At 42.7% G+C, this 144,179-nt stretch overlaps 2 protein-coding genes across 2 annotated transcripts; both read left to right on the top strand.

Moving 5' to 3' along the window:
• Positions 1-68,465: 68,465 nt before the first annotated feature.
• LOC307154240 (polyunsaturated fatty acid lipoxygenase ALOX15B-like) lies at positions 68,466-117,450 on the top strand (the record flags this gene model as incomplete). Its single annotated transcript, XM_079899015.1, has 15 exons — positions 68,466-68,609; positions 69,988-70,192; positions 87,529-87,610; positions 87,731-87,853; positions 89,605-89,708; positions 89,807-89,976; positions 90,109-90,288; positions 90,709-90,912; positions 104,680-104,766; positions 106,667-106,870; positions 107,096-107,265; positions 111,744-111,865; positions 112,283-112,383; positions 116,779-116,949; positions 117,271-117,450. 15 exons carry the CDS (start codon positions 68,466-68,468, stop codon positions 117,448-117,450), a joined length of 2,247 nt encoding a protein of 748 aa, XP_079755141.1.
• A 7,636-nt stretch (positions 117,451-125,086) lies between these two features.
• Positions 125,087-141,913, top strand: LOC307154241 (uncharacterized protein; the record flags this gene model as incomplete). The annotated part of the gene is made up of 3 exons (XM_079899016.1): positions 125,087-125,624; positions 127,314-128,393; positions 141,807-141,913. Exons 2-3 carry the CDS (start codon positions 127,331-127,333, stop codon positions 141,911-141,913), a joined length of 1,170 nt encoding a protein of 389 aa, XP_079755142.1. The 5' UTR covers positions 125,087-125,624; positions 127,314-127,330.
• Between the last annotated feature and the right edge of the window lie 2,266 nt (positions 141,914-144,179).

Below are 144,179 nucleotides of genomic sequence, written 5' to 3'. Positions count from 1 at the left end.
GGAGGCCTAGTGAAGCCTACCACAGTACATAGGAGTTCGCTTACAGAGAGGCCTAGAGAGGCCTACTACCCATTACCAGAAAAACCACATTAAGTGGAAACTCAAAGTATGTTGGAACTCAACTCCAGGGAGGCCTGGTGAGGCCTACTACCAGAGAACCATGACATGAAGGAGCTTACTTTCAGGGAGGCCTGGAGAGGCCTACTACCTGAAAACCACAGCTGACAGTGGGCCAGACTGGCAGTCCAGTTGACTGTCTATGGGGCTTTGCCTTCAGGGAGGCCTTATGAGGCCTACTAACTGATAGTTCAACCTCAGGGCCACTTAGTACCACAGTATGAGGGATTTAGCCCTCAGGGAGGCCTAGTAAAGCCTACTACCTGACCCCCACAAAAAATGTGGGAGCCCATCTTCAGGGAGGCCTGAAGAGGCCTACTTCCTGAAACAGTCTAATCAGCTGGATGTGACTGCTGCTGGGGACTCGCCTAACAGGGAGGCCCGGTCGAGCCTACTAGCTGATAGCGAGTCTTTCTGCTACTTTAATGAACACTGCTGGAACCATACTATTAAAAACTTTTCCTATAGTTTTGTCCTAGTGTATGCTCCACAATGGTGTGACCCACCTCCGAGGAGGCCTGCTAAGACCTACTACTCGTTAGTGAGTCTTCTGCCCGAACTACCAGGGCCAACCACCGAAGGTGAGCTGGCCTAGGAGCCCTATCTTAGGGGCTACCCAGTCAAGGAGGCCTGCTGGGGCCTACTACCTAACTGTGCAGCCTTCAAGGCAGAAAAACTGTTACTACAGTGCTTACAGCATCCTGGTACCTAATCACATTGCCAAAGGCAGTGTACTCAGCAAAAAGCAATACCCTCATAGCAGGGGAGTACAACATACGCCACTCTGCCTAGTGGAGGCCCCATTTTAAGGGGGGGGGGGCTTCAGGGCCCTGAAGTTCCAATACCTTACCTCATTGCTCCTCTAAGAATGACTCCCTAGGTCTATACAGGGAACAAGGTCTGTAGAGAAATACAAATCAGTGTTAGTATACACACAGAAATTATATTAAAAACCAACCAGTTCACCTGCGGCGTGCAGAGTGAAGACTCGCCAGAGAGTTCTTTATGAACCTGGGGTCCATCACTTTACATGCCTGAAAGAGGCGCTCTCACCAACCAAGCCGAGGCGGGCCATCAGAACCTTGTTCTCATCATAGACCCAGCCCCAGGCCTGGTGTAAGAAACGCCTGGGGAGTCGGGAAAAAGAGGAGAGGGCTAGGATAGTAACAGCCCTCCAGGAGATGATCCATCACTAACGCTGTGATCGTTTGTACTGGATCACCTCCCTCAGATCCTTCTTTTTCCTGCGGGAGTCACGCCTCCTCTGTGACCTGCTCCTACATGGAGGGGGTGCACGAGAGGCGACACTAGCTCTCTGGCCCTGTCTACGGCCCTCAGGTCGTGAAGGGCCAGGCTCTCCCGCCTGTCTGGGCTCGGATCCGGATCTCAGCGGTATACAGGTCTTAAACGCCGCTGAGCGCGCCTTCGCCTCCCTGAACTTTCCAACCACCGCCTCCACGGAGGTGCCAAAAAGTTCAGAGGGCGAAACCGGTGCATCAAGGAGAAAGGCCTTCTCTTTCTCCCCGATGCCAGCCAGGTTCAACCACAGATGCCTCTCCGTGGCCACCATTGCCGCCATCGATCGACCGATCGAAGCGGCAGTCTGTTTAGTGGCCCGGAGAGCAAGATCTGTGGTGCGGCGCAGCTCAGCCACCGCCTCAGGGGACAGCCCTGCCCCCTGGTCGAGATCCCCCAGCAGGTCGGCCTGGTACGCCTGCAACACCGCCATAGTGTGCAGGGCAGCACCGGCCTGACCCGCTGCCGTGTATGCTCTGCCATTCAAACGCGCTGTGGTCTTGAGCGGTTTGGATGGCAGGGCTGGAGCACTCAGTGTCGACGCCCGCCCAGACACGAGATGGTTCGCAAACGTCTCGTCAATGGGCGGCATCGACACATACCCATACTCGCCGATCCCCTCAACATCAGCGAAACTAGCCCGCTGATGTCGGTGGATCCGAGCAGAGTATGGGTTCTTCCATGCCCTCTCGATCTCAGTATGGAGATCAGGAAGAAATGGAAGGCTCGCCTGAGCTGGTGGTCTATGGCCGGGGAGAAATCGATCGTCCAGCCTGCCACGAACAACTTCTCCCCTAACGCGCCGCCATGGCAGTTGCAACCTGTCAATGGCGCGTTCCATTACATCCAGCAGCTCAGCATACACGGGGCAGGGTGGCTGAGAGGGTTCAGGGTCCACCTGAATGACCTCCTCATCATCCATCACCTGCCCGTCCTGAAGAGCATCTGTTGCAGGAACAGTAGGAGAAAAATCCTCTTCGTCATCCACCTGCAACTCACCCTCGTCATCCGCCGAATCATCTGAGAGGTTAACACCCCTCTCAAGACGATCGGCGAGATCCCTCTGGGAACCCCATGACGCGAGTCGCCGCTCTGCCTCAGCGCGAGCGGGACCTGAGCCACGAGGTACAGATGGTGAGCCCTCCTCACTCGAGAAGAGGGCTAGACGAGAGCGGAGCGTTTTCAAAGCAAAACGCTCACAGTTTGCACAGACAGCTCTCTCAAGAGCCGCCTGTGCATGCTCTTTGCCCAGACAGAGAACGCACAGTTCGTGTGAATCACCCGGCGTCAAATACCTTGGGCACGGATCCGCACACTTCCTGAAGCTTTCAGCCTTCTCCGTGCGTTTCATTTTCTTTGCCGACTTTTCCAGCGATATCAAACAGACAGTCCCTGAAGACGAAAAGATGTTTGTCATGTTTGCAAGGCGCCCTTTTATACTTGCAGGTCGCATGTTAATCATTCACGTTAATGATTCACGGGCTGTCGCCGGTCAATGTGATTGCCGTGATTTGATAGTGATTTCAGACACCTGTCACGCCTGAGGCGTTCCCCATTGCGTCATTCTGACGTAGTGTAGAGTTCCCTTTCGAAAGGGAACCTTCTTCACTCAGCTGGTTTTCCTGACCGTTAACTCCATGTACCTCCTTTTGTATCAACAGTCATCAGATTGGTTAGATTAGATTCAACTTTATTGTCATTGAACAAAGTAACAAGTACTTGGACAACAAAATGTAATTCATCTTCTGTAAATTATTTACAAATGGCCATCTCTAACATATCTGGTTGCTCGCCTGTCTGAACTTTCATAAACCAATATAAGTCATCAATAAATAATAATAAAACAAGCTTCACATCAAGAGCAAAAAAAAGAAAAAGAAAAAAAAAAAGAAGGTAAAACCAAGAAGTCCAAAATATCCAGATTATTTACAGAGGTCTTAAAAATACTTAGAAAGTAAAGATATAAAAAAAAGATAGAGAGGGAAATCTTTGAAGTACTTCCCCTGAATCCCCATTTGGCTCTACTTTGGGAGAGTTAATCTATGTCACCGCACTTTGAGGGTGGCAAACCTGTCAATGACCCTTTGGTGTTCAATTTTTTCAAGCAACTCCTTCTCAATAGACATCACAGCTAGGTGCTGGAGTCTGCTTTGGCCTGTGGTCCTCCTGAGCCATGTATGGAGCCGACGCAAGGCACTAAAAGACCGCTCACATGTACAGCTGCTAACTGGTATTGTCAAGGCAACCTGCATAACAGCTTTCAGCGAAGGGAACATTTCCGAATCTAGGAGTTTGTACATTGCTAGCATGTCCTGAACTGTACCAGCCTCAATCTTGCGCTTCAGAAAGTTTTTTGCAACTATCACTTCCTCTGACTTAAGTTCAGTATGGTAATTCAGAGCCAGTGCTGTCAGATGAGGTTCAGACAAGAAATGGCCTGAGGTTGGACTGCATGCCTGAATTCCATTGAGCACATCCTCATTCACACCAGAAAAACGCCTCTCAAGTTCACAGATCATTCGGTCCAGACAAGGAAACAAAAGTTTCCTCTTGAGATCTTCAGACTCTGAAGAGCCACAGGTTTCACTGCCTGCCCCACAAGTTGACTCAACAACATATTTATCCATTCTCTTTGTCTTCCGCCTCTGTCCTGAGGATGATTCTACTGCTATCTGGTTTGCCTCACACATAGCTATTGTTCTGGTGTACAGATCTGCAGCAGTGGTATTACTGCGTTTCTGCTTCATGGTGTCAGTCACTGCATTTTTGTACAGATGTGGCCTTTAAAAATGCGCGTCTCAGAGAGAAGAATGCCACGAGCACTTCCGAAATTCTGCGGGATTCTGCAGAAGGGGGATTAGGTGTTGGACGCAGGAAATACTAAAACCTGTAGATGGCAGTCGAGTTTCATGTGGCCATACTGACGACAATACTGTATGTGTGCTCGACTTCATGCTGAGCATACTGTATGATATTGAAGTAACATGACAGGGATTATCGGTGCTTTGGCAGTACTTTGAAGTTTTCTTTTGCCAGTTACATAAACAGTCACATATTCTTCATAAAAATCCGACTCATAAAAATCCGACTCAAACGCGCATCATTTTTTTTCTATGTACTTACAGTAGAAGAGACGTGATGTATGATAACTGAGTCTTATAACACAATAATTCGCGAAGACCTTTGAAGAGACCGAGAGCATTTGCGCAATATCATTAACTAGTTTATCTAATTTTACATTTAGTTCCTTTTTGCATCGGAACGTTTTAAATAGCTTTAACATGGTTGTAATGCGCGTTTCTGCATTACTGTACAGTACTTTTTATATTATCATGTTTCCCTTTATCGTTTTCGGTGGGGACGGTGGGTACGCGTACCCACCAGATCTCGTCATGGGTCATTGTGTACCCACCACTTTTAACTTCTGTCCATAATAATTTGACTTTTGGTTCGATTTTTTTAAACCGTTTTCAGTGGTTGAGGAACAATATGAGAGAGAAATTTGGTAATCATTGTCTGATCCAACAAAAAAACATTATAATATTCATTTTATTTTATTTTTCGTGTTCGCATTTATGATGGAAAAAACAACGTGTCAGTTCTCTGTTACGGACGAGCGCCCTGAAAGAGACCTCAAACAGAACAGCTGCCTTTCTTTAAATTGAATTTCGTTTTGTATTAATTATATCTTAATTTTAATCAATGTTTCATGAACCAATTGCCTTGATTTATAAGAAGTAAATATAGCAGACAATCTCGACATTGGAGGCGCCGGCGAGTGAACTGGAGTTCGTCTCATAAATGAACCGAAACTCAGCGTATAATGCACATTCACATTCACAGCGTATTTAGACACATTCATAATCATTACTTTTACCGGTTCTTTGTGGCAAGCTTTATGCGTGCGGTCGTGCGCTTGAGTGCGGCTATATTACGTAAACGCTCATTATCCTGTAGGCTAAAGTAGTAATTAAATTAATATAAAGGGGAGATTTGTCCACGAATGACTTAAATGAACAACTAAAACTTTTAGTTGGAAGCAGCGAGCCCTTACTCCACATATTTTCGAACCAGGCAACAGGACATCTGGGTTGAGCGAGCGACCCTGCGGAATATTCAGAAATGCGCTCTCCACTCACGAGCTCTGATCGGAACAAACCCGAACCACACTGTCTGCTGAACTTGCGCAGAAACATCAAAATATAATATTTTCTAAAGAAGAATTTTAAAACTTTATTGGTGGTAGTTGAGAAGAATTCCTCTTTCCATATCTAAATCAGTTTGAGCGCAATATAAATTTAGGCTATCATATTGTTATTCTTATTATATAAGAATACGTATTTTTTTTACAACATTTTTAACATATAGAGAATATAAGTTTAGCGTGTTGTGTGTATTTCCTAATTATAAGCTTTTGGTGAAATTGCAACAAAACTAAAAGTGCATAAAACATAAAAAACATCATTACTTTTTAAATTCTTATTCACTCTTTGTTTTAGCGATGTTTATAAATATACTATATTTTTGCATTTTGTTGACAAACTGTCCTACACTGAAAAGACACCAATGTAATCTTCCTGATTTAATCACGTAAAACACAAGCACCACTCTTCTGAATGATGGTAACACAAACCTCCAAGAGTTTGTAAACCATTTATTTGTAAAACATATTTAATGCTAACTTTACTTACAAATAAAAAAATAAAAAAACTTTTTTTTACAGTGTATAAATAAAACGACATGAAGGAAGTTAGTTCCAAAATGTAATTAATTGCAGCAATTAATTGCTACCAATTGACACAGAGTAAAAAAATTACAAACCACCCACCCCCCAGGTCTGCTAATTCTTTGCCAACCCCCAATGCTAATCGATCTCCTCTCAGGGAATCAAAAGAAAACCGGTTTTTCCAGTTTTCACCAGCATGTGGGCGGGGTTTTAATCCCTTGCAGTTCCTTTGTTTAAATGCTATTTAAGCAAATCTACTATACATACGCTTTAAGTTATTTTAAATTAATGTTTATAACTTATAAAAATAAGTTGATATCGTGTAACTTAATTTGACATATTGATATAACCAACTGACATTGTAGGCTAGTAGATTAGATTGCATGCAGGAAGAGGCTTATGCTTTGTATTAAGTAATGAGCGTTTAGGCTACTATATAGCCGCACTCAAGCGCACGACCGCACGCATAAAGCTTGCCACAAAGAACCAGTAAAAGTAATGAATGCGTCTAAATGTGTCTAAATACGCCGTGAATGTGAATGTGCATTATATGCTGAGTTTCGGTTCATTTATGAGACGAACTCCAGTTCACTCGCCGGCGCCTCCAATGTCGAGATTGTCTGCTATATTTACTTCTTATAAATCAAGGCAATTGGTTCATGAAACATTGATTAAAATTAAGATATAATTAATACCAAACGAAATTCAATTTAAAGAAAGGCAGCTGTTTTGTTTGAGGTCTCTGTGATAGTTTTAAAGCAGTCTTTTCAGAGCGCTCGTCCGTAACCCGAGAACTGACACGTTGTTTTTTCCCTCATAAATGCGAACACGAAAAATAAAATAAAATGAATATTATAATGGGTCAGACAATGATTACCAAATTTCTCTCTCATATTGCTCCTCATAACCACTGAAAACGGTCAAAAAATCGAAACAAAAGTCAAATTATTATGGACTTTAAGTTAAAAGTGGTGGGTACAAAATGACTCATGACGAAATCTGGTGGGTACACCGCACCGTCCCCACCGAAATCGACGCTTATGCTAGTACAATATCTTTGCTTCTGACAAGTTTCTGTAATAAATCCGTAAATCAATCACAAAACGTGTTGATGTGTTGGCGAATACAATTTTAAATGGTCAATTTAAAAAAAGCAGAAACGTGTATAAAACCCGCTTCAATAGTTAACAATATCTGAACTGTGCTCTTTTACATACTTCTAATTTTCTCATTCACTTTGTCTTGTATTTCTGCAATAGATTAATTGATCTGGCCATAATTGTGACCAGACTAACGTAATTTCTCTGTCATTTCTCTGTCTTTTTATCTCTTTAAAATATTGCTACTTTTAGAAAAAAATGACATAATTATGAATCAAATTGTGTCAAAATTCGACAACACAAATACTTATCAAAAGGCGATATAACGCACATCTCAGGTTAAATTAATTATATAAAAAACAGGGAACATTTTGTAAAAACAAAACTGAACAAAATGCGTAATTAAAATAATTGTAGGCCTATTATGTTTTACCAAATATTTAATACCACTTCCCCATAATGATGTAATTAATTTTTAAAACAACATCTGTCAAACTGTCAATCAGATACCTCTTATCTGGCCATTTTTATTTTATTTTAGAAGTCATGACTGTTGATCACCCTTTATATGGATTTTGTGAATATGAATATTTAAAAGATTTACAAACTGTCGGCAAGACCTCAAGCCAACCCCGGACATTCTGCGACTAACGTGGAAAAATAGACAGTTCAATTAAAATATTTATTAATAATGTAATTGTAATGGCAATCAGATGCGCCCAAAATATAAATGCAACCAGTGGCGGACTGGGACAATAATTCAGGCCGGGAATTTGACTCCACTGCCAGGCCACCTCTACTGCTGCAGTCACCACCACCCTATTCATGTAATCTACTGGACTGATAAACTTGTAGGCTAACCCTATTAATGTAACAGGTAATAGCATAATTGCCTAAGTCATTTTTTGTTTCTTCTTGTTTTCCAAAGACATTGAAATATGACTTAGGCAATTATGCTATGAGGCTAACGATATCTAAAATAATTTTGTAGACATAGAGATGCACCGATTACAATTTTCTAGGCTGATTCCGGTTTTTCATTGAGTTTGACCTGCCGATTCCGATTTTTTTCTTCTAACCACTTTAGCACACACAAATATTTATTTTTGACCCCCAGAGTGAGTTTTTTCAAGGCGAACGTTCCCTTTAATGTTTCCATGGCGACGCGTCACGCGATATTATATTTGAAAAGATTGTTATGGCTGCTTCCACAGACATCAGCGTGTATTTTACAAACTCCAAATGTATTGTTTTTCTCGTATTTAAATATCTGAAACCTAAAATAAACATTATGAGGTTGAAAACACTGCTTAGTGCTTAGTTGTGATATATGACAGCGCTGTATGCGTCCGACTCTGGCTCAGCGCCAGCCAACGCGCAAAAGCACAGTTTTAATCTGGCAGTTATGCGACGTCTCAAATCGGTAAAATTAAATATGTAAAATTATAGACGTAATGAGTGGCACATAACGTGAAGTAACATGGCATTTTATTTTGTTTGAAATTTAACTTGTCCAGTGGGACAACTAATTTTCTATTCCACTTGTCCTACAAAAAAATCCACTTGTCCCGGACAAGCAGACAAGCCTTAATGTCGAGCCCTGCACAAACACTATTCTGTCTACTTTTTATTCATTTTTATTTATTATATAAATAATGCTACATGTAGACGAAACGAGACTTGACACAGCACAGCGCAGCACATATTGTTGCTCGTTTGTTGGTTTAATTTTATCTATTGTGATTATCTAAGTGATTTGGATGAAAGCGTTCGTCTGCCAAATTATTATAAATATAATGTAAATGTAATCTTGACCGACCTGTTCCCTTACTGGCGAGCAGCGTGCTGCGTCTGTGGCCAGGGCTTTTTTCCTTTTTATACGCTCCCTCTCTGCTCCTCCTTTGCGTTTACGCTCCATTTTTTGAACGATTTAGTCAGATATACCCTGTGGGCAGTGCGTCGCTGACGTTGGGTGGGAGTGTCATTTTCACTCCGCCATTGCCTGATTCGTCGATTGAGAGATCCGTCAATTAATTCGTAGTTGCACACCAGTCTATCACATGCCAGGCTGATCGTCTGCACAGCGGCAGCCGGCAGGCCAGAACGACCGTCAGGCCACCGGGAAATGTCCCGGTGCTCCCGATGGCCAGTCCGCCCCTGAATGCAACGCGTTGTGCTGCAACATTATCTCACAAGAACAATCACACAATAAATATCTGCAGGAATTAAGAATCTGGGTAGCTAAGTCGCATTATTTAAGCCTTTCATTATGATTTTGTGTATATAAAAAAAAAAATACTGCTGGGTTTTTACAGGTAGAGTCACGTGTATTATGCTCACACTAAATTCTCTGTTGCACTTAAATGCGCATTGCACGCACAATCATCTTAATAGCCTAGTTGTACAAAAAAAGTTATGCGCTGGCAAGAACGTCACTTTGCTGTTTTAATAAAAGCAATGTTAAATATTCTACATGCACTCATCTCCTGGAAACCACAGCAATGACAAAGCATATATAAACATTCGTAAACGTTGTCCAATACCCCTTCTCGTCTTAAGAACACTTTGATGAACCTTTTGGATTTACAAATATTTTCAAATGTCTGTATAATGCAGTACTGTAAATATTTGTGTCTATTATTATTTATTATTTATATTTTATTGTGGATGTTTTCTCACAATCATGACATAATGTGAAGTAAAATGAAAAATCTAATGTAAAGTTGTTTTTTATGCGCCACCTGGTGGATATTCTGTGAAGCGAAACACATTGAGGGATTTTGTAAGTAGTGCCCCCCGAAAGCACTTGCAGAATTCTGCGAGACTGTGCGAGACGTTTTTAAAGGCCACATCTGTATGTCACTGCTTGGGCAATGTCAATGGTCTCCTTCTGTAGGTATCTGTGTAAACCTGCTGTTACAGACAGGAGAGTGTGGAAAACCATCAGCAAATACACTGAGGAGAATTTACTGAGTTTTGCCCTCAATCCAACTGCTGTAGGTGTCTTGATTGTGGAGAGGCACTCAATGATAGCAGGGAAATTATCAATCACTGCAGTCACTGAATGAAGCTGGCATGCCCAGCATGTAGTTGACAACTGCACAAGTTCTCTTGGCTGCAACTTCTTTTGAGTGTCCACAAACTTATGGTGGTTTACAAGGGAGACACTAAAGAAAGAATGGAGACTTTCCAGCATGTTGAAGAACTCTGTGGCTTCAGAGACAGCTTTGCATGTGTGACATAAAACAAGATTTAACTCATGTGCATAGCAATGCACATAAATTGCCTCAGGGTGCTTCTTTTTAAAATGGGCTTGTACACCCCCAACATCCCCACTCATGACAGCTGCCCCATCGTAGGTCTGTGCCACACATTTCAACTGATCAATTCCCTTCTTTACCAACTGATTTTCAATTGCAGCTGTTATCGAAGTACATTCAAACTGTGACACCTCTGTAAGGGCTAGGAACCTTTCTTTGACGGCACCCTCAACAGACACGTATCTAACACAGAGTGCCAACTGTTCTGTCTTTCCATCCCTGGCCTCATCAGCCATAATGGCATACATATTTGCTCCCTTTATCTCACTGATGATATTTTCTGTTAGTTCTTGTGAACAGCACTCTATCATCTCATTTTGGCTATCAGATGAGAGATACGTGGTGTTTGAAGGGGCTGTGTATCTCTGCAAGAAGGGATCAAATTTGGTCAAAAGTGACATGCACTCTAGGAAATTGCCTTTGTTGTGACTCTCATCTGTTTCATCGTGACCTCTGAATGCTATGCCTTGCTTTCCCAAGAAGCAGGTTACTGCCATAATACGCTCTAGGTACTGCCTTCTTTCACTAATTTCAGTGGTACTTGCTCCCTCTATCTGCTCTACAACATTCCCTTTTGACAGGCTTGCTTTGTAGCTGTTCCAACAAACCACACTGTCCTTATGTGACTGTGTTGTTTCATGTTTTTGAAACTTGCTAAGTGCCTTTTGCCAGTTATTAACTCCATCATTCACAAGTGCATCCTTTCTGACATTTTTGCCAAATACCCTACAAGGAAAGCAGAAAGCAGCATTTTGTCTAGCTGAGTATTCCAGCCATCTGAAACTTTTGAACCACTGTTCTTGAAAGGCTCTTTTTTGTGTGCCAAACTGAGCATGAGGGTATTGAGACAGCTTTAACTGTTTAGGACCAGTGTCCTTATCCCCCAAGTCTGAACAGCTCTCTTCTGGCCCTGCTGCTTTGGCTTGGTGGTCTCCATGTTGCACTCCCTCTGTTTCTTCATTTCTTTCACTAGTCAATTCCCTCTCATCCCTTATGGACTCTCCCTGTTGTTTTCCTCCTCCTTTATTATGAAAAAAATGTGGTGTAAAATAATATAGGCTACTTAATGCCAATAAGTTAGTATAGGAGTATGAGTAGTTACTGTTTTGCTTGCCACTATTCACTATATGTCAATTTATTGTTGTTGTTTCCTCACCTGGTTCTTCCTGCATGCTCTCCCTTTCCCTTTCCCTTTCTCCTTCTCCATCTCCCTCTCCCTCTCCCTCTCCCTCTCTTTCCCTTGGCACTGACAATCATACACAAATATATTGTAGGCAGGAGAGTTGAGGCCAGTTTGTCATGTCACAAAAATGTTATGGAGACCATTTACAGATTCTAAGGATATGATCAAAAGGCACACAAGAGGCGTGTCATTTTAAATGTCTTTATTATTATTATTATTGGGCTTACAAACTTTTTTAAATCACAAATTCCTTTCACAAGAGAAGCTGTATTCTCCATTGTGGGTTTGAAATAAAAAAATAAAATCAGGGGACCATTGCCTAGATAAGTAATGGTTTGCATTATCTGTTACTTTAGCTTAACACTTTTCAGAACAACAAAAAAACATTAAAAAAACAAAACAAGACAGAGGTCATTATGGACTGTTCCTAGTCTCTCACCTGAATCTGTCTTTTTTTTTCTAAAGAACTGTCGTATGTCCATTGCTCACTGGCAGGCCACACGCGCGCGCGCACACACACACACACACACACACACACACACACACAGAGAGAGAGTAATGCTAGGAGTTCAGGAGTTAAGCATGGTCAGAGACAATTTATATGAGACATGCCACTTCCTCAATCCTCAATACAACTATATAAGGAAAACCCGTAACGGCAAAGATGGCGGTTGTATGCACATGTCCCGCCTCTCCCGCTGGAAAGCCAATCATCTGCTTTTAACAGTCAGCAGCTGACCACTAAGAAGCGAATGTACAGTGACGTGACATAACTGCCATATTCAACCTGTGCTTTCGCGCTGTGGCTGGCGCTGAGCCAAAGACGGACGCGCTCAGCGCTCGTCATAGGCTATATCACAACTGTTCAGTGTTTTAACCACATAATGTTTATTTTAGGTTTCAGACATTTAAATAGCCTACTTATAATTGTTTAAGTGCTTGGCACAACACCAGCATTCTGAATAGAGACGTAAATGAAGTTTGGTGTCGTGAACGTGAACCCTTGCGCATGCGTAGTAAAGGTATAACCTGTGGGGAAAAAGGCATTTTAAACCTTATTTTGGGGCAAAGTAATCAAACTTTTTCAGCGATTTTTATCATATTTTACTGCTGTTTCTATACATGCAGTTTTTATGTCCCGGTGACCAGTGAAAGTGCAGTTCTGACTCTCTGCCCATTCATTTAGATAGGAGCCTGGTCTTGTTAGTCCGAAACAGCTGCCCGGAGGCGTTGCCAAGATGGCGGCCGAGTGGCACGACTTGCCTAAAAGGACTTTGGCATGGTTCAGGTTAAATCCTCTGTGTGTGAGGAATGAATAAATACAGCAAAAGAAAAACATTAAACTTTATTTTATTGTCTAGTTTGATAGTCAGCCACAACTGAAAAATAACAGATATAAATCTAGGAATGAATAACAATTCATTTAAAAAGCCACAGTGAGTGTTTTCACACATACTGGTGGTATACAGTGATATGTCGTTTGTTTTCACTCTGGTCCAAACGCCAGGGCTTCATGTTTCCATGACGACTGACCAGAAAAGACGGACGTGACGTCATGTTTACATGACTCCCGATTGTTAAAATGAGTATCAAATTAACGATAAACTTTAACAACAGAGACACACGTACGCACTACACAGGTACGCAGTTTATTTGTCGCGCTGCTGTTTTTGTTTCACGCTCTAGCAGTTAATAAACAGAACTGCATGCGTCTTGCGGAAGAACATTGTAACCGGCGCTACTTCTCTCCGTTCATGACTATGGACGAGTCACCCAGGTCCTGTGCTACTCCACAGCGGCGGCGACCCGCTGGACTACAATAGTCCGAAACTAAACACTTATTATAGGTGTACCATGTTGATTCAGGATACTGACTCCAGTACTCACCGATATGGTTTCGGAATCGGAACAAAAGGAAAGAAGTGTGAGACCTATGTGTGAGACACAGCTTTGGAGCAACTTAGTTGATTCACAACACTACATAACGGGTTCTCACTCTGCGTGTGTTTCGCGCTGGATGACGTTCGTGCCGTTCGAGAAGAGGATGACACCATTTGCTAAGCGGGGATGTTTTCATTTTCATCATTAACACATACATTTTAAACCACAAACTACGGAGTATGTTTTGGACATTATTTAACCTTGTCAAAGACGAACAAAAATTTTAGAATAACAACATTTCTTACTCCAAGTTTTAGGGGTGCTGAGCTCATGTGGAAGTCAATGAGACCAGAAACTGTCTGGTTACTGATATTCTTCTACATATCTTCCTTTCTGTTCAGCAGAAGAAAGAAATTGAAAACATGAGGGTGAGTATATGATGATAGAATTTTCATTTTCAGTTATCGCTTAGCTACCAGCGGAGCTAACTGGTAGATTAGACTCTTACCGTATCCGGTCGGCAAAACAGCAAAAACGCCCTTCTTGCAAAGGAACGATTCGAGCGGCGTCTTCTGTTCCTCTTTTAGATAAAAAGCCAAGTCTAACTCATTCATTGTAGCGGCCAAAGCTGTTTCAAACAACTGGTGTTCCTCCATAGCCATCTTGCCATGTTTACTAATGACTTCGACGTCACAACGCTGTCGTCATCTCGCCTCTGGCCCGCCTATATCAGATAACCCGATGTGATTGGTGCAGCTCGGATAGAGGGGCATATTTAATGAGCATCATTACTCAACACCAAAGTAACTGGCTGAGCAAATTCAACTTATGCTCTCGCGAGAACTCTGGATTACCAGGGTACTAAGAAGGTGCTTTGGCGGTTTGATCACAGGTGACAGCAAAGACTAGGTCACTGCCAAAGGAGGTAGCAAGTCTCTAGACTCTTTCAGGGGGACTTCTGTGCTCACTGCTTCCAGTCAGAAGTGTGTGCATGAGTCACGGGTCACGGATTCAGGAATGATGCCTTCATCTCGTTCTACATCTGGTGGCCACACCTGCTTGGTGTCTTGGTTTTTTATGTCGTTTCTCATCAGCACCGCCACTTTCGTGACAACATCCTCAGATTTGATAGATCTGGCATGCTGTAGTTCCATCTTTAAAGAGTGCACGGTTTTCACGAGCTCGGCCATGGTCAGGCTATCGGGATAGAGAAGAAGCCTCCCATTGTCATCAGGTATGATATGAATGGACTCAGCCAGCTGTTTAAAACAAAATCCCGAATATCACGAGCCATAGAGGGCCACCAGAATAATTGTTTAACCAAACATTTGGTACGACTAACTCCTGGATGACACGCCACATTGGAACCATGACCCCAAAGAATAACGTCGGACCGGACTCCCTCTGGCACAAATAACCGACCCGGTGGGCAATCAGGCGGAGGCGTTACCCCTTCTGAGGCCGTGCGGACCTTCGACTCAACCTCCAATGTGAGTGTAGAGACAATGAGTCTCTCAGGTAGAATGCATTCGGGAGTAGACGGGCGTTCGAAGCGATCAAAAATACGAGACAACGCGTCGGGTTTGATGTTCTTGGAACCTGGACGGTACGAAAGCGAAAAGTCAAAACGACTGAAAAAAGGTGCCCACCAAGCCTGCCTGAAGTTGGCAGACCTGATGTATTTGAAGTTCTTATGATCGGTTCAGAGGATAAAGACGATAAATTCCCCCGCTCCCTCTAACCAGTGGTGCCACTCCTCCAATGCCAACAACTCTCTGTTACCAATATCATAATTACGTTCGGCAGTCAATAAACGATGAGAAAAAAATGTGCACGGGTGCATCTTATCATGTGCAGAAGATCGCTGTGAAAGTACTGCACCTACCCCCACCTCTGACGCGTCTACCTCCACCACAAACTGACGTGAGGGATCAGGGGCAACAAGAATGGGAGCTGAAACAAAGCGGCTCTTGAGGTTGGAAAATGCCACTTCTGCAGCATTAGACCACCGGAACGGCGGACAGAGGAGCAGCTAGTTGGCTGAAATTACGAATAAAACGTCAATAAACATTGGCGATTCCCAGGAACCTCTGCAGGGCCTTACAGGAATCTGGAATTGGCCAATCCACCACAGCCTTAACCTTGTCAGGATCCATGCACGCTCCCTCGTAGGAGATGATGTACCCCAAAAACGGAACTGACTGTGCATGAAACGCGCACTTCTCTGCCTTAACAATAAGCCCATTCTCGAGCAACCTCTGGAGCACTCGCCTGACGTGTTGAACGTGTTCCTGGAGAGAAGAAGAAAATATCAATATGTCATCCAGGTAGACATATATGAACTGGTCGACCATATCTCTCAACACGTGCTTGGAAAACGGCGGGGGAGTTGGACAGGCCAAAAGGCATAACCAAATATTCAAAGTGCTCCCTGGGGGTAATAAATGCCCTTTTCCACTTGTGTTGCGTAAGTCCAGTTTGGTGATGAGAGATGCTCCCTGCAACCGCTTGAAGGCGGAAGACATCAGCGACAAGGGATAAGTATTCTTTACCATGATGTTCAGCCCTATGGAGCCAGAACGGTGACTTTAAAATTTGGCATCAAAATTTAAAATTGTCATTGAAAACAAAAGCAGAACTGAAAAAGGAAACATTGGCATTGAAACATTTGTATTGAAAACAGTTGTATTGGCATTGAAACAAGTATTTGCACTGAAAAAAGAAAATAATTAAAATCTTACAATCTTATTCTTTTATTTTATTTGGGATTTATTTGTATTTTTCAATGACAATCTTCAGATTTTTTCTTCATGTCACTCTTTTTCAGTGACATTTTTTTTACAATGTCAGTTTTTTTTCACTGTCACTGATTTCAGTTTCAACTTTCTGTCACTGTTTTGGCGTGGGGAGGGGTCTGAGGGGAGGGGTCTGAGGGGAGGGGTCTGGGGGAGGGGTCTGAGGGGAGGGGTCTGAGGGAGGGTTCTGAGGGGAGGGGTAAGTAGAGCGTAGTTTGCATATAATTTGCATATCGGCATACTGAAGAAGTAGGCCTACGTCACTTTTCTGGAACCCGCCGTCAGCTCTGAAGCCTCTGGCATGGTGGCGTGACGAAAATTCACCGTTCACCGGGAACTTCCAAACTGCAAGTAAGTCTGTTTTTTTTCTCTGCCATTTACATGTTTATTCACGTGCAACCTGGCCGGTTTGGTTAACTTTTAACGGCCGTTATGCTGTTTTTTTCGACGTCGACTGGAACATGTAAGTTACTAACATTAGCCGTGTTGGCTAACTTAACCTGTGGTTAATGCAGGGTCAAAAATAAACACCCGCCAAGCACCATATGCACCGAACAAGGCTAAAAGTCCGATTTGGCAAAAAAATAAATTAAATTTAGGTGTCTGTCGGTAAATACTTGTTGCCGCTAAGTATGAATACATCACAACAGCGGCTAACAGTAACATAGCCTGTAACGTTAACATTGACATGATAAACAGCAGGGCTTCAGCTGTGTACGTTAAGCTACTGACATCCCCAACCGCACACAAGCACACACACACACACACACACACCGGAGAGTCTCTCCTCTATGAGCCGCTAGTTCGGCTTCAACACAGGTAGTAACGTTACACAGTAACTCCTAGGACTGCGAATGTGCTTCTAGTAAGGGATTCATCCTAACAAATGATGTAGATAATTCCTCTAACACACCAATAATAGCCCTACTGAGCATCAGGTCCTTAGCAGGAAAATCATTTTTAATCAACGATCTTATTATCAAACATAAACTTGATTTTATGTTTTTAACTGAAACATGGTTGGACCACAGTAACAATGCGGCTGTTCTCATTGAGTCGGCTCCCCCAAACTTTAGTTTTATGAGTGAGAATAGAGTAAACAAAAGAGGAGGTGGAGTCGCCATTTTATATAAAGACAATTATCATATGGTAGTTTTGCTTCTTTTGAATATGTAGCTCTTCAGCTAAAGTCCTCCCCTCAAGCTATATTTATAAATATCTACAGGCCACCTAGATATTGTGCAGCTTTCTTTGATAACTTTTCTGAACTGCTGTCTATGATCTGTATTGACTTTGACGGTGTGATTATCGGTGGCGATTTTAACATTCATGTTGATGACCTTCAGGACAGAGAGACCAAAGAACTGTACTGTGTTTTTGAGAATTATGGGCTAACTCAGCATGTAGCTGAGCCCACTCACACTAAGGGTCACACTCTGGACTTGATTATATCCAAGGGTTTGAATATTTCCAAGGTTGTAGTGACAGATGTTGCTCTCTCTGATCATTCCTGTGTTTTCTTCAACGCTGCTATTTCTGTGTGCAACCATGTTCAAACAAAGATAGTAAGAAAACGATATATCACTGAAAGCACAACCCAGTAAACAATTACCGCCTTTCAACGTTGAAATATGGTTGAAAATAAGTCAGTCCGCCTTGGGCTGGTTTACGACATTATTTCAACTAAGTAGTTTCGGCCGGACTGTTTGACTACGTGTTTTCAACTGATCATCTAAGACATGTTTTCAACTGATAGTCTAAGACAGCTAGGATAGTCTGTTATACATGCTAAAACAACGGAGAAAACAAACTACCAAATCATGTTCATTATTATCTCAAATGAATTTAAAGAGTTTTACATATTCCGTCAAAGTTATAAAAAAATACATGAAACTGTACGTGCAATGAGGATTCATACTTGGAAAGAATTACCACACCCCAGCTGGCGGCGGTAATGCACCATTAAAGTTAGTTGCCAACCGCCATAAAACCGAAAGAAGAAGAAGCAATGAGGCGCGAGCGAGCGAACATGCATAGAGCAGAGGAAGCGCACGCTCTGTATTTTTCCACCCATCATCAAGCCAACCGCCAGAAAGCTCTTCACACCAGAAAGCAGCTGTGTAAAGCAAGTAGCTATGACAAAATAATTAGCTATGATGGCAAACTAAGTGTAACATTATAAACGTTTACCTTATTTCAACCAAACCTGACCTTTTTTATTGTAAACGTACTAGCTAGACATTATGCGGCTAGCTACCACCTGTACACACCACACCGATGGACAGTTAGCTATAGCTATCTGCTTGAAATTCCCAAAATGCGGATATTAATAAGCCATTAAGGTTTAACTGTTTGTGATTTATTTTTTAGTTATGTTACATTGTAGATAGCCAGATTAATTAATTTCAGCTTTGTTTAGGCTATTTCTAAACTTGCGCTTACCTCAGCTAGCTAGCTTGCCTATCTGTCACAATTTTGCCGTACGGCTAAACACGTGGTCCGTTTTGTGTTTTTTCTTCTAGCTAACAAGCACGAACTTCACGAACAGTCATCAAACTTCAGGGAATGGTTGGAAATATGAGTTTTCTGTCATTTAAGTTGCTGTAATGCTTCTGGTTTTGGAATTTCTTTTAACAACCACAGGACAAAATGCAATGCTCCTCCAGTTACCTGCACCCCCAGAACTGGCTAACACCGCCATTAGACAAGTCCTGCATCTTCAGACAGTAATTTCATGTTTTTATTTATTCTACTTTACGTGCTCACAATGCAAATGGAATATAAAGTATTTTTAAGTCTGGGCTCAAAACAAAGTCTTTCAACCTTCCTGTTCCTTTTTCAGTTTCTGGATGTTCTCGTCCAACACTTCACCGTTCACCCACAAGGTCTGAATCATCAGAAGCATTTAGTCCAAAATCAGCCAATAAGTCAGTAAACATTTTTTTTACAACCCTCTACATACACCTTGGCAATGGAATCGCCATTAGCTAGTAAAATTTTTTATGTCCATCATCAGTTGCATTCTTCATAGTTCAATTCTCCTACCTCAATTATTGCAGGAGCAGCTGTCTTTAAAAACGATTTCAATGAGCTTCACCGCGCTTCAGGATCTAGGCGTTCTCGCACACCTCAGCGTGGAGTTCGAAGGCCATCACAGTCCAGGAGCACAAAAGGTCCACAAGTTGGATTCCTCATAGTTTTTAAAGACAGCTGCTCCTACAATAATGTCAATAATTGAGGTAGGAGAATTAACAACTATTTCAATGAGCTTCAACGCTGTTTTTTTTTGTTTTGTTTTTTCAGGATCTAGGTGTTCTCTCACACCTCAGCGTCGAGTTCGAAGGCCATCACCCTTGACAGAATATGTTCTTCTAGCAACACGGCCTAAACGTGCCATTCTCTCCAAGATCCCTGCAGAATCCACCCTGTGCATGGATGCTGAACCCTGGTCCCATCTGACACGGTGTCCCATCGCTTGCAGTTCACCCTTCATCATTCTATAGCCTATATGCGCCATCTTCAATTTAACTGAGCGCACAAGATTGTCCAGCTCCTCATCTGTGAGATTGCTGTATGATCCTGTAACTGATAGTCCATACTCACGCATCCGCCGCTACACTGTCCTTTTGCAGACACCCAGGAGCTTAGCTACACAGGGGATGGGCAACTGCATGTCGATTAGGTTTTGAAGACATTCTTTAGAAATTACAAGCTTTGGCTGTCCCCTATCACCACCCAGAACCTCTGCATAGGTAGCAGCTGGATAACTCTCCTCTTGTAAACTTATGATGTTTCAAGTTTGGTATTGTAACAGTACATTCTTAATTACTAAATACTTCATTATGTTCTTTAGACTACCAGTTCCGAAAAAGAGGCTACAAAAAAAGTTGACGTTGGCCTTCTCATTGTTACTGAGGACTGCGGAAGCAGCCAAGCACTACTGGCAAAGGAGATATTGCTGTTGTGCTGGAAGAGAACATCACCATACGTGAGCTAGGAGATGTTGCTAATGCCTTTTCCTCACTCATGGGTCTTCTTTACTGTCTTGACATAGACTATCCCAAGGGACTGAAGTACACATTTGAGATGATACAAAAAGATTTCATGGGCATCGGCAGTGGCAATTGTTCTGCAAAAGTTCATGGACTCCGCAACAAGTTGCTTCAAGGCAAAGTTGGCCAAGTTAATAGCAGCAGTGTTCAGTAAAGAGTACATCACACCACCATCTCCATATATGTATCACATGGTTAGAAAACTAAACAAAAAGAAAGAGGCCTGTAAAAGTTACAGTCGAAAGTTTAATGCAGAAATTCTAAAAATGTTAGTAGAATGACATTGTGTTCAGTTAATCTGCTCAGAGATAACCTGCTACCAAAATGTTTGTGCAATTTAACTACAGCACTGTTAAGCCAGTAAGCTTATATTTCACAACTTAAAGGCAGATTTTTATATTACTATATTTACAGTTCTTTTGTGTACTAGAGCTCATTTGCATACATTTTTTTAGATAAATGTTCCTGTAACATGTTGTGAAATGTCAGTTTTCAGCTTGCAATTAATTACAACACATTTAAGCCAGTAAGCTTTTATATTTCACAACTTCAAGGCTGTAAGATGTTTTTCCATATTTACAGTTATGTACCAGAGTTTACATACATTTTTTTTTTTAGATAAATGTTTATGTAACGTTATGAAATGTCAATTTTAAGCTGTTTACTGTTACCAAAACGCTTGCAATTAACTACAGCACTTTTAAGCCAGTAAGCTTTTATATTTCACAACTTCAAGGCTGTAAGATCTATATTTCTATATTTACAGTTTTATGTACCAGAATTTACATACATTTTTTTTAGATAAATGTTCATGTTTACAGAAATGTTAATATGAAATGTTAACGTTTAGCTATGTGCTTTAATGGTAAGGTGTTTAAACATTAAGTACATTAATATTAAGAAGGATTTTGTCTGTTTTGAAATCAAATAAAATAGCATTCTGCATGTTCTTCTATGCCAATGAATCATTTTTATGTACTATTAGAAAATAGAAAATTAAGTTGTGTGGGCAAATTATGCAGTTAAGTGTGTTGAATGCACTTAACATTCCAACTAAAATGAACTATTCTTGAAAAAGTAACCTGGCTGCCTTAAAAAAAAAAAAGTTAATTCAACAAAATGAATAGTTTAGCCAACTAATAATTATAAATTGACTCAACAAGATGCTTAGTGTAAACAACTCAAGATAGCAGAAAAGTTTGTTGGTGTCACTAATTTTATGTTGTCTTAACTGGGATTTAGGTTTACACAACTTTTAATGTCTTGTTGGAGTAACTAAAAAACTAATTCATTAAACTTAAATTAAAGTTGATCAGACTATTTTGTCAGCTTCACCTTTGTTACCCCAACGATTAATTCTAGGTTTAAGGAACTCCAATATGTGTACAAACAACTGAAGTTTCTTAGCTTACTTAACACAACATTTTAAGGCAGCCAGGTTACAAATTATTTTAAGTTGAATGAGCTTGTTCGTTTTTACAGTGTATATCACCAAAAATCTGCTATCTCAAAATCAAACTCCTCTCTCTCAAAAACCCACGAGGTCAAGATGCGTTGACTTCACTTTTGTACAGATGTGCGATTGTGTGGTCTGTTCCCAACCCTGTAAATCAAACGCTGATTCGGCGGACCATGCCACCTGTCTAAACACTTGTGAAACACTCCGAAGCTTCATTTAGCCGTAGTCACGTGACATGGGTGTTTTGAATCACGCTTCGGATCAGTGTTTCGAAACATCTGCGCTTCGGGATCTCGCAAAGCTTCGGAACGTCAGTTTCCCGTCAGCCATCCCTAGGATTCTGTAAGGAATCTGGGAGTTTTGTTCGACCCCACGCTCTGCTTTCACTCACACATTAGTCAGACTGTCAAATCATGCTTCTTTCACCTGCGGAATATTGTTCGTATTCGCCCCTCTCTTACCTTTATAGATGCAGAAACTGTCATTCACGCTTTCATCACTTCCAGATTGGACTTCTGTAATTCATTATACAGCGGACTACCCACCAAAGCAATACACCGCCTTCAAATGGTACAAAACTCTGCTGCACGAGCCCTCACATATAATAAAAAATCTGCCCATATCACTCCTATCCTTCACCAACTGCACTGGCTTCCTGTCATAAACCGCATCCAATTCAAACTGTTGGTCCTAGTGTAAGCCTTACATGGCCCGGCACCCAAATACCTTATTGATTTGGTACAGCCATATGTTCCAACTCGGGCCCTTAGGTCCAGCACTGAAAATCTACTCGTGGTACCCCGGGTCAGACTCTCTACGGTGGGCGGTAGGGCTTTTAATGTTGTTGGCCCAAAGCTTTGGAATAAGCTACCCCCGAATCTTCGTGCGGCCGACAACATCTGGTCTTTCAAAAAACAACTTAAAACTCATATCTTCAAGCTTGCCCAATAAATAAGTATCCTCGACACTGTTTTCTCTGTTCTCCACTTTCTCAGCCCTATCTGCTACTTACTTTGTCGTAATTGTATGCTTTGATAAATAGTACAATATGTTTTTCTTTGATTCATGTCAATTGTTTGTCTGTTATAAGCAGATGGCCTTTGTATCTGTTTGCTTGCTGTTTGTTTGTTATTTGTATTGCATTGTGAAGCGACCTTGGGTTCTTGAAAGGCGCTATAGAAAATAAACATATTATTATTATTATTATTATTAGGATTCACCCTTCGCCTAGCCCCGATCGTCTACCCACGTTTGCCCTAAGGATTACTCTGTGTCATGCCTCTGCCATACCTGTTTGCTGTTTATTGACCCTGCCTGTATGATGACCATGTTTTGGAATAAAGCCTTGCATATGGATCCGCACGTCTCTCGTCTTGTTCGCCCGATTACACAATCACAAAAGAAATGTGCAGCTGTTTCTTCAACAAGACCACAGAATGAACAAGTTACACATAATATTATACAATTACACAAGTTATACATAAATATCAAGATATTTACAGATAGATGAATTAAACCTGTCACTCATGTCACACTCTAATGGTGTAAAAATATCATCCCAAACCAAGATGGCGCAACAGTGCAGACATGTTTTTGTTTGTCTCGTCTAACGTTCCGTGTAAGACTTTTTAATAGTTTTAATCAGTCTGCCTTTCCATATATTTTTACTCTTTTTGATTTGCTTCTTTTTACAACCTGCTTCACTTATTGTGAAGTGGATCTAACATTTTTATTTTATTTTATTACCTAACTGAACTGAACTGCAGTTAGAGGCTGGCCTGCTGGCTAGCTTGCAAACTAGCTATTGGCCATTGTTTGCCTCTGCTAGCGGTCCTCACCACGGTTCTGCCTGCATCAATTTTTAGTTTGGACAATATTGGCCAATCTGTAACGTGCGCTATCAAATTAGCGCATATTACATTTCCTCCCACATCACTGGATTTACTGATTTCATCGCAGCTTTACCTTGTCGGCCTGCCTGGACCTTCTGTTGTCGGCGCGGAGCCCCGCTGAGCTACTGTGGCTGATCTGCCGGCGTGATCGCTGAAGCTTCGTCCGTTGCCCTAGGCCCGCTAGCCTCAGCCATCGCAGCTACGTGTACTTTGTCGGCCTACCTGGACCTTCTGTTGTCGGCGCGGAGCCCCGCTGAGCCACTGCGGCTGATCTACCAGTGTGGGGGTTGAAGCTTCGTCCGTTAGCCTTGGTCTGCTAATCCTGGATTGCTGGCGCTCTGGGTGTCGTGCCTTGCGATCTTCTAGTGCAGCGCCCATTGAACTGTTGTCTCTTTGCTGCTTATCGGATGCTGATTACTCGGCTTCACTATTGATGCTCGCAGGTCTGTTTGTTTATACGGTGTAACGGGGTTCAGATGTTACGGGAAGAAGGAGGCGGGAACCGGCGGACATTCAACAATATTTAATAATAAAATACATAAATACAAAAATAAAAGTAAAAGCCAGCAGCCCCTCACGGACGACTGCTGGCGACACAAACAGAAACAAAACATGAACTAAAAATCAGGCCTGTCCTCTCTCGCTCTTCACTGTCGTCGCTCCTCCTTTATGCTTCCGCTCCTCCGTGAGAGATACGAGACCGGTGTGTCGCGCAGGTGTCGCTCATTTGCAATCACGCCACCGGCCTCGTGCCGTACAACCGAGGCTGCGCCTACCCCCCCCCCCCCCCCCCCCGGGGGGACCGATCACGGCAGCTGCGGTACCTGGGGGTATGGACAGACGAGGCGAGAGTAAAGGAGACGGAAGCATGAGGAGCAACAGAGACGAGAGAGGGGAGAGAGAAAAAAAAAAAAAAAAAAAAATCTTGATCCGGTTCCCGGACACACTGCCGCTCGGCCCTCAACCAGCTGAGAGACTCACTCGCGGTGCCATGCGATGGTACTGGACATCCGTTGGGGGACGGCTCGACGCTCCTCCGCCTCCTGGCGGACGGCGATGGCTCCTCCTGTCGAGGGCAGCCGGCAGCGAGCCTCCCGTCCCCTGCTCCGCCCCCATCATGGCCGACGGCAACAGGCTCCGGCCCACGGCGAGCGGGAGCGACTCCTCCGCTCCCTCTTGGACGGCAGCCACCCCTCCTCGATCCAGGAGCACGGTGTCGGGCTCTCCGTCCCACCAGATCTTCCATCGCTCCAGCACCATCGCCTCGGGCAGCAATCGGCGGCCGTCGCTCCCTCGTGCTGCCCGACCTCCTCAGCACCGCGATCCCCCCCAGCAGCGAGGGCTCTCTGACAGCGTGTCCCTCCTTCTTCCCGGGTTTCGGCACCAATGTAACGGGGTTTAGATGTTATGGGAAGAAGGAGGCGGGAACCGGCAGACATTCAACAATATTTAATAATAAAATACACAAATACAAAAATAAAAGTAAAAGCCAGCAGCCCCTCACGGACGACTGCTGGCGACACAAAACAGAAACAAAACATGAACTAAAAATCAGGCCTGTCCTCTCTCGCTCTTCACTGTCGTCGCTCCTCCTTTATGCTTCCGCTCCTCCGTGAGAGATACGAGACCGGTGCGTCGCGCACGTGTCGCTCATTTGCAATCACGCCACCGGCCTCGTGCCGTTCTCCCACGGCCCTCGACCTCGTCCTGCTCGCCACATACGGTATTTTATTTTATTCTGTTTATCTGTTAGGTCCTAGGTTTTCTGTGTAATATATCATTTGGCATTTTATTTTATTCTGTTTATCTGTTAGGTCCTAGGTTTTCTGTGTAATATATCATTTGGCATTTTATTTTATTCTGTTTATTTGTTAGGCCCTAGGTTTTTTTTTTTTTTTTTTTTATTCTCTCTGTGCTGTTTTGCCCCTTTTCTTTTTTAAATATGCCTTGCTGTTGCAACATGCTGTTGTTTAGGTTAGCTATTATTGTTTTACTTCATTGTAGAGTCCCCAGCCCCTCTCAACAAGTCTCTGATAGCTCCCTTGTTTCACCCCCCACATATGCGGAGACTTCGCCAGTTTTAACTGGTCTTTCTAGAGACGCAATTTCTCTCTTTATTACTCAACATCTAGGTTTATCTCCACTGAACTCACACTTTACTATACCCATGGCGATATATTATGCCTTCAATTTACTCCATCACGTGCAGAAATCAATTCCTATTATTCTTTTTACCCAATATACTACAAGACCAGTTCTGAAAGCTCTTAGTCGGACACTTATTTTACTTCTTCTTTGTTCCTCTGGTGATGTAGAGTTAAACCCAGGTCCTGTAGTCCCCAGTATTACACCTATTCCCCAGGCACTCTCATTTGTTGACTTTTGTAACCGGAAAAATCTTGGTTTCTTGCATGTTAATATCAGAAGCCTCCTTCCTAAGTTTGATTTATTCACTGCTCTAGTACATTCAACAAACCCTGATGTCCTAGCTGTGTCTGAATCGTGGCTCAGGAAAGCTATCAAAAATTCTGAAATTTCCATTTCTAACTACAACATTTTTCGTCGAGATAGAACTGCCAAGGGAGGCGGAGTTGTAATTTATTGCAGAGATAACTTACAGAGTTCTGTCATATTGTCCAGGTCTGTGCCCAAACAGTTTGAGCTTCTACTCTTAAAAATCCATCTCTCAAGAAATAAGTCGCTCACTGTCGCTGCCTGTTACAGACCTCCCTCTGCTCCCAGCCGTGCTCTGGATGCTATATGTGAATTGATTGCCCCTCACCTCTCTTCAGAGTTTGTGTTGTTAGGTGATTTAAACTGGAACATGCTTAATGCACCAGCTGCACTTCAATCTAAGATAGATGCTCTTAATCTTACACAAATCATTAATGAACCTACCAGGTACAACCCTAAATCCGTAAATGCGGGTACTATCATTGATATAATTCTGACTAACATGCCCTCCAATTATATCTCCTCTGTTTTCGACCAGGATCTGAGCGATCATTGCTTAATTGCCTGTGTTCGAAATGGGTTTGCGGTCAAACGACCATCCCTTTTCATTGTCAAACGTTCTTTAAAACATTTTTGTGAAAAGGCTTTTTTATTTGAGTTGTCTCGGGTGTCCTGGAAGGATATTGATCTTATCCCGTCAGTAGATGATGCCTGGTTTTTCTTTAAAAGAAAACTTTTGGTACTTTTCTTACCATATTAAATAAGCATGCTCCTTTTAAAAAACTGAGAACTAAGAATAGATTTAGCCCTTGGTTCACCCCCAGATTTAACTGCTCTTAATCAACATAAAAACATCTTGTGGCGCACTGCATTAGCTTCAAAAAGTCCCCGCGATATGCAACTTTTTAGGGAAACCAGGAACAAATATATACAGTTAGTTAGAGAAGCAAAGGCTAGTTTTTTCAAACTGAAACTTTCATCCTGTAGTACTAATTCCAAAAAGTTCTGGGACACTGTAAAGTCTATGGAGAATAAGAGCATCTCCTCCCAGTTGCCCACTGCATTGAAGCTTGGAAATACTGTTACCACCGATAAATTCATGATAATCCAAAATTTTAACAAGCATTTTGCTGCGGCTGGTCATGCTTTTCATTTGGCTACTTCTATCCCGGCCAGAACCTCCCACAGCAACCTGTTCAAGCCCCCCTCATTTTTCCTTTACGCAAATCCAGACAGCTGATGTTTTGAAAGAGCTGCTAAATCTGGATCCCTACAAATCTGCTGGGCTTGACAATTTGGACCCTCTATTTTAAAATTATCAGCCAAAATTATTGCAACCCCTATTACCAGCCTATTCAACCTCTCTTTTGTATCGTGCGAGATCCCTAGAGACTGGAAAGCTGCTGCGGTCATCCCCCTTTTCAAAGGGGGAGACACTCTAGATCCAAATTGTTACAGACCTATATCTATCCTGCCATGTCTTGCTAAAATCTTCGAAAGCCAAGTTAATAAACAGATTACTGAATATTTTGAATCCCATCGTATTTTCTCCGCTATGCAATCTGGTTTTCGAGTTGGTCATGGAAGCACTTCAGCTACGCTTAAGGTACTTAATGATATCATAACCTCTATCGATAGAAGACATTATTGTGCAGCCGTCTTCATCGATCTTGCCAAGGCGTTCGACTCTGTCAATCATCGTATTCTTATTGGCAGACTCAATAGCCTTGGTTTTTCAAGTGACTGCCTCGCTTGGTTCTCCAACTACTTCTTAGATAGAGTTCAGTGTGTAAAATCAGAGGGTCTGCTGTCCAGTCCTCTCGTAGTCTCTATGAGGGTGCCCCAGGGTTCAATTCTTGGGCCAACCCTATTCTCTATATACATTAATGATGTTGCTAGTGCTGCTGGTGATTCGCTGATCCATTTGTATGCAGACGACACCATTCTATATACATCCGGCCCCGTTTTGGACTCTGTGTTAATTAACCTTCAAACTAGTTTCAATGCCATACAATACGCTTTCCGTGATCTCCAACTGCTTTTAAATGCTAGTAAGACTAAATGCATGCCCATAGGTGCCAACCAGACTACCATCACTACTCTTGACGGGACTAATTTAGAATATGTGGACTCTTACAAATATCTAGGTGTCTGGTTAGACTGTAAACTTAATTTCCAGATTCACATTAACTATCTCCAATCCAAAATTAAATCTAGAATCGGCTTCCTATTTCGTAACAAAGCCTCCTTTACTTATGCTGCCAAATACGCTCTTGTAAAATTTACCATCCTACCAATCCTTGATTTTGGCGATGTTATTTACTAAATAGCCTCCAAAACTCTACTTAGTAAACTGGATGTAATTTATCATAGTGCTATCCGTTTTGTAACCAAAGCCCCATACACTGCTCATCACTGCGATCTTTATTCTCTTATTGGCTGGCCCTCACTACATACTCGTCGCCGAATCCATTGGCTCCAGGTCATTTATAAGTCTTTAATAGGCATATCCCCGCCTTATCTCAGTTCCCTGGTAACCTTAGCAACATCCACCCGTAGTATGCGCTCTAGCAGGTATATTTTACTGGCCGTCCCCAAAGCTTACACTTCTTTTGGCCGCCATTCCTTCCAGTTCTCTGCTGCCTATGAATGGAACGAATTGCAAAAATCCTTGAAGTTAGAGGTTCCTATTTCTCTCACTAACTTTAAGCATCAGCTGTCAAAGCTGTTTATTGATCACTGCACTTGTTTATAGGCCTTTTTTTTTTTTTTTTTCGTTTATTGTGCACTTCAGTATTTTTATTTGTAATTTATTGTTTGCATTTTCATATTTCCAATATTAATTTAGTGTAAATGTGCAATTTATTTCACTGCTATGGCCTATTTATTGTCCTACTTTTTTAATTATATTGTATTTTGAATTATATTTGCTCTTTGTATATGGATTGTTATGCAGGTAAGAGAGGACCCAATAGCGAATTAGCAAAAATAGAGACTTTAATGAGAACACAGGGTGGCAATAATGTAGAACACAAATCCTCTTCTTGAGAGATAATGGCAAAAACAGGCAACCCGCAGAGAGGGCGATATAAAAATAAAATACTTTAGCAAAAGAAATCTCAGAAAACTTCAAAAAGAGTCTCTTTAGGCAGCAGGCAGAGAAGACTGTGTTTGCGGCGACAGGCTGCGGGTCTCTCAGTGATGACAAGGCTCAAATAACAACTGCGGTTACCAGATCTCTTTCAGCAACAGATGAACTGGACAGAATACAAAGATAAAGATGTTTAGTATGGTATAGATCGCGCTCACCAGGCGGATGCCAACAGGACAGGACAGGACAGGACTCGGACAGAGACAAACAGGACTGTAGTTTGCTTCTTGCATGAGAAACTCAAGTGAGAATCCGACAAAGAAAGAAGCAGAAACAGAGAGAGAAATAGGGAGCTAATCAGAGGGAAGAGGGAACAGGTGGGATGAGAGTAAACGAGTTAGTCAGAGAAGATGAGGAACAGCTGGAGGAAGGGAGAAGGGAAAGAGAAAGTAACCCAAAAAAAACAGCAGAGGGAGACAGAGTAGAGAGAAATATCAGGAACAAGACATAACATGACAAGACATGACATGGATTGGCTTATTGATTGTATGTTTATTTATTTCTATGTGTAACTCTGTGTTGTTTTTGTCGCACTGTTTAGCTTTGTCTTGGCCAGGTCGCAGCTGTAAATGAGAACTTGTTCTCAACTGATTTTACCTGGTTAAATAAAGGTTAAATAAAAAAATTTAAAAAAACATCGTAGGTCACATGATAACGTCAACATGGTGGATGATGTACGTATCGCATTCATACTTAACGCGATCAGGCTATAAAGTACCTACTCTCTTTTTGTCAGGCTTCTTGGGTGGATGAAGTAGGAGACGAACACGAAGATGATGAATTCCAAGGTTTTAATTCTCAAATTTAAACAAATACAAACAAAAGGGAGCGTGCGCTCAGAACAAGGATAACCTAACATTAAACAAACCTAACATAAACATTGACCGACCAGTGATGAGTGAACAGAAGGAACTTAAATACACAGACAGATGAACACAAGACAGGTGATGCAGATGATGATGATGAACGGGCGGGTAATGAAGGGAGTGAGTTCAGGTGTGGAAACAAGGAGGATTCTGGGAACTGTAGTGCAGACAGGACGATGACAGACGGTGAATGTGACATTACTCCCCCCTCCCGGTAGGCGCGTCCTCGCGCCGTAGAAAGACCAAAGGGGTGGGAGGGTGGGCGCCCTGGAGGCTGACGGGGAAGACAAGGCAAGGGAGACAAGGCAGGAAGCCTCCAGGGTGGAGCAGACTGTGGGTGTGGTCACGGTGGAGCAGGCTGTGGGCGTGGCCATGGCAGAGAAGACCCTTCGGGTGGCCACGGCGGTGAAGACCCTTCGGGTGGCCACGGCGGAGAAGACCCTTCAGGTGGCCATGGCGGAGAAGACCCTTCAGGTGGCCACGGCGGTGAAGACCCTTCAGGTGGCCATGGTGGTGAAGACCCTTCAGGTGGCCATGGTGGTGAAGACCCTTCAGGTGGCCATGGTGGTGAAGACCCTTCAGGTGGCCATGGTGGTGAAGACCCTTCAGGTGGCCATGGCGGAGCCCTATGGCCCCCCCCCAAAAAATACTTGGGAAAAGTCCCGGGTACCAGAGAGGGCTCGGTGCTGAGCAGCGATGAGGGCTCGGTGCTGGGCAGATCCAGCGATGAGGGCTCTGTGCTGGGCAGATCCAGCGATGAGGACTTTGTGCTGGGCAGATCCAGCGGTGAGGGCTTTGTGCTGGGCAGATCCAGCGGTGAGGGCTTTGTGCTGGGCAGATCCAACGATGAGGGCTTTGTGCTGGGCAGAGCCAGCGATGAGGGCTTTGTGCTGGGCAGAGCCAGCGATGAGGGCTTTGTGCTGGGCAGATCCAGCGATGAGGGCTTTGTGCTGGGCAGATCCAGCGATGAGGGCTTTGTGCTGGGCAGATCCAGCGATGAGGGCTTTGTGCTGGGCAGATCCAGCGATGAGGGCTTTGTGCTGGGCAGATCCAGCGATGAGGGCTTTGTGCTGGGCGGAACCAGCGGTGAAGAAGGCTCTGTGCTGGACGGGACCAGCGGTGAAGGCTCTGTGCTGGACGGGACCAGCGGCGAAGAAGGCTCTGGGCTGGGCAGGACCAGCGGCGAAGAGGGCTCTGAGCTGGGCAGGACCAGCGGCGAAGAGGGCTCTGAGCTGGGCAGGACCAGCGGCGAAGAGGGCTCTGAGCTGGGCAGGACCAGCGGCGAAGAGGGCTCTGAGCTGGGCAGGACCAGCGGCGAAGAGGGCTCTGAGCTGGGCAGGACCAGCGGCGAAGAGGGCTCTGAGCTGGGCAGGACCAGCGGCGAAGAGGGCTCTGAGCTGGGCAGGACCAGCGGCGAAGAAGGCTCTGAGCTGGGCGGAACCAGCGGCGAAGAAGGCTCTGAGCTGGGCGGAACCAGCGGCGAAGAGGGCTCTGAGCTGGGCGGAACCAGCGGCGAAGAAGGCTCTGAGCTGGGCGGAACCAGCGGCGAAGAGGGCTCTGAGCTGGGCAGGACCAGCGGCGAAGAGGGCTCTGAGCTGGGCGGAACCAGCGGCGAAGAAGGCTCTGAGCTGGGCGGGACCAGCGGCGAAGAGGGCTCTGAGCTGGGCGGGACCAGCGGCGAAGAGGGCTCTGAGCTGGGCGGAACCAGCGGTGAAGAGGGCTTTGTGCTGGACGGGACCAGCGGTGAAGATGGCTTTGTGCTGGACAGGACCAGCGGCGAAGAAGGCTCTGAGCTGGGCAGGATCAGCGGCGAAGAAGGCTCTGAGCTGGGCAGGACCAGCGGCGAAGAAGGCTCTGAGCTGGGCAGGACCAGCGGCGAAGAAGGCTCTGAGCTGGGCAGGACCAGCGGCGAAGAGGGCTCTGAGCTGGGCGGAACCAGCGATGAAGAGGGCTTTGAGCTGGACGGGACCAGCGGCGAAGGAAGCTCTGAAAAAAGGTCAATTAAGTCCTTCTCGTCCGGACTCTGGCTGAGGACAGGAACAGGAGATACTGGGCGGAAAGTCTCTGGCTTGACGGGCACGACGCTGTCAGTCACAGGTGCAGCGGGCATAACGCTCACAGTCTCAGGGGCGGCGGGCATGACGCATACTGCCTTGGTCTCGGCAGCTCTGACGTGAAGTGCAGGCTCGGCTGGACTGGCGTGAAGTGCAGGCTCGGCTGGACTGGCGTGAAGTGCAGGCTCGGCTGGACTGGCGTGAAGCGCTGGGTTGGGTGACATTCCTGACCGGGGCGCAACACTCTCCAGACACCGGATCACAGTCTCTTTCCAGGATAGTCCAGTGGTGTCTGGGAGGTTGAGGGGACGATGGAAAGTGGCCCCGATCAGGAATAGTGTGCTGAGGGTTTCGTCCGCCAACGAGCTTGTGAGGGCGAGCTGAAAAAACTTCCGGGAGAAATCCAGGATGTCGTGGTTCTCTTGGGCCACAAGGATGAAATTGAGGTGTTCATCCATTTTGTTTTTGGGTCGGTCAATCTGTCAGGCTTCTTGGGTGGATGAAGTAGGAGACGAACACGAAGATGATGAATTCCAAGGTTTTAATTCTCAAATTTAAACAAATACAAACAAAAGGGAGCGTGCGCTCAGAACAAGGATAACCTAACATTAAACAAACCTAACATAAACATTGACCGACCAGTGATGAGTGAACAGAAGGAACTTAAATACACAGACAGATGAACACAAGACAGGTGATGCAGATGATGATGATGAACGGGCGGGTAATGAAGGGAGTGAGTTCAGGTGTGGAAACAAGGAGGATTCTGGGAACTGTAGTGCAGACAGGACGATGACAGACGGTGAATGTGACACTTTTAGCGCAGGGTTTTTTTTTTTTTTTTTTTTTTTTTACCTTTATTTTACCAGGGAAGAAAATCACATTGAGATTACAATCTCTTTTACAAGTGAGCCCTGGCCAAGAAGGCAGCACATAGAGGATACACTTTAACAAACAACAAACAACAAAAGACAGGGATGCACAGAAGTATTAAAATATACAGAAAATCACTATTTAAAACAATCACAAACATGATGATAAATTTGATTTAGATAAGACTTGAATTCAATATGTGAAATAAAAACCTCCAGTTTTAGCTGGTTCTGCAACTCATTCCATGAAGTTGGAGCACTGTAACTAAAAGCAGTTTTGCCAAACTCTGTTTTAATTTGCGGAACATCATACAGTATGTATCTACTTGATCTTAGCTTGTATTCAGATCTACTAGGTGTTAAGAGTGTAGTTAAATATAAAGGAGTATGTCCAGTTATTGATTTATACACAAAGATCATCCAATGTTTGAACCTTCTTGTGTTAAGTGAGGACCAACCGACCATTTCATATAATACACAGTGATGAACAGAGTACTTTGCATGCGTTATAAATCTCAATGCTGAATGATACACAGAATCCAATGATTTCAACAAGGTCTTTGTGGAGTGTCTATAAAACACGTCTCCATAGTCTAAAACCGGCAAAAAGGTAGCTTCAACCAGCTTTTTCTTGGCTTTCTGTGTAAAGCAGGAACTGTTTCTGAAGTAAAAACCCAGCTTTAATTTCAATTTAGTGACTAACTGTTTAATATGCAAATTAAAAGACATGTTTTCCTCTAATATAAAACCCAAATATTTATATGAGCAAACTGATTCTATTGGCCTGCCCTGTAATGTGCGGAGTTGAGGCAAGGAAGGTCCAGGCTTACGGGTTCTATTAAAAAACATATATTTCGTTTTCTTATCATTTAAAACTAAATTTAATGCCTGTAGATTAATCTGGATATTTTCAAATGCTATTTGTAGCCTTAAAATTGTCTCAGCAGGTGATTTTGCAGAACAATAAATAATAGTATCATCAGCATACAAATGCATTTTTGCATTAATCACATTTTCACTAATGTTATTAATATATACTGTAAACAGCAATGGCCCCAAAATAGAGCCCTGCGGTACTCCAGAGTTAACAGTAAGTTTCTCAGACGTACAGTCATTTAAAAGTACACGCTGACATCTGTTATTTAAGTAGCTACTGACCCAACCTATAGCAGCATCAGAGAGGCCAATGCATGCCAACCGTGATAATAAGATAGCATGATTGACTGTATCAAAGGCTTTTGTTAAATCAATAAATAACGCAGCACATGATTTATGATCATCTAAAGCACTGATTATGTCATTAAGTACTTTCATAGTAGCAGTGGTAGTACTATGATTTTTCCTAAAGCCAGACTGAAAAACTGATAAAATATTATTACTAACCAGGAATTGTTTTAATTGTTCACTGACGATAGATTCCAAAATCTTAGCTATCACTGATAATTTAGAGATTGGACGATAATTGTCCAAATTAGATGGGTCACCACCTTTCAGCATTGGTAGAACCAGGGCAGATTTCCAATCTTCAGGAACAATATTCTGTTCTAGTGATAAGTTTAAGATATAAGTCAATGGCTCAGCAATGATTTCTGCTGCAAATTTTAAAAATATAGGTGCAATCTCATCAGGCCCTGCAGATTTACGAATATCCACTTTTTCCAACGCCATTAAAACTTCATGACTCATAATAGGTGTAAAATTGAATCTAGTACTATAGTCTTCCCTTGATTGACATATGTTCAGATTATTTTGATCAGACAATCCCCTGAATATAGCTCCAGCTGATACAAAATGCTTGTTAAAGCAGTTTACCATCTCGGTTCTATCGGTTATTTGCCTTTCATTTATTATTAATTGGTTTGGGAAACCATTAGATGATTGAGAAGAGGACAACGACTTGATGGTTTTCCAAAATTTAGTTGGGTTATTTAGATTTCTTGTTGTTTCATTAAAATAAAACTCAGATTTTGCCCTGCGAACCAGTGCTGTGCATCTATTTCTCAGTGCTCTAAAAGCCACCCAGTCCTTTTGTTGGCCAGTTTTTCTAGCTCTGGCCCAAGCTGAATTCCTTTCACGAAAAAGCTCAGACAGTTCATCAGTGAACCAAGGATTATCACGGCCCTTCACTCTAAATTTCCTGATAGGTGCATGCTTATTTATGACCTTTAAAAATAATGTATGAAAAATACTGCCATGCAGAGTTCACATCAGGTATTAAAACAAGTTTATCCCAATCACATGCAAACAAATCATGCAAAAAACCTTGAATATCAAAGTTCCTAAAACACCTTTTTTTAATAATTCTAGGTTTTACTTTTCGTATAGCTGCTACAGCACAGTGATCACTAACATCGTCTGGAAAAATTCCTATATGGGTATATTTATGGGGTTTATTTGTTAGAATGATATCGATTAGAGTGGATTTGCTTGGGTTCTTAAAATTAGTTCTTGTGGGTGTATTTAAGATTTGAGTTATATTCACTGAATCACAAAATTACTTAAACTGGTTTGACACTGATGACAACCAATCCCAGTTTAAATCACCCAGCAGTAAGAATTCTTTTTCTAGCAACTCAGCTAACACTGATGACAGTGAGGTGAGAGTGTTATTTACAGCTGAGGGTGGTCTATAGCAGCCAACAATATTCAGATGACAATTACGTTAAGTAAGTTCTTATTGAAATTAAGTCCCTACTCAGTGAGTATGTCTGTTGCATAGTGAGCACTGAAGATAGCAATGTCCTGAAATGTTTGCTTGCTCGTTTTTACCGGTTTTTTAATTCACATGCACTTTGCACGTTTTCCATGCAACTTATAAAATAAAATAAATGTTGCTTGACTTCTTCAGTCTGCTTTTGTCTTAGCAAGAAATCAGTTTTTGGGAAAAAGGCAAGTACCGTACAGTAACATTAATCATATAATAATACGAATTTGAAAATTAATATGAAACCTGACAGGCAGCCAATAAAGTGTTGATTAAAAAAAATTGGGCTGATATACTTGTATGTCTTAGTTTTAGTAAGCACTCTGGATGCTTTTTGAAAAATTACCAATTTACTTTTAATATTAATTTAGTTCTACGTTTAATCTGACTCCAATTTCAAATGATAATCAAATTTAGACTGTGTTTCTTACTAGAAAATAATCATACATATTGATTATGATTTAATTTAGAACTTGGATTATTCTGGGTATCCAGTATTTTAAATTATTCATTCATTAAGGACCCGGTATCGCTTTGAGACGTCACGTCGTGAATGTGCGCTCACGATCACAACCGTAGCCAGTTCTGAAATAGTCAGAGGATAGCCCATGCTTACAAAAGGAGTCATTTCTTTAATAGTCGCAAGATGCAACGTGCTAAGTCAGTGATAGTCAGAAATCGGAAGGTCTCCTTAATGATGTGCCCATGCTCCATTCATTAGTGCCTTCGGTTTGATCTATCCTTGACAGAGATTTGCAGAAACACCAGACTACACATTAATCTACTAATAATGATTTCTGAATAATGCAGAATAATTCAAATATAACATTTTATTTGTCAGGTAAAAATTTATCAAGCCAATTACACAAGTAAATGATTAAAAGCCAATTCAGAAATAATAAATACATGACATCAATTACTCAAAGATGACTCTAAAAGTAAGCAGTGCATTCCTGACAGAGACACACAGTGGTGTGTGAGTGTGTTCTGAGTGTAGGACTTGAGAAAACACTGACACAGCACTGCATGGGGGTTTCCCTGGTTACAGGTTCCCAAAGACTGCTCTGTCACCTAGCCTTAAATACCCAGACCAGAACAAAAGGGTTATACCAATACCCCAGCGGGTAGCACCTAGGTTTGGGGAAAGAGGGAAGATACAGAACAGGTCTCCTAAGTTCTCAATCTTTCTCAATACCAATGACTGTAATGAAATTAAGACAATTTTACCAATCGCACTGAGACATTTAAAATGATACCAAACATGAGATCAGTTTGGACAAGACAATGTTCTGTGCTCTTTCTTTGTGATCTTCTGTCCAGAGTGCGTTTTATTGCTTTATTGCGGGGTGATTTTTATCTTTGCTTTTGTCTTAGCTGGAAAATCAGTTCTTACAAAATCATTGTTTGATCAAAGTTAAACGATTACCCAGAAGGACAATTCAAAGCTGTCCCTTATCTAGACCTTGCCTTTCATCTGTATTTATAATTAACTTTTGTCACGTCCATAGTTACGTCCATAATCATGTGTCAGGGTTAATGCAATTTGAAAAAAAAAAAAAACATAACATCAATCATCTAATAATAAGAATTTTAAAATATAAAAATTAAAAATGAAACCTGACAGGCAGCCATTGAAGTGGTGATTATGGGCTGATTAAAATAATGGGCTGATATAATTGTATGTCTTAGTTTTAGTAGCACTCTGGCTGCTGCATTTTGAACTAGCTTGAGTTTATTTATTGAGCCTGTATTAGGACAATACAGTTGTCAAATCTTGAGGACTAGTCTGGAAAAAGGCTGTTCTGCAAACACTGGGAATATATTAGTCAAAGGGATCAGACCCAACACATCGCTTTACTTTATTCGCACTTGTATTTACTAGTCCTTCTAGCAATGATGCAATAAAGGCTTTTTTTTTTTTACTTTATCTTAAATGCTTTGATTATAAATCTTGAATCATGAAATCAGTTAATCCTTATCTAAAGATCACCAGGAGATATAGACTTCGTGAGCTAAGGGGAGGTAACATGCAAAAGGTACTAGCATCAGTTATACTTGTCAGTTATACTATACTGTTGTACTTGTCAATCATTGGCTAATTTTTATGTTTACTCCTCCTTTAACTAGCTAAATAAATATTGGGCAGACTCAGTCTCATATAAACATTTTCAACAAGACAAGACTCTACATGAGTATCCAGGTAAGTCAGAATATTTCACCTGCTTTTTTATTTTTACACTGTAAAAAATTATATTCTTCCTCAGTATTTTTGTCTTGTTTTCCAGTACACATATATAACAAAATCTTAAATTAAGATGCATTTACTTGAGAAGCAATGTTACTTTTAAGAAGTCATGTTTTCGGAAAAATTTACTAAAATTATTTTAAAACAAGTGTGTGTTTTAAAACAAGAAAAAAATGTATCTGTCAGTGGGGTCATAAAAATAACTTAATTCAAAAGGAAAATAAGAATATTTATCTGGAGACAATGGCAGAAAATTTCTGATCTTAAAGGTGCAGTGTGTAATTTTTAGCAGCATCTAGTGGTGAGGTTACGAATTGCAACCAACAGAAGTTAGGAAGTGATGTCGGTGTCTGAGACAGCAGAGAGTAGCCAGTTCAGTAATGAGGTTTCTGTACAAAGATATATTAAGAAATTAGGTTTACTTAATTATTCAGTAAAACAATATGTTATTGCAAATATTATTGTTATTTGTTCATTCATCATTGTGTCAGTGTTTTATTCGCTGACTTCAGCTAGCTTCTTTGCACGGAGAACAACAGTGAGGAAGCGTGTCAACGCTTCTGTCAACAGATCCTCCTAAATATTACACAATGCACCTTTAAGGCTACGTTCACACTGTCAGTCCAAATCCATTAATTTGTGTGTCCGATTGGAATCTGATTTAAAATGATTGATGTCCACACTGTCAAGTCAAGTCAAGTCAAGTATATTTGTATAGCGCTTTTCACAATACAGATTGTATCAAAGCAGCTTCACAGTATTAAATTAAAATAATACAACAAGGTTTGTTTCTAGTGGAATTTATTGATTGATAAAATTAAATTAAATATCCCCAAAATATCCCCAACTGAGCAAGCCAAAGGCAACAGTGGCAAGGAACCGAAAAACTCCATCAAGTGACCTAATGGTGACCTAAAACTCCATCAGGTGACCTAATGGAGAGAAAAAAAACCTTGGGAGAACCCAGGCTCAGTCGGGGGCCAGTTCTCCTCTGGCGTCTATGAACTAGAGGTCGGATTTAACTGTAAGATTAAAATTTTAGATGAATGCCTGGCTGAAGAGATGCGTCTTTAATCTAGTTTTAAACTGGGAGAGCGAGTCTGAGCAACGAACAGTATCAGGAAGGCTATTCCAGAGTTTTGGAGCTAAATGTGAAAATGCTCTCCCTCCTTTGGTGGATCTGGATATCCTAGGTATGACCAAAAGCCTCGAATTTAGTGATCTTAAAGAGCGCGATGGATTGTAGGGCAATAGAAGATCCGTTAAATAGACTGGAGCTAAGCCGTTTAGGGCTTTATAAGTCAGTAGCAATACCTTGTAATTAACCCTCTGGGGTCTGAGGGGTTTTTGGGATCCTTGAGATGTTCTGACATGCCCTGACATTTGTGCTTTTTTCAGTTGCTTATAAACATATTAATGGCAAAGGTGTAATTACACTCTATTTAGCACAAACAGGGCTACCATAATATGTGAACAACTTGCATGTACATGTTTGTATTTTTGAGAGAATAATGTTTATGCATGGTTTTTTAAAAAACAAAAAACTAAAGTTTCTGAAATAAGGCCATAAAACACATTCTAAATATATGTAAATAAGACTTTTGACTAATGGATGACGTTGCCTAGAATTTTTTCTTCAAAATGATGTGAAAATCATCCTGCCTAATCATTCACATAACACAATACATTGATTTAAATCTTGTAAAACACTTTTTGTTTGGAAAGGCCATATGCGGGTGGGCGTGATTCACACCTGAGAAGACAATGGGGCCCGCATAATGAGGCTGCATACGTAATGAGCCTTTCATTCAGGTGTGTGACTGAGCCACAAGAATGCAAGGACAATATATAACTGGTTCACAGTTGTTGTTTTTTCCACAAATTGTGCTTGCAAATTGTACAATATCCAAGGTAAACATTTCTAGTAATTGTGCAGTTAATTGTTCTCATACTGTATTTTCAGATTTGGAATATATTCTCTTCCCAAATGTGTCACTAATAAAGCATAATAAAATTATTTAAAGAGAAGGCTTATAATGACCTTTTAAGATTTTGTTCACATCTATCCTTATATATATATATATATATATATATATATATATATATATATATTTTTTTTTTTTTTTTTTTTAAAGGTTATACAATTACAACAACATTTAAAATTGTAACAATATTTCCAGTGTAATCTTTCTTTGTATTCGCGATTCATATTTAAACAGTCTTTTTTCCAGCTGTAGTAGCTCCACAACAGCGCGCATCTGTGCGTTCATTCATTCATAGAAACGTAATTCATATTAAAACAGTATTTTTGCCAGCTGTAATAGCTCCACAACAGCACGCATCTGTGCGTTCATTCATTCATAGAAACGTAATTCATATTAAAACAGTATTTTTGCCAGCTGTAGTAGCTCCACAACAGCACGCATCTGTGCGTTCATTCATTCAGATTAGAACAAAGCAAACAGAACTGACCTATTCCTCAGCGGGATCCGTTTGCTCCTCGAAATGAAACTTCCAGAACTTCTGAGGTAAATTTTTGCAGGATTATTATCAAGATAGTATTATTCCTCACAGCATCGTAAAGTACATAAGTCTGAAAGTGAACTCGCGGTGTGTGTTATCCAGCTGATGTGGGCGTTTCACAGGTTTGTATGGATTGCCTTACATTTGCGTTTGAATAGCGCGGTCTCCGTGGGCGGAGCACATTAAAACTTAATTAGCTGAGATGAGAATGACTGACATCTCTCTCTTTGCATACATATTACATAAACTGTGAATATTTGTTTTTTATAAAAATTACTTCATTTAAAAGAAGAGAATTCAAGCTTCATGCCTGTGTGACTGTATGCCTGTTTGACTGAGTATTCGCTGAGTTATGGTTCATTTTCGGACGCGTTTCAGAATTGACTTCACTGACAGAGAGGAGGCAGAACTCGCTTCGTGTTTATTTTTCTTTATTTGGCAAAAAGCACAACACTTTGTTTTTATTGTGAGTATACACAAAAATAATACACATTTAACAAAATCGATTGATGTATGAAACTCCTATGGAAAATCAAAGTCAACAGAGTATTTATGAGTTTCTTTTACACTGCTAAAAAAAAAGCGAGCTGGTATCGCCGGCGATACCGCCGACCTCAGGGGGTTAATACGGGACTTTATAGGTAACCAATTTAGTGATGTTAAAATCGGTGTTATATGATCATATTTTCTTGATCTAGTAAGAACTCTAGCTGTTGCATTTTGGACTAACTGTATCTTGTTTATTGAGGATGCAGGACAACCAGCTAATAAAGCATTACAGTAATCTAGTCTCGAGGTCATGAATGCATGAACTAACTTTTCTGCATCAGAAACAGATAGCATATTACGTAGCTTAGCAATGTTTCTAAGGTGGAAAAAGGCTGTTTTTGTAACATATGAAATATGATTTTCAAAAGACAGGTTGCAATCTAGTATAACACCCAGGTCTTTTACTGTAGAGGATAAAGTAACAGGACATCCTACTATGTTAAAGTTGTGTTGTGAGAGGTTTTGTGGGTGGTTTTTGAACCGATGATTAGTACCTCTGTCTTGTCTGGATTTAATAAAAGAAAATTGCACGTCATCCAATCTTTAATATCTTTAACATCCATCCATCCATCCATCCATCTTCTACCGCTTATCCGGGACCGGGTCGCGGGGGCAGCAGTCTAAGCAGGGATGCCCAGACTTCCCTCTCCCTAGACACTTCCTCCAGCTCTTCCGGGGGGACACAGAGGCATTCCCAGGCCAGCTGGGAGACATAGTCTCTCCAGTGCGTCCTAGGTCTTCCCCGGGGTCTCCTCCCGGTGGGGAGGAGGCATCCGGAAAAGATGCCCGAGCCACCTCAACTGACCCCTCTCGATGTGGAGGAGCAGCGGCTCTACTCTGAGCTCCTCCCGAGTGACCGAGCTTCTCACCCTATCTCTAAGGGATCGCCCAGCCACCCTGCGGAGAAAGCTCATTTCGGCCGCCTGTATCTGGGATCTTGTCCTTTCGGTCATGACCCACAGCTCATGACCATAGGTGAGAGTAGGAACGTAGATTGACCGGTAAATCGAGAGCTTCGCCTTGCGGCTCAGCTCCTTCTTCACCACGACAGATCGGTACAGGGACCGCATTACTGCAGAAGCTGCACCGATCCGCCTGTCAATCTCCCGTTCCATCCTTCCCTCACTCGTGAACAAGACCCCAAGATACTTGAACTCCTCCACTTGAGGCAGGAGCTCTCCACCAACCTGAAGCGGGCAAACCACCCTTTTCCGACTGAGAACCATGGCCTCGGATTTGGAGGTGCTGATTCTCATCCCAGCCGCTTCACACTCGGCTGCAAACCGTCCCAGTGCATGCTGGAGGTCCTGGTTTGATGAGGCCAGCACGACAACATCATCCGCAAAGAGCAGAGATGAAATCGTGTGGTTCCCAAACCTGACCCCCTCCGGCCCCTGGCTGCGCCTAGAAATTCTGTCCATAAAAATTATGAACAGAACCGGCGACAAAGGGCAGCCCTGCCGGAGTCCAACATGCACCGGGAACAAGTCTGACTTAATGCCGGCAATGCGAACCAAGCTCCTGCTCCGGTCGTACAGGGACCGGATAGCCCTTAGCGAAGGGCCCTGAACCCCATACTCCCAGAGCACCCTCCACAAGATGCCGCGAGGGACACAGTCGAATGCCTTCTCCAAATCCACAAAGCACATGTGGATTGGTTGGGCAAACTCCCATGAGCCCTCCAGCACCCTGTAGAGGGTATAGAGCTGGTCCAGTGTTCCACGAACGGGACGAAAACCACACTGTTCCTCCTGAATCCGAGGTTCTACTATCGGCCGGATTCTCCTCTCCAGTACCCTGGCATAGACTTTCCCAGGGAGGCTGAGAAGTGTGATCCCCCTATAGTTGGAGCACACCCTCCGGTCCCCCTTCTTGAAAAGAGGGACCACCACCCCGGTCTGTCAGTCCAAAGGCACTGTCCCCGACCGCCACGCGATGCTGCAGAGGCGTGTCAGCCAAGACAGCCCCACAACATCCAGAGACTTGAGGTACTCAGGGCGGATCTCATCCACCCCCGGTGCCTTGCCACCGAGGAGTTTCTTGACTACCTCGGTGACTTCAGCTTGGGTGATGGACGAGCCCTCATCTCTCCTTCCTCAATGGAAGACGTGATGGCTGGATTGAGGAGATCCTCGAAGTATTCCTTCCACCGTCCGGTGATATCCCCAGTCGAGGTCAACAGCTGCCCACCTCCACTGTAAACAGCGTTGGTAGGGCACTGCTTCCCACTCCTGAGGCGCCGGACGGTTTGCCAGAATCTCTTCGAGGCCGACCGATAGTCCTTCTCCATGGCCTCACTGAACTCTTCCCAGGCCCGAGTTTTTGCCTCCACAACCACCCGGGCTGCAGTTCGCTTGGCCCGTCGGTACCCATCAGCTGCCTCAGGAGTCCCAAAAGCCAGCCAGGCCCGATAGGACTCCTTCTTCAGCTTGACAGCATCCCTTACTTCCGGTGTCCACCACCGGGTTCGGGGATTGCCGCCTCGACAGGCACCGGAGACCTTACGCGTTGACAATGGAGGTGGAGAACCTGGTCCACTCGGACTCAATATCTCCAGACTCCCTCGGGATCTGGTCGAAGCTCTGCCGGAGGTGGGAGTTGAAGATCTCTCTGACAGGAGATTCGGCCAAACGTTCCCAACAGACCCTCACAGTACGTTTGTGAGTCTGTCCGGCTTCCTCCCCTGCCATCGGATCCAACTCACCACCAGGTGGTGATCAGTTGACAGCTCCGCCCCTCTCTTCACCCGAGTGTCCAAGACATACGACCGTAGGTTGGATGAAACGACCACAAAGTCGATCATCGACCTCCGGCCTAGGGTGTCCTGGTGCCATGTGCACTGATGGACACCCTTATGCTTGAACATGGTGTTCGTTATGGACAAGCTGTAACTAGCACAGAAGTCCAATAACAGAACACCACTCTGGTTCAGATCAGGGGGGCCGTTCCTCCCAATCACGCCCCTCCAGGTGTCACTGTCGCTGCCCAAGTGGGCGTTGAAGTCCCCCAGTAGAACGACGGAGTCCCCAGTCGGAGCACTTTCCAGCACCCCTCCCAGAGACTCCAAGAAGGCGGGGTATTCTGCACTGCTGTTTGGCCCGTAGGCACACACGACAGTGAGAGACCTATCCCCGACCCAAAGGCGCAGGGATGCGACCCTCTCGTTCACCGGGGTTAACTCCAACACATGGCGGCTGAGCTGGGGGGCTATAAGCAAACCCACACCAGCCCGCCGCCTCTCACCATGGGCAACTCCAGAGTGGTGAAGAGTCCATCCTCTCTCGAGGAGTGTGGTTCCAGAGCCCAAGCCATGCGTAGAGGTGATCCCAACTATCTCTAGTCGGAATCTCTGAACCTCACGCACAACCTCAGTCTCCTTCCCCGCCAGAGAGGTGACGTTCCATGTCCCTAGAGCTAGATTCCGCGTCCAGGGATCGGGTTGTCTAGGCCCCCGCCTTCGACTGCCGCCCGATCCACTTAGCACCGGCCCCTTACGGTCCCTCCTGTAGGTGGTGGGTCCATGGGAGGGTGGCCCCACGTCGCCCCTTTGGGCTGAGCCCGGCCGGACCCCATGGGGGGAGGCCCGACCACCAGGCGCTCGCATACGAGCCCCAACCCCGGGCCTGGCTCCAGGGTGGGGCCCCGGCTGCGCCATACCGGGCGACGTCACGGTCCTCGTTTTTTTTTGCATCATAAGGGTTTTTGAACCGCTCTTAGTCTGACCGGTCACCTAGGACCTGTTTGCCTTGGGAGACCCTACCAGGGGCATATAGCCCCAGACAACATAGCTCCTAGGGTCATTCGGGTACTCAAACCCCTCCACCACGGTAAGGTGGCAGTTCAAGGAGGGGATATCTTTAACACACTCTGTCAATTTGGATAATTTAGTGTTTTCATCTGCCCGTGATGAAATATATACTTGAGTGTCATCAGCATAACAATGGAAACTAATTCCATGTTTCCTTATAATATTTCCAAGTGGCATCATATATATTGAGAATAATAGAGGGCCTTACACAGATCCCTGCGGCACTCCATAGTTTACTGGAGTTATGATCGATTTTTCTCCATTTAAATAGACAAAATGGTAGCGGTCAGATAAGTATGATCTGAACCAGCTTAATGCTTGTCCTTGAACACCAGTATAATTTTGTAGTCGATCTAAGAGTATTGTGTGATCTATAGTACCACTGTGTATCAGAACTGTTCAGATGTCGTGAGAAAGTCACATAAACCACACAAAATCTGATCAGAGCAGTCAGACTGAAATGGATTTCCAGAAATGCGATTTGAATAGGATTTAAAAATATTTAGATATTTGTTCTGGAAAACAACACAACAATACTGAAGAAGAAAATATTTTTTGTAGCAGTACACACATTCTTTTTTCTCCTTTATTGACAAAGAGTGACGGGTCTCCAGCTCTTCCTGCTACGGAGACTCATCTAGAGAACTCTGTCCATCTGGTCTTCCTTTTCTAAAAAGAGTTGCTTTATTAGTGTAGCTGGAGACAGGGGCGGCCTTAAGAATCTGGGGGCCCGTTTCAATAACTAATATGGGGCCCTGCCCACATAAAATGTAAACATAATAGAGCAGAAAAAGCAAGGATTCCTGTTGGTTTGCATCATATTATTTTATTACGCGCACTTTCAGCTTCATGAACAGGCAGCTCAACACAAAAATAATAATCCAACCTTATTTAAACTATATACTATATACAAAACTATAAAACTATATACAATTATACAGCGTTTTACGTTGGAATAAGCCTCGCCCTTTCGCGCAGGGCAACATCACTGCTTAATTGATTTGCGCAGTAGCTATAGTTTCAGTTGTCTGGGCTGACTTAAAAAACAAACAAAAAAAAAACAGCTTAAACATCCCCTCAACTTGAAGTATTACAGAGCCCGGGAAGTCGCCTGTGTGAGTAAAAATAATAAATAAATAAAAATTCTCAAACTGTTCCCTCAGTTTAACAAATCGTGCCCACGAGTTTTTAATCCGCGCTCTCAGATTTGTAAACCGTGCCTTCAGTTTTTGCAATCTGTAGCCTATACCCACAAATTCATAAACCGTGCCCACGCTTTCACAATCCGTTCCCACGGGTTTGTAAAATGTACTCACGGATTTGTGGCTCACTTTCATTTTAGAAGAACACCAGGAGGTACGTTGTTAACGAATCTTATAGTATATTGTTTTATTGTGTATTAAGTGGAATACATCAAATTGTCTTAATTGCGTCTAGCGGGTATGGGTGAATATACAATTTAATATGAATGGCGTGCATCAAAATCTTTTGTTTATTTGTGATAATCTTAACACTTTAGTATTCTAAAATACTAAATAACAAAAATAACAAAAGCGTCTTCTAATGTAGCCTATAAAATGTAATAATAATAATAATTATTATTATTATTATTGTTAGAGTTTATAACTATAAATGAGTTCACTTAAGACAGTAATATGTTTATCATAAAATAATTTATGAACGCTTTATTTAAGCAAGAATTATGCAAAAAATGTAGGCCTATTTGATCCAAAACTGTAAAAGGTTAGGTTATAGCCTATAAAAATAAAGCATTGATAAATTATTTTATGACAAACATATTACACAAATAATAATAATAATAATTATTATTATTATTACATTTTACATATTTAGAAGACGCTTTTGTCCAAAACTTACAAAAAAAGAACAAAGCAATTCGTCACCTAAAAGAGTTATTGTAGGCCTATATATGTCACCCTTAATTGACATAAAAATCTACTAAGTTCAAATAAAGTTTTGACAAAAAAGTTTTTATAAAAAGATAAACCTTGCATATTTCAGCCTTTAAATAATTTTTATAAAAAGAATGATTCAAAAAAGGCAAAATACTGACATTTACAAAATGCTGACATTTACAATCCGTGGTTTGGGTGCACCCCCATCCTTCATGTTGACTCGTTGCGCCTGGAAAAAAATGAGCGCGTCGCTTCAATTATTTGAAATAATGAACTTGAGCGCGCAAAAGACGCGATATTGAACGGCCCTTGGCAGCTACCTCCAATCAGGCCACGAGCTACTCTCGCGAGCGGCGTGTTGGAGACCACTTTAGACATTATGTCTGAAAATCAATATCCTAGGGAGAAAATGAATGGGATTTTCCTGTTCTGTTGGGGGCCCCCTTGGAGGGTGGGGCCCGTTTCAATTGAAACGGGTGAAACATATAAGGTCGCCTCTGGCTGGAGAGAGAGAGCTAGATAGGTTCTTTGTTTGAGATTTGGTTTATATTGTTTTCTATGCTTTAAACACCATCACTCATGCCTCTTACCCAGATAACCTTTGTTATTTTTGTTGTTGTTACAGATTTTTTCTATTTATGTTAATCAATAAATATTTTTAATTCATGCAACCGCACTGATTTCACTATGTCCTCTATTTGTCGGTCGTAACAAAAGTCAATGTGTGTACAAACATTGTAAAATGTAAATACGACAACATCTCTAATGCAAACCCCTCCATGTGTTGTTGTTGTTTTTGGTGTATTCCTACCAACGCAACGTCATTGCCATTGAAACCAATGCAGATATTCCGGAAAATGAAACACACACAAATTGGATCTGAACAGTTCCGATACACAGTGTGGACATAAATAATTTTAGATTAGATTTCAATCAGATACACAAATAAAAGGATTTGGATTGAACGTAGCCTAAACTCCAACAAAGACTGTACATTCTGAAGAGACTCAGACTTTATGGTGCCAACAAAAAATCAAGACACTGTTTTATCATGCTGTCCTGGTACGGGATCCAAGCTTGTAACCTCTCTGTACAATAAAAAAAAACAGACTTTCCTACATTATCCAGACTGCCATGAAAATTGTGGAGTTGAAAGACCATTCATCGCTCCAAACACTATATGAGCAGCTTGTGTTCAGAGGGGACACAGGATACTGGCTGATCCTTCTGTAAGGCCCGATATATATTGGTCCAATCTGCCGGTCCGCCAATACACGGGGAAGGTTATCACGTGCTCTGTCCTCACTCATGCAAAGTATTGGTTGGTTAAATTTACAATACATTTAGTTATATATTCTCTCGTTTATTTCATCTGACTCCATAAATGAAAGGGTTTTAATGATATCTGTGGATCATTAATCATGAGTGAATGTTTGACTATTCCGTTTAACTCTTCAATGAAAATAATATCAAAGTCAGTTAGAATAATCAAATGTAACAATTTATTATGTCAGGTAAATGTATCATGCCAATTTCATAATCAATTCAAAGATAATCGATACAAAACATCAAATGCTCTGGAATAGAGAGAAGATGCAAACCCAACATTAAGAAATACGTTAGGCTGAGAGATCTATATCTCTCAGCCTAACGGACCGATCTGAAGTGCAGAAAAGGCCCCGATCTCCCTGCTGCACTTCCTTAAATAGACAAACCTTTTCACCTGGAACCATGTGCTAACTAGAAATTTGCATTCAGAGGTACACTGTAGCACCTCTTGGGGGTGCGTGACCATTTGCTTGAGAGACCAACCCCTCCTTGTATGCTAGTTATCCATAAACCTTCAAAAACCTTATTACCTTGTGTTTTACTTATTCTGGAAATAGGACATTTGTACCAGTCGCACTGTGACATTTTAAATGATACCAAACATGAAAATACTCTGTGATAATCATTTACATTAAACTATACATTTTCTTGGGAGAAATCAGGTGATCATCTGAGCATAAGAGAGAGGGGGTGAGGGGAGAGGGAAAGAGATGTAGATTAAGATGACTCGGAGGTGAGACTTTCGTCTCAATGGTGCACGAGGGCCAGTTCAAATGGTAATCTCCAGAGAGGTCCTTTTGTCCTCTCAGGGTCTGGTTACCCCCAAAACAGACTGTCTGGAATTTACTAATTTATCAATTCTTACACTTCTCATATCCTACATCCTGAGTATGTGCTTCTGCCTTCAGGAAGAAGATACTGAACTGTTTTAAAAAACTCTTTTAAAATCTTGAATGATATTGAGAAAGGCCTATGATAGTTTCTGGTTAGCTATGATTATTTTACATTATTTTTGCATTATTTACATTACTTATTCTTATTTACTGTTGGTTATTGTTATTTTATTGGTTTATGCAGTAGTTATTTGTGCAATAATAGTGCCTTTTTAGCTGTGCAATAAGACATCTGATATATCTGTCTACATGTGCAGATCTCTTGTATGAACTGTTTATGTGAGACACATGCAATTTATTTATTTATTTATTTATTTATTATGTGATTCGAAAACGAAGCATACATTAAGCCCAAGAAAGAAAAATTTAAATAATAAGCCCAAGAAAAAGTTCCCTAAGGGGACAATAAACTATATTTTATCATATCGTATAAAAAAAATTAAAAAAAAGTCGGCACACCATGGCTCCAAAAATGTGAAAAATGTAATGGTAGACTCACGCACAGGGGGTAACGTTTCATACACAGGCTCTTCGTCAGACAATTAAAAGTTAAACACACCACGCCTTTATTCTCACAGGTGTTTTTTTCGTGTTCGCATTGAGGAAAAAACAATGTTATGGACGTGACAGTTCTCCGTTACGGACGTAAGCGCTCTGAAAGCGGCACTAAAACACTGCTTTAAAACTTTCACAGAGACCTCAAACAGAAAGCACAAATTTCATGTTGTATTAATTGTATCTTAATTTTAATCAATGTTTCATCAACCACTTGCCTGGATTTAGTAAATTAGAAGTAAATATAGCAGACAATAGATAATCACGACATGGAGGCGCCGGCGCGTGAACTGGAGCTCGTCTCATAAATGAACCGAAACTCAGCGTAAAAGGTAGCCTACTTACCTCACAGACCTGAGACATGTATCTATAGAAAGCTTGAAATGTCTACTTTTAAACAAAACTATTCAAAACGAAAGAAAACAGACTGTTCTCTGCTTATGTAATCCATATGAAATGTGCATTTCTCTCTTCATCTTTGCAGCCGACACTGACACAGAAAACACTTGTTTAACCCTCTGGGGTCTGAGCTGTTTTCTGGGCCCTGGAGGTGTTCTGACATGCTCTGACATTTGTGCTTATTTCTGTTACTTGTGACATTTTCATGGCTAAAGTCTAATTACACTGTATTTAGCACAAACTCTGCTACAATAATATATCAGCAGCAAGTATGTAAAAGTTTGTAGTTTTGAGATAATGGCATTTATGCGTGGTTTGTGAAAATACAAAAAAAAATTCTCACTGAAATAAGGTCATGAAACCCATACTGATTATTTCTTCACAAGACTTTTGAAAATTGTATGACGTAGCCTAGAATATTTGTTCTAAAACTATGTGAAAATCACCCTGACTGCTCATTCAGATAAGACAATATATTGATTTAAAAATTTTACAACGTGTTTTGTGTGAAAAAGCTTTATGCGGGAGCTCATTAATATGTAAGCACCTGAGAAAGACAAAGACCCTCCCCTAACGGCCCTATTAGGAGCTATCAGGCCCTGTCATTCTGAGCAACCTTTCACAAAGAATGAGGAGATTTAAAAAAAGAATGGCTTTTAGATTGTTTGGATTTATTTACAACACAACATAATCCAAAGATACACAACAAATGACAAAAAAGCACTCATTGAAAACAATGATCCAAAGACAGAGACCTTTGTGCCATTCCTAAAAACATTGTACATACCTTTCATTTCCAAGGTGTTAGATTTTCACTTTACCATGTTCATGTACAGAGACTCATGTGAATGTTGAAGTCAGCAGGACTCAGTGGCATCTGGGCCCTGAAAGAAAAAAAAAGTGAACATACTGATATCAAGAGAAAGGCCTGCACGATTTTGGGAATACATTTTAGATTTTTCTGGTTAAAATTGCTTTTTAAAATTCACAGAATACACACACACACACACATAAATGTTTCCAACAATATATAATATAATGAACAGTTTGTTGTGCCTTGTAGGCATAGGCTATGCGCAGTGCTGCATAAAATAATAATAACAATAACATAGCAGCCTATAAATCTTCCAAAATATTTCAGTAACAACTAAGCTAGAGAAAAATATATTGATTATCATGTTACTTCAAATGTTTCCATTCGTTATGATGATATGAAATGAGATAATAGTAAAAACATGAAGCCGTTTGGTGCTTTTCAAACGCGATCGCGATCCAAAATATGATACATTCAAACGCGATCGCGCTCAAATATAAAATATTATGGTTACCATATACATATCTACGTTTGAGCAGATATCCACAAGCACAGTAACGGTAAACACGGGTCTAAATATTATAATATTCACCATATATCTAGCAACAGTTCAACTGCAATGTGAAATTTATGCAACAATAACAAACTAATATGTAAGAATTTCTTACCTTACATCTTTCTTGTCTTCAAATCGCGTTCTTCTTCTTCTGAAGTAAATCCAATGTAAGCTCACGGCGCGTCTTTAAAACTCGACGAAAAGCAGAGACTTGTGAAGCGTTTTGGTGTTTTGTTTTTGAGGTAATGAGCGCGTTCGCGTCCCATGTGGAGATTTGCATGTCAATCTCTTTTGCGCGAGTGGGCATGGTCAAATTAAAAATAATTAGGAAGCGTTTGAGAAGCTGGACATCTTGTTGGTTTTATACAAATTACTTAAACAGAGAATATTTGTTTTCAGTTTGAATCCGATCATTTAAAAGTACACACTTAAATGTTTATAAAGGTATATGGCTCATAAATGTGTGACAAGTATTCGCTGAGTTTTGTTTCAGTTTATAGACGTGCTCAAGAAAAAAAAGCGACGGAGAGGCAGAACGCACACCCTGTTTATTTTCTTTATTTTACAAAAGCACAATGTTTTGATTTGATTGTAAGTGGACACATACAAAAGTAAAAATATCACAGATTCTTTTTTTGGTAAATGGACTGCATTTATATAGCGCTTTCACAGACCCAATGGCCACCAAAGCGCTTTACAATATTGCCTCACATTCACCCATTCACTCACTCATTCATACACCGACGGCGGTGTCAGCCATGCAAGGCGATCCAGCTCGTCGGGAGCAGCTGGGGTTAGGTGTCTTGCTCAAGGACACCTCGACACTTGGTCAGGTGGAACCGGGGATTGAACCACCAACCTTCCGGTTTGTAGACAATCTACATGAACCACTGAGCCACTGCCGCCCCCAAAAATTTTTTATATTTCTTTTTTCTGTATGACCATAAATGACGGAGTAATTTAAGTTTATAGTGCTACAATGTGAAGAAAATCCAGCAAAACGCGCCCGCGCGTTTGCCGACCTCAGAGGGTTAATTAATATATATTTATTTACAGGTAAGTTGACTGAGAACGAGTTCTTATTTACAGCAACGACCTGTGTAGGACACACAGAAAAAAAAGAGAAATACAGCCAGAAGTGCACTATACAGTAAAACAAGCTAAATAAATTAAAAGCAATTAAAAGGAAAGCAAAAACAATCACAGGAAACAAACACAATCAGTAATAAAATGATCCTTAAGCAGACATCTAAAATGCTGTAAAGGCATCAGATCATCCAGTTTAAAAGTACATTGTAATTCATTCCAAGTGTGAGGGGCAGAAAAACTAAAAGCAGATCTACCCAATTCAGAGGAGATCTTTGGGATCTGTAGTACTACCCATCCCTGAGCTCTGGTCTGATAACCAGCCCATCTAACAGTTAAAAGTGAATTAATATAAGATGGTAGTTTGTGCAAAAGAGCTTTGTACACAAAAAGTGCAAAATGCATTTCTCTACGAGATTTTAAGGGCAGCCAATTTACTTTCTGATAAAGTGTGCAATGATGGGTACTAAACCTGCCCCCTGTAATGAAACGAATGGCACTATGATATACAGCATCTAGAGGTTTTAGAACAGAAGCAGAGGCATGCATATAGATTGTGTCTCCATAATCAATGATAGGTAAAAAAGTGGATTCAACAATTTGTTTTCTATTATTTAGAGTCAAACAAGATTTGTTTTTATAAAAGAAATCCACTCTAACTCTTAGTTTCTTTACCAACTCATCAACATGCATTTTAAAGGAGAGCCTGTCATCAATCCAAATCCCCAAATATTTATAAACACGAACACGGTCAATAGAGGCACCATCCAATGTGCAAATACATAAATCATCACCTGATTTCTGTTGTATATTTGAAAAAAGCAAGACCTTCTGTATAGCTGTAAAGGCAGATTGTAGCTCAAAATGGGCCTGGTCAGCTGTAGGGGCAATAACATAAATAACCGTATCATCAGCATAGAGGTGGAGTTGACATTTTTTTATAGCTGAACCAATATTATTGATATAAATAGAAAAAAGAACCGGACCTAAAATCGATCCCTGTGGAACGCCCTTCAAAAGCTCAAGAAAACCTGATTTGACACCATCAGTGGAAACACACTGTGTTCTATTTGTCAGATAATTTTCAAACCATCTGCAAGCCGCCAGGTCTAGTTCAATTGATGACAGCCTATTTAGAAGTAATGGATGATCCACAGTGTCGAAAGCCTTAGATAGATCTATAAACAGGGCTGCACAATGCTTCTTTTTATCCATACCACTTATAATGTCATCCAGTACCCGAGTCACAGCGGAGGTGGTGCTATGACCAGGTCTGAAACCTGACTGATATGTTTTTAAAATGCAATGTTCGTCTAAAAAGGAACGCAACTGCAGATTTACTATTTTCTCAAATATTTTCACAAGACATGAGAGCCTTGAAATGGGTCTATAATTGTTTAAATCTCTGGGATCCCCACATTTAAAAAGTGGACGTACCAGGGCCGTCTCCCAAACCTTAGGAATTATTCCTGTTAACAAGGATAAGTTAAAAATGTGAGCAAGTGGCTCAGCAATAATAATTGCAGCAAGCTGCAAAAGACAGGGATTAAGATCATCTGCTCCAGTAGCAGTTTTTATATCAATAGATAAAAGAGCTTTGAAAACTTCCTCAGAGCTAACCCGTTGAAATGAAAAAGATGGGTTCACAACTTCATCTGACAAAATATTGGAAGAGAGAGCTATTTCTCTTAACTTGGTTCTAGCTTCACAATCAGACCTTTCTGGGAGCACCACATCATTACAGTTTCCACCCTCAAACAAATTACCAGCTGTAACAAAATGTTGATTGAACGCATCACAATTTTAGAATGAAATGTAATCGTATTAGGCAGAGAGGAGTGGCAACTTCGTTTTAGGTATTTTATAGCTTTCCAGAATTTAGTCGAATCACCTTGAATACTAGAAATTGTATTTAAATAATAATTTAAATACAATAATTTGTCTGCCACTGAATTAAAAATACTTTTAAATGTTTCAAAAGCCAATTCCACATGTGAAATATTAAAAACACTTGGTAAATCAGAATAATAAAGATCACGGAGAAACCCTTCATTATCTAGATTTTTTAAACTCCTTTTTGTAACGAGTCAGGGTTTGGTTTTAATTAATTTAGTGTTTCTAACACAGACTATTGATCTTAAAGGGTCTTTTAAATGAACTCGAGTAGGTTCCATGATCAATTGCGACAAGTTCATATCAACACAAGCTGTTCTAAAATAAGCAGAAGAAGGTGATAACCAATTGAAATAAAAATCACCAAGTATCACAATCTCATTTTCTAAAAAGGGGGTAAGTAATTCAAAAATAGAAGTGACTGCTTCCTGTGTAGAGCGATAAACTCCAACAACAGAGACAAACACATTACAAAAGATTTCAAAATTAATAACAAGAAGCTCAAATTGTTTAGGAACAGACATACTAAAAGGCCTTAAAATCCTAATGTACATACATACAGACACCTCCACCCTTTTTTGCTCTATCACATCTAAAGACATTATAATCATTAAAGGTCCCGTTCTTCGTGATCCCATGTTTCAAACTTTAGTTAGTGTGTAATGTTGTTGTTAGAGTATAAATAATATCTGTAAAATTATAAAGCTCAAAGTTCAATGCCAAGCGAGATATTTTATTTAACAGAAGTCGCCTACAGCGAACGGCTTGTTTGGACTACATCCCTCTACTTCCTGCTTTAATGACGTCACTAGAACAGTTTTTTGACTAACCTCCGCCCACAGGAATACACAAAAAAGGGGGCGTGGTCTTGTTGCGCTCCCACGGAGAAGAGGAAGAGTTGCGTTTGTAGAGTGTGTTTGTCGCCATGTCGTCGAGACGCTGTTATTTTCATCCCGGAGTCCAATCACCTTTGTTTGGCCTTCCCAACGGGCAACGTGCGCTAAGCTGCTGTCGAATCACAACACAGGAACCGCTGGCACAATCAGAACTCGTTACGTATTTCTGAAGGAGGGACTTCATAGAACAAGGAAGTCATCAGCCCGTTCTTAGGACAGTGAAAACAGCGGTACACAGATAAGTAAATTGTGTGAAAAATTCTGTGTTTTTTTACACGCGAAACATGAACACATGTTATATTGCACACTGTAAACACAATCAAAGCTTCAAAAACACACGAAAAACGGGACCTTTAATTACAATAGCATCATCACCATCAGAGGATTTAAGCCAGGTTTCAGAGCACACTAAAATGTCAGGTTTAGAATCATTTACCCACAAGTCTAGCATGTCAAGTTTAGGGATGATGCTTCGGACATTAATGTGCATTAACCCAAGCCCTTGTCTTGTTTTAAAATCCGAGGGGCAATATGATGTTTGCAAAAGAGCTAATATAGGCAGATTACAAGTGCTTACATTGCTAAATAAATTAATAAGTATGAGATTATTATGCCTAGCATAACTAGAAAACCCAACTGTATCTGTAGGTCTATGAGAAAAGCGCTTTGAAATTATGGTAGGGATTACTTGCCTAGGATTTGAGGTGTTAGCCATTGTAGTACCACATCTAACCATTTGTGTATTAATTAATGAGCAGCTAATATTGTCAATATCCACCTTTGATTTAGATGTCCTAACAATGTCCCTTCAACTGATATTGTTCAGAAGGAAGTCAATATGAGAAGACAGTAGGTGAGCCCCTTTTTCATTTGGATGACACCTATCACAACTAAAAAAAGTTCATATTTTCCCCAAAAAGAATCGAAATTATCAACAAAGGGAAATCCATTATCTTGACAATAGTTTTGTAACCATACATGGAGAGACCACAAACGGCTGAATTTCTCACCTTCACCGAAGAGAAGGAATAGGACCGGAAACAACAGGTAACATCCCTACTTCTTGGATAAGGCCACGTAGATTTATAAAGTATTTCTTTAGACTCTGTGAGTTTCTGTCCATGACGTCATTAGAGCCAATATGAATAACAAAGCGTTCTGTGTTAGGGAGTTGCTTGTTTATTGTAGGAAATGCTGCAATTAAATCCTTTACCCTTGCTCCAGGATAACAGAGAATTCTGGCATTGGGGACTTTAACTTTGCGAACCATTGAACTTCCAGCAATAACTGTGCTTGGTGTAAGTTGAGTGCGGCGAGGCACACCAGCTGCTGCAATTAACGTGTTGTTGATATTTTCTTTGGGCCGAACTGAGCAATCAACTTCACAAAGCCCAGGAGAAACACAAGACGAAAACAAACCTGGGTCATCTCGCTCTCGCTCTCCACTACACAATGTATTTTCCATGGATATGGCTGAGTATTACACAGCGAAGCAAAGTGATTATGAACTGGGACAGGATCTGCAACCTCCGATATTGGAGATGGACGAAACAGGGACTTTCCAGGGGGTATTAAAAGAGATTTACCAGCTTTACGTTTTCTCCTTGTAACGTTCGACCAGCTGTTGACCAACGGAGTGGAAGAGACAATTTTCTCCAGAGGTGAATCATCATCTTCAACCAGCGTAGAATTAATAGTGAGCAGTTGTTTCTGATGTCCTTGAAGTTTTGAAATTATAATGTCTCTTTCTTGTAGTCCGATTACCAATTCTTGTAGTTCAGCAATGCGCTTGCAGTTCTCACAAATAAATGTTTGCCCAACGGCAATTGGGCTATGTTCAACATGATTAAAAACTTTACCCATTTGGCAGACACCACAAGTAATTGCTTTAAAATTATCCAAAGTATTAAAAAAGTCATCCTCGTGGCAATGAGAGCCACCACATAAGCGGCTTCTGGCTATATCACGATTCATGTTAACTGTGATTATGTTTGCGTTCCTCCGAGAAACTTTGCGTTCACTCAGAGACTTTCCCTCGTCACCGTCGCGTCCTGTGGAGGTGTTGTGTACCTGCCAATAACCCTAATCTTCCGGGGGTGATCAATCATGCCCGTGGCACGAGCTGCTTTGCTACCTCAGGGTCTGGACGCTTTACAATCACTGAATGATATAATCACAATCACTTAATAAACAATTAAAATGTCTCCTTGCTATATTTGACATATTCATAATCATTACTTTTGCTGGTTCTTTGGGACACCCTTACATGTTACATGAACCACCCTTACATGTTACACCACCGCATCAAACCGAAAACATGGAGATTTTTTTCTTTTTGGGCGCATTTTGTTTGTGTTCAGTCTTTCTCAGTTGTCTTTAGGTTAAAGTTTTTCAGTTGTTTTCAGTTAATTTTTTCAGGGGTAGGCTACAGGAGCAGCATCTGTACTCTCACGGCTGTAGACGGTAATCTTTTCTCTTGGTTCATGTCAGTCAGTATGAATTAATCTTGATATATAAGTTGCTCCTGACTATAAGTCACAGGACCAGTCAAACTATGAAAAAAAGTGTGACTTATAGTCCGGAAAATACGGTACTGAACAGGTCAGTAGTTTAGCCTCTCTGCTCCACCTGGGCACTTCTACTCCATTCTCAAGTCTCTCACATTAATTACTCTGATCAAAACCTTTTGGTGGGGTGCGAGAGGCCATCGCATTGCCAAGTCAAGACTAACCCATTCATGATTTATTAGAGATTTATTTTGGAATTGTGACCTGGAACAGAGAACACAGAGAGTTCATAGACAATGTTAGGAGGTAAACAGTTTAGGACCCAAGGACCAGATGTTTGAAAGAAGACCCGGAGTCAGAATTATAAAAAATTTAAGAAAAGTTTTACTGAAGATAGTTTGCAGTTTCATCAGCAGAAGTTCAGCTTCAAGACTCACACAGGAGTTCGTAGGCCGCTCCGCTTAAAGATCACAGCAGTTATACCATTTCCAAGGTCTAAGCTACATCATTGCTTACAAGTTGAATGATTCTCATTGGCTAAGAAATAGATAAACATAGTAATTTTCCACACAAATACAGATAGACAGAAGCATATCTCCATAGATTATGCAGCTGACACTCGGACCCTGAAGTTAGGCACGTCGTGACCTTCCAGGTCACAGATTTCTCGAACAACAAATCAGTCAATCTCCAACAATGGCAGTGGTTCCTTAACCTGTAAGCAATAAGACTAACACACACACTGACACACAGCTTCTCCAAGGTTGGATTTGGCCAGGCTCTAACTATAAACAGGAGTCTTATCTCACAACATCAAGATAATGTGTTCTTTCTCAAGAAGAGCTACATTATAGTTTAACAGGAAAGTAAGGCTTTAACTGAGAAATGGTCCCTTAAACTATTGGCTTCAATGACCCCTATGTGTTTTAACACATTGAAGACCATTCTCAAACACAAAACCAGTCCCTATTTAATTTCTGGAAGCTGGGATAAATAGGCAAGCACTGTTACTACATTCAGATATCAAATACTAACATTAAAAAGAATACATGAAAAGAACATTTCAGTAATCACACTGGTAACTTCTGTAACAAAGTAAAATCTCCAGAGAAGTCATTCAACTCATTTGATATTTAGAAGGAAAATTATTGATTAATACTTTGATTATAGTAACTTATTACATATACATTGAGCAGCAGTGGATTCCAATCCACCCACTTTAGTCCCCCGTTTTAGACCAATGTGGGGTCCAATACCACCACATCTGGTCTTTCCATAAAGGCTGCTTCAAAATGTTTGGTTTCTGACCCATGCTCCTCTGTCAGGTTAAAAAAAATGTATAAAACAGACAATATCTTTTTCCTTTTAAGGACTTAACATGAACATAAGAAGATAGTTTATCCATTATTTTCACTACCCCCATTATAGACCCTTTAGGTTCAAAACACAATGGTTGTCAAACTGAAAATAAACAACAACAACAACATAAAAATAAATAATAATAATAATAATTAAGACCCATGATAATCCATCTAAGTCTCTACTGAATTCATCCTAAAGTTTACAGTCAAATAGCATGTACCATCTTAATTGTATAACATCTCATACCTTTTTTTTTTCATAAATAGAAATAAAATAAAACAAATTCACATCATTTCAATCATTATTTTACCACTAAAATATAGAATTGTTCCCCATTCTGCTTAATAAAACTTGTGTTCATTCCTTATCTTTATATCACGCCTTTACGTTACACCCTGTTAATCATACTCAATGACTTATTATTTTTTATCTGAAACCCACTTTTCATATCATTTCAACTTAATTTGACTTAACAGGCGTTCATAAATAGTTCCATAAATTCTATCAGAAATTTTATTTTCATAACATACATTTTCTACTATATTTCTGTTTCACACACACGTCTCACACAACAACCTTTTTGTTTTTCACTTCCCTCTTCCACCGAGTCTCTCACCGCTGTCAGCCTAGTGACACTTAAAGTTCCCTCTTTAGGGAAATCATGGTATTTTATTAATTCTTCTATACCCTTGTTTTCATAACATTAATTTTAACTTTATTTTTCATTATAACTACTTCTCACAGTATTCCTCTATTAAATGGTTAGTCTGAAAATCCAAAAAATATTATCAGTAGGCTATTGTCTCAGTCTCACTTATCTTTACTGTTTTTCACAAACCAAAATATTATGTTACACGAATCTCAACCCTTAAGACAGCCATATAGCTTCTTTCTCCTTTAACATTTATTACCTAGATTGTAGTTTTCTTAGACATCTTAGACATTTTCTTAGACATCTAATGTCATACATCCATTTGACATAATTTGGATAGTGACCAATGTGTCACTTTGTCGCTCTGCCATCAAGTCTTTTATTTTTACGTTTACCATTATTATCCTAGTTATCTATTTAAATTTAGACCCTCAGTTGAATTTAGACAAGAGTTTTTTACCCCATAATGGATGACAATCTTCAACTTCACAATTCCAATTTACATTAATACTAATCCAGAGAGTAATTCAGATCAACATCATAAATGACAAAAGTAGTCATATTTACCAATGGCAGACAGAGCTGGAAACCAATCCAATTAAAGCTCGTCCCATGTTCTGTGTCATCTTTTCATCAGATTGACTCAGAATTATCAGCTTCTTTAAAGTTTGTCGTTTCACTTAACCCATCTGTAATGATAAAACACTCATTCCAGAGGTTAATGACACAATATCCACAAAACCAGGAAATGATAGTACCACAAACTAACACATACGAGACATAAAGTGCAGTCACCATCAAGATAACTGCCACTTTACGCACAACTGCCAGCCTGTGTGAAGATGTTGTTGAGACTCCAGAGACACCAGCAGCTTCATATACCTGTTTGTTGCTCAACAGTGGCTTTTTTATAGCTGTCCTATTAATACATTTTCTTTTTTGACAGAAGCTTTCCTTAATAAACCTTTATCTGACAGTTCTCCTGTGCTGTAAATTACCCACAAATCTTATGAGTTCAATAATCTCTATTCAGTTTTCACACAATTAATAGTTTTGTGTTACTTTTGCATAATATTGCACCATTTCATGCTTTTCATCTTCAGAATGATCTTTCTTTCTCCCCGTATCGCACAAACTGTGACTTGCTTGATAATGTTGAACAATGTCTTTAGGCAGGGTTTCCATTTACCTAAGTAGACCTTTGGAACACGGTGTATATACACTACCGTTCAAAAGTTTGGGGTCAAGATTTTTTAACGTTTTCAAAGTATCTTCTGCTCACCAAGGCTGTATTTATTTGATAAAAAACAATAATAAAAATTCAAGTGGTTCGAATCCACTGTGAGACACCAATGTGTCCCTGAGCAAGACACTTAACCCCTAGTTGCTCCAGAGGCGTGCGACCTCTGACATGTATAGCAATTGTAAGTCGCTTTGGATAAAAGCGTCAGCTAAATGAATAAATGTAAATGTAAATGTAAATGTAAAAAAACAGTAATATTGTGAAATATTATGACAATTTAAAATGACTGTTTTCTATTTTAATATATTTTAAAATGTAATTTATTCCTGTGATCAAAGCAGAATGTTCAGCATCATTACTCCAGTCTTCAGTGTCACATGATCCTTCAGAAATCACTCTAATATGAGGATTTGATGCTCAAGAAACATTCATTATTATTATTATCAATGTTGAAAACGGTTGTGTGCATTTTTTTTTTTTCTAAATTCTTTGATGAATAGAAAGTTCAAAAGAACAGTATTTATTTAAAATAGAATATTTTCTAACATTATAAATGTCTTTACTGTAACTTTTGATCAGTTTAACTCATCCTTGATGATTTATTTTATTTCTTTCCCCCAAAAATAAAATTAAAATTCTTACTGACCCCGAACGGTAGTGTATGTAAATGGTCAAACATTCTTTTGTATGCACTTTGCATTTTGTTTATTGAAAACTGAAAACTATTCATGTCATTATAAATGTGAAAAAAGTAAAACTCAGTGAGTGAATTGCTGGTCATAAAGAGCTCAAAAGTTGAGCTGGGGTCAGATAAGACTTCCTCTTTTTTTCAACTGCCTAACCCAACCTGTACAGTTATCAGAAAGAGTAGTTACGCAAACATAGATATGCAGATGTTCGTGGCTTGGTGTAGAAATGTTGTGTTGCATGTTGTGTCCGCGTATACGATGTCTGCTTTCCCTGCCATCTGTGTCAGCCCTAAATGTTATGAGTGTCCTGCCCATAGAAGCGTTAACGGTGTGTTAATCCAATGCTTTGCAGGACAGTTGGCTAGTGCCAGCTATTGCTTTAGCCATCCCTCAGTCTAGTTGTTTAGCCTTCTGGCTCACAAACTGGTCATGACTTGTGATAGCAGTCAAGTCAAGTCACCTTTATTTATATAGTGCTTTTTACAGATTGTTTCAAAGCAGCTTTCCAGACATAACAGGAAACTAATGCAACAAAATTAGTTTCTGCTGTACAGCAGATCTAGAAGAAAGATCTGTCAGTTACAATTGGTAACCATTCATCACCTTCAGTTCCCTTTCGAGAGGTCTCTCGTATTGCGTAAGGCTATGGGAAAACTCCTTTTCTTGAGAATATTGAAGCCAATTTTTTTTTAAATGCAGTGCAGCTGCACACCATACACAGATGAGTGACTAGCACGGTCATTGGCTGTAGAAATGTGCTTTATAAAAAACTAAACTAAACTAAGGTAGGTATGAATATGCCTCCCCCCTCAGAATGTGTGCTTGTATGATGACTCAGCCAAAGACAAACCAAGTTGCTCAGTATCATTTTGCAATGATATTGTAAGACATGACCAGAGGCGAATTCAAAGATTAAATGAAATCATGATTAAATGAATCATGAAACATTGCAACCAATCATAAACTTAAGTTTGAAGACTTTCCTTATTTGTACAAAGGAAGGAATGCATTTTGTCATGACAGTGACGAAAATGAATACTTTCTTGTAAAGTTATAAAATGCTTGGAGACTTCTGCTCTTGGCCTCTTCTTGTTCAGGTCATTTTGAAAGGAACAAGGTCCTTGTTTTGGCAAAAACCTGGTAATAAAACTTTAAAGATCTTTGCTAAAGAGTTCAATTAAAATGTATTTCATTTCTGTGGTAATTTTCATGACATAAACTGCTCTCTCTTTACAGTTAATCTAGTTACAACAGTTGTTGCAATTCTTACAGCAGTAACATTGAGTTCTCCTACAGAAAAAGTTGAGAATCGCTCTCTCTCTCTGGACTTGGTGATATTTGTGAGGAAATAATAGGAGGATGCAAGATGCAAGTAAAACTCAGTTTATTGTTGGTGGTAAGATGTAAACACACAGGTCGGGGACAAACACTCAGGTGGCTGTTGAAGCAGGGACGAGATGGCGATCCGGTGGTGGTGCAGTGGTAAGCGTGCTCGAGTGAAACCCAGGAACCGTGGAACATCCAGACGACACGAGGAACTGACGAAATCCAGACGACACGAAGAACTGACGAAATCCAGACGAGGAACCTTGTAGACGAGGCACGAGCACAGGACACACACCGGGAAACAACCACAACGATCTGACAACATGAGAGTGAAGTTACTGGGCATATAAAGGAACCTGGGATTGATGACAGCTGGTGACACTAATCAACACAACGAGTAACCACACCCACACAATTACATTCACACAGACACATCAGCATGAGACAGCCGATTCATGAACCGTGACAGTACCCCTCTCCCTAGGAACGCCTCCTGGCGTTCCCAGACAACCTTACCTGTCGATTGTAATCATCGATAAGGGAGTGATCCAGAATGTCTCTAGCAGGTACCCAACTTCTCTCCTCCGGACCGTAACCCTCCCAGTCCACCAAGTACTGAAATCCGCGTCCCCTCCGTCTCGAGTCCAGAATGCGATGTACCGAATAGGTGGGTTCCCCATCTACGAGGCGCGGCGGGGGGGGAACCGGGGCAGGCGGATTAATATGAGAATAAAACACGGGCTTAATTTTAGACACATGGAAGGCGGAGTGAATTCTCCTGTACGCAGGAGGAAGTTTGAGTCGGACTGTCACCGGACTAATAATCTTGGTGACAGGAAACGGGCCAATGAATTTGGGAGCTAACTTGTTAGACACGGAGCGGAGCGGAATATTCTTAGTAGAAAGCCACACTTTTTGACCCACGACGTAAACGGGAGGCTTTGACCGGTGGCGGTCGGCCTTGGCCTTCATGCGCCGCCCTGCTTGGAGTAGAGTCTCACGGGCTCTAGTCCAAGTACGGCGACACCTCTGGACGAATGCGTGAGCGGAGGGGACCGCGACTTCGGATTCCAGACTAGGAAAAATTGGTGGCTGGTAACCTAAACTACACTCAAATGGCGAGAGGCCCGTGGATGACACTGGTAACGAATTGTGGGCGTACTCCACCATAGAAAGCTGTTGGCTCCAGGACGAAGGATTCTTGGCAACCAAACATCGCAACATTCTCTCGAGGTCCTGATTGGCTCGCTCAGACTGGCCGTTGCTCTGGGGGTGATAGCCCGAGGACAGACTGACCGTGGCCCCCAGTAACCTACAAAATTCTCGCCAAAATTTGGACACGAATTGGGAACCTCTGTCAGAGACCACGTCCATCGGGAGGCCATGTAACCGAAAAACGTGATCTATGACTGTGACCGCTGTCTCCTTGGCTGAAGGTAATTTGGGCAAGGGGATGAAATGTGCCGCCTTCGAGAATCGGTCCACTACGGTTAAAACAACCGTCATGCCTCTGGAGGGCGGGAGGGCGGTGACAAAATCTAGAGCGATGTGGGACCAGGGTCTCGAAGGGACAGACAGCGGTCGAAGTAACCCATCTGGGGGCTGGTTAGATGTCTTACCAGTGGCACAGACTGAGCAAGCCAAAACAAAATCGTGAATGTCGCGAGCCATTAATGGCCACCAGAATCGTTGCTTAACTAGAAAACTCGTGCGAGTCACTCCTGGATGACACGCCACGTTGGAGCAATGACCCCATCGAATAACGTCGGACCGTAACCCCTCCGGAACAAACAAACGACTCGGTGGGCAACCAGGCGGAGGCGTTACCCCTTCTAGGGCTGTCTTGACCCTCGATTCGACCTCCCATACCAGAGTGGAGATGACAACCTTCTCAGGTAAAATACACTCGGGAGTCACCGGGCGTTCGGATGGATCAAAAATACGAGATAAAGAGTCGGGTTTGATGTTCTTGGAACCCGGGCGGTACGAGAGAACAAAATCAAAACGTCCGAAAAAAAGAGCCCACCGAGCTTGCCTGGAGTTGAGTCTTTTAGCAGATCTGATGTATTCAAGATTCTTGTGATCGGTCCAAACGATAAAGGGTACCCCCGAACCCTCTAACCAATGACGCCACTCCTCCAACGCTAACTTGACCGCCAACAACTCTCTGTTACCAATGTCATAATTACGTTCGGCAGGCGATAGTCGATGAGAAAAAAACGCGCAGGGATGCATCTTGTCGTCTGAGGAAGCGCGTTGTGAAAGCACTGCTCCTACTCCCACCTCTGACGCGTCGACCTCCACCACGAACTGACGTGTGGGATCAGGGGTGACAAGAATTGGAGCCGAAACGAAGCGACTCTTGAGGTTGGTGAACACTGCCTCGGCAGTGTTCGACCACCTGAACGTCGTTCGGGGGGAGGTCAAGGCAGTCAGAGGTGCGACTAGTTGGCTGAAATTGCGAATGAAACGCCGGTAAAAATTGGCGAACCCCAGAAACCGCTGTAGGGCCTTACGGGAATCTGGACTTGGCCAATCAACCACAGCCTTAACCTTGTCAGGATCCATGCGCACTCCCTCAGAAGAGATGATGTACCCTAGGAAGGGAACAGACTGTGCATGAAACGCGCATTTCTCCGCCTTGACAAAAAGCCCATTCTCTAACAGTCTCTGGAGCACTCGTCTGACGTGTTGAACGTGTTCCTGGAGAGACGAAGAAAAAATCAATATGTCATCCAGGTAAACATATATGAACTGATCTACCATGTCTCTCAACACGTCATTCACGAGTGCCTGGAAAACCGCTGGGCTGTTGGAAAGCCCGAAAGGCATAACCAAATATTCAAAGTGCCCCCTGGGGGTATTAAAAGCGGTTTTCCATTCATCCCCCTTCCTGATGCGAACCAAATGATATGCATTGCGTAAGTCCAGTTTCGTGAAAATGGATGCTCCCTGCAACCTCTCGAAAGCTGAAGACATCAACGGCAAAGGATAAGAATTCTTTACCGTGATGTTGTTCAGCTCTCGGTAATCAATGCAAGGTCGCAGAGAACCATCCTTCTTCCCAACGAAAAAGAACCCCGCCCCCGCAGGAGAAGAGGAAGGCTGGATGAATCCAGAGGCTAGAGAATCAGAAATATATTTCTCCATGGCCTCCCTCTCGGGAACAGAAAGAGAGTAAAGTTTGCCCTTAGGCGGAGATTTACCTGGCAGTAGATCTATCGCACAGTCATAGGAACGATGCGGAGGGAGAGAAGCAGCACGAGACTTACTGAACACTTCCTTCAGGTCGAGGTACTCCGCGGGCACGTTAGACAAATCCGCTGCCTCACCCTGAAACATAGAACCAGACACAGAGGGACAGGCAGACACTAAACAGGACTCATGACAGTGGTTACTCCATGTGGAAACAGTATTAGTGCACCAGTCGACACGGGGGTTGTGTCTTGAAAGCCACGGGTGTCCCAAAACCACTGGTGCAAGTGGTGAGTCCATGAGTAAAAATGAGATGAGTTCTGTGTGATTGCCAGAAGTGATGAGGGTGATGTTTTCAGTAGAATGCGTAATCCGGGGAAGTTCCTGTCCATTGAGTGCGTTGACGATAATCTGGTGCGGGAGGGGGGTGACGGGAATCTGAAGTTTAAGTGCAAGTTTGGAGTCCATGAAATTACCCTCCGCTCCCGAATCCAGTAGTGCATTGGTGCAGTGCGTCGACGTTCGCCATCTCAGTCTTACCGGGAGGAGGGTCGATGATGGTGATGAGGTCTTTTCGGCGGAGATCCCACCCGATAGTAGCCTCATACTTACTACCGGGCTTGCTTCTTTTGCCGGGCAGGAGTGGATGAAATGGCCCGCCCGGCCACAGTATAGGCAGAGTCCTTGGGATCTCCGCCTTTCCCTCTCCTCCCGGGAAAGCCGAGCTCTCCCCACCTGCATGGGCTCGTGGTCGAATGCGGGGCTGACCGCGCTCACACCACCGGGCTGGTGGTCCCCCGTGTCGGGCTGTGGACGGCTGGGATGCGTCAATCTGGTCACACGATTCAGTCGAGCGTCCACTCTCAGAGCAAGATCCACCAGTCCGTTCAATGACTCAGGTAAGTCCAAAGTATATATCTCCTTTTGAACGCGGTCAGCCAGCCCATGCAGGAACATATCCCACTGCGCCTCCTCGTTCCAACGGCACTCTGCGGCCAGGGTGCGGAACTGAATGGAATAGTCCGCCACCGAGCCTTCCCCCTGTCGCAGTTCGGCGAGTAATCTGGCCGCCTCCTTACCCGCCACTGCACGATCGAACACTCTCCTCATCTCCTCGGAGAGTGCCTGGAACGAGGTGCAGCAGTTGTTTCCGTTCTCCCACACCGCCGTTCCCCAAAGCGCTGCTTTCCCTGACAGCAGGGTCAATACAAATGCCACCTTTGCATGTTCACTCTGGAAAGTGCGTGGCTGCAAGGCAAAATGCATGGAACATCTCGTGAGGAATGCTCTGCAATATTCAGGCTCACCGGAATACCCCTCAGGTGTAGGTAGGCGTGGCTCCGGTCCTTCCGCTGCTGCGGGCGCTGGTGGTGGGGGAACGGGCGGTGTGGGGGGCGCAGTGGGAATCCGTAGCTGTTGTACCTGTTGGGAGAGCTCGGACACCTGCTTCATGAGTGCTTGTACCGCACGACCTGTGCCCGAGACGTTCTCCTCTTGTTGGTCCATACGTGTGATGCATTGAGCGATGACATCGTTGAGTTGAGTTGTGCTTGCTGCGTCCATGATTGGTCAGATCGTTCTGTGAGGAAATAATAGGAGGATGCAAGATGCAAGTAAAACTCAGTTTATTGTTGGTGGTAAGATGTAAACACACAGGTCGGGGACAAACACTCAGGTGGCTGTTGAAGCAGGGACGAGATGGCGATCCGGTGGTGGTGCAGTGGTAAGCGTGCTCGAGTGAAACCCAGGAACCGTGGAACATCCAGACGACACGAGGAACTGACGAAATCCAGACGACACGAAGAACTGACGAAATCCAGACGAGGAACCTTGTAGACGAGGCACGAGCACAGGACACACACCGGGAAACAACCACAACGATCTGACAACATGAGAGTGAAGTTACTGGGCATATAAAGGAACCTGGGATTGATGACAGCTGGTGACACTAATCAACACAACGAGTAACCACACCCACACAATTACATTCACACAGACACATCAGCATGAGACAGCCGATTCATGAACCGTGACAATATTCTTTGGTGGTCTCATCATGTTTAGATTTTCTCTTAAAAATCATTGTCCATTACTTTGCAGAACAGCCATGGTGATCTACACAGTAACGGCGTACACAGGAAAGGGGCTTTTGGCGGGCACCACTAGCCGTATCTACATCCAACTGCGTGGCACTGAGGCTGAGAGTGAGGAACATAATCTGAATCGCATTCAGGGGTTTTGGCAAGGATCGGTAAGTGCACCCAATTAAACCAACATTAGGGAGTTTTTGACTAAAAACCATCAGTCAACACTACATTTAATGGAAGATATTAGAAAGAGTGAGAATAAAAGTTGAATGAAGTAATGAATATATATATATATTTACCTTAAAATTATCGTCCCATATGTACAACGGCATATTAGGGACATTGTAGGTGAAAAAAAAAAAAAAACTCAGAATATCCGTGAAAAAATAACCCCATTGCTTGACTTTGCACTCAGACTGAACCTGCTCCCCAGCCCGCGTCACGAGGCATCATCCAGAGAGCACCAGGGCCAACAGCTTTGACCCAGCTTCTCGGTGGCTGAGGCAAGCTGTGAAAGGAAGAAACAGCCTATAGCCCAATCAATATATTAACACTGTTTTGCCTTGGATGTTCATAATAATCGCTATCAATTTAATTTAGGCTTAAAAGGCCGTCTTTTATTGGCCAGGCATGTTTGACAGCCATATGCTTCATACTAGTTGCACTAGTTCTCTAATATTATGTATAGTCGTAACATTCTGGGAAAAAACTCGGAATTGAAACTAGACTATTATAAAGTCACAAATTTGCGAGAAAAATCTCACAAAAAACTTGGAAAAATAGTGTGGGTACCACGTCACTTCACAAGGCTGTGCCTCATCACACCAGTCCACCATAAACATGTTTCCCACATGCACACGTTAGTGAGGAAGTGCAACTATGGAACATATGGCTGTCAAACATGCATGGCCAGTAATAAAGACTAGCTATTACTTTAAATTCATAGCGGGTTATCATGAATATCCAAAGCAAAACAGTGTCAATAGATTAATTGGGTAGGCTATAGGCTGTTTCTTCCATTCACAGCTTGCCTGAGCCTCAGCTATCAGGAAACTGGTCCAGAGAGAACGCTGCCCCTGCGTGCTCTCCGGATGAGGCCTGTGTGTCGCGGGCTGTGGATCGGGTTCAGGTTGAATGCAAAGTGAAGCAGTGTGGTTCCATTACTGGCCAGGAACGCTTCAGTGTTTCATACTAGTTGCACCTCCTCACTAACGTGTGCCTGTGGGATCTGTGTTTACGGGGCGTCTGTGCTGTGATGAGCTAGGCTACATCCTTGCAATATAAAGAAATGTGGTTCCTTGACAATATTTTTCAGAGTTTTTTCTTGCAATTTGTTTACTTTATAATCACATAATATTCTTCTTTTTTTTTTGGTGCAAATTTGTGTGTTTTTTTTTTATTATTTTTTTATGCAAACTTGTTATTTTATAATCTCAGAATATCTCAGAGTTTCTTTGCTGAATTTTCCCTCCCCCAATTGCATATTATTATTTTATTTACTTACAAAGACGCTAATACGCCATTGTACATCTGTCTGTGCAGGAGCGAGAGTTTAAGATTCACTGTAAAGCGTCCCTGGGAGAGCTCATATCTGTCAAGCTCTACTCCAAGCCGTTTATGGGTCTTCTTTACAACCAGTGGTTCTGTGATAAGATCTTGATCAACACTCCAGAAGGTGACAAGGTTTTGTTCCCGTGCTACTGCTGGCTTGACTGTAACGAGAGGCTCGTTTTAAGACCTGCTAAAGGTAGGCACTCCCATCTCAAGTCATGGCCAAAATTCACATTTACCGGTGTACTTGAAAGTTCAGTGGTGATGCCTTGCTAATATACTGCATGTGCACACACACACACACACACACACACGATCAATACTTTTTATAATCTTTTTGCAGTGGGCTTGCTTAACCCACCCAGCTGCAACCTATATGCAAAACAAGTTTATGTACATGCCCAAGACCCCTAAATACAAGATCAATTAGTTGGCAGTGGAAACCCAGGCTTGTAATAATGCCAAATAGTGGCTGGACGGGTCGTGTTTCATTAATACTATTATTATTCGTGTTTTTGTTGTTGTTATTAATAATTGCTCATTTACCAAATACAAAGTATTTATTCAATTTCCGCATGTGCGTGTGTGTGTGCGTGTGTGTGTGTGTGTGTGTGAGAGAGAGAGAGAGAGAGAGAGAGAGATTATGACTGGTGTTGTTTATTGTAAGTGTTTGTTGCCTTTTTGGACTTGTTGCCTTCCACCTGCACTGTCTCCTCCTCTAATGGGCCTACCCCTTTTCTCCTCCTTCTCTGGGCCAGCATCCTCTAACCTGCTAGGGGACGCTCCTCTCAGGGCGAATGAGAGGATGTTTAACTGCTTTTTACCTGACATCTTTGAAAGAGAAAGACAGATGCAATGATTAATGCATCCATGGCCAGGATATAATTATAAAAGATTTTAAAAGCGATAACATCGACTATGCAATACACTTTAATTTATTTAGAGCTAATAAAATTATTAAGCCTATTTGGAGAGAGAGATGTTTATGTAAGGGATAATGTAAAGCGAGGCGGTTGTTATAGCGAATAACAACCCTGACAGGCTGATTCGCGTCGGGGTCTTGAATCAGCCTGAAGGGGTTGTATTTGGCTACCTACCAAATAAATAAATAATTTGACACAAAATATTGATTTAAAAAGGAGTTTATTGATTTAAAAACGATTGTATTGCTTCCGCTAAAGAAAATAGTCCGTTCCCACGTCCATAGCAACGCTCTGTTTTGCATGGCAACGGTGTGTTATACTTCGCAGCGGTCTGTTATCAAGAAATAACACACCGCATTCTACATTAGAATTCAACCAACCAAGCCATGTAATAAAATGTGACAATATGTCAGTCATCGTGTGATGACGAAATTTGACTAGGCCTAGACTACTTGATCTGAGCAGGTGTTGTCAGTGAACAGGCTGTAAAACGTCTCAGGTTACGACTGTAACCATAGTTCCCTGAGAAAGGGAACGAGACGATGCGTCGATAACGCTTTGGGGAACGCCCCCGGCGTGAATGCGTCTGAAGCATCTATGTCAACTAGTCCAATGGAATGAATGAAATGCGCGTCACGGGCGGGTGACGTCATGACCAGGAAACTATAAAAGCGCATCCGTTGAAACCGGCTTTAGCTTCGAAATTTGCCGAAGCAAGTCGATCACAGGAATGCAGGAAGTATGGCAGGGCGAAGCATCGTCTCGTTCCCTTTCTCAGGGAACTATGGTTACAGTCGTAACCTGAGACATTCCCTTTCGAGGGAACTCGCGATGCGTCGATAACGCTTTGAGAACGAGAATACCCAAAACGCCAGAATTCCAAAAGCCTGAGTGTAAGCCTGATGTCAAAGACACACTAAGCACTAAGCACCTGAGACCCTGGGGCAGCATCCAGGTCCAGGCTATAGAACCTGACAAATGTGAGCGGAGAGGACCAGCCCGCCGCATCACAAATGTCTTGAAGAGAAACTCCGGATAATAAGGCTTTAGAAGCCGCCATACCTCTCGTGGAATGAGCTCTGACCTCCAAAGGGCAAGGCTGGCCAGATGACTCATAGGCAAGAGAAATAGCCTCGACTATCCATTTACTCACTGTCTGCTTAGAGGCAGGCAGACCCTTCTTGGGTGGTCCAAAACAGACAAACAATTGATCGGACTTCCTCCATGGAGAAGACCGGTGAACATGAGTATCCAGTGCTCGCACTGGACACAAAAGGTTCAGCTTTTCCTGGTCCGAAGAAGTAAAAGGCGGAGGACAGAAAGCCTGAAGCACGATAGGCCTCGGAATAATGGTTGGCACCTTAGGGACATAACCCTGTTTAGGATACAAGAATGCCTTGACCATCCCCGGTGCGAATTCAAGGCAGGTGGGAGAAACCGAAAGGGCCTGAAGATCTCCGACTCTTTTGAGGGACGAAATGGCTAGTAGAAAAACCGTCTTAAAGGTCAGAAATTTCTCAGAGACCGACTCTAAGGGCTCAAACGGAGCCCCAGATAGGCCCTCTAGTACTAATGCCAAGTCCCAAGCCGGCATCCTAGTGCGTATCGCAGGCCTCAGCCTCAAGGTGCCACGAAGGAAACGAGTAATCAGGGGGTCTCGACCCAACGATATACCACCCACGGGGACGTGAAAAGCCGCAATGGCTGCCACGTAAACTTTTAAGGTGGAATGACAAAGCGATATGCGAAAAAGCGATCCTGCAGAAACTCCAGTACTGCGTTTACTGAACAGTTAACTGGGTCCCACTGACGCTGGTGACGCCAATAAGTGAAGACTCTCCATTTTAAAGAGTACAATTTCCTCATAGCGGGAGCTCTGGAGCTTAGAATGGTCTCAACAACGTCGGTTGAAAGACCACTCTCTATGAGTTGGGCCCCCTCAGAGGCCAAACCCAAAGTTTCCAAATCTCTGGTCGGGGGTGGAATATTGTGCCCTCGGCCTGAGACAGAAGGTCTCTCCTGATCGGTAACTCCAAGGGAGGACCGTCTAAGAGATGAATCAGGTCCCAAACCAGATTCGACTCGGCCAACGTGGTGCTATTAGCAATAGGCTTATTCCGTGCTGACGAACTCGCTCCAGAACTCCTGGGAGCAGAGCAACAGGGGGAAAGGCGTACAGACGTAGCCTCGGCCACGTCTGCACCATAGCATCCAGCCCCAGGGGGGCTGGGTGGGTAAGGGAGAACCAGAGTGGACAGTGCGTCGTATGCTGAGACGCGAACAGATCCACTTCGGCCTGGCCGTAAAACTCCCATATCTTCTCCACCACCTCGGGGTGAAGTCTCCAGTCCCCTGGCCTCAGCTCCTGCCTCGACAGGACGTCTGCTCCAATATTCTGGCCCCCTGGAATATACACTGCCCTCAGAGAGAGTATTTTCCCCAGGGACCATAGGAGGATCTGGTGTGCCAATTTGCATAGTGGACGTGAACGCAGACCCCCTGACGATTTATATAAGAGACCACCGATGTGTTGTCTGTCCGGACAAGCACATGGTGATCCCTCAGGTCTGGAAGGAAATGTCTCAATGCGTTGAAGACGGCCATCATCTCCAGGCAATTTATGTGCCAGGAGAGATGATGACTCCTCCACAGACCCTGAGCTGAGCGGCCTTCCATTACCGCTCCCCAGCCGGTGAGGGAAGCATCTGTCGAGATAGCAACTCGATGGCAAAGAGCTCCCAACACCGGACCCTGGGACAGGAACCAATGCTTCCTCCATATAACCAAAGCGCGGAGACACCGCCGCGTGACCTTGATCATACGAAGTGGGTTTCCCCTCGGAGAGAACCCTCTGGTCCTGAGCCACCACTGCAAAGGTCTCATGTACAGCAGGCCAAAAGGTATCACGTTGGACGCCGCTGCCATGAGCCCTAACAGTCTCTCGAACTGTTTCACAGTGCGTGACTGGCCTAGCTTTAGCTCTTTCATGGCTGTCAGGATAGCAGCTACACGAACGGGCGATAGATTGGCTCGCATCGTGACTGAATCCCATACCACACCCAGAAAAGTGGTCCTCTGTAATGGAGATAACACACTCTTCTTGGCGTTGAGCCTCAACCCCAATTTCTGCATATGTGCGAGGACAACATCTCGATGCCGAACCGCTAACTGTTCTGACTCCGCTAGAACCAGCCAGTCGTCTATGTAATTCAGAATACGTATGCCCTGCAGCCTGAGCGGGGCCAGAGCTGCATCTACGCACTTTGTGAATGTGCGGGGTGATAAAGCTAGACCGAATGGAAGTACCCGATACTGGTATTCTTTGCCCCCAAAAGAAAACCTCAGGAACTTCCTGTGCTGAGGGAGGATGGAGACATGGAAGTAAGCGTCTTTCAGATCTATCGTGACAAACCAGTCCTCGGATCTGATTTGAGTCACGATCTGTTTGAGTGTCAGCATCTTGAACTTGAGATTTTGAACTGTCCGATTCAACAGACGAAGATCTAAAATGGGACGCAACCCCCCATCCTTTTTTGGAACGATGAAATAACGGCTGTAAAAACCCGATTCTCTGTCGGGTGAATACACCTGCTCTATAGCTTCTTTTGCCAGAAGAGCTTTCACCTCTTGCTCCATCACCAGAGCCTGCTCGGGGTGTACCAGCTTGGGCAACACCCCGTTGTAGCGTGGAGGACGAGAACCAAACTGGATTCTGTATCCTTTCTCTACTATATGCAGGACCCATTGAGAAATATTTGGCAGTTTCTTCCACTCTGTCAGAAAATCTACTAAGGGAACCAGCCTCTCGAGGCTGGCCTCTGGTGTAATTGAGACACTCGGCCCGGGGGCCTGAAACATATCGGCAGGAACCACCCGAACTGAATGTTTTTGAACCCCCCTCAGAAGGCTCATATCTGGCGTAATGTCGAGTTGACATTGCGCCAGACGATCGCTGGGAACCACTGCGCCCCGAGACCAAGGGTGCGGGGTTGGCAGAATGGCTCCCTGAAGACACCGAGGTGGAGCGGAGACCGTATGCTGAGGTGTGATCCGCTCCACCCCGGGTGGGGCTGCCCTCATGGGTCTGACTCCATAGGAGTCAGGACCTTTTCTTTTGAGCCAAAGCCTTCTTAGCCTGAAGTACGGTCCTCAGATCCGGCTTCTGCTTTGAAGGCTTCGGCTGAGAGTGCTGCGTCTGCTTCCAGTGTTTTTGTGGCGGAGCACGAGACGCAACACTCTCTTTCTGCTGTGCTCTGTATGAGGAGCTTGACGGCTGGGACTGCTCACGCCCAGCAGCCCCAGGGGGTTGGACACGGCGAGGGAGAAATCTCTTAAATGCCTCTGACTGTTTCTTAGCCTCCTGGAATCTTTCCACAACCGAATTAACAGCCTCACCGAAGAGACCAGAGGGATCAATAGGTGCATCTAACAGAAAAGCACGATCTTTTTCTTTTATTTCTGCCAGGTTTAACCAAAGATGCCTCTCAGTGGCTACAAGGGCTGCCATAGACCGCCCAATTGCTCTGGCGGTCTCCTTAGTAGCTCTGAGAGACAAATCCGTGGCCCGACGAAGTTCTCGAACCTCATCGGGCCCCACCCCCTCACTTCTGTCCAAATCCCCCAGCAGATCAGCCTGATAAGCCTGGAGCACTGCCATAGTGTGTAGACATGCTCCAGCCTGACCTGCTGCCGTATATGCTTTGCCCACGAGAGATGATGTAGTTTTCAGAGGCTTTGTGGGCAAAACTGAGGCCTTCAGGGACGATGCTGTACCAGGCGACAGATAGCTCGCGAGCATCTAACCATAACCATAACTCATAACCATATTCTCTCAGCCCCCTAATATCTGAATAAATGTGAACATGGGGACTATAGAGAGGAGAGGAATATGTTTTTTTCCAAGATCTAGACAGCTCACTGTGCAGATCTGGAAAAAATGGAAGGCCTCGTGGTGGAAATGATTTAATAGATGGAAGGAAACGCTCGTCTACTTTGCTTTTAGGACGAGCGTCCCTTTTCTCGGCTGGCCATTCAATATGCAACTTTTCAACAGCGCGAGTAATCACATCCACCAACTCCTCATACGCTGGAGAAGAGGACTGTGAATCCTCTTCCCTTATTGTAGTGCTTTTGTTTTCACTGCCAACGCTCAGCACGGGCTTCCGACACCGGAGAGAGAGCACTGGATCCCCCAGGACAGGAAGGAGATAAGGTCCTCGGACCCGTCTCCAACCCTTCTGAGAGATCCTTTTGCGATCCCCAGGAATGCATTCTGCGCGCTGCCTCAGCAGCAGCGGATCCTGCACCCTGAGGATCGCGAGGCTGAACACTTTCCTCAAAAAGTGACAGCCGGGAGCGGAGCGTGCGGAGAGGGAGCCGCTCGCAATGCTGGCAATCACCCCCCTCGAAGGCTGACACCGCATGCTCCACTCCCAAACAAATGACACAAAGCTCGTGTGTATCCCCACCCGTTAAATAACGCGGGCAAGGAGAGGCACAGAGTTTGAACATTTGCTTTTCCATTTTCTCAAATACAGACAACAGTAAATAAGACAGACAGAGTACACAGATCGCTTGCTGAGGCAACAGAAGCTAAAGCCGGTTTCACCGGATGCGCTTTTATAGTTTCCTGGTCATGACGTCACCCGCCCGTGACGCGCATTTCATTCATTCCATTGGACTAGTTGACATAGATGCTTCAGGCGCATTCACGCCAGGGGGCGTTCCCAAAGCGTTATCGACGCATCGCGAGTTCCCTCGAAAGGGAACTGTTGGCTAAGTTACAGACACTCATGAAATACTGATGCTAATTATCTGGGAAACATTCTCTAACAGCAGTCAAGTTGTCACTGTTTGTGTCAAACAAGTTGTGAATTTGTTGTAACATTAAAACAGGAGATCATGACTTACTCTTTGCTCAAGGTGATGCTCGGAGTGATTTCCTCTATTAGTTTTTTTATTTTTTATTTTTTTATTATTAGACATTAGACATAACAAACATAAAAAAACACAATAACATGACATCCAAAAAGATAAATCTAAAAACAATTTTTTCAAAGAAAAATTTCAGAATAGAAATAAATAAATAAATAAATAAATAAATAAATAAATAAATAAATAAATAAAAATGTAAGGGGATAAAACCAATCTGTTATGTATAGAAACCAATAATTGGTACTACTTAAAAAAAAAAACATATATTAAATCAATTTTCAATTAACTTCAATTCTTTAGCAAATATAATTGTATCACTACATTTTTTGTTATCAATACATTTGAGAGACTCAATATACAATTCAAATTAACTAAAAAAAAACCTTCAAACATGGTTTAGAATTACTCAATTTACTCTTATGAATATGAAATTTACCTAACAATATCATAAGATTCATCATAAAATTAACAGAAACAATTTTCGAATCAAAATAAATGATAACATATTTGGATGCAAGTTCACAATTATGACCAGACTTCTGTTGAAAGTGCGTAGAAAGATCAACCCAAATTTTTTTTGAATGATAACATTCAAAGAAAAGATGTAGAATTTTTTCTGGCTGATCCAAACAAAAAGTACAATTTTCATCAATATCCATACATTTTGATAAAGTATAATTACTAACATAAATATTATGAAGAATTTTCAAATGTACTTCTCGAAGTTTGTTAAATATACAAAACCGAAAGGGAAGCAACCAAGCTTTTTTCCAGATAATCTCTGAGAAGCAAATATTCCAGAAAATTTTCCCTCTAGGCTGAACAAATCTATTTTTATAAAATATATTTCTAATGAATTTATTTGAGCACTTTTTACTGGTAATGTCTACACCATTTAAATAAAGAATGGGATCAATTCTACAATTGTTAAGGGACATCATATGACTTCTCATTAACATCATTAGACCAGTAGGAATGGCTTTTATTACATAATAATACTCTTTATATTTAATAGGAAATGCCCACTTATTCATGAAATTTTCATAAGAAAGAAACTGAGCTGACTGATCTAAAAGGTCAGATAAGAAGTAAATTCCTTTATCTTTCCAACTCTGATTTCCGGTTTACTGTAATATAAGCATTATTCCACAAGATTGCTTTATGTGGGGAAAAGTTATGTACTTAACATAACTTCCAGGCCTTAAGAGCTTGTTGGTAAAAGTTGGATAATGTCACAGGCAGTTTGCTAATAGAGTAATCACATACTAACAAAAAATTTAAACCTCCAATCTTTTTAAAGATATTATATGGAATAAAAAACCATATTGAGTCTGATTTAAGAAGACAGTTTCTGAGCCATTTTACTTTGAAAGTATAATTTAAATCGAAAAAATCCAAAAGCTCAAAACCACCTTCATTTCTTGGACCATGAAGAACCTCCTTTCTTAAATGATGATGTTTATTCTTCCAAACAAATTTTCTAAATAACTCATTGATTTTTTTACAAATCGAATCTTGAACAGCAAGAGATAAAGCTGGATAAACAAATCTAGATACCCCTTCTGCTTTGGTTAATAGGACTCTGCCTATGATAGTCAAGTCTCTTTGAAGCCAGTTATTAAAGATGTTTTGAGTTTTTTTAAGTTTGGGGGAAAAATTTAATTCTTGTCTTTCCGCTATATCTTTTGTTACATTTATTCCTAAATACTTAACCTTGTTTTTTACTGGGATATTACATATATTTTTTTCTTTTGAGTCATAGAGACACATTATTTCACATTTATTTACATTTAGCTTTAATCCCGAGGCATCAGAAAATGCACCTACTAGCTGCAATACTGCGGGCAACTGTTCTTTATCTTTCAAAAAAAGAACAGTATCATCCGCAAGCTGAGTTAGTCTAAGCTGTTTATTGAAGATGGTAAGTGTCACATTCACCGTCTGTCATCGTCCTGTCTGCACTACAGTTCCCAGAATCCTCCTTGTTTCCACACCTCAACTCACTCCCTTCATTACCCGCCTGTTCGTCATCATCATCATCTGCATCACCTGTCTTGTGTTCATCTGTCTGTGTATTTAAGTTCCTTCTGTTCACTCATCACTTGTCGGTCAATGTTGAATGTTAGGTTTTCACTGTTCTGAGCACATGCTCCCTTTTGTTTGTATTTGTTTAATATTGAGAATTAAAACCTTGGAATTCATATTCTTCGTGTTCGTCTCCTACTTCATCCACCCAAGAAGCCTGACAGATTGACCGACCATAAAAAAAGAAAAGATGGGGAGATTGATTGCGGGGATCCTCTGGCCCCGAGCTCGTAAGCTGGTGTCGAACAGTGCAGACCTGGCTTTGAAGATGTTCGACCCAGCCTTCATGTCAGTCAGAAAAGCCATTGAATACGCCGGTCCAGTCGAGCCTGCACTTCACGCCAGTCCAGCCGAGCCTGCACTTCACGCCGGTCCAGCCGAGCCAGCACTTCACGCCAGTCCAGCCGAGCCCGCACTTCACGCCAGTCCAGCCGAGCCTGCACTTCACGCCAGATCTGCCGAAGCCAAGGCAGTATGCGTCATGCCCGCCGCCCCTGAGACTGTGAGCGTTATGCCCGCTGCACCTGTGACTGTGAGCGTTATGCCCGCTGCACCTGAGACTGACAGCGTCATGCCCGCAGAGATTTTATTTTCTTTTATTCCGCCGAGCTTGAAGCTCCCTTCGCCGCTGGTTCCGTCCAGCTCAAAGCCTTCACCGCTGGTCCCGTCCAGCACAGAGCCTTCTTCACAGCTGGTTCCGTCCAGCAGAGACCCTTCACCGCTGGTCCTGCTCAGCTCAGAGCCTTCTTCGCCGCTGGTCCTGCCCAGCTCAGAGCCTTCTTCGCCGCTGGTCCTGCCCAGCTCAGAGCCCTCTTCGCCGCTGGTTCCGCCCAGCTCAGAGCCTTCTTCGCCGCTGGTCCTGCCCAGCTCAGAGCCTTCTTCGCCGCTGGTCCTGCCCAGCTCAGAGCCCTCTTCGCCGCTGGTTCCGCCCAGCTCAGAGCCTTCTTCGCCGCTGGTTCCGCCCAGCTCAGAGCCCTCTTCGCCGCTGGTCCCGCCCAGCTCAGAGCCCTCTTCGCCACTGGTCCTGCCCAGCTCAGAGCCCTCTTCGCCGCTGGTTCCGCCCAGCTCAGAGCCCTCTTCGCCGCTGGTTCCGCCCAGCTCCGAGCCCTCTTCGCCGCTGGTTCCGCCCAGCTCAGAGCCCTCTTCGCCGCTGGTTCCGCCCAGCTCAGAGCCCTCTTCGCCGCTGGTCCTGCCCAGCTCAGAGCCTTCTTCGCCGCTGGTCCTGTCCAGCTCAGAGCCTTCTTCGCCGCTGGTCCTGTCCAGCTCAGAGCCTTCTTCGCCGCTGGTCCTGTCCAGCTCAGAGCCCTCGTCGCTGGATCTGCCCAGCACAAAGCCCTCATCGCTGGATCTGCCCAGCACAGAGCCCTCACCGCTGGATCTGCCCAGCACCGAGCCCTCGTCGCTGGATCTGCCCAGCACCGAGCCCTCGTCGCTGGATCTGCCCAGCACCGAGCCCTCGTCGCTGGATCTGCCCAGCACCGAGCCCTCATCGCTGCCCAGCACCGAGCCCTCATCGTTGGATCTGCCCAGCACCGAGCCCTCATCGCTGCCCAGCACCGAGCCCTCTCTGGTACCCGGGACTTTTCCCAAGTATTTTTTGGGGGGGGGCCATAGGGCTCCGTCCTGGCCACTCGAGGGGCCATGGCCACCTGAGGGGTCCTCACCACCATGGCCACCTGAAGGGTCTTCACCGCCGTGGCCACCTGAAGGGTCTTCACCGCCGTGGCCACCTGAAGGGTCTTCACCGCTGTGGCCACCTGAAGGGTCTTCTCCGCCATGGCCACCTGAAGGGTCTTCACCGCCGTGGCCACCTGAAGGGTCTTCTCCGCCATGGCCACCTGAAGGGTCTTCACCGCCGTGGCCACCTGAAGGGTCTTCACCGCTGTGGCCACCTGAAGGGTCTTCTCCGCCATGGCCACCTGAAGGGTCTTCACCGCCGTGGCCACCTGAAGGGTCCTCACCACCATGGCCACCTGAAGGGTCTTCACCGCCGTGGCCACCTGAAGGGTCTTCACCGCTGTGGCCACCTGAAGGGTCTTCTCCGCCATGGCCACCTGAAGGGTCTTCACCGCCGTGGCCACCTGAAGGGTCTTCACCGCCGTGGCCACCTGAAGGGTCTTCACCGCCGTGGCCACCTGAAGGGTCTTCTCCGCCATGGCCACCTGAAGGGTCCTCACCGCCGTGGCCGCCCGAGGGGTCGTCTCCGTCCTGGCCACGCCCACAGCCTGCTACCCCTTTGGTCTTTCTACGGCGCGAGGACGCGCCTACCGGGAGGGGGGAGTAATGTCACATTCACCGTCTGTCATCGTCCTGTCTGCACTACAGTTCCCAGAATCCTCCTTGTTTCCACACCTGAACTCACTCCCTTCATTACCCGCCTGTTCGTCATCATCATCATCTGCATCACCTGTCTTGTGTTCATCTGTCTGTGTATTTAAGTTCCTTCTGTTCACTCATCACTTGTCGGTCAATGTTGAATGTTAGGTTTTCACTGTTCTGAGCACACGCTCCCTTTTGTTTGTATTTGTTTAATATTGAGAATTAAAACCTTGGAATTCATATTCTTCGTGTTCGTCTCCTACTTCATCCACCCAAGAAGCCTGACAGTAAGTCCTTGAATATTTGGAGAATTCAAGACTTTTATGGAAAGAAACTCAACTACAGTGAGGAACAAGAAAGGGGCTATAGGACAACCTTGGCGCACTCCTCTACAGATGGGGAATCGTTTAGAGGTGTTAGGATATAAATTAATCGAGCTATTAATACCTTTATGGAACATTTTAATTATAGAAATAAATCTTTCCCCAAAACCAAAGGATTCAAAAGCCCTATACATAAACTGATGCTCAATCGTATCAAACGCTTTGTGGAAGTCTAAGAAAACAATTAAAGCCTCTGAATCTACTAAATTTGAGTAGTCTAATAAGTCCAAAATTAATCTAATGTTCCAACTTATGTGCCGTCCAGCCATAAATCCAGTTTGACACTCATTAATTATTTCGTCTAGACCTTTTTTCAAACGAACTGCATAAACAAGAGATAACAATTTATAATCTACATTTAATAATGTTATAGGGCGCCAATTATCCAAGATCAATGTATCTTTATCGGGTTTCAGAAGGAGGGTTATTAATCCCTGTTTCATCAAAGTCGATAACTCATTCGAATCAATACATTCCTTATACATTTCGAGTAAGGGGTTTTCAATAATATCCCAGAAGCAGAGATAAAAGAGAGACCATCTGTGCCTGGCGATTTTTTCTTCTTCATTGAATGAATAGCTGTAAACAACTCTTGTTTCCTTAGTTCTTCATCACAAAGGTCTCGAAATTGAATAGAAATAGATGAGACAGATTGCTTAACTGACACAAAAAAGTCGGAACATTTATCAGTTTCAAAAACTGATTCATATAACTTAGTGTAGAATGATTCCACATAATTTGTAATCAATTTTGGATTTGAAGTTAGTACATCGTTAATTTTAAGAGAGGAGATCATTTGTCTTTTATAATTTCGTCTTTCTAGAGAAAAAAAAAAAACTAGTATTCTTTTCCCCCTTTTCTAACCACTTGGCTCTTGAACGAATGAATGCCCCTTTTGCTAAATTAATATATATATGATCAATTTGAGTTTGTATTGTTTCCAATCTGACTTTTTCTACTTCTGTAAGATTAACTTTTTTCAAAAGAAAGTCTAATTCTGTCATAAGAGCCTTTTCCTTATTCAAATTTTTATTTTGAACTTTCTTACTAAAATAAACAGCTGACTGTCTAACTTTAAACTTAAATAATTCCCATTTTTTAACGTGAGACATTTTCTTATTTCCAAAAATGAGTTGAGCTACTTCTCGAACCTGGGTAACAAACCCTTCATTGCTTAGCAAGTTGTTATTTAATTTCCAATAGCCTCGTATACTATTATTTTTACTATCAGTTCCAGAAAGAGTCAAAACAATCATTTTATGATCCGAAAGAGGTGCATGACAGTATATAACATCAATAACGTATTGGACAGATTCTGGGTTAATTAACCATAGATCAATCCTTGATTGTAAAGACTTTGATGAATTACTCCAAGAATAACATTTTTCATTAAAATTCAAGAATCTCCAAACATCCACTAAAGAAAGATTGGTACATAATGCAGTAGTAAACTTAAATTTTGAAGTAGAAAACATATGAGGTGGGAAACGATCTAAAGAATCATCTGGGGCGTCATTAAAATCACCACCCATTATCAAAAATTATTTCCCCAACAGAGCTGAAATAGAATGAATAACCTCCGTAGACATATTTTTGGCTTGAACTGAAGAATTATGACCATAAAAATTCCCTAAAACAAAAACCGAATTATCCAATTTAACAACCATAAGTAACCATCTACCTTCTTTGGAGCTAACCAATTCTAATACATCACCTTTAAATTTATTTAGTAGAGTAGCGACACCTGCCGAATGATGAGAACCATGATAAAAGAAGATTTGATCGCCCCACTGAGAACGCCACCATTTAACATCAGATTCACACGAATGAGTCTCTTGTAAAAAAATTAAAGGTATTCACTTCCTCCCTGTCACATGAGGCTGTCAACTTCCTACCCCTATTTCCAGGAAGCAGGGCGAAGGCAAACCCTCCCAAAGAAAGGTCATTTTCATGTTACTAATAAGTATTTTTTGTTGACATATATATATCTACATAATCATGAAGGTCTCTAGAATCAGCCAAACAAAACAAATCTTACAAGAGATCTATAGTTTTTTGTATACTTAGTCAAAAGTCCAAGCGGCAACTATAGTTGCCGGTGGGCAAATGCCTTGTAAGTACATATATCATGGGAAAATGGGGTGTACTGTGTTAATAGGTTAATAAATCAAGTTTATTGGTCTTGTTTAGTGCATAAACATAACTTAACCCTTTAAATGACATCTCTATATAGATATTTTTTTCTTCATTCTATTTATTTGTATTTATTTATTTTCATTTACCTTTTTGATACACAATGCCCTGTTATGGCTGCACTTTGTTCTGCACTATGTTCCACAACTTTAACCCTTGTGCGCTGTTCGTTTGCGGTTTACAGTCAGGCTGTTTGGGCTCTGAGAGACCCCAGGCAACAAAATGTTATTTTGTAACAATATATATATATATATTTTAAACAAATGTAATTTTACTCAGTTTATTAATGTTTTTACTCTTCATTTGGACATTTTTACTCCACAAAATGTTCAAAAAAAGAAAAGAAAAATTTGCCTTATAAAATACCCACATTTCTAACTTTCATTCATGGGGATAACATGGATAATTTGACATGGTTTAGTGTAAGATTTTTGGCCAAATCTTGGAAAATGCAGTTTTAAAAGTAAAAAAAAAAAAAAAAAAATCACTTTAACCAGTAGATGGCTGCAGAGCTCTAAAAGTACTAAAAGTTTCAAACTAAAAGACATCTTTTCACAAGTTTTTCCAGTTAGATTCATATCTACATATAATGAAATCACAATTATAACAATAAAAGTTACTTTTTGTCAAAGTTTGGCAGTTTTTGTACTGAAAAAAATCAGTTTTTCAATAATGTTCCATTATGATTAGAATCAAACCTGATCAGGATGTTACAAAGAGAAAAGTTGGAGTTTTTAGAGTTTATCATTTATTTCAAACATCTGTTTTTCATATAATTCTACAAATTTAAAGTGTGCCACTTCATTTCTGTCTGTGTGTTCTGTGTTGTTTCTGATTTTGAGGATGAATTTTGTCCATTGATCAAATTCATTTGATTCTAATCATAATATAACATTTTTTTTTTCAGTACAAAAAGTGCCTAAACTTTGACAAAAAGTAACTTTTATTATTATAATTGTGATTTCATTATATGTAGATATGAGTACAACTGGAAAAACTTGAGAAAAGATGTCTTTCAGTTAGTCAAAAAGCAAATAGTGGTGCTCTGCAGCCATCTACTGGTTAAAGTGATAAATTGTTACTTTTAGAACAGCATTTTCCAAAAGATGGGCAAAAATCTTTTAAAAACACTTAACCATGTCAAATTATCCATGTTATCCCCATGAATGAAAGTCAGAAATGTGGGACAAAAAGACCCTGAACAGCGCACAATGGTTAAGGCAAATGGATTTGTTGTTTGTTGTGTTTTCATATTCAAGAGATTATAAGCTAGATGCAGTTTTTTTTGGGTCTGCATCAAATGTTCTTCGACTTTTATACATAATAAATTTGTTTATGAATAAAGATTGATCTGTTGAAAGCAGTTATTTTGAGATAAATGCCAAATGTTCTCCTCCTATTCATATTTTACATTGAAGGGGTGCATACAACATATTTGCCCACCGGCAACTATAGTTGCCGCACATTCAAATATGATTTTCAAGAAAGAAAAAAAAAACCTGGGGAAAATAAATGTTCACATAGGACACTATTAACAGGATTATATGCATGAAACCATTCAGAAAAATTTGGGCACAAATGGGTTAAGAGAAACAACCTTTAAGCAACTAAAAACAAAATCAGACATAAAAAAAAAAAATCTTATTTGGATGTCAGAACAGTGTTATATAAAGAACCCTGAAACAAACAAAAAAATTCACAAACCAGTCGGTATTGATCCACTCCAAATTACGAGGAGTCACATCACCTGGACGAACGCAAACGAAGACCGCGCAAGATTACAGTTCGAATGTCTACCCAGCATAGTCCTTTCTCAGTTAATACTCATCTTGAAAGTCATTCACAGACAATTTTTCTCCATCAATAAAAGCATCTGCTCCACGAAAGTAAGCTCTCTTCCCCTCTTCTCTCGCCGCCTTTACCTTTGGCCATAGCAGCTTCCTCTGTTGTCTTTCTGCAAATGTCAGGTCCTCAGCCAGGCGAACCCCTCTTTCCTTAAGTGCAGGATGATCCCGTGCAGCTTTCCAGACTTTCTCTCTGTAGGTCCTGAGTGCGAACTGGATGATGACCGGCCTAGGACGGTTACTTCCAGAACCAGGACGTCCAATCCTGTGGATTGTGTCGACAAAAAAACGGATGTCATCATCTACCTCGTCCGGAGTCAACATTTTCAGGATTTCGAGCACTTTGATTCTTATATTTTCTCCATCCGTTTCTCTCAGATTATTTAGCCTCAAATTCCATCTCCTACTGTAGATCTCGGCTTGATCGCACTTGCCTTGAACCATCCGGACCACCTGTTCAATCTGCGCTACCTTGTTCTCATTAGACTTGACCCTTGCAGAAAGAGATTTCATCTCCTCGGCCACAAAGTCAGATTAACTATAGCGACCGAGTTCTGGGCAATTTGTTGTTCCACCGATGAAAAGCGATCATTAAGAGCGTTAACAGCACGAAGTATATCAGCATTAGATACTTTGAGGTCTTCTTCCTGACATGCTTTTTTTGAAAGAGGACTACCTGTTGGAGTATTTGGGGATGAATCAGCTCCAGATGATGCTTCGAAAAGCGAAGAGAGTAACTTTCTGTCCTTGTTCTTTGGCATTTTGGAAAATCCACACGTGGACTTGCAGAGTGATAGTCAATATAGGCTTGCGTGACAGTCTGATGAGATTTCTATGAAGTAAATTTAATGCATTCTACCTTAAAAATAGTTATCACGCCATGTCTTGTAATTAAAGTATACAGATTCTTTTTCATTGGTTGTAGCGTTAAATCTTACCCAGATACAATAGTGCTATTTTCTGATTGGCTATTGTGTAGCCCCTTTCTTTTTTTTGATTGGCTGATAAGTGGCAGGCTCGACTAAGAACTCCAGGGGAGACGCGCTTGATTCCTGCTGGTTCCATAGTGAGAGCGGCGCGGCCAGAGAAGTTTTGGGCGCTGCGGGATATTAAATATATTATAAATAGTTTTTCCGCGTGAGAAATACAATGTGTGAAGGGGGTGCGTGGCAAAACACCGAAATGAGTGACTGTCATGCTCAATGCGTGACACTTGAGAGCCCTGTTTTACTATAATCATGTGGGTGATGTCTGGGTTGTTTGGGATATCCCACAGAGAGTTATTGCCTATATATTTTTTAATGAACCAGTTCATGTGTACAGCACAGCATTTATACATTTTTATTGTTACTTCCTGCATATTTTTAATGCTTTGTGACAGGTCCACTAGCTATGTAAGCTATGCACACACACACACACACACACACACACACACACACACACACACACACACACATACTTTTGTATATTGTAGAAGAATTTCTTTAAGCAAACATTTATTTCTTCATATGATGGAGAGATAATGTCAAAAGTGTCAGATGCTCTAATAAAGTATAACTCCTGCACAGGGTCAGGACCAGAGATTACATGGCTGTCGTTGTTGTGATGTTCATTGGGTGATGAACTATAGGCTAATGCTTAGCTATAGGCTAATGCTACCATTAGCCTTTTTAAAATAAAGTACATCATTTGTATTCAAATTAAAGTGTCATGTCAAAATTATATGGATGACAAGTCATTGTTCTATGAACAAGAAACGATATATACAAAATATAGCCTACATTTTTCAAAATGTTTTCTTTTGCAAACATAAATTTAGATTGTGAATTAATGTTGGCATTTGCATTTCAGCTTCACTTGTGTTCCAGGACACCAACCCCATAGCCCAAAGACAAAGGATGAGGCAGCTAGAGGAGCAACAAAAGTTATTTAGGTTAGTGGCCAGCACACTAATACAAGTCGGTGTGACAGCGAAGTGTCTGCCTTATATGAAAATAAATTCAGTGAAATTAAATTCCTTCCGTTGAAGTACAGCTGAATATTCTACCCCTAGGTGGCGTGTGTACGCTGAGGGCACACCTCAAGTTATCGATTACGACACTCCCCTTGCTCTGCCCGCTGAAGTCCGATTCTCTTACACAAAGGAAACCGAGTTTTACTCCAGTGCAGGAAAGCAGTAAGTGACCAAGTCGTTTTAACCCTCCTGCAGTGTTCATGTCTTTGTTACACACTGTTCAGTGTTCACGGGTCTGCTGGACCCAATATTGGGTTTTTAGAACAACAGAAACATAAGAATTTAGGGAAACAACTGAACAGACGTCAACTCTATTTTAATTTCAATTACAAGCAATATGGACAGTATGCATATTCATGGTTAATCTTTGCCGTATAGGCTTCCTCTTCCAGATCGCAGTTATTGGTAGCATCAGCAGGTTCCTATCAGTGTAGTTTCACTCAACATGAAAATGAGGGAGAAGACAGATTCTCATGCTTAAAATACATCACTGTTGCAACTGTGTCTGAGAGTTGGTGTAGTTTCGCACACCGCACGGCATCTGTTTTTCATCGGATTAACAGATTTTTACCATGTTTGCCTTTTCTCACCTACGATTTACACATTTCTGTTGCATCAGGATTCCATGGACCCAAGCACCACAGGAGAGATGAGTTATATTGGTAATGTAGAGGCAATGTCAGATTACTTTGGAGTATGCTTTATTAAAAAATTAACTGCAATAATTCTTCAAGGATTCGCCATGTATACTCAGCTAAAAGTATAGGCTACCCAATGTAATGGGAACTCCAGAGATGCATTTAGAGAGTTCATAAGTAGTGAGCCCACGACAGCAAGCTTAACCATTTCACCATTATTGTTAGGACAATGGACTGTATCAATGTTTTCAGTTTGTAGGTTAGCCCAAATATGGTGTGTTTTTAGTGATAGATTGCACTGGTGGAAATACTAAATATTTATAGCTAGATTTATAGCAACACTATGTAGCTTTTCAACCTTCATAATATATTTCCAAGACCCTTGTGCTGGTATATTGACTTACAATAGGTTGAATGACACGTCTGCCATAGCCTGACGGGGTCTGTGTCGCTTTTACTGGCACTACGTAACTTCGGGGTGCGGGTAGTAACCCGAGCACAAAAAGAACCACAAAATTCGACTGCTTTACGGCATATGTCACTTCCCCCACCACTTCCTCAAATTTGGACGTGAGAGGCCAACCAGCGTTTGTTTTCCGGCTTTCGTGTGTATGTTTTTGTCATGGCCAAAGCAGCAACGGACAAAAAAAAAGTCAGAAGTAAGCCTATGTCTAAACAGCGTGTACAAGTTTGGTAGGGGCTACATTCTTGCAAGTAAATAATACATGATTAGATGGACAAAATAATCTTTTAGGCTAAGTAGCCTAATGACTGCAGGCTGATAGTCATGTTTGTTTATTTATTTTTCTGGTGAAAGTGTCTTGCCTCAGGCTATAATGCAAACGCAGGCAGTCTGCCCAAGACGTGAGAACTCCTGCAGAGTTCGGGGGTATCGGCTAGTCAACAAATGCACGTGTATCCCCTGGTGTTACAATGACATATTTTACGACCGCAGTAGAAGACAATACTATTTCCCAACCGTAGGGGGACCCCGAGAGCAAAAGTTACCTGGTGTTGCTTTAATTTTAAGTATGCTTTAGTTAAAAATAAACTGTGGTGATTTAAAAACATGATCCATGCATATACAGTGTATTTTGCATTGAAGTGGATGGCATTCACAAAATTGCTTTGTCTTCTTGAACACAGTAATAATATAATATCTAATAGTAACTTCAAAGATGCTCACAACTAAAGCTAGGATGGACCATAGGTAGTATATCAAGGCGAGTTACACTATTAATGTTTGCACTGTGTACCTGTGTATTCTGTGTGCAGGTTAGCTGCTCTGAAGCTAACTGGATTAGCTGACAGCAGAAAATCGTGGGAAAACATCAGCCAACTGGAAGCAATCATTTGTGAAAACAGAGTGAAAACCATTGGTAGTCATCTTAAATGAATGAACTGTTCAAAATGACTGTATTGCAAATAAATTACTGTCTGTACTGTAGCATAAGTTCTGACACAGCATGCTTTGCAGAATACATTCAGGAGCACTGGGATGAGGACGAGTTCTTTGGCTACCAGTTTCTGAATGGCCTCAATCCCATGATGATCCAGCGCTGCTCAACTCTGCCCGAGAATTTCCCCGTCACAGATGACATGGTCAAAGACTCACTAAGAGGAACCAGCTTGGAGCAGGAGATGAAGGTACGCTACTTGCTCCTGGCAATGATGGGCGAGTTCTTCTCGAGATTTGGAATGACTGGGTCTGGTTTGCTTTGATTTAGCCTAATTTCCTGTGTTTCTTCATTATTTGGTGTGATCTACCCCCATACCCAGAAAGGGAACATCTTCTTGTCTGACTATAAGATGATGGACGGGCTGGTGGGGAATGTTGTCAGTGGCAGGCAGCAGTATCTCACGGCTCCCCTGGTCCTGCTGTACTGCAATCCTCAAGGCATGATGCTGCCCATCGCCATTCAGGTGCGTGTCTTGCATCCGGAGTGCAGAAATCCTCGGGTTATGAATATAACCTCGGCTCTTTGAGGGAGAACACAAGACATCACGCTGTATGGGACATCGCTCCTTGAGCATGTAGAGGGATTAGAATTGGCTTCAGCTGGGAAATGCTCTAGAAGCAAGGGAGGGGGTTTATTAAATTAAATACAGATAAATAAATCTTGAAAGACGAGGTAAATAACCAAATTATTACAAAGAAACAAAGAAAAGGTGAAATGTACAACTGAAGAGTGGGCAAACATGTCTGAATGATTAAACATTAAATAAACCTTTTTTAAGATGTCAGTGTCTTTATAGAGTAATTATGACAGAAGCCATGGAAATCCTTTCTCATTTTCATAAAAGAGAAAAATAATAACCCAGATTCCCTCAGAAACTGTTTGTACCATTTTCACGGGTGTTCAAATTTAATCTGCACAGTTAAGGCAAAAGCCCAGCAAAGACAATCTCATCTTCCTCCCAACGGATTCAAAGGCCGACTGGAAACTGGCCAAGATCTTCGTCCGAAACGCAGAGTTTGGCGTTCACGAGGTGGACTTCCACCTGCTGAGGACTCACCTGCTGGCGGAGGTGTTCACCGTGGCCACGTTGCGCAATCTTCCCTCTCCACACCCTCTCTACAAGGTATTGAATCTGTCGTGCATGAGTTGGTTTGACGTGTGAACGGTGAGGTTCAAAATTCTTTAATTTTTGCATTTCAAAACTCATACACTCATACTGTATTCAAACATTACATTATAAAATTAGAACATATAAACCCACAGACGTATATATATATATATATATATATATATATATATAACCATCACATCATCATAAATGGTGCATAAAACATCAACACACCATATTTCAATAAAACAACTGACAATATTATAATATGTTCTTCCTAGTCTTCCACACTGCCAATGTTGCAGTCCCAATCAGATAACTTAATAAACACACTTTCTTCCTCATCACAAATCCATACTTTAACCCTCCGATGAACACTAATCTGAGAAATCCTTGCTAAATTCCCTGAACCATTCCTTAAGAAGTTTAAAAAGTCTTGCACATCTTAAAAACAAATGTTCCAAATCCTCCTCTTCACCACAAACCCTACATTCCCCACCCACTGCTGGATGCAAGTGTGCTACATGTCTGTCTGTAGCTATTGCCCTGTGAATAATCCACAGTGGTGAATTAGCCTGGAGCCAGGTTTCAGACAGGCAAAGATAATCTAGATTCGATTCTGTTAAAATATACTGAATTTGGGGGAAGAAAGATGGCGTCGTAGAGTGGACACGTCTTTTGGCGAGCTCTCGTGACATTAGTTCAAATATTCGATTAATTAATATTTTCACTCAGCAGGATCATTCTACGAGCTTAAATGGTTATTGTGCCATGTCTTTAGACCAATATTTTTCAAAAGGATCTGACAGAATGCCCAAAGCTAAGAAGATTGCGTCGAAGAGTTCTACTACCAGCGGCAGCGAGCACGGTGCTAATATGAACGACGCGAGCATGAAGAGTCGTGAGGAGGAAAGTTCCAACTCCAACTTTGCTCAAGCTCTGGACAAATTAACTGAAAACATTACGAAGGTAATATATGAGAAAGTGAACACTGTCCTAGCCGCGATAAATGATCAAACCGTTCAGTTCCAAGCCTTGGTGGAGCGAGTGGGCCAGGCGGAGGAACGAATAGCCGGTGTGGAAAATTCAATGGAGACTTTGCAGGCCACCATGGCTGATCTTAAAAAAAAAGTGAGCGAAATGTCAGCGCACATCGACGATCTGGAGAATCGCGGGCGCAGGTGTAATTTGCGTCTTGTCGGTCTTCAAGAGGGCGCGGAAGGAAGTGATCCGGTGCATTTCTTTGAAAGGTGGTTGCCCGATTACTTAAAGATTGCAACGAAGGCTGGACGGATCAAGCTTGATCGTGCTCATCGCTCGTTAGCGCCATTACCAGGACCCAAGCAGAGACCCAGACCTGTCATCATAAAGTTTCATAACTTTACGGACAAACAGCGAGTATTGGACGCAGCTCGTCGTGTTGGCATGGATCCCGAAAGGAGCACTGACGCAGGACCGAGGATTTCATTCTTCAACGATTATTCTGCGATGGTGATAAAGAAACGCAAGGCTTCCGACGATGTCAAACGGCGACTGCAGAAGATGAAGATTGAGTATGCACTACTGTATCCTGCAACTCTGAGGCTGACCGTCAACGGGACAGTGAAACGCTTTGCCTCTTCAGATGACGCGACTGCGTTCGTTGACAGCTTGGGCTAATTTGGCAAGCTTTCGTGGACAGTTTTGTGGTATCTCAACAAAATAACATGCTGAGTGAAGCTGTATCATGTTGCTGAGTGCGCGGTGAGGTTTGTGTTTACCCTATGTTCAGAGATGTGAGTGGTGTTTGGGGGGGTAGGCAGTTGCCTTCAGAAGAAAAGAGTAAGAACAGTTCTTCCTGCATGTTTGGCAGGTTTGTTCCCTTGGATAGTTTTTTGTGTTTTATTTTGATTTTATTTAACTTTTGTTTGAAGCTCCGATTTCCTATGGGTTCCCTTATAGGAATATACTCTAAATTCATCTGTATTATGTTTGCACTGATTGTCTGTGCAATATTGAATGTCTAGGGCGCTTAGGATTTGCACTTGGAATATTCGAGGTATTCATAATCCTATAAAGCGGAGAAAGATACTTGCTTTTTTGAAAAAAGGAAATATCGAAATTGCTCTTTTACAAGAGACTCATCTGAGTGATGCAGAACATCTAAAATTACAACAGGGTGGTTTCGGGCAGATATATTTTTCTTCTTTTACATCTAGAAGTAGAGGTGTTGCCATTCTCATTAAACGTAATCTACCGTTCAAAATTGTAAACTGTATTAAAGATAGGGGCGGTCATTATGTTATTGTTGAAGGCTTGTTGCAAGGTAAAACTATTCTCATACTAAACATGTACTATCCTCCAGCTCATCCATCTGACTTTATTACTAAAGTGTTTTTGGACTTGAGTGCCAGGTCAGCAGATTTAACAATTGTGGGTGGAGATTTTAATTGTGTAATGAATCCTCTTGTAGATAGACACCCACATAGCTCTGCGTCTCTAACCGCTCAGGCGAGATCCCTTCAGAATATTTGTAAAGATCTTGGTTTTGTAGATGTCTGGAGAACTCTTCACCCTGCCGACAAGGAATACACATTTTTTTCTACCTCCTACATTTACATTTACATTTATTCATTTAGCTGACGCTTTTATCCAAAGCGACTTACAATTGCTATATATGTCAGAGGTCGCACACCTCTGGAGCAACTAGGGGTTAAGTGTCTTGCTCAGGGACACATTGGTGTCTCACAGTGGATTCGAACCCGGGTCTCTCACACCAAAGGCATGTGTCTTATCCATTGCGCCACACCACCTCCTATAAGTGTCAGTCCAGATTAGACTACCTTTTTATGCCAAAAACAGATTTGCACTTAGTACTATCTTGTAATATTGAAAGCATTTTACTGTCAGATCATGCCAGTGTCACTATGGAGCTTCGATTCAGGAATACAGCGGACTGTTCTATACAGTGGAGACTTAATATTGCAACACTTAGAGACAGCGCATTTTCAGTTTACTTCTCTTCTGAATTTAAATCCTTTCTATCTATTAATTCTCTATCCACAGATAATCCATCTTTATTGTGGGAAACTTGTAAAGCTTATGCAAGGGGGCAAATTATTTCATATACTTCCTCTAGAAAGCGTCAAAGAATGATAAATCACAGGGCTTTGGAGGCGCAGTTATTGGTTAAGGAAAAAATTTATAATAGATCTCCATCAGAAGATTTATTGAAAGAGTTACAAGCAGTTAGAGCATCTTTAGATTGTCTCCTTACTGTGGAAGCAGAGAAGAAAATAAGATACTCAAAACAAAGATTTTATGAGCATGGAGACAAACCTGGGAGATTTCTAGCATATATTGCAAAACAGCGTGCTGCATCTCAGTTTATCGATACTATTGTTGTCTCAGATGATAATATTTTTCACGATAATAAGAATATTAATAACTCGTTTAAAGATTTTTAAATGAATTTATATTCTTCTGAGAAAGCAGATGACCATCTCAAACAAATGATTGACTTTTTCTCTGAGATTAATCTACCAACAATTTCAGCTACACAAAAGGACTCCCTCAATGGACCTATTACTAGACAGGAGGTTATTAATGCTATTAATGTTCTTAAGAATGGTAAATCACCTGGACCAGATGGGTTTTGTGGAGAGTTTTTTAAGGAGTTTCAAGAGCTGCTTGTAGACCCATTGCTTACAGTTTTTTTCAGTCGCTAACAAGCGTTTGTCCAGCCAGCGTTCACATTTTCAAAACTCTAAACACAATTAGCACAGCATCAGTCTTTTGTGGCCATACCATTCACACATTTCTTGTCGGTTTCACACAATATGCAGTCAGTGAACACATTTCCATAATGCTTACATTTTCTTAACAGACAAGCTATACCTCCCAACAAAATTATAGAGTGTTTTTGTAGTATTTACAAATGTTAACACACAACATCCCACAACAGCAAAAACAATATTCCAAACCTTAGATACAGTATGGACTGCATTTATTTACATGTATTTACCATTTACATGAAACTTTTACCATTTTTGTAAACTTCATGATTTTAGCAAAATGTGATTTTTGATTGCTAGCAAAATGTGTTGCTTTTGAACAATGTCATGAAGAAACAAGCTTTTCGAGTCCATATGCATCTTCCTGGAGTAATGATACTGAAAATTCAGCTTTTCATCACAGGAATAAATTACATTTTACACAATTTATTACATGACATACATATTTTTAAAGAAATCAGTTATTTCAAATTGTACTAATATTTTACAATATGAAAGTTTATAAAAACCTCTGCTTCTGCAATGATATCAGTTCAAAAACAATATATCAGTGAGAGAGTCAAGGAGCTACAACGACAATATGTCCAGGTATAGTGTAGCCTACTGTATATTCAATTCAATGCCCAGTTCTATAAGCTTTGCACTTTGCAAGTAGGTAACCTACACAGTACAGTATGGTATACAGTAAATGACATGATTTACATAAACTTTGTTTTGAGAGTTATGGAATTGGAGGCCAACCAGGCCCCTCATGAATTCATATACATAGATGAGGCAGGATTCAATCTGGCCAAAAGGCGTCGACCTGGACGAAATGTAATGTGGAGGTGGAAGGTTTATGACCATCAGCCACATGAGCAGATGTCCCTCCTTGAAGGCATGGATGCTGGCTCCAAGGGTGGATCCGACATACCAAGCAGTTTTATCCCAGGTGCATCGCCTTGGATGATATCAGATGTGATCTTGATGAAAACATGTGGCCTAACCCTGAAGATCGCAGAGATTACAGTAGATACAGTAATTTGATGTTTTTTTGTCGTCCCCCCCTCCTTTTTTTGCTGTTGTTTTTTTGTTCACAATGCTCTTGTGTGTTTAATGGATATTTTGTTCACTGTAAGCAATACTGTAAAACTTTTTCTGTTCTATCAAACCGTGTTTCTACTGTACCTCCTGTAGTAAACAGTAAAGGAATAAAAACTGATTTGCTTTTTACTGGAATGCTTATGAATGTGACTGTACTGTACATGTGGACATACAGTTCCCAACCAAGAAATTTAGTGTAAAACGGTGAATTGCACGTTTTGCATGCAAATACCTGTAAAACTGAAACATAAAAGTCTATGCCGTTTTAGTAATGTCAACAATAGCCAGTATTTTGAAACCTGGTGTACTTTGATTGACTGCATGTACCTTGTGAAGTGTTATTCTTTGACAGAATAATTTCATTTTGAGTCAGATTTCCAGTGTTTTGGTAAAGTTAGTGTGTGCGCAGAGAAACATGTGTTCTGTTTTGAAATGAAGAGTTAGTATATATTTAACAAAATGTGTTTTTGAGAAGACAATTAACCATTTGGCCAATTGTGTTTTGTAGGTGTGAGTCTGTGTTAAGAGTTTAGAAAAAGTATCTGAAGTATGGGTAAGTGCTTGTTAGCGATTGAAAAAAACTGTAATATGTTTAATCACTCGTTTGTGGTTAGAGAATTACCAAAGACCCTTAGAGAAGCTAATATCACGCTTATATTAAAGAAAGGTAAAAGTCCTGATGTATGTTCTTCTTACAGGCCAATAGCATTACTGAATGTGGACCGGAAATTGCTTTCTAAAATTTTAGCAATGCGCCTTGAAAAAATTCTTCCTACAATAATTGGGATCGATCAAACAGGATTTATACAGGGTAGGAATTCATCTGATAATATAAGACGCCTTTTAAACATTATCTATGCCTTTAAAGGGAAATCCATAGATGGGCTAGTGCTGTCTTTGGATGCAGAGAAGGCGTTTGACCGTATTGAGTGGTCTTACCTTTTCTTTGTTTTGGAAAAATTTGGCCTAGGTGAAAATTTTGTGCAATGGATTAGAGTGCTGTACACGGACCCATGCTCTGCTGTATTGACAAATGGCTTAAGATCTGATTATTTTCCTATACATAGAGGCACCATGCAGGGTTGCCCCCTGTAACGATCACCAGCTGGAGTGCCTCTGAGAGTCACCAGAGGGCACTCCACACCAGACTGATCACATCACAAACTCAACTTCCCATCATGCCGCTTACCTGGGACTGATTGCACATACACCTGCAGCTCATCCACACTCATCTCATACACCTGCAGCTCATCCACACTCATCTCATACACCTGCAGCTCATTCACATACAACCATATAAACCTCTGTCACTCTTCAGTTCACTGCGAAGTATTGCATTGCCCCGGCGTACAATTTCTGAGTGTTTTCCCTGTGTTTGCTGAACTGTTACTGACCTTGGATTGTTTATACCGACTTCTGATTCTTCTGCTGCCTGTCTTGACCCGGATTGTTCATTGGACTGTGATTCCTGCCGCCTGCCTCGACCCTTGCCTGTTATCTGTTTCTGCTCTGAGATTATCTCCATTGTTCTGTCTGCCCCTGATTTACCCTGCCTGTTGATTATTCTAATAAAGCTGCAATTGGATCTTACTGCGTCCACCACTTCGTAACACCCCCTGTCACCACTTTTGTTTGCAATGGCCATAGAGCCTCTAGCTGAAGCAATCAGATCGGCAACATCTATTTCGGGTTTACAGATAGGACATAAACATCACAAGATTGCGCTTTATGCTGACGATGTATTACTTTTTTTATCTGAGCCCGAAAAGTCAGTCCCCGCTCTGATTGAGTTGGTCAACAAGTATAGTACCTTTTCTGGTTATAAAATTAATTTAGCTAAATCTGAAGCTATGCCTTTAGGTACTCTCACCTCTATACCTAATACTACACCCTGTTTTCCTTTTAAGTGGTCACCTCTAGGTTTAATTTATCTAGGTATTTCTATCTCTTCGTCCTTGAAGCAGATGTATGAATCTAATTTTGTTCCTTTATTTGAGAAAATGCGGCAAGACTTGGAACGCTGGAATTCCTTGCCAGTATCTTGGCTAGGTCGGATAGCACTTGTAAAGATGATTGTTCTACCAAAATTATTATACCCTATTCGGATGGTTCCTATACTATTCTCAAATAGGACATTAAAGGGCCTGAATAGCTGGCTGACTTCCTTTATATGGGACAAACATAAGCCTAGATTAAAAATGTCAGTACTTTATCTGCCAAGGTCTATGGGGGGGTTGGACTTTCCAAATATTAAGAAGTTTTAGTTAAGTTCTCATCTTAAATACATTGCAGATTGGGTCAGGAATGATTTTTCCTCTACTTGGTTGGATATCGAATCTTCCTTTTCACAATTTCCTTTAAGAGCCCTTCTCTTTGTTAAGAGTTTCCAAAAAATAAAAGAGATATATGATAATCCAATTATAGTAAATACTCTGAAAGCATGGAGATCAGCATGTAGGCTTGAATGTAGCTCTCAGGGGAGCGAGAGCCGTGTCCATGCACTTTGTGAATATACGGGGTGCCAAAGACAGGCCGAACGGCAGGACGGTGTATTGATATACCTGACCGTCGAAGGCGAATCTCAAGAATGGCCTGTGACGGGGTATTATCTGGATCTGAAAGTACGCGTCTTTTAGATGGAGAGAGATAAACCAGTCCCTCGGGCGAATCTGCGCGAGGATCTGCCTGGTTGTGAGCATTTTGAACGGTCTTCTCATAAGAGCCTTGTTCAAATGTCTCAGATCCAAAATCGGTCTGAAAGCTCCATCCTTCTTGGGAACGAGGAAATCAAGGCTGTAAAAGCCCGTCTCGCTCATAGAAGGGGGTACCGGTTCTATAGCCCCTTTGCACAGGAGTGTCGCTATTTCTGCTGGAAGTAGATGTGCTACTTTCCCATTCACTGTCGTCTCGGTACGCGCATGAAAGCGCGGGGGCGGCGAGCGAACTGCAGAGTATAGCCCTTTTTTACTGTGCTTAGCACCCATTCTGACGCGCCTGGAATAGCTTCCCACGCTTTCGCGTGTGCAGCCAGGGGCAGAATAGCCTCCGAGCTCTGATTGCCACGCGTTGCGGGTTCAAGAGCTCGAAACGGAGGCGCGGGCGCAGTGTGCGCGCTCTTGGTGCTTATATGCGGCGGCTCGCATTCAGCGATGGCTGGCCGTTTTACACACAGTGTCCTGGTGGCTTTCGACGGGGAACATATGGTGTGAAGCGCGACGCGTGAGGGCGGCGTCGGGGGCGAGATGTTTGTTAGTATGTGTGAGCGCTCGAGGGCGGGCACAGGACTTACATTTAAAACCTGACCGGTCGTGAGAGGCCGTGTAACAGAGCAGGCAGTGGGTAGGTGTGGGCACGGGGAGGTGGACACGTGACCTACTTTCAGCACTCGAGCGGCTTTTGCCTGCTTTATGAGAGTGGGCTCTGTGAGAGACACGGGATTTATGGTGCTTGTGTACAGGGGTGAACACGGGAGCGTGGGCACACTTACTGCACTTGAAACACACACGGCGTGAGCCGTGCAACCAGACATGATGCTCTTTTTGAGATCTCTCTGGATCGCCGTAAGAACGGGGGTTGTGTGCAGGTGAGAAGGTCGATTTACCGGCTCGTTGGCTGCAAAGTAAATGTCTGCAGTAGCCGTGGCAACGGGGACTGACAGAGCGTGAAGCTTTGACGGTGGTCCAGCCGCAGCGGGACTCAGCCGTCGCTTCTTTTCTCGGGCTAGGAGGACTTAGCGGGCTCAGGTTTCACCGTAATCCTCTGCCGGGGTCCCCGCGGCGGAGGCGGTCTGTTTCGGCTGGTCGAGCGTGATCAAGGGCGGCCGCCCTGTCGTCGCTGCGAGGACGGAGGTCGAGCTGGACGCTGGGCGGAGCGTTGTGCAGGCTGGTCGCGGGGACGGCGTGCAGCGGAGCTTGAGCGTCGAGGCAGAAAGAGGTTCATAGCCTGTGTAGTTTTCTGCACCTCCGAGAAGCAGTCCACGATCCCGCGCAAAAGCTCCGCGTCCTCGCCTGTTCGAGTGCGGCCGGAATCCTGGACTGTAGAGGAGGCAGTAGACCACTCCTCGCTGTCAGAGGCCAAGATAGAGCAGCTGTCAGAGTGCTCGTCAACCTCAGCGGCCTCATCCCCTGAAGCAGCGGCGGTGCGGGCGGGAGCCGGCGGTTGAGCGGCCGGAAGGGGAGGCGGAGAGGGCGAAAGAGAAGCTCGAGGGAGGGGCTCTGGCGAGCTTCTAGGTGCCTCATCAGTCTCCGGTGGTCTCTGTGAGCGGCGCTTCTTCTTGCGCGGCGCAGCAGAGACAAGCGGAGAGACAACCTGGTCGAAAACTTCAAGTCGAGCCCGCAGGGTCGACATTGAAAGTTCCTCGCACTCTGTGCAGCCGCCCGTAGAGAGTGCGGTGGCGGCGTGCTCGCGGCCCAGGCAGAGAGCGCAGATGAGGTGGCGGTCTCCGTTGCTGAGCGGGGCGCGGCACGAGCCGCAGGAAAAACGAGGCATTTTTAGAAAAACGCCTCGTGCTCTTTTAGAACAGAGAGAGAAAGTGTGTGTCGCAGTAGGCGAACACACACAGCAGTAAAAGGATATGTCGCCGGATAGCGTAGCAGGCACGGATGGCTGAAGGCGGCGAAGGCGGCCAGCTTCTTCAGGCGCTGTCCTAGGCTTGCTGGTCGCTGGTTTCAACGGCGGCGGCTCTCAAGATCCAGCGATGCGAAGAGCTTCGCTGAAGACAAGAAAATCAGAATTTTAGCCTACGATCCCTGCTTATATACACACTGGCCACACCCACCTTGACGGTTAGAAGGGTGTGGAGGGCGCGACGTCACACAGGGCTCACTGGTAGGCTTAAGCAGTTGCCGCCGTCACACAGGGCTCACTGGTAGGCTTAAGCAGTTGCCGCCGTCACACAGGGCTCACTGGTAGGCTTAAGCAGTTGCCGCCGGGCAACCAATGAGCACGCTTATACAGCTTGCCATGGTCTGCCTGCTGCCGCACTGCGTTGACAATGAATACAAAATTAAAGGATAATTTTTTGGCTTCAGATCTCGAAGAAAGATAACTTTCCCGCAGCGTAAGCTATACTTACGCAATACGAGAGAACCTCTCGTAAGAGAACTCAGAAGTATCATTTGTCCAAATTAGATTTTTTTCGTTTCCTCCAATTGAGACATTATATTACTAATAACACAACACTTGTTAGAAATTGTGAAATTTCTTCTATTGAAAGGTTATTATTTTTATCTTCAGGGAAAATGCCTCTGGGTAGGATTTATCGTTCAGTGTGCTCAATCTCTTCTGCTGATACACAGAGTATTAAAGCTAAATGGGAAGAAGAGTTAGCTACTGACATTGACGATGAAACATGGGGAGCCATTTGGTCTAATGCTAAAAAAATATCTGTTTGTACACGTATGAGAGAAATACAATTAAAAATCATTCATAGACTCCATATTTCCCCTAACCGCAGGCATTTTTAGATATATTTCTGGAGATGAGAAGGAAAAACCCGCCCTGTACAGCTACGATCAGCTGAAGGCCGAGCTATCGATGATGTTACGGAAAGACCGAAGCTGATTGGTTTTTGTCACATGACCTGCGGTGCGCTTGAGGCATTCTGAAAAGTTGAGATGTTTTCATCTCGCCGCGGCATCGGCGCGCCTGGAAAAACTAGTGCACCACGCTGCTTCCATTATGAGTGCGCTCGCCGCGCGCCTACATTTGAAATAACGAACTTGAGCGCGAAAAAGACGCGATATGTGAACGGCCCCTAGAAGCAGACGTCTGAAATGAAAGGCAAGAACGGCTATTTATTTGGCTTTAGACTGTTACATGAAAATTTTAAATCATAATTATAATGTTTTGAGAGTTTACTTATGTAATTGTTGCATTAGGCTATGAATTAATACATGTTTATTGATAAGATCTAGCTATTTCATGTCTTTTCATTTACAGTAAGTTAGCATGAACCACGAGTAGTCGAGTAACTCGAGTATTGTTTTGATAAGAAATCGACTAGCAGAAATCAGTAGTAGTGCAACCCCTAGTGAGCTATCACCTGCAGTATTTGACAAAAATGATAGTTTCTGGTGATCCGATGCATCTTGAGCGCTTAGCATGCTGGTATCCCGACTCCCGAAGACGTTCGTGTCAGAGGTAGTGCACGCAGCTCCACACAGGTAGACACGCCATGCCCGGTCCCAATCTCCATCCAGCCAGCCGTCATGTCCACGTCACGCACTGGTGTCTCCACGGCACTCGTCGGAGAGACAAAATCACTCAGGTAAGATTGTTGCCCATTACTGTAGTGTAAATTACATAAAGAGCGTACCTGACTGCTACCAGTGATGCTCGCGCTGTGTGCGGACGTGGTGTGGGGTCTGTCTTGTTCTTGATTGTTGAGCGGACCAGGGCAATGGTGGATGTCTCTGGACAGCAAGAGGGTCATGGTTATTAGAAACGCGTTGCTTTGTTGTGTTCTTTTGCTTGGTTTGTCAGTAGATCAGTCACAGAGGGTAGCTTTGTATTACCGTTAAAATAGTAGTCATCCAGAATTTGACTGGTTGGTATAGCTAAATATACCCATGAGCAGCACATAGGTGAAGAGCGCTGCAGCTACACCTGTCACACCTGGTGCCGCCATCTTGCCTAATGCCTCAATACTTGATTGACTACTGTATGTGGCTCTTCACCATTTCTATCAATTGTAAAATCTGTGGTGCAATTCCAATCTCCTCCCACAACAATACACACATTACTATCAATTGTCTTAACCTTCTCATTTTCATTAAAATTTCCATCCTCTCAGACTTTCTGCTGACTTTCTATTTGGGGCATAAACATTCATGAACACAAATACCATTCCTCCAACCTCAATCTTAGTTAACAAAAGTCTACCTTATATAGCCTCATCTACAGCTAAAAAACTAACATTTGTATTTTTCAATATATTTATATTTTGCGCTGTTATTTGTCCCATGACTTAAAGTGAGCTTCCCTTCCCACCACATGCTCCATTCATTTTCATTTTCATTATCAGTATTAGTATGGGTTTCTTGTAAAAAAAGCTACATCAACTGTTGAATTGAAAAACTCTGAAACCATTGCCAATTTAGTCCTATCTTTACCTCCATTTATATTCAAGAAGCCCACCCTTAAAAGCCATATAAGAAAAAGGAAATAAAAGAGACAGGACAGGTACAAATATGACACACAAAGTTTAGAAATCACCATGTGCAATTTCTTCATTACACTTTTTCCAAAGCATGCATTTTATCCTTCCTTAACCTTGTCATAATTTTCTTCAGACGCAATCTCTCTTTTTTTTTCTTCTTTTTTTTACTTTTTTTTTTATCATTAACCCCTTTCACACAGCGTGCCTTCTGTGTGAACGCAAACACGACCCGGGATTGATGCCGGGATCGATGCCGGGTTGGGGACCTAGTAACATTGCCGTGTTCAGTCCCGGAACGCGCGCTGTGTGAACAAAAGCCGTAATAATGCCGTGTCGTAGTGATGACGCTGAAGCCGGGATTGTTCGCCAGCTGTGAAACGGTACGTAATGCGCAAGTTTATGATCGAATCAGAGAACAAAATGGACAAGCGTGGTTTCTCGAGAGAGAGAAATCGCAGATCATAAGCAAACTTAAGACGCTGCTGAGACATTACAAGTCACATCGATGTCACGTGTCTTTACGTGTTGTGTGTGAACGCACCGGAAAATCACTCGCAGTGTGAATGAACCAAAATCAAACGAACCCGGGTCAAATCCCGGCTCACTTTATCCGTGTATTTTCCGGAATCTCTGTGTGAAAGGGGCTATTGTAACTGACCATTTTCCTGCAGCAACAACACTGACCCAATTAATTTATCCGTGTCTGGAAAAAAATCCTTAACTTCCACTACTTTTCCAAATGTTGCATCCAAAAAGTTATTAATTTCCTGCAATGTGTACATATCATCCAAAACCTGTGAACCTATCTCAGAAATATCAGAGATTGAATCATCATCTCTTATCTGTTTATCCTCAGACATTTCAGCACATCCAGATGTCCCTGCCACTTCATCATCCACACTTTAACTTCAGCCTTTTTATTTTGTTCAGACAAACCAGATTTTTCACCTTTCTCACTAACCTCATTGTCATCATCATCATCAGTTTGTTTAGCACTTTGAGCTTGACCGTCACTTGTCTCTCCAGCATGAGACTGTTTTGCTACATCAACAGGGCCTGCAGACTCCTCACTGTTCTGAGCTTAATGTGGACACGCCATTCTTTTATGTCCCACATCTCCACTCTCAAAACACTTCATACTTCCAGAGTTTGCATACACCATGTACGCCTTTCCTTCGTGCCATACTCTGAAAGAAATATCCAATTTTGGCTCATTCAAAAACATGAACGCCTGCCTCCTAAACGACATAACATGTTTTAATACTGCATTTGTACAGCCAAGTGGAACCATTTTAATTGCGCTAACAAACTGTCCATAACGAACTAATCCCCGCTCAATCTCATCATTATGAATGAATGGGGACACGTTCAAGATAGTTATAAGTGTCGTCGGAGTAACCAGCGGTGAAACATTAATAAAATCATCACTTTTGTTACAACACCACAATTCCGTTGATAATGAGCGCCAGGCCTTTTGGAGAGCAGAGCTGACTCATCTATAGCCTATGAGCACAGACTACACAGAACATTGAGTTCATGAAGGGTCACTAATGTCTTACTCAAACCCATTCACCTCCCTGTAACAATTCTCTTATTCTGTAATTCATGTAAAAATAACTGGAATGGTGTACAGGTACACACACGCAGGTGCAATAACGCACGCACTCACAGACAAGAAATTAAAATTCATTCTTCATTCATATATTTTATCTTCAAAGAATTTGAAGGCAGGGAATACTAATCTCTTACTTACTTTTCCTTCTGTAGCTCCTCTATCCTCATATCCGATACACGCTCCAGATCAACATCATGGCCCGGAATCAGCTGATATCCAAGGATGGGGCAATTACAATGGTATGCATATGTCATGGTTGCAGAGGCACTAACACCATGTCCTAACCAGACGCGATGCGATAAGATTCCAGGACAAATAATTTGTCTGACCACACTAGACGTGACGCGACTGGGAGATGCGTCAATCTGTCAAAACCAACAGCCAATCAGAACAGCGTGTGAGCGGAGTCTAGCAGCAAGTGCACAGCACCAGAGAGTAATCTTGAAGGCAATCGCAAGAAAATGGATAAGTAACTACATAATCAAATTCACAAATATTACACCATTTAAACTTTATTAAAAATACATAGGCTACTGAGTTACTAAAACAATCTTTATCAAAGAATACACTTGTTTGTTCACCATTTGAACGTTCTTGTTTCCATTTGTTTAATTTCAAGACCTGAGGTGAGCTACAAAGCTGGAGCACTAAATGATATTCAAAGTCACATTGCATGTTTTTAACATAAATAATAAAGAACATAAATAATACCTGAGATTATCATTGCCACACTTTTTGTTTGTTGTTCCAGCGCGGCGTCGCAGAAAAATATAAACCGATTATAAAATAGAATCGTTGCATGTCACAGTCACGGCTGGTTAGGACAAAAACTCATGGAAAGAGAATATTAAAATGTTTTTATTTTAACATGGAAAAGATACCTTTTATCGCGTGTTAGGGTTAACCCTAACCCTGACACCCTAACCCTAACCCTAACCCAGGCTCTGTCACCAGCCAATCACAGATAGCACCATCCCCGGAGTATCACACACACCTGATACCTCTCAAGTTCATCACCACGCACATACTTAAGCACACACCTCAAGCCTCATAGTTGTCTGGTCTCGTACTTGAGTAAAGACTGATTACCCGAGGCAGGGACGAAGCGGAGAGAGAATCCACATTATAACAATACAAACAGGTAATACAGCGCAAACAAAGAAACTCAGGACAGGAACATGGTACAGCAAACAACGACTGACAAACCACAAGAGAAACACAAGGGCAATTTATACACAGGCTAACAAGGTAACAAGGGGGTGTGTGGTTGATTGTCATGGGAACATACGAGGGTAACCAAGGGAACTAACAAGACAACACGGGAGACTAATCAGCATGAAAAACTACAAAACATGGCACAAGACAGGAAATAACACAAAAGTCCTCACACAAGACATGAACACAGGCTGAGATCGTGACAACCGTATATTCTCTGCATATTGTATGTTAAAGCATTCCGAGTCTCACTACTCCTCGCCCCGTGTGTGCTTCCCTGTGTTCTACCTACCTGTCTCCTCTTTGCGGGTCCTCGCGAGGTGTGTGCTCCTCATCCCACTCTGAAGTCACCACCCCCTCATCTACTCTGCATCGTCCATGTTACAGTAAAGTTTCAAGCCATTCTCTTCAGTGATTATCTCCATTGACATCTCCCATCTATTTCCATTGATTTCGCTATACTGCAATAAACCCTTTCTTGATTATATTCCATCTATCTGAGTCAATCCGTTACAGAAGACCAGACCCACTTTAACGCAGCATGAGCTCTACATATCCTTTTCAGGAGATCGTGGACGGACTCAAGCGCGCGCTCAACGCTTCCACAGCCACAACATCCGCCATTCTGCCAGTCTCGTGGCCAACCTGGCGCCCTACTCTGGCTCGGCAGAGAATTGCAACGGATTCCTTTTACAATGATCACTGGCTCTAGAGATGCAACCGCAGCGTTTTACCACCGATCGAGCCAAGATTGCCTTTATTATATTCCTGCTGTCACGAGCTTTACAGTTGGCCGAAACTCTCTGGACTCAAGCAGGACCCATAACTCAATCCCTGGATAGTTTCACAAGGCACTTCCGCAAGGTCTTTGGTCGACCTCAAGGAGATTCAACCATTGGTGAGCAACTATATCATCTTAAACAGGGGAAGGTAGATGCTGTTCGAAACTGGTCCACAACCATCAAAGAACTCCAGCGCTTCCTCGGTTTCTCCAATTTCTATCGATGCTTCATCAAGAACTTCAGCTCCATCGTCTTTCCATTAACAAACCTCCTGAAAGGCAAGCCCAAATCTCTGTCCTGGTCTCCCTCGGCCACACATCAGTTACAGTACCTGCAAACATATCTTGTGAGATTGTAAAAAAAAAAAAAAAACATACAAAATGGATCTTTAATGTTTTCTGTGATGACTGACTTCTTTAACAATCTACTCTTTTTCTACATTTGTTATTTTTTATTTAAATTTTGGGGAAATTATTATGGGATTTGTGGTGACAGAACTTAGTTTTTACAGAAAACCTAACTAACCTAACTTTATGTCATGTCTTCTCTCCGTTAATGATACTACTCTTAGTATGCAGGAGTAGGTGGAGAGTCATTGGAAACGTTGCTGAAGCGCGCTACTGCCTCCCTGACCTACAGCGCCCTCTGTCTTCCTGATAACATCTCTGAGAGAGGCCTGGAGACTGTGCCCCACTACTACTACAGAGATGACGGGATGAAACTGTGGAATATCATCAACAAGTATGACTAGCAGTGGAGTTTAGTCTAGTATTTTATTTAAAGGCATTATGATTTTATCTCTCCCTCTCTCACTCTGTCTCTCTGTGTGTGTTACATAATACATCCAGTTTTTAGGGCTGAACTAATGCATCCTGGTGCACTTTCTGATTGAAATTTCAACAAATATAGTGTCAATTATACAGGTTCATGGGTTTATTCAGTAAGCACAGGCTGTACATGTACTGTGTTGTAAATCGCTTGGAATAAATTCCTGCTTAAAGTCCCTGTAAAGTAAAAAATTAAGTATGTGTTCTGAGTTTGTCACACCACAGAAAAATGTGTTACTAGCCACCCAGCCAAATTTGAATGATAAAAAAGCAGCCAAGTAAATAAAATAATCTATCGAAATCTTGAAAAAATGAGCAGTGGTCTCTGCTCTTAAACACTGGCGGCGTGTCCACTGGCTGCGCTGAAACCACGCCCACTCACTAGGGGTTGCACGACTATTGATTTCTGCTAGTCGATTTCTTATCAAAACAATACTCGAGTTACTCGACTACTCGTGGTTAATGCTAACTTACTGTAAATGAAGACATGAAATAGCTAGATCTTATCAATAAACATTTATTAATTCGTAGCCTAATGCAACAATTACATAAGTAAACTCTCAAAACATTATAATTATGACATTTCATTTTTAAATTTTTATCTAACAGTCTAAAGCCAAATAAATAGCCGTTCTTGCCTTTAATTTCAGACGTCTGCTTCTAGGGGCCATTCACATATCGCGTCTTTTTCGCGCTTAAATTCGTTATTTCAAATGTAGGCGCGCGGCGAGCGCACTCATAATGGAAGCAACGTGGTGCGCTAGTTTTTCCAGGCGCGCCGATGCCGCGGCGAGATGAAAACATCTCAACTTTTCAGAATGCCTCAAGCGCACCGCAGGGCCAGGAGCTCAGCGTCTCCAGTGCGTCATCGACAGTAGGGGCGGAGCCAGGAGCTCAGCGTCTCCAGTGCGTCATCGACAGTAGGGGCGTGGCCAGGAGCTCAGCGGCTCCAGTGCGTCATCGACAGTAGGGGCGGGGACAGGAGCTCAGCGTCTCCAGTGCGTCATCGACAGTAGGGGCGGGGCCAGGAGCTCAGCGTCTCAGGTGCGTCATCGACAGTAGGGGAGGGGCCAGGAGCTCAGCGGCTCCAGTGCGTCATCGACAGTAGGGGCGTGGCCAGGAGCTCAGCGTCTCCAGTGCGTCATCGACAGTAGGGGCGGAGCCAGGAGCTCAGCGGCTCCAGTGCGTCATCGACAGTAGGGGCGTGGCCAGGAGCTCAGCGGCTCCAGTGCGTCATCGACAGTAGGGGCGGGGACAGGAGCTCAGCGTCTCCAGTGCGTCATCGACAGTAGGGGCGGGGCCAGGAGCTCAGCGGCTCCAGTGCGTCATCGACAGTAGGGGAGGGGCCAGGAGCTCAGCGGCTCCAGTGCGTCATCGACAGTAGGGGCGTGGCCAGGAGCTCAGCGTCTCCAGTGCGTCATCGACAGTAGGGGCGGAGCCAGGAGCTCAGCGGCTCCAGTGCGTCATCGACAGTAGGGGCGTGGCCAGGAGCTCAGCGGCTCCAGTGCGTCATCGACAGTAGGGGCGGGGACAGGAGCTCAGCGTCTCCAGTGCGTCATCGACAGTAGGGGCGTGGCCAGGAGCTCAGCGGCTCCAGTGCGTCATCGACAGTAGGGGAGGGGCCAGGAGCTCAGCGGCTCCAGTGCGTCATCGACAGTAGGGGCGTGGCCAGGAGCTCAGCGGCTCCAGTGTGTCATCGACAGTAGGGGCGGGGACAGGAGCTCAGCGTCTCCAGTGCGTCATCGACAGTAGGGGCGGGGCCAGGAGCTCAGCGGCTCCAGTGCGTCATCGACAGTAGGGGCGGGGCCAGGAGCTCAGCGGCTCCAGTGCGTCATCGACAGTAGGGGAGGGGCCAGGAGCTCAGCGTCTCCAGTGCGTCATCGACAGTAGGGGCGGGGCCAGGAGCTCAGCGTCTCAGGTGCGTCATGGACAGTAGGGGCGTGGCCAGGAGCTCAGCGGCTCCAGTGCGTCATCGACAGTAGGGGAGGGGCCAGGAGCTCAGCTGCTCCAGTGTGTCATCGACAGTAGGGGCGGGGCCAGGAGCTCAGCTGCTCCAGTGCGTCATCGACAGTTGGGGCGGGGCCAGGAGCTCAGCGTCTCAGGTGCGTCATCGACAGTAGGGGCGTGGCCAGGAGCTCAGCGTCTCCAGTGCGTCATCGACAGTAGGGGCGTGGCCAGGAGCTCAGCGTCTCCAGTGCGTCATCGACAGTAGGGGCGGGGCCAGGAGCTCAGCGTCTCAGGTGCGTCATCGACAGTAGGGGCGTGGCCAGGAGCTCAGCGTCTCCAGTGCGTCATCGACAGTAGGGGCGGAGCCAGGAGGTCAGCGTCTCCAGTGCGTCATCGACAGTAGGGGAGGGGCCAGGAGCTCAGCGTCTCCAGTGCGTCATCGACAGTAGGGGCGGGGCCAGGAGCTCAGCGTCTCCAGTGCGTCATCGACAGTAGGGGCGTGGCCAGGAGCTCAGCGTCTCCAGTGCGTCATCGACAGTAGGGGCGGGGCCAGGAGCTCAGCGTCTCCAGTGCGTCATCGACAGTAGGGGCGGGGCCAGGAGCTCAGCGTCTCCAGTGCGTCATCGACAGTAGGGGCGGGGCCAGGAGCTCAGCTGCTCCAGTGCGTCATCGACAGTAGGGGAGGGGCCAGGAGCTCAGCGTCTCCAGTGCGTCATCGACAGTAGGGGCGGGGCCAGGAGCTCAGTGTCTCCAGTGCGTCATCGACAGTAGGGGCGTGGCCAGGAGCTCAGCGTCTCCAGTGCGTCATCGACAGTAGGGGCGGGGCCAGGAGCTCAGCTGCTCCAGTGCGTCATCGACAGTAGGGGCGTGGCCAGGAGCTCAGCGTCTCAGGTGCGTCATCGACAGTAGGGGCGTGGCCAGGAGCTCAGCGTCTCCAGTGCGTCATCGACAGTAGGGGCGTGGCCAGGAGCTCAGCGTCTCCAGTGCGTCATCGACAGTAGGGGCGTGGCCAGGAGCTCAGCGTCTCCAGTGCGTCATCGACAGTAGGGGCGTGGCCAGGAGCTCAGCGTCTCAGGTGCGTCATCGACAGTAGGGGCGTGGCCAGGAGCTCAGCGTCTCCAGTGCGTCATCGACAGTAGGGGCGTGGCCAGGAGCTCAGCGTCTCCAGTGCGTCATCGACAGTAGGGGCGGGGCCAGGAGCTCAGCGTCTCAGGTGCGTCATCGACAGTAGGGGCGTGGCCAGGAGCTCAGCGTCTCCAGTGCGTCATCGACAGTAGGGGCGGAGCCAGGAGGTCAGCGTCTCCAGTGCGTCATCGACAGTAGGGGCGGGGCCAGGAGCTCAGCGTCTCAGGTGCGTCATCGACAGTAGGGGCGTGGCCAGGAGCTCAGCTGCTCCAGTGTGTCATCGACAGTAGGGGCGGAGCCAGGAGGTCAGCGTCTCCAGTGCGTCATCGACAGTAGGGGCGGAGCCAGGAGGTCAGCGTCTCCAGTGCGTCATCGACAGTAGGGGAGGGGCCAGGAGCTCAGCGTCTCCAGTGCGTCATCGACAGTAGGGGCGGGGCCAGGAGCTCAGCGTCTCCAGTGCGTCATCGACAGTAGGGGCGTGGCCAGGAGCTCAGCGTCTCCAGTGCGTCATCGACAGTAGGGGTGGGGCCAGGAGCTCAGCGTCTCCAGTGCGTCATCGACAGTAGGGGCGGGGCCAGGAGCTCAGCGTCTCCAGTGCGTCATCGACAGTAGGGGCGTGGCCAGGAGCTCAGCGTCTCCAGTGCGTCATCGACAGTAGGGGAGGGGCCAGGAGCTCAGCGTCTCCAGTGCGTCATCGACAGTAGGGGCGGGGCCAGGAGCTCAGTGTCTCCAGTGCGTCATCGACAGTAGGGGCGTGGCCAGGAGCTCAGCGTCTCCAGTGCGTCATCGACAGTAGGGGCGGGGCCAGGAGCTCAGCTGCTCCAGTGCGTCATCGACAGTAGGGGCGTGGCCAGGAGCTCAGCGTCTCCAGTGCGTCATCGACAGTAGGGGCGTGGCCAGGAGCTCAGCGTCTCCAGTGCGTCATTGACAGTAGGGGGGGGCCAGGAGCTCAGCGTCTCCAGTGCGTCATCGACAGTAGGGGCGGGGCCAGGAGCTCAGCTGCTCCAGTGCGTCATCGACATTAGGGGCGAGGCCAGGAGCTCAGCGGCTCCAGTGCGTCATCGACAGTAGGGGCGGGGCCAGGAGCTCAGCGGCTCCAGTGCGTCATCGACAGTAGGGGCGTGGCCAGGAGCTCAGCTTCATCATCGACAGTAGGGGCGGGGCCAGGAGCTCAGCTTCATCATCGACAGTAGGGGCGGGGCCAGGAGCTCAGCGTCTCCAGTGCGTCATCGACAGTAGGGGCGGGGCCAGGAGCTCGGCGGGGCCAGGAGCTCAGCGTCCATTGTAAGATGGAAAACATCTGACTGTGGTTGCTTACAGGTTTGTTGCAGCTTTCTTGCCACACTACTATCAAAGTGATGCACACGTGCAGAAGGACACAGAGCTGCAGCGTTGGATCAGTGAGATATTCACCAATGGCTTCCTGGAAAGAGATTCCTCAGGTTTGTTATCAGTCCGTTATCAAGGCTGTTGCAGTTGAAGATGCTGCAAGTGTGATTCCTGGTGGAATAAATAAAGTGTCACAACCAATGAATTGTTGCCATATTAGGACATTTAATCCAACAAAGGTTTCCTTTCTTTTTATTTTGTGTTCAGCTCAGTATTTGCACAGCATAAGATAGACATATTTGCTTTGAGGCACAACCTCTTTTGTAATTCACCCCCAGTGTAATTCACTGTTTTATGGAAAATAATTTAACCAGGTCAATAGTCAAAAGTAGTTTGGTTTATGGCTCCACTCTCCATTTCAGTTTGTGTGTGTGTGTGTGTGTGTGTGTGTGTGTGTGTGAGAGAGTGTTTATGTATAAACATCCTAAACTGAGTTCCCCACAGAAACAGCCTTTCATTCTTCTTCCCAGGAATACCATCATCTTTTCAGACATTGAAAGAGCTTATCAAGTTTGTTACCATGGTGATCTTCACTACATCAGCCCAACATGCCGCTGTAAACAATGGACAGGTCAGTTAGTACAAGTCAATTCACTTCCAATCACACAGAGCCATTAAAGCTGCAGTCCGTGATCCTAATCTCATACACTTTTTCTCAAATCCAGCGAATTTCTCCACACATTCCTCTAGCTGTACATTCAGTCACGGCTGGACTGGCCATTGGGCATACCGGGCAAATGCCCGGTGGGCCGACGTGCTTTTTGGGCCGATACATCTCATAAATACTTTTTTTTTTTAATTATTATTATTATTTTTAACGGCCCATAAAATGTGTACATCAGCGGGCCATTCGTTTTGTTTTGTTTTGCTTGCGTTTTGGGTTTGTGCCGGTGTAATGCATTGGTCAAAAAAAGTCAGTGTTAGTTTTTTTCTGACAGACCAGCCCATGAAACACGTAGATCAGCGGCCCATTGGTTCTTTCCTTGATTGACACTGGGCTGGCCCAATCACAACTTTAAACGAGTGAGCGAGCGTGCAGCAGTGTCAGTGTGTAATATCTGCCAGAATAGTCTGCGAGATGGAGAAGAAACGCAAGGAATGTGCAGATAAATAGCGTGAAAAAATAGAACCAGGCCCTTAAAGCAGACGCTTTATGTGTCAAAATATATGTTTTCTGACCTTCGTCAGCTCCAGCGGCAGATGATGATAGTGAGGACGGAGGATCAGGAGAGAGATGAGAGAGTGTAGAGCCTGCGGTAAGCAGAACTACTTTCGAAACACTTAGGCTATGTCATGAGTGTAGATTATTTCCACATCTGCAAAGTTGACGATTACCGCAATTCACTAGAAATTTAATGACAGGCGTTTGTAAACCATGTTTTCCGCCAAAATAAAAGCTTGATGCAGTTTGTGTCAAAATAAAAGGCAAGGCAAGGCAAGTTTATTTATATAGCACATTTCATACACAATGGCAATTCAAAGTGCTTTACATAGAAGAAATTAAAATAATAAAAGAAATAAGAATAATTAAAACAGTTTAGAAAAATAAAATAAAATACAGTACAAACAGTCGGACGAACATTGGCACAGTGCTCATTCAGTAAATGCACAGCTAAACAGAAGTGTTTTGAGTCTGGATTTGAATGTGACTACTGTAGGAGCACATCTCTCCTCTGGAAGCTGGTTCCAGCTGCGGCTGGCATAATAGCTAAAAGCGGACTCGCCATGCTTAGAGTTAACCCTTGGTATTTCTAGCTGATATGATCCTAGTGATCTGAGTGATCTGTTGGGTTTATATTCAGTAAGCATATCTGCAATGTATTGAGGTCCTAGGCCATTGAATGATTTATATACCAGTAATAATACTTTAAAATCAATCCTAAATTTAACTGGGAGCCAGTGTAAAGACCTGAGGACTGGTGTGATGTGTTCATGTGTTCTGGTTCTGCTCAGCGTTCTGTATGAGCTGCAACTGTCTTATGGTCTTTTTGGGAAGGCCAGTGAGGAGTCCATTACAGTAATCCACCCTGCTGGTGATGAAAGCATGCACAAGTTTCTCTAAGTCTTGTCTGGAAACAAAGCATCTAATTCTTGCAATATTTTTCAGATGATAGTATGCTGATTTAGTTATTGCTTTGACATGACAACTGAAACTAAGGTCTGACTCTAGTGTCACACCAAGATTCCTGACTTGATGTTTAGTTGTTTGACCCCTAGAGTGAAGGTATGCGTTCACCTTGAGAACTTCATCTTTGTTTCCAAACGCAATGACTTCAGTTTTGTCTTTGTTTAACTGAAGAAAGTTTTGACACATCCAACTGTTGACTTCGTCAATGCATTGGCACAGGGAGTCAATGGGGCTGTAATCGTTAGGCGATAGGGCTAAGTAGAGCTGTGTGTCGTCTGCATAGCTGTGGTAAGCAATTTGGTTCTTTCTCATTATTTGGCTCATTGGGAGCATATACAGGTTGAACAGGAGTGGTGCAAGAATTGAGCCTTGAGGTACTCCGCATGTCATGGATGTCCACTCAGACTTATGATCTCCTATACTCACATAATAACCTCTCCCATCTAAGTATGACCTGAACCATTTTAGGACTATCCCAGAAAGCCCCACCCAGTTTTCCAGCCTGTCAAGAAGTATGTTATGATCAACAGTGTCAATACACTGTGTCAATAAAAGATCATGTGCTTATCTCTTTCAAGTATAGAAATTGTTACAAAACTAATTATGAAAGTGTCCTTTATTTTTTAGTGCATTTGTTTTACAAAATATGGCTATTACTGTCATTGGATTAATATTATAACTATTATATAGTAGGTGTAATGTAAATAGACACTGTAACTTAAAGAGGCTTGAATTTTTCTTTGTTTAATTTGCACACTGAATATGGGTTGGAGCTTTTAATTTTGAACTCTCAAAGTGCACCAGATTGATGAATTTAACATTAAAATGCACAAAATTTTCTCACGGGGGGGCATGCCCCCGAACCCGCCTAGAAGAACCAAGGTCCACCCACCACAGTTTTAACAAAAAATCCTGTAAGAAACACTTGTATTGCTATGCCAGAGCCGCTTATAGCTTGTTTTAGGATTCACCACTGTGGAGTATAGTTCGACTGTATTAATAAATGTCAAATTTGTACTTATTTCATCTGTAAACTCTCACTCGTTCCTATACTCACTCATTACATGGCATTAGTGGTTTTAATGAATAGGAGTTGGTATGAAGATAATTAAGGGCGTGCAAAGATGGGTGGTGTTTATGATCATATAGTGGGCCGGTCTGGGCCAAAATGCCCGGGCCGATTTTTTGTCCCAGTCCAGCCCTGCATTCAGTGTCACGTGTTCATGTGCTTTGATTCACGTATATAGTTATGTTCTAGTGTTTTGTGATCTGTGTGTTAAGCCAAGTGCACACTGTGTGATTTTGGCCACAATTTGGCCGTCTGATACAAATTTACCAAATCCTAAAAGATTCCTCTGATCCTTGGCTAAAATCTGAAGTCTATGATCGTTAGTTTGACATGTTCACAGACAGACGATTAATGACCGTTGCGATCACATTTTACCTTTGACGAAATTCTGGCAGTGTCAGAAGTATGACTTCTCCTACGACCGTCAAATTGTCTTTGTTTTTCAAGACAAGCCATGACCAAATTGAATGTTAGAGATTTCTTTGTAGCCACCATTTCAATCCCGCGTGTAATGCAGCTCACATCACCGAACGTGTCATTGATTGATCAACTGAGATCTTACAGCGAGGATCATGTTCATACAGTCTGACAAGCAACAATCATAAAGAACTATTATAAGGAGATCAGCAGAAAAACAGAACACAGCCGTTACAATGGCTTTCAAGTGCCAATTCCACTTAATCATTCTTAAGACTGTAGACTTGTCACCAGATTTTTTAAAGTGTTTAAAGGGACACTTCACCCATTTGCATTAAGCTTTGTATCGTTAGAAACCCAGTCATATTTTTGAACGGTCGTGCATTATTCCCTCATTTTCGGGAGACGGGAGAAATACGGATTTCAGTGTTGCAGTTCCTGCTTATAATGATTCTGTCATCTATACTGTCATTCTAAGCAGGAAGTCCCATATCTTCGTAGAGGGGTTGAGACTACAAACACTCGTTCCTCATTTTTCCAGGGGGTGGGACCCACTTACGCTACAGCCCTATTACAGATCAGTGGGTGGGACCCTCTTACGCTACAGCCCTATTACAGATCAGTGGGTGGAACCCTCTTACGCTACAGGTCTATCACAGATCAGTGAGTGGGACTTTACTTGTAGAAACTAAAAGCAATATCCACCATCTTGTTTGGAAGCTAAGCTAACAGGCGCTGTGGAGCCAGATGTGAAGTTATGACAATGGCAGAAGGTACTCAATATGATATGGAAGAAGAGGATTTCGAAAGTCTGATGCTCGAATCAGCTGTTCGTGGCTATCTTTACGAGCCGCAATATAGCGAAGAGCAGTTGAGAGATGGAGTCCGTCTGCTGCAAAGAATTTCAACGATGCCAATTTCTCCTGGATGAAATCTCTGAATCAGTCGAGGACACGGACGTTTGTGTTGTGAACTGGATTAGTGGGAGTGGCTTGCAGAGCTGTGCAATGTGGTGTGGTGTTGTTGTCTTCCATACTAATGCGCCCTAAAGTTACTTTCTGTCTTTCACCGGTCAAGAAGGCACCAAATTCGAAATTTACATTACATTTCGACTACATACATGACCCACTTTCAATAAAGATAATGTTCCCACAGGTGAAATGCTCTTTTAAGGGGGGCATGACTAAAAAAGTTTGAGAACCACTGCCCTAGAGTAAGTAGCCCATGATGACAAGAAAAAACTTGTCCATATCCATTTTCCATGGCCTGAGTAATGTTAATTATGTGCTCTTGTTATTCTTTATGAATATTTAGCTTGTATATCACATTTTTCACCAATTCTTTCCCCCCAGTTTGAATTTGGCGGATGGATGCCTAACTACCCCACTGCCCTCAGAAAGCCCCCTCCCAAGGAGAAAGGCCAGACCACTGAGGACACGATCCTGGAGACCCTACCTGATGTGAGCACCACGGTGAATGGGATGGCTGTCCTGAGACTCCTGAGCAAGGACTCTGCAGACCATGTGAGTTTTACACCATCAGGGCACATGTTAAAAGACTGCAATTCAATTTTGTTGTGAAAAAGTTAATAATCTGAATGGTGTTCTTGTGAATGCCATCATATTACTCTAGATGACAATGGCTTACTTACACTGCTTTCATTCCTCTAGTTTGCATTACCTGACTGTTACATTACAAAGCAGTTTAGCAAACAGTAAGCATAGTGTTGCAGTGGGCTCTAACAGAATATTAGTGCTGTCATACGCAGTGTGTTAAACATTGTTATAAACATGTTTCTTATCAACATGCTATTTACGATTACAATCTTGATACCCTGTCCGTAGTACCCTCTGGGATATTTCCCAGAAAATCTGTATGATGAAGAGGTCCCTGGCAAGCTCATTGAAGATTTTCAAAAGGATCTGAGGGAGTTGTCAGATCTCATCGAGGAGCGGAACAAGAAGTTGGAGCTTCCCTACAACTATCTGAACCCCAAAAATGTGGACAACAGTGTAGCCATTTGAAAGGATACATTAGTCCTTCTTAATGCATTTGTCTTTCTATTAATAGCTTTGTCAATCACAATAAAGACCAAAGCAAAAATTACTCAAAGTGTGTCATGGATGTTGGATTTCAGGGAAGAAAAGGTACTGCTTAATATGTGGGTTTAGTCCAGTCATTTTATGAAAAAAGGTTGAACAAATTGTTCTAAAAGTACTTCTTCCTGCCTCTATGTATTAATGCTCATGGGTAGCCAAATGGGTTCCACTTAGACCTTAATATTAAGTATTTTACTGTTATGTGTCACCAAGATTCAACAAGACATTTTCATCTGACTATACACAATGTTTAGATCTGTTGTGGTATTTATGCAAATAAGCACATACATAATTAGATTGTGCACCGTTTGTCCATGTTAACAAACTATTTAAAAAAAAACTTGTAATACATTTTTTGTTTGTCTTGATGTAAGTAATCAACTCAGAAATTTTCATGGTGATATCTAAAGGTTACAAATTTTACCCTATTCACGTAAGAAAAAGAATGAATAAATGTATAAATAGTCAAGTCAAGTCAAGTCAAGTTTATTTATATAGCGCTTTTCACAACATAGGTTGTATCAAAGCAGCTTCACAGTATTAAATTAAAACAATACATCAATGTTTGTTTCTAGTGGAATGTCCACGTTTGGTAATGCTGATCAATAGTATCGTTGATTGATTAATTAAATGAAATATCCCCAAATATCCCCAACTGAGCAAGCCAAAGGCAACAGTGGCAAGGAACCGAAAAACTCCATCAGGTGACCTAATGGAGAAAAAAAAAACCTTGGGAGAACCCAGGCTCAGTCGGGGGCCAGTTCTCCTCTGGCGTTTATGAACTAGAGGTCGGATTTAACTGTAAGATTAAAAGTATTATATGAATGCCTGGCCGAAAAGATGCGTCTTTAATCTAGTTTTAAACTGGGAGAGTGAGTCTGAGCAACGAACAGTATCAGGAAGGCTATTCCAGAGTTTTGGAGCTAAATGTGAAAATGCTGTCCCTCCTTTGGTGGATCTGGATAATCCTAGGTATGACCAAAAGCCTCGAATTTAGTGACCTTAAAGAGCGCGATGGATTATAGGGCGATAGAAGATCGGTTAAATAGACTGGAGCTAAGCCGTTTAGGGCTTTATAAGTCAGTAGCAATACCTTGTAATTAATACGGAACTTTATAGGTAACCAATGTAGTGATGATAAAATTGGTGTTATATGATCATATTTTCTTGATCTAGTTAGAACTCTAGCGGCGGCATTTTGGACTAACTGTATCTTGTTTATTGAGGTTGCAGGACAACCAGCTAATAAAGCATTACAGTAACCTAGTCTCGAGGTCATGAATGCATGAACTAACTTTTCTGCGTCAGAAACTGATAGCATGTTACGTAGCTTAGCAATGTTTCTAAGGTGGAAAAAGGCTGTTCTTGTAACATATGAAATATGATTTTCAAAAGACAGGTTGCAGTCTAATATAACACCCAGGTCTTTTACAGTAGCGGATAAAGTAACAGGACATCCTACTATGTTAAAGTTGTATTGTGAGAGGTTTTGTGGGTGGTTTTTTGAACCAATGATTAGTACCTCTGTCTTGTCTGGATTTAATAAAAGAAAATTGCACGTCATCCAATCTTTTATATCTTTAACACACTCTGTCAATTTGGATAATTTAGCGTTTTCATCTGGCCGTGTTGAAATATAGATTTGAGTGTCATCAGCATAACAATGGAAACTAATTCCATGTTTCCTTATAATATTTCCAAGTGGCAGCATATATATTGAGAATAATAGAGGGCCTAACACAGATCCCTGCGGCACTCCATAGTTTACTGGAGTTATGATCGATTTTTCTCCATTTAAATAAACAAAATGGTAGCGGTCAGATAAATACGATCTAAACCAGCTTAATGCTTGTCCTTGAACACCAGTATAATTTTGTAGTCGATCTAAGAGTATTGTGTGATCTATAGTATCGAACGCAGCACTAAGATCAAGTAAAACTAATATTGAGATACAGCCTTGGTCAGAAGCTAAAAGTAAATCATTTGTGATTTTAACGAGCGCAGTTTCAGTGCTATGATGCGGCCTGAATCCAGACTGAAACTTTTCATAGATGTCATTTTCATGCAAGAAAGAGCCCAGTTGGGCGGACACAACTTTTCTAGTATTTTAGACATAAAAGGTAAATTTGAAATGGGTCTATAATTTGCTAGATTATGTGGATCTAATTGTGGTTTCTTAATGAGAGGTTTTATAACTGCCAGTTTAAATGTTCTTGGAACATGACCTAAAGATAAAGATGAGTTAATAATATTGAGGAGAGGCTCTTCCACTACAGGTAACACTTCTTTCAGTAGTTTAGTTGGTATAGGATCTAATAAACATGTTGTTGTTTTAGATGAAGTGATAAGTTTATTTAACTCTTTTTGTTCTATAGTTGTAAAGCACTGTAATTGTTCTTGCGGGGTGATAATTGAGGCTGAATTATAAGGCGCGATTGAGGATTGAACGTTTACAATTGTGGTTCTGATGTTTTCTATTTTCTCAGTGAAGAACTTCATGAAATCATTACTACTAAACTGTAACGGAATATTTTGTTCAGGAGACATCTGTTTATTTGTTAGTCTAGCCACGGTGTTAAATAAGAACCTAGGATTGTTTTGGTTGTTTTGTATTAGTTTGCGGAGATGCTCAGCCCTGGCCGCTTTTAGGGCCTTTTTGTAACGTGACATACTGTCTTTCCATGCGATTCTAAAGACCTCTAAGTTAGTTTTTTTCCATTTATGCTCTAAATTACGGGTTTCTCTCTTTAGAACATGTGTAGTATTGTTGTACCATGGTGCTTTACTTTTCTCTCTGACCTTTTTTAATCTAATGGGTGCAACAATATCCAATGTTCCAGAGAGAATGGTGCTCATTGTCACATTCACCGTCTGTCATCGTCCTGTCTGCACTACAGTTCCCAGAATCCTCCTTGTTTCCACACCTGAACTCACTCCCTTCATTACCCGCCTGTTCGTCATCATCATTATCTGCATCACCTGTCTTGTGTTCATCTGTGTGTGTATTTAAGTTCCTGGTTTTCACTCTTCACTTGTCGGTCAATGTTTAATGTTAGGTTCCTGCTCTGAGCACACGCTCCCTGTTTTTGTGTATCTGTTATGTTTGAGAATTAAAACCTTGGAATTCATCATCTTCGTGTTCGTCTCCTACTTCATCCACCCGGAAGCCTGACAGATTGACCGACCAAGGTAATGGATGAACACCTCAAATTCATCCTCGTGGCTCAGGAGAACCACGACATCCTGAGCTTTGCCAAGGAGTTTTGGCAGCTCGCCCTCTTAAGCTCTTTGAAGGACGAAACCCTCAGCACCCTGTTCTGGATCGGGGCCTCTTTCCATCGTCCTCTCAACCTCCCAGACACCACCGGACTGAGTTGGAAGGAGACGGTAACCCGGTGTCTGGAGAGTGTTGCGACCCGGTCCAGAACACCACCCAACCCAGCACTTCCTTCGCCGCTGGTCCTGCCCAGCTCAGAGCCTTCTTCGCCGCTGGTCCTGCCCAGCTCAGAGCCTTCTTCGCCGCTGGTCCTGCCCAGCTCAGAGCCTTCTTCGCCGCTGGTCCTGCCCAGCTCAGAGCCTTCTTCGCCGCTGGTCCTGTCCAGCTCAGAGCCTTCTTCGCCGCTGGTCCTGTCCAGCTCAGAGCTCTCTTCGTCGCTGGATCTGCCCAGCACAAAGCCCTCATCGCTGGATCTGCCCAGCACAAAGCCCTCATCGCTGGATCTGCGTGGATAGCAAGGCTATAAATAGGCTATATTTGGGTCTTTTTCGAAACTTTCCCCTAATGGGATTCTTCGTGGCCTTTTTTTTCTTACTCAGGACATATTGAGGATACAAAATCAGTTAAGTTTGCTTCTGTTGCAATTTGTTCAAGGTTGACCCCCATTTTGGCTTACAATTACTGGACTAGTTCTGAGATATGTTTTTACAACTTTGGTGTCATCTAGTGACATAAATCAGTACATTCCTGCAATATTAACCCTCTGGGATCTAAGCTGTTTTTGGGGTCCTTGAGGTGTTTTTACATGCCCTGACATTTGTGCTTTTTTCAGTTGCTGCTTATTATTATTATTATTATTATTATTATTATTATTATACCTTTATTTAACCAGGAGAGAACCTCACTGAGATTAAAATCTCTTTTACAGGAGTGTCCTGGCCAAGATAGGCGGCCCAATTATTCAAACACACATATAACAATAAAACAATACAGCACACAATAAATTTGTATTTAAAATACCATATACATATAAACATATTAATGGCAAATGTGTAATTACACTCTATTTAGCACAAACAGGGCTACCATAATATGTGAGCAACATGTATGTACATGTTTGTATTTTTGAGAGAATAATGCTTATGCATAGTTACTGAATAAAAAACTAAAATGAAAGTTTCTGAAATAAGGCCACAAAACACATACTAAATATGTGTCCACAAGATGTTTGACTAATGGATGTTGTCACCTAGAGTTTTTGCTTCAAAATTATCTGAAAATCATCTTGCCTAATCATTCACATAAAACAATACAAATTTTAATTTTGTACGACACGTTTTGTTTGGAAAGGCAATATGTGTGTGGGCGTGAATGATCATTAACAATGAAGTGATTCACACCTGAGAAGACAATGACCCGCATAATGAGCTGCATCATGAGCCTTTAATTGAGGTCTGTCACTGAGAGTACCACAAGTAAAGAATTTGAGGACTTTTGTATGCATGCAAATTGTATAATAACCAAAGTAAACATTTATAGTAACTATGCAGTTAATTCTCATACTGTATTTTCAGATTTTTTTGGAATATATCCTCTCCCAAAATGTGTCACTAATAAAAAACAATAATAAATAATTTAATGAGAAGGCCTATATTGACCTATTAAGATGTTGCTTACATCTACCTTGCAAATATATTTTTTGCTATTTTATTAAAAAGTTTTCATATGTAAATCAACAAAAATTACAATTTTAACAATATTTCAATTGTAATCTTTCTCTGTAAAAAGTATGCATTTTATCATACGTATTTCAAAGTTAAGGATTCATTAATTTGAATATTGGAACAAATACTATAAAAACCTCTTAGTTGATGATTAAATATACCTGCTTTATTTTTGACAAAACATCCCATACTATATATTTAACATATGAGCAGAAATTGGCGAACAAAAGCTTATTTGATGTGACAGTATAGTCATTTTACAGTAAACACTTTATAATCTATCCGAAACTAATCAACGAAATCTTGTCTAAACATTCATATTTCGTCTGTAACATATTGATCTTATGATATATTAGCATATAAATGTTAATTTGCAGTTTAATACGTTGCTTATGTAACCCCCTCTACAGGGACGTGCACAGGAATTTTGAGGGGCAGTTGCTCTGACCTGAAAAAAGGGCTAAACCAGCACTTCTGAGGTATATTTCCCAGGATTTTTATTTCGATAGTATTATTCCTCACAGCGAAGCAAGACGACGGTAAGTGCATGAGTCTGATTAAACTTGATGTGTTTTATCGAGCTGATGTGAGCGTTGACACGTTTGCATGGATTGCCTCGATCATTTGCATTTGAATAGGGTGTGCTCTCCGTGGGCGTGTTCACATTAGCAGATAATAATGAGCTGAATAATGAGCTGAAATGGGAACGACTGACATCTCTCTCTTTTCATACAGATTACATAAACTGAGAATATTTGTTTTTTATATATAAATTACTTTATTTAAAATAAGAGCATTCAAGCTTTATGCCTGTGTGCCTGTATGCCTGTGTGACTGAGTATTCGCTGAGGTACAGTTCATTTTCGGACTTGACTTCACTGACAGAGAGAAGACAGAACTCGCATCATGTTTATTTTTCTTTATTTGGCGAAAGCACAACACTTTGTTTTTATTATGAGTATACACAAAAAAATATACACACTTAACAGAATCGAATGATGTACAACACTTATATGTAAGATCAAAATCAACAGAATATTTTGAGTCTCTTTTGCACTGATAAGAAAAAAACGAGCTCGTCGCGCCAGCGCGACCGCCGACCCCATAGGGTTAATATAATGCCATAGCTCTGATTGTAATGCTATAAATATCACTTTTCACAAGTAGTTAACATTGAGAGCAGTTTTCGAGAGAGTTCCACATGTAATACTAGCTATTTCATATGCAAAGCTGTTAGCCAATCACAGCAGTGGGCGTTTACACTGAAGTCTCACAGCCAATCACAGCGGTTGGCGTTTACACTGAAGACTCACAGCCAATCACAGCTGTGGGTGTTTACACTGAAGTCTCACAGCCAATCACAGTGGTGGGTGTTTACACTGAAGTCTCACAGCCAATCACAGCTGTGGGTGTTTACACTGAAGACTCACAGCCAATCACAGCTGTGGGTGTTTACACTGAAGACTCACAGCCAATCACAGCGGTGGGTGTTTACACTGAAGTCTCACAGCCAATTACAGCTGTGGGCGTTTACACTGAAGACTCACAGCCAATCACAGCTGTGGCCGTTTACACTGAAGACTCATCGTAATCATACTCTAGATCTAATATTATCACATGGAATAGATGTTGATGCCGTTGAAATTCTGCAGCAGAGCGATGACATCTCAGATCATTATCTAGTCTCATGTAAAATTCATTTAGCCAAGGCTGCAAAGCTGACTCCGTGTTTCAAATATGTTAGACCTATCATTTCTACCACTAAAGATTGCTTTATTAATAATCTTCCTGATCAGTTTCACCATCTCAGCATCCCAGATGGCTTAGAAGAACTCGATATTGCAACAGAAACTTTTAACTCTCTCTTTTCAAGCACTTTAGACACAGTTGCTCCGTTGCGCTTAAAGAAGATTAAAGAAAATAGTCCAACGCCGTGGTACAACGAGCACGCTCAGGCCCTTAAGAAAGCAGCCAGAGAGATGGAGCGCAACTGGAAGAAAACAAAACTAGAGGTATTTCGCATTTCATGGAAAGAGAGCTCGATTGCTTACAGAAAGGCTTTAAAAGCTGCTAGATCTGCTTATTTTACAACCCTATTAGAAGAAAATAAACATAATCCTAGGTATTTAATTGAAATGGTGGCTAAACTAACGAAAAAGAAAGCATCAAGCACCGAAGTTTCCAAGCAACACAGCAGTAATGACTTTATGAACTTCTTCACTTATAAGATTGATAATATCAGGGAGAAAATGATAACTATGCAACCGTCTACTACAGTATCGCATCAGGCAGTGCATTGTAATCTCCAGGAGGAAAAATTTGATTCATTCGTTGCTATAGAAGAGGAAGAATTTACTAAACTCGTTAAATCATCTAAATCGACAACATGTATGTTAGACCCTATACCGACTAAGCTACTGAAAGAAATACTTCCAGAGGTCATAGATCTTCTTCTTAATATCATTAATTCATCTTTGTCTCTAGGATACGTACCAAAAACCTTTAAGCTGGCTATGATTAAACCGCTTGTTAAAAAAACGCAACTTGATTGTGCTGTTCTATGAACATTCTGCATTTATTTGATATAAAAGTTGCAGTAAAGTGACACCTTCTGTTCAAAGTTGGGTATTGCATATAATATTGTTAATGTCCTTACATGATGACATCACAAATGTGAGCCCAGCAGCAAAGAAGAGCATGCGGTCATGGCTACTATTGCTCCTTTATTTAAGTTGTTTTGAAGGCACTTTCGGTATGTAGATGTTGCTACATTATAATTCCTATGCATATTTAATTGTTATATCTTATATACCAGATGTAAATTTAGTTTTCTTTGTTTCGTGAATGCACAATCTGTTTCTGTTATAGTTGATGATAACTATATGCAATGTAAAAGCCTTTGTTGTGCTTATGCGAACATGTAATTGACTCTGTACATTTAGAATTCTGTATTTTGTATTTTTACAGTTTTACGTTATTCCTTGGGCAGCAGTAAACCTTGGAAACAATCCCTGTGTCTGTTGTCTTTGGGAGGCGTTATCTGACTGCATACTCAAGCAAGGCGTTTGAGATAAAGGGCAGAACAGTAAAACGAAAATCTTCAGTGACCAACTTCTAGTTTCTAACTCCACGGCGGGGAGCAAGCTAGCCCTTAACCTGTTAAGCTGCAACCCCACTTTTGAAAAATCCCCAGAAATGACATACCCAAACTGAATCAGATACAGTTCATGAACCCTTTGCACTAAAAGCACAAGTATGATCTCATTTGAAAGCTGACACCTGGTAGTTTATTGTAAATGTAGAATTAATTATTGTCATAATGATTTTTTTTTTTTTTTAAATAGCTTCAAAGTTTTGTAAAGTTATTAGAATTTTTTTTTTATGAAACATATTAATGAAAATAAAATTGAAGTTGGCACTGGAGCAATCTAGAAATGCACTACAGCTAAAGCCACATGTCTGACCATGTTATATTTAAAATATGAAGATAATAAGTCTAAAACTCTGTATTTAGTTAAATGTTTTTCAAGATCATGTCATGACTTTATTTTGATTAGGCTACTCTAAAAATGCTACTGATGTTTAGTCGTCTTCTAAGCATCCATTCAGACTTTTGTCTCTATTGTTTTGTGGTGCAAACGAGCCCCATTCAGTCTCAGTCTCCCCCTGCACACATTCACACCTCTCCAGACTGGTTATGGCTCGAAATATGCATTTCTTTTGTCTGCATTATAGTTACTAACGACTGGCTATTCACAGGGTTTTAATCCCTAATTTATTTTATCAAAGTTCTCACTTCACATTTGAAGTGCACTAAATAGTGGTCAAATGCACTAAAACATATCAGTAAGCATTCTTATTTAGAACAAAATTCATAAAAGAATAACCCCTGGTGGCAGGTGCACCTGGGCTAGCTAGCATGTTAGCTTAGCACACCATCAATACACGACCATTTATGAGATTAAAACCATGTTTGTGCTCCAAACTTACTTCATAACGCAATCGAGTGTTTTAAATAATCTTCTGTGATATAATTTGGCTTCAGATAAAAAAAAAATCAGACAGAAAACATTATTTATAGTTTTATGCACGATGATAAAGTCTATATCGATTAGCATTACATTATAAATATAATATAAAATATAAAATACCTGGCATGGCTTGAAGAACACAGGCAAATCAAATATCATAGCAAACATGTTTATTGTCTTCAAAACATCTTTTATCTGCATATTACAGCGATCTCTGTAGCTTTGTGTGTAGCAGTGACGTCCTGGAATGTCACATGATTATGGCTCTTCTTCATGTCCCCTATATGGATTATTTTTTGTGCATATAGCGCCCTCAGGCTATTGGTATGAATTGAAAACACTGCACATCTCAGTAAGAAGCGATCATAATGATTACATCGACGCATTTGGGTATAAATTCAATAAATATTATTCCTGTCTTTAGAAATATGACGTGAATCTATGAGAATATATCAATATTTCTCCAAGTTTGCACATTTTTGAGCTAAAAGCCCTGAAGGACGTTGTTTTGTGTATCGCTGTCATGACGACAGCACGGGAGTTTTTTATGAATGGAAGCGACTGACGCGCATAATTCATATTAAAGGTATGGACTCATTTTTTCATTTCATAACTCCTGACACAAATTAAGACATAACTGTCACTATAAGTTTCTCAGAATACAATAGTGGTCAAATACTGAAACTTGAGTATTATATCTTTTTAATGATGTATAGTTTGTCAAGGTATAACATTAAATCTGATAGTAACTTTGAACTATATAAATAAAAAAACGCTTCAGTGCGCCCACGCACTGGTGAAGCTTAACAGGTTAAGGTGATCTTCCTCCTACGATGTCTAAGTCAAGCTCCAAGTCTGGATCACGGAGGCAAGCATCTGATGCATCATGTTCGTCACGGCGCTCACGAGGCTCATCGGCCGTAACCACAGCTGCTGCAATGGCTAGAGCAGAGGCTGAAGCGGCTAAAGCAGAAATAGCGTTTGCTAAGAAGGAAAGTGAACTTAAAATACAACAAGCACAGCTTGAGACATCATTAGAGACTTTAAGGCTGCAAAAAAGAGCTGCAGCCATACAAGCGAAGGCAGAGGCTTTAGAAACAGCTGCAGAGCAAGAAAGTAGGGGGAATTCAAGCGTAATAGACCTACCTATAGAGGATACAACAGAACGCACACAGGCTTACTTATCGGAACAAGCGGATAGTGCTGTCGATTCACAAATGCCAGTACTGGATGGGCCGTTTTATGATAACGGACGCATAAACGTGTCAGAAGTGCAACAACCACAAACAACTGAATCCTACATGCAGCAGGAGGACCAGCGTGGTTTTTATGCCATACCACTCAAGTCTCAGCCTGTCGATGCAGAGTGTGTGCAGTACCCTACCATTTCGCAATCTAAGGATGTACAGTTGTCATGCCCGGCTCAGCATGAGTCACACTTCAGGTCACCTCGAGATGTGCATCACCCACGATCTGCACCATTTCCAGGCAGTGAGGAAAGGAGAGGAGACAGAAGGGTGCCGCTCGACTATTATCAGACTCAGTCAGCTACACCTTTACAAGCTGGACAGTATCAAGGTAATCTGTATGCAAATAATCAAATGTCTGATGTCGTCAAGTTTATCACAAGACGTGAATTAGTGTCAACCGGCCTTACACAGTTTAACGATCATCCAGAGACTTTCAGAGCATGGAGGGCATCCTTCATAAATGCCACTAAAGATCTTAACCTCTCACCTAGTGAGGAGATGGACTTGCTAGTGAAATGGCTTGGGTGTGAGTCAGCTGAGCATGCAAAACGGATCAGAGCTGTGCACATTAACCATCCGCTACAAGGGCTCAGGCTGATTTGGGACAGACTTTATGAAACATATGGCTCGCCAGAAATGGTAGAAAGTGCTCTATTCGCTAAACTGGAGAGCTTCCCAAAAATAGCAAACAGAGACAGTCACAGACTGCGCGATCTGGGAGATTTGCTCATGGAGGTCCAAGCAGCTAAGCAGGATGGCAATCTAATGGGTCTTTCCTATCTAGACACACCACGGGGAGTAAATCCGATAATTCAGAAATTGCCATTCAGCTTACAAGAGAAGTGGCTCACGGTGGGATCTAAGTATAAAGAGGACTGCAGAGTTTCCTTTCCACCCTTCAAGTTTTTAGTAGACTTTGTGTGTCAGCAAGCTAAAATGCGCAACGATCCAAGTTTCTTTCTCACAGCTGTACAGGAAGAAACTCGCAAACCAAACAAACAGTTCAACAAATCTGTTTTTCCCAGAGCTGTCATCACACACAAGACACAGGTCTCCTCTGAGAATTCATCAGCTGCCAGCGAACTCAAAAATAAGGTAAATCCAGCAAAACAGTGCTTTCTACACAATAAGCCTCACCCTCTGTTCAGATGTAGAGGATTCAGGATGAAACCTATGGAAGAGAGAAAGTCATTGCTCAAACAACAAGGCATATGCTTTAAATGTTGCAGCTCCATATCCCACATGGCAAAGAACTGTGATCAGGATGTTAAGTGTTCAGAATGTGGCAGCGTTACCCACATGGCTGCGCTCCATCCAGGCCCAGCACCATGGATGAAAGAACCACAATGGCCGACATCAGAGGATCACAAAGTGAGTGAGGACGTACCTGTGGAATCTGAGGTTTCCTCAGCTTGTACAGAGGTGTGTGGAGACGGTCAACTTCCACGCTCATGCTCCAAGGTATGTCTCGTGAAAGTATTTCCTGAAGGCCACCCAGAAAAGGCAGTCAAAACATATGTGATACTAGATGATCAAAGCAACAGATCGCTCGCAAGATCAGAATTCTTCGATCTGTTTGACATTACAGAGTGTAACGTAGCCTACACTCTCAAAACATGCGCAGGCACAGTCGAAACAGAAGGCAGGCTAGCACGAGGCTTTCAAGTGGAGTCCTTTGATGGAAGCTTAGTCTTACCCTTACCAGTACTACTTGAGTGTAACGAAATTCCAGACAATCGCTCTGAAATCCCCACTCCAGGAGTAGTTAGTAACCACAGGCACCTAAAACATCTTGCAAGGTACATTCCAGAGCCCGATCATCATGTTCCCATTCTTCTCCTGTTAGGCAGAGATATGATCAGAGTCCACAAAGCCCATAAGCAAGTGAATGGGCCACCAAATGCTCCCTTTGCACAAAAGTTGGACTTCGGGTGGGTAATCATCGGAGACATGTGCCTCGGGAAAGTTCATAAACCGACTTTCATCCAAACTTACCACACCAACATTATGGAAAACGGTCAGTCTACATACTTTCACCCATGTCCTAACAACTACACTGTAAAGGATAGATCCCAAAGCGAATCACTCACCAAGTCCCTTATCAAGGAGCGGACTCGAAGACTAACAGAATGGGATGTATTTCAGAGAACAAAAGATGACGAGAGAACAGCTCAGTCTATCGAGGACGGACTCTTTCTGCAGATCATGGACAGAGAAGTCTATAAAGACGAGGAAAATTCATGGGTTGCCCCACTCCCATTCAAGCAGCCAAGGCAATATCTTCCATACAATCGTCCACAAGCTGTGGAACACTTCAATTCACTTCTACGGTCGTTCAGGAAGAAGCCTGAGATGAAAAAGGACTTTGTAGCCTTTATGGAGCAGCTATTCCAAAATGATCATGCAGAAATAGCTCCTTCAGTTGGTCCGAATGAACAGTGTTGGTATCTACCTTCTTTTGCTGTATACCATCCCAAAAAGCCATCCCAGATCCGAGTGGTCTTTGACTCGAGTGCTCAATGCAAAGGGGCATCACTGAACAAGGTTCTCTTGACGGGTCCTGACCTCAACAACAGTCTCCTCGGTGTCCTCATGCGGTTTCGCAAAGAGCCTATCGCCTTCATGGTAGATATACAGCAAATGTTCCACTGCTTTAAAGTGCGACCTGCAGACAGGAACCACCTCAGGTTCCTCTGGTTTCATGAAAATAACCCAGAGAACGAGGTCACGGAATACCGTATGAAGGTACACGTATTTGGGAACAGTCCCTCTCCGGCAGTGGCCATTTACTGTCTTCGTCGTGCAGCTCAAGAAGGACAAGAGGAATTCGGTCAAGACGCCCTACAGTTCGTGGAGCAAGACTTTTATATGGATGACGGATTGAAGTCCTTACCTTCCGCAGAGATGGCAATTGACCTGTTAAAAAGGACACAAGACATGCTGGCTGGATCTAACTTGAAGTTGCATAAACTGGCTTCAAACAGCAAGGAAGTTATGGGAGCATTCCCATCTGAGGATTACGCCAATTCAATGAAAGAACTGGATTTAGGTGTTAGCTCACTTCCTATGCAACGCAGTCTTGGTTTGCTTTGGAATCTGGACACAGACTGCTTCAACTTCCACGTCCAAAAGGATAGAAGGCCTTACACTAGGCGTGGACTGCTGTCAGTTATAAACAGTTTGTATGACCCACTAGGATTTGTGGCCCCCATCACAGTTCAGGGCAAAGTACTATTGAGGGAGCTAACTGAAAATGCTGCTGACTGGGATGCACCCTTACCTGTGAACAAACAAAAGGTGTGGGAGGAGTGGAGAGATTCTCTGCAGGAACTGCAACATGTACAAGTCCCAAGAAGCTATGGGCCCACATCGTTGTCAGGCGCCAAGTTCAAGGAGCTCTGTGTTTTTTCAGACGCTTCTGAGAAAGTAATAGCAGCAGTTGCTTACCTCAAAACAGTTGATTCAGATGGTAGCTGTCATATGGGGTTCATCACAGGCAAAGCAAGGCTAGCGCCACAACCAGAGCACACTATACCTCGTCTGGAACTCTGTGCGGCTGTCTTGGCAGTGAACATGATGGAAACCATCATTGCAGAGATTGCTGTCAAATTCAATGAGATCACCTTCTACACAGATAGTAGAGTGGTCCTTGGCTATATCCACAACGAGAAACGTAGATTTCATGTCTATGTAAGCAATCGTGTACAGAGAATCCGGACAAGCACTAATCCAGAACAATGGCATTATGTGAGCTCAGAGCATAATCCAGCTGATGTCGCAACACGACCATTAGCTCCAACCAAATTGCAGGACACTATCTGGTTCAGTGGACCAGCATTCTTGCATCATCCAAAAACAGAGACTTTCCCTAGAGAACCCTTCGCACTTGTTGATCCTGATCGAGATTCAGAAGTTCGTCCACAAGTAACAGTGTTGCATACCACCGTCTCACATCGCTTTGAACGCTTTTCGGACTGGAGCCGTCTGATCCGAGCTGTTGGAAAGCTGATTCATATTGCACGCTCTTATAAGCAGGGTCAAATCGACACCCCTCAGGCATGCAAAGGATGGCACTGTTGCAAACTTCCTCTTAGTGCTGACATAATACTTCAGAGCACAGAAGTGGTCATACGAGCAGTACAACAGGAAACCTTTGCTGACGAGTTGGAGTGCCTCAAACGGAACAAACCACTTCCCAAAACTAGCACACTCCGAAAACTGGATCCCTTCATTGATCAAAGCGGACTGTTGAAGGTCGGAGGTCGTCTGGTCAAAGCAGACCTTGGTTCTGAAGAAAAGAGACCCCTCCTCATACCTGGTAGGAACCATGTAGCATTACTTCTAACACGACACTTTCATGAGCAAACACATCATCAGGGTCGTCACTTCACGGAGGGAGCGATAAGATCTGCCGGCTACTGGATAATAGGAGGCAAAAGACGTGTGAACAGTCTCATCCATTCCTGTGTTGTATGCCGCAGACTCAGGAGGGGTTGCGAAACTCAAAAGATGGCAGATCTGCCCGCTGACAGGCTCAGCATAGAGCCTCCCTTCACACATGTGGGATTAGATGTGTTTGGCCCCTGGTCAGTGTCTGCTCGTAGGACAAGAGGCGGCTATGCAGAAAGCAAAAGATGGGCGGTGCTGTTCACATGTCTAAGTGTCAGAGCCATTCATATAGAAGTGATCGAGTCCCTAGATACCTCCAGTTTCATTAATGCTTTAAGGAGGTTTCTGGCAATCCGGGGTCCAGTGAAACGGATTCGCTCTGATAGAGGGACCAATTTCATTGGAGCTTGTAAAGACCTGCAAATTCCTTCCAATGTTGATGAAAAGGCGGTGAAACAATTCTTGTCAGATCACGGCTGCATATGGACTTTCAACCCTCCACATTCGTCGCACATGGGGGGTGCATGGGAAAGGATGATTGGTATTGCTCGTAGGATTTTGGACTCTATGCTTCTTCAGATGTCATCCTCTAAACTCACACACGAGGTACTCTCCACCTTCATGGCTGAAGTTACTGCCATTATAAACAACAGACCACTGATACCTGTGTCTACCGATCCAACAGATCCTTTCATCCTAACACCTACCACATTACTTACCCAAAAGACTGGTCCTAGCTCAGTTCCACCTGGGGACTTTGGGAAGCCTGATCTGTACAAACAACAGTGGCGTACTGTGCAAAGCCTCGCAACCACTTTCTGGGACAGATGGCGTAAACAGTATCTTTCGACCCTACAGCATCGTCGAAAATGGCAACATCAACAGCCCAACGTTTCAAAAGGATGCATAGTTCTGCTCAAGGACTCTCAGTCAAAACGGAACGATTGGCCCCTGGGCATCATAACGGAAACGTACCCCAGCCAAGATGGGCGAGTTCGAAAAGTACAAGTAAAAATCATTGGGAAAGATGGACCCAAACTGTTTCTGAGACCTATTAATGAGGTAGTACTCCTCCTCCATGAAGATTCGGAATAGACCGTTCAGGTTTACACTCAAGTAAGAAGGTTTGGTATTTCCTGAATACCAGACGGGGAGTGTGCTGTTCTATGAACATTCTGCATTTATTTGATATAAAAGTTGCAGTAAAGTGACACCTTCTGTTCAAAGTTGGGTATTGCATATAATATTGTTAATGTCCTTACATGATGACATCACAAATGTGAGCCCAGCAGCAAAGAAGAGCATGCGGTCATGGCTACTATTGCTCCTTTATTTAAGTTGTTTTGAAGGCACTTTCGGTATGTAGATGTTGCTACATTATAATTCCTATGCATATTTAATTGTTATATCTTATATACCAGATGTAAATTTAGTTTTCTTTGTTTCGTGAATGCACAATCTGTTTCTGTTATAGTTGATGATAACTATATGCAATGTAAAAGCCTTTGTTGTGCTTATGCGAACATGTAATTGACTCTGTACATTTAGAATTCTGTATTTAGTATTTTTACAGTTTTACGTTATTCCTTGGGCAGCAGTAAACCTTGGAAACAATCCCTGTGTCTGTTGTCTTTGGGAGGCGTTATCTGACTGCATACTCAAGCAAGGCGTTTGAGATAAAGGGCAGAACATTGATCCTACAGAATTAGTCAATTACAGGCCGATCTCGAATCTACCTTTTCTGTCAAAGATATTAGAAAAAGCAGTATCTTCACAACTGTGTTCCTTTCTTGAAAGAAATGATATCTGTGAGGATTTTCAGTCAGGATTTAGACCGTACCATAGTACTGAGACTGCTCTCGTTAGAGTCATAAATGATTTGCTCTTATCATCCGATCGTGGTTGTATCTCTTTATTAGTGTTACTCGATCTTAGTGCTGCGTTTGACACTATTGACCATAACATTCTTTTAAATAGACTCGAAAATTATGTTGGCATTAGTGGAATTGCACTAGCATGGTTTAAATCATGCTACCATTAGGAGATATCATTAGGAAGCATGGCATTAGCTTTCACTGTTATGCCGACGATACTCAGCTCGATATTTCTTCACGAACGAAACTTACCAATTCACAAAATTAACGGAATGCATAGCAGATATAAAAAATTGGATGCCTCGTAATTTCCTACTTCTAAATTCTGAAAAAACAGAGTTTCTAATTATTGGACAAAAAACGTCCTCACGTAATAACCTAGAATACTGTCTAACACTTGATGGCTGCTCTGTTAAGTCTTTGTCGTCGGTTAGGAACCTGGGTGTGCTCTTTGATACCAATCTTTCATTTGAAAGTCACTTGTCTAGTATCTGTAAAACCGCATTTTTCCATCTTAAAAATATATCTAAATTACGACATATGCTCTCTTTGACAAATGCGGAACAATTAGTTCATGCGTTCATGACCTCAAGGCTAGATTACAGTAATGCTCTACTGGGTGGTTGCCCTGCACGCTTAAGAAACAAACTATAGCTGGTCCAAAACGCAGCAGCTCGAGTTCTTACCAGAACCAGGAAGTATGACCATATTAGCCCGGTTCTGTCAACACTAAACTGGCTCCCTATTAAACATCGCATCAATTTTAAAATATTGCTGATTACTCTCAAAGCACTAAATGGTTTAGCTCCGCAGTGCTTGAGCGAGCTCTTAACGCATTATAGTCCTTCACGTCTATTGCAATCTCAAAATTCCGGCCAGTTGATAATACCTAGAATATCTAAATCAACTGCTGGCGGTAGATCCTTCTCCTATTTAGCACCAAAACTCTGGAACAGTCTTCCTACCATTGTCCGGGAAGCAGACACACTCTGTCAGTTCAAAGCTAGACTAAAAACACATCTCTTTGACCTTCAAGCTTCATGCCTGTGTGTCTGTATGCCTGTTTGACTGAGTATTCAGTCAAACAGGCATACAGAGTATGCATATGTAAAGGTAGTTAGGGAGTTCTTCCCCTTAAACGGCCTCCCGCTACATATGCCAACAACACTGTGAAATATTTAGTGGCAATTTCTCCCTCTGGAATGATCATGTTTATTTCAGATGCTAATGGTGGCAGATGCAGTGACGGGGACATCACACAGAACTCAGGGTTTCTGGACTATTTGCGTGCTGGAGATGAGGTGATGGGGGATCGTGGTTTCACAATCAGGGATTTGCTGGAGGAGCATAGAGTGAACTTCATCATTCCAGCATTTACATGCAGAGGAAGCCAGCTGACCAACGAGGAGGTAACACGTACACGGCGCATTGCTCACGCACACATTCATGTTGAACGGGTAATAAGGCGTCTGAAGGTGTACAAGATTCTTTCGCAAACAGTGCCAATTAGCTTGGTCCCAAATATTGATAAGATGCTCAAGATCTGTGCTGGTCTAGTGAATTTAAGAGGTGAGCTTATTTCAAGTGAAGAGTGAGAACGAGAAGAGAGTTAATATTGCACTCCAACACACACACACATTAATAAAAAAAAAAAAAAATTATGATACAATGTATTATCTAACTTTTGTATCTAACACCTTGCATTTTTAATACTTTTTTCTTGTTTTTATTTTAACTACATTTTTGTTTTCCTATTGATACTTTTATTCAGTACTCTTGATGTTTGCAGTGTGTAAGTTATAACACCTGGTATCTGCTTACTGTATTTTCAAAAGATCCAGGTATTTAGGGCAGAGCTTCAATTTCTTTGCAACAAAATCATCCACTAATCTTGGAAGCATGTGTGAAAAATAAAAATTCTGGAGTTGTTTCATGTGTGTGTGGCACGAAGGGATACACATTTCAAGGCTTAGGCCCACCCAAAGAATGAACTATTTTGTTCTAACCAGGCACTCAAGTTTGTTGATGGATAGCCAGAGACAGTGGTCCAGTACAAAAATAGAATTTTTTTTTTTCACTCCAACAATGATTGAGATTTCTCAGTAAACAACATGCACTGTACACCAAATCAAATAACAAAACACACACTCAATATTCACTCCACTCACTATACTCTATTCACAACGCACACACGAGAGAGGAGGACAATACCTCTTCTGCTTATACCGAGGTTTACCGCAGTCCGCCAGATCCAGGCCGTATCCAGATCAGATGAAGGACCTACGCCTGGACGCGACGACAACGCAGTACTGAAGTGTCAACTAGTCTCTTCGTTTCTGAAGTGAGGTGGACTCCGGCCGTATCCAGATTAGATGGTGGATCTGCACCTGGACCCAACCATGACGCATCCCTGAAGTGTCGGCTTCATCAACACGACCAATCTGACTTCTGCCCTGTAACGCTCCCTGGATCATAATCATACACTGGTCGCTCGTTGGCCAGAGGAGAACTGGCCTCCAACTGAGCTTGAGTTCTCCCGAGGTTTTTTCTCCATTCTGTCACCTGATGGAGTTTTGGTTCCTTGCCACTGTTGCCTTGGCTTTGGCTTGCTTAGTTGGGGACATTTAATATTCAACGATATTATTGATCTGCCTAATTAGGGTGGACAATGATGCAATTTTCTTCTAGAAACAAACTTTGTTGTATTATTTTCATTTTATCAATGTGAAGCTGCTTTGATACAATCTGTATTGTAAAAAGCGCTATATAAATAAAGGTGACTTGACCTGACTTGACAATAGGGTGGAATCTTACCAGTGGGAGGCTAGTGGCTCGTGCAATGAGCATCCATGAAAAACACCCCAATCACACGTGTCAAATTTCACACACCGCAAGAGAAATGACCACACTTGGTGAACACGCAGCCACAGCACACCAAGGGACCCGCCACCAAAAGAGGCACTGCACCCACTGGCAGTTCTCAGCACCTGGACAATGGACAGACAATGGAAGTTAAATGAAATTACACACAAAAATTACAATACACAATGTCTAATAAGCCACACGTTCTAAAGCCCAAGGTGATACTGGGGTTAGCAATATGAACAGAGACTCAATCACACAATAAATCAAAAATAAACAATCAAACCTGGACAAATCACATAAAAGGTCAAAAAGAAAAATCACAATTAGGCCAATCCTCTTGGATATCAGCAGAAAGAAAAGGCCTCCATACAAGAGTTAAAAGAAATAAACACAAAACAAACCAATCAAAATGGTGTCAGTCCATCAAACACTCTACACTCAAACACTGATTCACAACAAAGACAGGAAGAAGGATCAAACAGTGTTAAACAGGCAACGATGTAACACGCTAGCCAGCCGCCTGTTAACTTGAGCTAATAATTGAGTTCAATACGCCTTGGTCCAGTGTGAAAAGGCAGTCGGGTACGACGTAAATCCATGAACATGTAACGTGAAGAGTATAAGCAAAGCAGCAGATGTTCAGCGTCGATGTAGCCAACTGACGGCCGCACCCCCGGTTAAATAGCACTCCCTAAAATGCACAGGATGTCCATTTACAAATATGTCCCACATTAACCATTCAACTATTACTCAGTATAGCAACATACCTATGATTAACAGCGTTGAGTCACAGGCCCTGAGCCAGTGTTGTAGTCGAGTCACCAATGTCGAGTCCGAGTCGAGTCTCGAGTCCCCAGTGTTCGAGTCCGAGTCACCAAAGAAGAGTCAGAGTCCGAGTTGAGTCTCGAGTCCCCAGTGTTCGAGTCCGAGTGCAGTCACCATTACCTGAGTTCGAGTCCGAGTCGACTCTCGAGTCCCCAGTGTTCGAGTCCGAGTCACCAAAGAAGAGTCCGAGTCGAGTCGAGTCACCATTACCTGAGTTTGAGTCCGAGACGAGTCTCGAGTCCCCAGTGTTCGAGTCCGAGTGGAGTCACCATTATCTGAGTTCGAGTCCGAGTCGAGTCTCGAGTCCCCAGTGTTCGAGTCCGAGTGGAGTCACCATTACCTGAGTTCGAGTCCGAGTCGAGTCTCGAGTCCCCAGTGTTCGAGTCCGAGTGGAGTCACCATTATCTGAGTTCGAGTCCGAGTCGAGTCTCGAGTCCCCAGTGTTCGAGTCCGAGTGGAGTCACCATTACCTGAGTTCGAGTCCGAGTCGAGTCTCGAGTCCCCAGTGTTCGAGTCCGAGTCACCAAAGAAGAGTCCGAGTCGAGTCCGAGTCGAGTCACCATTACCTGAGTTTGAGTCCGAGACGAGTCTCGAGTCCCCAGTGTTCGAGTCCGAGTGGAGTCACCATTACCTGAGTTCGAGTCCGAGTCGAGTCTCGAGTCCCCAGTGTTCGAGTCCGAGTGGAGTCACCATTATCTGAGTTCGAGTCCGAGTCGAGTCTCGAGTCCCCAGTGTTCGAGTCCGAGTGGAGTCACCATTACCTGAGTTCGAGTCCGAGTCGAGTCTCGAGTCCCCAGTGTTCGAGTCCGAGTCGAGTCACCATTACCTGAGTTCGAGTCCGAGTCGAGTCTCGAGTCCCCAGTGTTCGAGTCCGAGTTCGAGTCCCCAGTGTTCAAGTCAGAGTCACCAAAGAAGAGTCCGAGTCGAGTCTCGAGTCCCCAGTTTTCGAGTCCGAGTGGAGTCACCATTACCTGAGTTCGAGTCCGAGTCGAGTCTCGAGTCCCCAGTGTTCGAGTCCGAGTCACCAAAGAAGAGTCCGAGTCGAGTCAGAGTCGAGTCACCATTACCTGAGTTCGAGTCCGAGTCGAGTCTCGAGTCCCCAGTGTTCGAGTCCGAGTGGAGTCACCATTACCTGAGTTCGAGTCCGAGTCGACTCTCGAGTCCCCAGTGTTCGAGTCCGAGTCACCAAAGAAGAGTCCGAGTCGAGTCACCATTACCTGAGTTCGAGTCCGAGTCGAGTCTCGAGTCCCCAGTGTTCAAGTCCGAGTCACCAAAGAAGAGTCTGAGTCGAGTCTCGAGTCCCCAGTGTTCGAGTCCGAGTCACCAAAGAAGAGTCCGAGTCGAGTCAGAGTCGAGTCACCATTACCTGAGTTCGAGTCCGAGTCGAGTCTCGAGTCCCCAGTGTTCGAGTCCGAGTGAAGTCACCATTACCTGAGTTCGAGTCCGAGTCGAGTCTCGAGTCCCCAGTGTTCGAGTCCGAGTGGAGTCACCATTACCTGAGTTCGAGTCCGAGTCGAGTCTCGAGTCCCCAGTGTTCGAGTCCGAGTGGAGTCACCATTACCTGAGTTCGAGTCCGAGTCGAGTCTCGAGTCCCCAGTGTTCGAGTCCGAGTCGAGTCACCATTACCTGAGTTCGAGTCCGAGTCACCAAAGAAGAGTCCGAGTCGAGTCCGAGTGGAGTCACCATTACCTGACTTCGAGTTCGAGTCCGAGTCGAGTCTCGAGTCCCCAGTGTTCGAGTCCGAGTCGAGTCACCATTACCTGAGTTCGAGTCCGAGTCACCAAAGAAGAGTCCGAGTCGAGTCCGAGTGGAGTCACCATTACTTACTTGAATGACTTGCCTGATCATTTTTGGATAAAGGTTGATGTTTCTGATCAGAAGCCTTTATCAGACACATTGACTAGAGTGCTGATACAGAAACCTCCCAGAAAAAGTGAATTTCATGTATGATCATGTAATTGAATTTGATTACATTTTAAAATTTGATTACATTTAAGAATTTAAAATGAGAGATGAAGCACACATTTAATAAGAGGGTCTGATTAGAATTTCACCAACAGCCTCCACCAAACAAGTAAATGGGAAATAAGCAAATCAGAATACAGCGCACCAGAACAGCAGTATGTGCACAAGCGTGAACCACTAGTGTTTCTTCTTGCTGCGTATCTTTTACTGTACATGGTTTCTGCCACTGCAAACTGGTGAGTGGGCTTAGCTGATCAACAGCCGGTGTTGCTATTTTCAAGGAGGTCCTTTTTTATCATGTAAATCGACGCAAATAGACAGCTGAAGATGATTTTTAAGTAGCGCAGGGCACTGATGGACCCATAAACATTCTACATCTTATGGCAACCCCAGAGTGGGCGAGAAATATTGCAGCAAGCAGCATATAAACAAGACATTGTGGAAAGGGGTAGAGTGAACTATTTGCGCTTCATTACGATACAGTTTTGCTAAAATATTCATCTCCGTATTGAAGGAAAGTAAGGCACTTCTTGTGCAACAGATGGACAGAGGCTGTAAAAGCAGTTGGAATTGGTCTTGGCTGAAACTTGAAACTACAATCAAGGTCCATGCAGTCAAACACACATTCGTACTGTCTGACTTTAAAGGAGACATATCATGCTTTTAAATTGTTCCTGTTTACATATAAATGATACATTTGTAGTCTATATAAAGCGGAACTGCAATGCTTGGGTCTGAATTCCTCATTATTATAGCTCCACAGGCCCCTTTTCTACCCCTTTTCTGATGTGCGTCTGAGAGCAACTCGTTTTGGTGCGGTCTCTTTAAATACAATTGAGACACTTCATACCCCGCCCCCTCTCCAGGTTGTAGCGGTGACACTCGGTTCAACCAAAGAGTATCTTTGTATCTTCATATGGATGTATCGCAATGGTATGTTACTGTATTTACACATGAAACTTTGGTCTTCCGACCTTTTACCACCGTGTCGATTTATTTTGATTAATATGTGCGAGGGAGAGAGAGCAAGACAGCGTCTAGTTTGGAGACAGTGAAGTCTTGTTTACACTTTCGCCTGGCTCTGAGAGAGAGAGTGTGCGCACGCGACCGGGGTCTCTCTCTCTCTGCTCGTTCTTTCAGTTAAACATGCGCCCTGTCACAAGCGCAGCAGTTCATCTACATTGGACTGATGACCACACCTGTGTTCTTATAGAGTGGAGAGTGGCTAATGAAAGGGAGGAAAGAAAAGAAAGAGCGACGAGAGAGAGGGGAAAGATTCCTTCTGCTTTTAGAAATAATTGCTAAAAAAAAATAATAAAGAAAACAAATGTTACATACCCTCTTTCCATTTATTTGTTAGTAAGTTCATTTTGTAATGTTGTTTTAGCAAGTTTTATTACAAAACACTTAATTCCCAGGGATTTACATTAGTTAGATTGCCAGTTGTGTTTAATATGTGGCATTGAGTAATTAATATTTTTAAAGGGTGTTGTGTGTGCACTTATTTTGTGGCAGATTCCAGATGTTTTTTGAAACAAGCAAATTGCAGGTATATCTGGAAAATATGAGTGCCGCACTATAGAGAAATACCCACACTCCAGACACATTTAAAATGTATTTGCTTTATTTTTGTATATTTTTTTACTTTTAAATGGATACAGAATGCAAAGCTTAAAACAAAATCTCAAAACTTTGGCACAAAGTAGTGTAATAGAGCTTAAAGCACCACCGAAAGCAAAAGTTTTAAAACTTTTTTTATTAAAGTGTCATCTTGAGGGAAGATAATGAACTTCATCAGCTTCAGTAAGGTAACCTTTCAAAAGATCTAAAGGGACTTTATTACTAACAATCTCATTTGTTGGGCGTCACTTTAAAATAATTCAAAATCTGTTTCTTTAAAAGCATGTGTACAAGATGAGAACTTTACACCCTGGGTAATTTTTGGATTTCCACTTGAATTTTTCCTACCCAAATTTAAAGTAAATAATTTGTAAAAAATTAAGCTTGAATATGTGATATGTAGCTAGAACACCAGCACCTCGATGTCCTTTTTTTCCACCCAAGGTCGAAATCAGTGACTGGATGGACTACTGTGAAAGTCGGAGGTCGGGGCGGAGGTCAGCTCCATCTTTAAAATATAGGCAAGGCAAGGCAAGTTTATTTATATAGCACATTTCATACACAATGGCAATTCAAAGTGCTTTACATAGAAGAAATTAAAATAATAAAAAGAAATAAGAATAATTAAAACAGTTTAGAAAAATAAAAAATAAAATACAGTACAGTCGGACGAATATTGGCACAGTGCTCATTCAGTAAATGCACAGCTAAACAGATGTGTTTTGAGTCTGGATTTGAATGTGACTACTGTAGGAGCACATCTCTCCTCTGGAAGCTGGTTCCAGCTGCGGCTGGCATAATAGCTAAAAGCAGACTCGCCATGCTTAGAGTGAACCCTTGGTATTTCTAGCTGATATGATCCTAGTGATCTGAGTGATCTGTTGGGTTTATATTCAGTGAGCATATCTGCAATGTATTGAGGTCCTAGGCCATTGAATGATTTATATACCAGTAATAATACTTTAAAATCAATCCTAAATGTAACTGGGAGCCAGTGTAAAGACCTGAGGACTGGTGTGATATGTTCATATTTTCTGGTTCTGCTCAGAATCCTGGCGGCAGTGTTCTGTATGAGCTGCAACTGTCTTATGGTCTTTTTGGGAAGGCCAGTGAGGAGTCCATTACAATAATCCACCCTGCTGGTGATGAAAGCATGCACAAGTTTCTCTAAGTCTTGTCTGGAAACAAAGCATCTTATTCTTGCAATATTTTTCAGATGATAGTATGCTGATTTAGTTATTGCTTTGACATGACTACTGAAACTAAGGTCTGACTCTTGTGTCACACCAAGATTCCTGACTTGATGTTTAGTTGTTTGACCCCTAGAGTGAAGGTATGCGTTCACCTTGAGAACTTCATCTTTGTTTCCAAACACAATGACTTCAGTTTTGTCTTTGTTTAACTGAAGAAAGTTTTGACACATCCAACTTTTGACTTCATCAATGCATTGGCACAGGGAGTCAATGGGGCTATAATCGTTAGGCGATAGGGCTAAGTAGAGCTGTGTGTCGTCTGCATAGCTGTGGTAAGCAATTTAGTTCTTTCTCATTATTTGGCTCATTGGGAGCATATACAGGTTGAACAGGAGTGGCGCAAGAATTGAGCCTTGAGGGACTCCGCATGTCATGGATGTCCACTCAGACTTATGATCTCCTATACTCACAAAATAACCTCTCCCATCTAAGTATGACCTGCACCATTTTAGGACTATCCCAGAAATCCCCACTAAGTTTTCCAGCCTGTCAAGAAGTATGTTATGATCGACAGTGTCAAATGCAGCACTGATAGATAGATGATGAATTGGCGCAGTAGGTTATATTGCTCACAGCCTGTAAACGTGTTTATAGTTTATTTTAGAATACAATTTGAATTGACAAGACACTTGTTTTCTGTGTTGGATTATTTATAAATATAATATGTATTATATGTATATGATCCATTTCTTATGTATATATGTGTGTGTATAAATATACACACACACACATATATGAATACTTAAAATGTAAAAGCCTCTTAAGTGCCATCTGAAATTTTCTTCTAGTTTGATTTTTTTTTTAACAAGCTTGTATGTTTATGTTAAGTTATTTCACTTTAATGGCAATGAAAAGGACCTATTAATTGTCATTAAAGTGAAATTACTGAACCCAAATAATACAAACTTGATAAAAATGCTCATTTTAAAATATTTTTTTTCTTTTACGTCTGAAGTCTGCATATATACACATGTATATGAATGTGTGTGTGTATTGTATCTGACCTCAATGTGTTACCCTACTGTTCACTGTGTGTGTGTGTCATACATACATACACACACACACACACACACACACACACACAGTGATATTGCATGAATGAATCATACACATGAATGATAAACACACGCATACTATTGATTCATTCATGTTTATTCCTTGATGGTAATATCACAAGCAAATTAATTACTTTTTTCTTACCAAAAATCAACATCTGTCATTGTTCACAGGTGTGTGTGTGTGTGTGTGAACAACTGACCGACTACTCTGTGAGCACGAACAACGTAAAAACGCAGACGAAAGCAGAGAGAAGAACTAAAAACATTGCTCTAAGCTGGTGCAGTCAGTGCAACGGGCTCTTTAAATTTTCGCACTGATGTGACAGCGCATGTTACGTGACAATACAAACATGGCGCATGTAGTACGTCCGGAGTCCATTCATACTAGAGGTGTTTCTCAATGTCAAGGGAAACCAGAGGGTGGCGTAAGAGAGCGTTCTATGACACATGGTTAGCAGAAGAGAATTCTTTTAAAAACATTAAAAACATTTATAATCGCACTGACCCCAAACTTTTGAACGGTAGTGTACATCATCACAACTTTTTGATCTTCACTGTTTAGGAATGTAAGTGTCCTGCCACA

Source organism: Squalius cephalus (genome assembly GCF_949319135.1).
Source record: "Squalius cephalus genome assembly, contig: scaffold_69, whole genome shotgun sequence".
NCBI classification, from domain to species: Eukaryota; Metazoa; Chordata; class Actinopteri; order Cypriniformes; family Leuciscidae; genus Squalius; species Squalius cephalus.
Note: the sequence above shows the minus strand (reverse complement) of the source record. Positions and strands in the feature narration are given on the sequence as shown.